General features: G+C 41.0%; 1 protein-coding gene across 1 annotated transcript; it reads left to right on the top strand.

The window, feature by feature from the left end:
* The first annotated feature begins 32,356 nt into the window (after positions 1 to 32,356).
* Positions 32,357 to 115,334, top strand: PLPPR1 (phospholipid phosphatase related 1). The gene is made up of 8 exons (XM_072154444.1): positions 32,357 to 32,677; positions 83,954 to 84,054; positions 92,990 to 93,178; positions 95,855 to 95,987; positions 99,063 to 99,313; positions 104,132 to 104,308; positions 105,473 to 105,604; positions 112,516 to 115,334. The coding sequence occupies exons 2-8, from the start codon at positions 83,992 to 83,994 to the stop codon at positions 112,546 to 112,548; spliced, it is 978 nt and encodes a 325-aa protein (XP_072010545.1). The 5' UTR covers positions 32,357 to 32,677; positions 83,954 to 83,991; the 3' UTR covers positions 112,549 to 115,334.
* The last annotated feature ends 28,845 nt before the right edge of the window (positions 115,335 to 144,179 follow it).

Raw genomic sequence — 144,179 nt, 5'->3', positions numbered from 1 at the left:
CTATGTAACTGCACCAAATCAACCACTCAAAAAACAAAAAAAAAAACCTACAAATACTCACCTCTGCTCAGCTTCATCTTGACCCTGGCACTTTTCATCGCTAATCTTGAAACGCCATGATCAGCTAGAAAAGAAAGTACTAATTAGCAGCACGCAGTGCGAGGACAAGATGTGCATGGCCCCACTATGAGAGGCGTGGATTCAAGTGGAAGTCACATGTGCTTGTGTGACCAATGGGTCAGTTATGGACAGTTATATAGTTATGATTCATCCCAGCCCAAGGCCAAATACATATTTGGAGATGGGTTAGCCAGGTACCACATACCTGTGTCTCACTATGTGCTAGCATTCTTGGACACAGAGTTATAATATCTCTGAATGGGAACATATTAAATCTGCATAAATCCCTGGATCACATTGGTACCAGACATGATCTATTTACTGAGACCAGAACCATGACCCTATGACTTCCCATAGAGAAGCTATAACTCTTCCAAGGTTCTGTGCCTAACACCAGGTAGGAGAGCCCAACACCAGGTAGGAGAGCCCTTCTCTGGGTGTGAAGGTAGACGTGGTGCAGCAGCGATTGTGTGCCATAAGCCGCAAGCTGGCTGGAGAAGAAGTTTCCTCCGAGATGCTTGTCGAGCATCAGGATGGTGTTGATGTACTTGATGTAAGCTTTTAGCTTTTCTCTTAAGAGGGATGCAGTACTTTTTACTATATACAGGCGGTCCCCTACTTAAGGACACCCGACTTACAGACGACCCATAGTTACAGACGGACCCTTCTGCCCCCTGTGACCTCTGGGGAAGCTCTCTGAATCCTTTACTGTAGTACCAGACTGCAATGATCGGCTGTAAATTGTCTGTAATGAAGCTTTATTTATAATCCTTGGACCCAATAGAGTAAAAAAATTTTAAACTCCAATTGTCGTATGTGTGTATGCGGGAACCCATCTTGTTGTGCCAAAAATGGCTTACACCTTATATAGTAGCCCTTTTCAATACAGGCGGTCCCCTACTTAAGAACACCTGACTTACAGACGACCCCTAGTTACAAATGGACCTCTGGATGTTGGTAATTTACTGTGCTTTAGCCTTAGGCTACAATAATCTGCTATAACAATTATCACAGGTGTCTGCAATTAAGTTTTATTGTTAATCCTGGTTCTTAGGACAATTCATCATTTTTAAAAATCTATTGTCACAGAGACCAAAAAAAAGATTTGTCTGAGGTTACAATTATAAAATATACAGTTCCGACTTACATACAAATTCAACTTAAGAACAAACCTACAGAACCTATCTTGTACGTATATATTGTATTGTAATTTTAGTATTGACTAATAAAAAATTTATTTTAATTCAATTCTTTTGGTCCTGGGTTTTTGTGGTTTGGCTTATGATTTCATTTTCGGGTGGACTTGTTGTCTCTGTACATGCATTTGGTGCATATTAAATACATTTACAAACGTTGTGTGTTTTGCAATTCTTTTGGTTTGTTCCTCAGACACCATAGTCTAAGTTTGAATGTTTACACCCTATAGCTGTACCACTGTTTTCCTAGGTAGAAGACCGAAGTAATCTGCAGGATTTATTTTATAATATATCTGTATATTAAATGTGAAGTTACATTTTTGCTTCTTGGAGTGTTAAGTATCTTCTATCCAGAAATCTCATAAAGTGAACACACTGCTATAAATAGTCTATTCATTTGGTAGTAACTATGGAGACCACTAGGTTTTGAACTACATCTAAAGGCATATATGTAACAGGCAGTGTTATAAAACGGTAAGACTAATTATTTACAACAATCTGGCTTCATTGCATAAATTTAGTGGAATTAGGTTAAAATATTTTGGTGAAGAATTTCTGCAGAGCATAACAGGACCACAAACTCTAGACACAGACACACAGAGACACTGGCCCTGGATTAGGGAGCCATCCAAAGAGCAACAAATGTGTTTTCTTAAATTTTTAACAAATTCCACACTTTAGAACACTTCCCTGATTGCAGTGCTGTTCTTAGATCAAGCCATAAAATACATAAGAGACAACATATGCAGAAAAGAGATGCTCAGTGAAAACATAAAGAGACTTGTGTGCTACATTTTCAATGTATCAGACAACATTTCTTCCTGTCGCCTGAACCATATTTTGTAAGTTTTCCAGATAGCATATAATATTTTTTTATCACTTTCTCTGAATGTTAAATCATTTATTATTGTGGAGATTGAATAAATATTAGGGGATTGTATTTTTGTTACTTTTCTTCTTTTTCATTTACATGCACAATTGCTATGTTTTTTTTTTTAACTTCCTGTACTGCGAGCACACAGAACTGTTGCTTTTATGCTACAGCACTGGGATTCCTAATGCTAAGCCACTGCATAAGTCAAGGAATACCTCTTCATAACATAAATCCAAAATGTTGTGTGTTTTGAGGATACATTCAGTGAAATAGGGTTATTCCTAAATTATAATTTTCTCCTTTCCTCTACTTTAAAAACAATTTAAAAGCCTAGAAATTGCTCAGCGTGTGAATGAAGCCTAAATATTTTGTGAAAAGCTATTAATTTCCAATGTGTCTTTACTGTATTAATTTGACCAAAGCTACACTTGGATGGACAATTTTAATGAAGAGATTAAAATGACATTAACTATATAGATTAAAATATATTTTTGAGTGAATTAAAATATATTAGTTTAGATTAATGTATTTGAAAGGAACATTTGCTGACAAATAATCTTTGTAAATGTGTTTGAAGAAAATTGCAAATTTCATAGGTTATTTATCCTATGTGCTTCTCCTTGAATAGAAATAGGAAAATACTTTTAATTGTGCACTTTTTTTGGAAAGTCTATTACTAGAAAAATGTAATTGTTGGCACCAAATGTACATAATTGGTGGCTGTTTTCCATATCATCTGTACGTATTTGCATCTGCCTAGTAACAACATTTTTCCTAGATACACAATTGAAACACAAGCATTAATAATTGTTCATTAAAAGTAAGTGGTTACCATACTCAATGTGAAGGAAAGACCAAAAGATGTGTTGTATTAAGTATACATTTGTGTACAGACAGTTTTGAGTTGCACCAGGGGTGTTGATGGCCCAAATCTCAATACATTTGCAAAGAATTTTCCACCACCCACACAAAAAACAGCACTAACCAAATACAGTCACAGGAAACATCTGTACCTATTATGTCCATGAACATTTCTTTCAGCCACACATTGCTTCTGGAAAGTTTATCATCTTAGATCTCACTTTTTCCTCCACCATGGGTCCCTAAGGGCTTCTGCACACAGGATCTAAATGCATAAAATCCTCCACGCAGAATAGCATGTGTAATATCAACTTTGGATTACAGTCATTTTAATATTAAATAGGTTACTGTTTACAGAGTGGGAAAAGATTTGACATGATGTCATTGACATGATCAATGGCTTTCCAGAACATCAATAACTGACTTGTAGCTGATGTACACTAACCAAAATTCACAATGAATCCAAAAGATTTACCTGTGGATCATGTTCAGACTCTCTGTTGCTGCTCATTAAAGGTTTGCTGAGGATCTGATGAGATTTTTCCACTCATGGTAACTAAATAGACAGGGACAGACACTGCACGAGAAGTCTTTTACCTATAGCAACTTTATGTCTCCAGGAAGACACCTGATGCATTTTGAGATGATCTTATAGTTTTTCATATATTTCTTGAATAGGTCATTTGTTTAGGGTAATCATGCCCCCCTATAGATTTCTCTTTTCAAGACTAAATAAAATACAGCTAGTGTTGAGCTAACCCAGGACCTCAAATTTGAATCTGTACTGAACATGGCAGGTTTGGAAGTTGAACATCAGCCAGGCATTTGGGTTTCAGGTTTGGTGTTCGAAAAACCATGTCAAGCTGGTTTACTGACTTTTGAGCAGTCAATGAACCAACTTGAAGCCCCTTAGCAACCATAGCCTTGCCCATTATAGCATGGCTGGGAATTGCCAGGCAGGATATGTGACGGTGCTGTATGAGAGCAGGGTCACATGTCCTGGCACTATTACAGCAAGGAGAGAACTAGGGGCAGACTGCACTTGGAGAGACACAGAGGGAATGAATAGAACTGTAAAAAAAATTAAAATGTCCTTTTTGGGACAAATTAGGGAGAAAAGTCTGTAAGGGACAGATAGAAATAATTGCCCTTTCCGGGCAGTGTGACAGTGAGATAATCTTGCTGCATCATCAAACATCATGAATTAAGGAAATAGCAGCACTTTTGCTGAGATAGTATCATAGTATCTAAGGCTGGAGAATGACACAAGTCCAACCTTTAAAAATTCAACAAACGGTTTTTCCCCATAACCCGTGATATTTTTGCTCTCTGAAAAGCCATTCAGGCGTCTCTTGAACATGTACACAGAGTCCACCATAATAACTTCCTGCAGCAGAAAGTGCCATATGCTCACTGCTCTTACAGTCAAGAATCCTTCTATGGTGATCAACCCAATCTGAGAATTTGCCGGCGCTTATCTTCATTATGTTCTTAAACGGTTTTAAAGCATATAAACGCTTTAGTAATCTTTATATCCGAAGTAGCTTCCCTGCACCGTGGTCCGCGCTCCATGCGTGCGACCACTTCGTATTCAGGCGCACGCACGGTCGTGGAACGAGCCCTCTCTATAGCCAGTAAGTCTTTACTGCATATTGCAGCAAAGGCTTACCAGTAACACCCGCGATCAGTGCTAGCACCGATCGCGGGTGTTTTCACGTCGATCGCCAACGACAATGCTGCCGGAGGCTTCAAAAAGATGGTGGCGCCCATGCGCCGTCATCTTGCCGCGGATCGTCGCTCCCCGATGATGTCACGGGGAGCGGACATCTGTTGCCATGACAGCTTCGGGTCTCACGAAGGCCCGAAGCTGTCTCGTTTTAACCCATTCATTACAATGTGCTAATTGCACATTGTAATGAATGAGGAGGAAAATCCCCATATACTGCCTTTCTGCAGTATGGCAGTATATGATAGGATCGATCAGACAACCTAGGGTTAAAGTACCCTAGGGAGTCTGAAAAATAGTAAAAGTGAAAATAAAATAAAAGTAAAGAAAAAAAAAACTAAAAATTCGAATCACCCCCTTTCCCTAGAACTGACATAAATATTAATAAACAGTAAAAATCATAAACACATTAGGTATCGCGGCGTCCCAAAATGCCTGATCTATCAAAATATAATAACGTTTTTTGACTACGTTTAACCCCGTAACTGAAAATAGCGCCTCAGGCAATTTTTGCCATTTTGAAAAATATTAAAACATTTATAAAAAGTGATCAAAAGGCCGTACAGTCCTAAAAATTATAGCAATGAAAACACCATCTAAAGTCGCAAAAAATGATACCACTCACTGCTCCGTACACCAAAGTATCAAAAAGTTATTGGCGCCAGATGATGACAAAATCCCCCCAAAAAAATTTTGTACAGGAGGTTTGAATTTTTGTAAATGTATGAAAACATTATAAAACCTATACAAATTTGGAATCCCGGTAATCGTACCGACCCAAAGAATAAAGTAGACATGTCATTTGTGGCGCACAGTGAAATCCGTAAAATCCAAGCCCACAAGAAAATGTTGCTAATGTGTTTTTTCACCATTTTCACTGCATTTGAAATTTTTTTCCCGTTTCCCAGTACAGGGCATGGAATATGAAATACCGTCACTATGAAGTGCAATTTGTTACACAGAAAATAAGCCATCACAGAGCTCTTTATGTGGAAAAATAAAAAGTTACAGATCTTTGAAGGTGGTGAGTGAAAAATGGAAGGGAAAAAAACTAAAAAGGGCTAGGTCGTTAAGGGGTTAAGCTGTAAAAAAGCTGTGTCCTTAAGGAGTTAATGAAGACCCTTTGTTTTCTATCACTAATAAATTACTTACCCAAATACACAGATTTTGCCCTAGTCCCAGCAATCTCATTTTATGACTAACCTTTTTTGCTGCAGTGTATCAAACGCTCTGGAAATGTCCAGATATACAGCATCCACAGTTTCCCCCAGATCCAGTCTAGAACTTACCTCCTCATAGAAGCCCATCAGATTAGTCTGACAGGGCTGATCACTCATTTATCTTATCATGATATACATTGATACATGATATATATATATTACTTTCCTTACAGTACTAGTTAACCACATTGGCTTTTTCTTGTTCCTCTTATGCTTTTCCCCATACGGTATGTGTTTCTCACAGGCATTTTTTTCAGGTGCTTTTGTCTTTGAAAACATTGTCGCAATTTACGCCTATAGGCTCCTTAGCTACTGAGAATTTGCCCTCCTTGCCTCGTTCGTTGTTCCTTGCCCCTCCACTCCACTAACCCTATTAGTAAAGCAAAATATAAACTCAATGATATTGTGATCCCTATTACCTAGGTTTCCCCCAACATGCAATTTTGATACCCTGTCAGGTCTTTTGGTTAGGATAAGGTCCAGCAGTGCTCCCCCTCTTGTTGGTTCCAGGCCTAGTTGCAAAAGGTTATTGTCTTTTGTTGTTGACAAAAACCTACCACCTCTGGAGCACCTGCAGAGTACTTCACTATTCTTTGAAGCCTCATCTCATTGACTTAACAGCATTGCCTTTGCTGCCTCCATTATATTTGGGGCCTTATAACAAACCCCTAGTAATATTTGATTATTATTTTTCCCTCCCCTTATCTCCACCCATAGGTACTTTTCAATTGCGTTAGTGATGTCATCTCGCAAGACAGGCTTAAGGGAAGATTTCACATATAAACAAATGCCTCCTTTTTTATTTATACAATCATTTCTAAAAAGACTATAACCATCTGTAATGTCGTGGTGGGAACCCGTGTGATGCAGAACCAACACCGGAACCTAAACTAGATCACTGGACCAGACTCAGAGACAACTTTATTCCATGCTTCTCCTTGCTCTGTATGTAACAACTGCCCCAAACCAGACTGCTCCTCCTCCTTAGTACATCACTGTTGCTGGGAACAACATGCAAAACACATTGGCAGTAAACATATTAGCAGAACACATATAACAACATCACACCATCACTACTGTAGAGTCTGTAGCCCACAGCAAAGTCAGCCCTGTTCTCCATGAACCCGAACCCCTTCTTCCTGCACCAACTTTTGAGATACTTATTTACCTCCCTAATCACCCACTGAATTTCTGGCGTGGCACATGGTACAGGTAGTAATTCAGAGAAACTACCTTTGAGGTCATTACCCTGTGCTTATGGCCAATTACCTCTTACTTTGTAGTCCATGTGCCAATGTGGACCATGACTGCTGGATCCTCACCAGCCCCCTCCCCCCAGTAATCGGACAACCCAATCTGAACCCTAGCAACTGGCAAACAACACACTGTTCGGTATGCACAGTCTTTGTGACAGATTGCTGTGTCTGTTCCTCTAATAATGGAATCTCCCACTACCAGCACTTGTCTGACCTTACCTGCGCTTCAATTCTCCCTCTTACTGGAGCAGACAGTCCCCTGGTTTCTAGAGGCCATGTTTAGTTGCAGCATTGCTAACCCTGAGCCGATATTCCCCTCATCCGCCAATTTATTGGGGTGCACCAGATCAGGACTAGACTCCCTGCAACTGTTCCCTCTACCCCGCCTTCTACATGTTACCCAACTGGCTGCCCCCTCATTCTGTACCTCCATACTTCCATCCCCACGCCCATTTTCCCCAGAGAGTTTGTGCTCCAGAAACAGCAAACTTCTCTCCATATTGTCAATTGCCCGCAGCCTTGAAACTTGCTCATTTAGATCCAGGATCTGGGCTTCCAGATGACCAATTTTACACCATGGTCACACAGATGCACGGCTCATTAGTATCACATACAACAATCAGAGCTGTGTGATATAACGAGCCGTGACCATGGACAGATTTCTGTCTACTGGAAGTAAACATAGAAGCTTTCTATAGAAGGACAGCAAGCAGAGATCTAGAAAATTGGGAGGGATTGATACAGAAACTATACTTGAAAGTTATATAACTTTTTATTATAGAAAGAATAACATGCACTTGCTGAAATGGGAATACCATTTTAAATCCCACTTTTGACACTGCACACACTTAGGCCCCTTTCACACTTGCGTTTTTCACGCACGTTTTCTGAGTGTGCTTTCGACGCGCAGAACTTGCATTGCACTCTGACCCATTGTAACCAATGGGTCTTTTCAGACTTGCATTCTTTTTCACGCACACACGCGCATTTTTTTAAACGCACGTTTAAATCTCGACATGCTCTACTTTTGCAAGTCACGCATGTGAAAAACGCACCATACAAGTCTATGGAGATGCATCAAAAACGCATTGCACTCTGAGACACTTGCAAGTCCAATGCAAGTGCAATGCGTTTTTCACAAATCAATTGCCATAGAAAAGATAGAGCTCAGTCCTGAGTCCATTTCACGCGCATTTTCTGCGTGTGAAAAACGCATTGAAATTGCATCAAAAATGCGCGTGAAAAACTGAGACACTGAACAAACTCTGACTGAAAACTGATTGCACTCTGATGAAAAATGTCAGTTTTTCACTGACCAAACCCTGATCGCACCCTGATCAAACTCTGACGTGAAATGCAACGCGAGTGTGGAAGGGGCCTTAGGGTGAAGACACACATGGCGTTTTTGGGCCGTTTTTACTAAGTGCGTTTTCAGATCGTTAAAAACGCATGCGTTAAAAAATGCATCCGTTTTTTAAAAACACATCCGTTTTTTGAAAACGCATGCGTTTTTGTCCGTTTTTCATTGCGCAATTTCGAAAAAACGGACAAAAACGCATGCGTTTTCAAAAAACGCATGCGTTTTTAAAAAACGGATTCGTTTTTTAACGCATGCGTTTTTAACGATCTGAAAACGCACTTAGTAAAAACGGCCCAAAAACGGCCCAAAAACGCCATGTGTGTCTTCACCCTTAGGATCACTGCACACTCACAAAAAGCTTGCACACTTGCTTTTTCTGCTTGCAATTAAATAGGTTAGATGCCTAAATAAATAAGGCGCTGCTTTGACTGCACCAAAGATCTGGCTACAATCTAGCATATCCCTAGATTGCAGTCTGTATTCATTGAATCTGTTTTTTCAAATAAACAGTGACAGTTTTTGCTAAATCTGATATATTCCTAAATTGTATGTATTTCCTACATCCATTTTTTTTAAATAGCAGTGCCAGTGGCAGCGATATATCCGACTCTGAGCTGATGCTGGCTCAGCTCCAGATCTGAGCCTAGCTGGCATCGGGATACATTGAAACTAACAGCCGACATGCCCAAGTAACACTCGCGGTCAGAGTGGGCCACGACCGTGGGTGTTTAACCTGATAAATGCTGGGTTTCATGACGAATGCGGCATTTAAACTGCCTTCTAGGGGTCTCTTCCCCACAATCGTTCCCACGCGTAGTCTTGGGGGGGCCCCGATCGTTCCTATGGAAGTAAAAAATCCAGTACAGTAAGTTTTTCTACTCCTGCCCTAAAAAAAAGTTCATACATTTTCAACAATAGGTGATACCAACCCCAAAATATTAACACTGGAAAAAGCATCTCATCCCTCATTAATAAATGCCTTCACATGGCCCCAGGTATGAAAAACATAAAATGTTATAGCTTACAAAAGGGACCAATGAGGAAACTAAAATCCTGGCAGCTGCAAGGTGCTCCCTCCATTCTGCGCCTCGCTGTGCGCCCATAAAACAATTAACGGCTACATGTGGGGGGTTTGTATACTTGGGAGAAATTGCATAAGAAAATTGTAAGATGAGTTTTCCCTTTTTATCTTTTTGAAATCTGTACATTTTAGGGCTAAATAAACGTATAGAGACAAAATTTTACCATTCTAAATTTTACCTCTATTTTGATTTAATTACTATAAAATTATTACTATTAAATGACTATTACATTATTTCTGATAGTTTGAGGGGTGCATATTTGAAAATGGGTTGATATGTAGGGGGTTTTTAAATGTTAAATATTTAAAATTTTATTCAAAACAGTAATTATCTTCAAAACAGTCAATTCTGAAAATAAGGAAAAGCGATATTCGATTTGTAAGCCGCATGATATCAAAATAAATTATCCAGACATTTCCAAAATTATGAAAATGTAAAGTAGGCATATGGGAAATGTTATTCAGCAACTTATTTAGGTGGTAAATCTATCTGCCTGAAAGCGCAATGATTTCGAATTTTGGAAAAAAAAATTCAAAAAATTCATCATTGTAATTTTTTTTGTAAATAAACTAAAAATTTATCAGACAAAATGTACCACTAAAATGAAGTACAACATATGAGGAATAAAATCTCATAATCGTTTTAACAAGTAACTGTGTTCAAAAGTTATAACCATATAAAGCAACGCATGTCAGAATACAAAAAATGGGGTTGAGCCTCAAGCTATAAACTAGCTATGCCCTTAAGGGGTTAATAAATGTCACCTTTTCCTACACTTAGCTACACTGGATGCTACACTGGATGACATGAGCAAGCTATGAGGAAAGCTCCTCCTAGTCTTCCTCCAAATCTGGCCCCTTGCTGTAAAGTGGAGTACCTTGCTTCTGTTGGGCCAGCAATACACCCTGCAAGAGAAATGCAGAGTGGCCTGACTTTGGGCTTTGTGTGGTCTTTCTTATTTTTGACATATTTTGGGAAAGCCATATTAAGATTTTTGAGGCTGTCCAGAATGGTAGATCTTTAAAGGTCAGTAATTTTTCAGCGCTTCCAGTCAGGCTTGTTGGTGAGATGTGCAAAGCTTACACTTTTTCTCCATTGTTTGGGGTATAGAAAGGATAACATTTCGCTGGGATGGTGTGGACAGGCTTGGTGATGGTTATAGGGGTGTGACATCCTCCCTTTGCGGGAGACACGTGGCCTTTTCACTCTGTTTCCCTCTGTCACTGTGCTTCCCACCATCTCGGTGGTAGCAGAGGGAAACAGCAGAGGGAGCCATAGTTATTTCCATATTTTTTTATGTCTCATCCACTGTATCTCCTGTTTTGTTTGCCAAGTGCCTGTCATACACATGGTGCACAGATTGTTGCTCGCTTCAGAGACTGGGGTCGCAGTGTACAAATGACACATAGGGGCAGATTTATCAAGCAGTCTGAAAGTCAGAATATTTCCAGTTGCCCTTGGCAACCAATCACAGCTCAGCTTTCATTTCACCAGTGCTCATGAATATTTTAAAGGGGAGCTGTGATTGGTTGCCATGGGCAATTGGAAATATTCTGACTTTCAGACTGCTTGATAAATCTGCCCCATAGTTTATGTTCTGCACATTTCTGGAAATAGTGCCACGCCATGGAGATCCTGTGGACCGGCCTTTATGTGATCAGTCCCTAGGCATGGATAGCTAGGTCATCGTGGATAGCCATGATAGCAGGATACATTGTGGCTATAGGCTGCACCGTTTCCTACCACCTATCCATGGTGAGTCTAGGACAGGGGTCCCCAAACTTTTTACATAGGGGGCCGATCACTGTCCCTCTCAGACCGTTGGAGGGCCGGACTGAAGTTTAAAAATAAAAAAAATAAGAAATTACAGCGCTAGTGGTACATGCGACTGCATCTGTAATACACTGGGCCCCCCTCAATTAATTATTTAATATACTGCACCCCTTTGTGAACTATTTTATTTATTGGCCCAGTTAATGAATTAATTGGGTCAATTAATTATTAAATATGCTGCCCCCCCATTAATTACTAGACTGCCCCTCATAATTATTTCCTATGCTGCCCCCCACCATTAAAGGAAACCTACCACTTGAAGTGGGAGGTATAAGAAGGACATACCGAGCACCAGCTCAGGGTGAGCTGGCGCCGTAGCTTATTTTTGTTAGTGTTTTAAACCGCTGTATCGCAGTTTAAAACACTTTTTAAACTTTATGGCCGAAGCTGCTTCGGCGCAGGGAGGTACGCGCTCAGCGCATACCATGCGCACGGCTCTCCTTCACTTCCTAAGTAGCCGCGCGCATGGTAAGCGCCAAGCGCGTACCTACCTGCGCCGAAGCAGCTTCGGCTATAAAGTTTAAAAAGTGTTTTAAACCGCGATACAGCGGTTTAAAACACTAACAAAAATAGGCTCCTGAGCTGGTGCTCGGTATGTCCTTCTTATACCTGCCACTTCAAGTTTCCTATGCTGCCCCCCCGCCATTAATTATTTCCTATGCTACCCCTCATAATTAATTATTTCCTATGCTGACCCTCATAATAAATTATTTCCTATGCTGTCCCTCATAATTAATTATTTTCTATGCTGCCCCTCATAATTAATTATTTCCTATGCTGCCCCTCATAATTAATTATTTTCTATGCTGCCCCTCATAATTAATTATTTCCTATGCTGTCCCTCATAATTAATTATTTTCTATGCTGCCCCTCATAATTAATTATTTCCTATGCTGCCCCTCATAATTAATTATTTCCTATGCTACCCCTTATGAGGAAATAATTAATTATGAGGGGCAGCATAGGAAATAATTAATTATGAGGGGCAGCATAGGAAATAATTAATTATGAGGGGCAGCATAGAAAATAATTAATTATGAGGGGCAGCATAGGAAATAATTAATTATTCCCTATGCTGCCCCCTCATAATTATTTCCTATCCTGCTCCTCATAATTAATTATTTCCTATCCTGCTCCTCATAATTATTCCCTATGCTGCCCCTCCTTTATTATTTTCTATAATGGCCCCATAATCCATAATTTCATATATTAGGGCAGCCACAATGTTTCTACTGCTGTTTTAAAAAAATAATAAAAACCCTGTACTTACCTCTGGCTCCTGCGTCTTCTTTCTTCGGGCTGCTGCCGGACAGGAAGCAGTGCGTGGCCGCGTGATGACGTAATCACGCGGCCGCGCATCCAGGTTCAAGGAGCGATGTGCGCCGGGGTTGTCTTCCGGCCACATTGCTCCACCTGCAATAATAGTGCTCGAGCGGCCGTTTCCGGCCACATCGAGCACTATTCAGTGACGGGCAGGAGCTTCCTGTCCGGATGGACGGAGGCCCCTGCCCGACTGCCGAACTGGATACGGCCCGACTGCCGTACTGGAGCGCCAGCCCGGGGGCCCCCAAATAACAAATCCGGATCCCGGGGCTCGGCGCTGGATGGGACGGGGGCCGGATAGAAACGGTCCGCAGGCCGTAGTTTGGGGACCCCTGGTTTAGGACATCATCACCTCTCAGATCTTATTCCACACATCACTAGTGCCCTCCTTATCAGTCTGCACATTGTAGAAAGCAGCAGTAGTTGACACTTGGGTTTCATCCTTATCATGGTAGATGTCCTGTGATGGTCCACTGTCCACAATCTCATCCTCCAATACAAGTTGTTGGGCATCTGGGAACTGCATATCTGCAACTTGGTTAAGGGCACAAAGGTGAGGTGGTAGGCTGTACTAGCGGTGGAGCAGGTTGAAGACAATCCTTTGGAACTTGAGGAGCTCTTTACAATGTAATTTACTAATACCTTAAATTCATTTGATCTCTCCATTCTGAGAGCGCAAGAATATGATTCAAACCCTGGCACCTGCATGCACCACAGAAAGTTTTAGCAGGCAATGTAATATGTCTTCTTCCAGCAGCACCACATCCATGTCTTCCTACTTTCTTCATTTTAACCCACTCTCACTTTCCTATAAGACGGTATGAGTATACACACGCAGTTACTGTCACTGCGGTATGGTATGGGAATACACATGCAGTAGTTCACACTGCCTTGAAAAGGCCAAGTATTTCCAATTTATAGATGCCCCTCACTACTCTAGCAGCCTCCTTTTTCAGAATGCTGAAATATCAATTCTTATACCGTCTTCAAGAGCAGTGACAATAGCACCATTTTATGCGTCTTTAAATTAATTCATTGTTTCATTGTTAATTAATTGTTTTATCTTATTGTATTATTTGAAGTACTATCTCTAGCCTGTTTTTGGCAATTGCCCAATTATTACCCCAATTGTGAAGCCCTCTATCCCTTACTACCCAAATTTTACAACCATTTTTTTCTTAAAATTCATGTCAGAGTTTAAATTTTGGATCAAGACTATATTTTTTCCTAATGTTCAGCTGAACTCGTTGGATGCGGATTTCAACAGGCTCATCACTACGTACAGCAAATCTAATTCTTTATTTTTCAGCCATACCTCTTATAATATGACCATGATATAACATGACCATATCCTGATGGACTAATGTCAAATACTATATACAGGCAGTCCTTGGGTTACATACAAGATAGGGTCCATAGGTTTGTTCTTAAGTTGAATTTGTATGTAAGACAAAACTGCACATTTTATAATTGTAGATCCAGACCATTTTTTCCCAGTAACAATCAGAGTTTATCATTTTTTTTGCTGCAATGGTACCAAGGATTATCAATAAACCTTCATTACAGACACCTTACATCTGATCATTGCAGTCTGGGAGTGTAGTAAAGTATCCAGAGAGCTTCACCAGAGGTTACAGTGGGCAGAGGGGTCCGTCTTTAACATGGGGTTGTCTGTAAGTCGGGTGTCCTTAAGAAGGGGACCGTCTGTATTTGTCTAAAAATCCTTCAAGTCCTCATAACCGTTCACCAAACAGCATGCTTGTTATTTGTAATTTTTTCCTCAGATCTGCATTTTGGTGTTCAAGGTTGAAACTTCCAGGTGGCCTGTCAAAATCCTATTCATCCTGGAACCCTGTCTTCAGTCTTGCATAAATATGACAAACAGTGCACTGAAGCTAACGTCCTCCCTTATCAGCCTGTATTTCAGTTTCACATAATAAAGAGTAATAGAAAACTATGTACAGTACTTAATTCCGCTTTTAACTGCATAGTTACAAGACTTTGTTCTGCATGCCCCATTGATATGAGTCAAAGTCCAGTTGTTTCATAAATTTCTTTAAGTGTCACTAAACTTTTAAGAAAACAGCATAAATAATAAATGTAGATGATACTAGTAAACTTTGTATTTTACTTTTTTTTGTATTTCTTTTTCCTCTGCTTTTCTTCCTAGCATCAGCTTTCTGTCCCCATAGTGAAATGACAACTGATAGGTAATAGTTCATCAAGGGAAATATTCTCTAGGTATGGAAAATATTAAGTACTAATCTTCAGACTTCAGATACACTTCTTACTACAGGAGAAAGAAGGAACAGAATAAATGTTAATGGGAAATGATTTACAAAAATGGGGGTTATTCATTAGGACTTCTACAGTATGCCACTAAAATGCAATGGAAGCGCTGAAATATTCACAAATACTAGTGTCTTGGTAGCACTTGTAATTCTTTTCCCATTTCCACCACCTCCATGTACACCTAGGTGGGGGAGAGGGGGTTGGTGGGTAAGCGCGGGGTGTTTCTGTCCCCATGCTCGTGGACTAGCAGCATCCAGCGGCTTCTCAAATGAGAGAAGGAGGTAGAAACTGGCATAGAAATAAAACTCTGCATAGCCACAGATACATTAAGAGGCTTAGGGCCGGTGGGGCAATCTGTGATAAATACCCCCCAATGTGTTTTAATAAAATACCAGGATGAAATGTAGAATATTTTACTTTGGTATCCACTTAAAGTAACTTCTGTTTTTCTGGGTCCTACTGGGCTGTATTCATACTATCCTGGATCTATCCTGGAGATATACAAACAACCTGAGCCCAGAAAACTCCTGATGACCCAGTTTTAATGGTACGGCAGAGTATTTATACGTCTGTGTAGAGAGGGCTTAAATGACAAGTTGTCTAGATTTTCCAGCTCTAAAAGTTATTCCTCTGTATAAATAGTCCCTACAGGGATTCCCATGTAATTATAACACATTGCTATTACTATTCAGAACAAGATATTATCGTAGTAAGCCAGAAACTCATTATCAACTACAACAATACATTGCCCCCTGAATGCATATTAAAGAGATGCCACAGTGATTCATATGACCTATTTTTCTGTGCACTGAAATGTGTCAGTTTAAATGTCATCACCCAAACAAACCAGATCTTATCTAACAAACAGAGCGTATCTTATAGACAGGCGATCAGAATGATTTGTCACATTGTCTTCTATTCTCAATTGTCTCAGACAGAAAAACCAATCCCAGGCCCCAGAACATCTTATTGTATTTACATTTTTAATTTGTAGGTATTATAAAATTTACTATCTGGTCAGTATTGGAATTAGAGCTAAGAGTAAATTTCTTAAAATAACATTCATGTTGGGGTATTGCCACATTTTAGCAAATTAATTGTCATCGACTTTCTCATTTTAGAATTAAAGAGAAACATACCCATTAATACCTTGTGTTTCTGTTCATGTTTTCCCTTCACCAGAATTTTACCAGCATCTGTGGCCTATACAAATGAATTTTAATGGTAAAACTATCATCCATGGCTTTGTATATTTTTTCATTAACTGGGAAACTTTAACAATGTAATTGAGGTCCTGTGACTAATTCTATTTTAAATTCACCAAGGGTGTTATGTTAATGGTTTTGTCATGGCTTGGGTAAGTGGAACCCCTGGACCACCACGGGAGATGGTACTAGCCGACACCTGGCACTGGAATCTAAGTGGCACCTTGCCTTCACCAGAGCCCGGCGCAAAGCGGGATGGTCTTGCTGTGGCAGGTTACCACAAGGTCGTTTCACAGGTGCGACTAGCCTGCGGTGGCAGCCGAGGGAAAGGTAGAGAATCAGAGTCCAGGCTTGTGGTCAGGCACAGGCAGACAGTCACGGCAGGCGGCAGAGATACAGAGGTTGTAACAGGAGATCAATGCAGAGCGTAAAGGAAATGGGAACAGAGAGCAAGGAACAAACGCTTAGAAAACTTTCTCTTAGGCTATGAGCTGTGATGGGAACAGGTGGCCTTTAGGGAAAACCCGGAAGTGGCCAGCACCAATCAGCGGTGCAGTGGACCTATAGATGTCCGAGTGCCAGGGCACGCGCAACGCGGCCTAGCCGGGACGGGAGCAGGATCGCAGAGAGGTAAGTGAGGACCGGGGGCCGCAGGCACCTGTGACAGGGGTTACTTTAGCTGTAATTTTTATGGAGACAACATAAAAATAACAGCTTACCCATGATCCCTACGTGCTGCCAAATCACTGTATCACTGAAGTAGCCTCTGAAATTCAGAGGTAGCAGTTACACACTTACTCCACCTGTCAAATATGAACACTAGTAATAAAAATGACAAATGTCAGATGGGGACCCTGTTCCATGGTTTAAATATAGGCTTCTAGTACTCAATAAAAGGGTTCTTTATGAATTTGGGAAAACCCACAAAGGATACAGACCTCCTGGTTCCAGTGTCATGAAAGTTCCCACCTAAGCTTTAGGTGCTGGTCATGTGACCCACACAGTTAAATCACTGAAACACAACTGCATAATTAAGTACTGCATTCAATTCAGATGTGGTTAATCCAACAGGCATAACACATTTACTCATACTAGTCCATAGAATGTCTTATAAACAATCTGCTTCAATAAGTATGTCTGATTGTGGTCTATTTTGAGAGTGGAATATCACTCTATTCCAAAGCATAACTACAATTACCAGCTATTTACAACAATTATAGTGTATAACAGAAGGAATCTAATTGGTGTCTAAGTGCTTTGTGATGTTACAGAGGGTTAAATCACAAAATGATATATTAGTAAGCATCAGGTTTATCAACATGCAACCATGTCCAGGTATCAAGAGGACTATAGAGTGAAGGGAACACAGGTTAGCAGTAATTTTGTTCACATATTAAATTAGCTTATAAGCTATTGGATGCTATGCTTCTCTCTTTAAAGCGCTATTTTCACCTGAACATTGTTTCACCATTCATAAACATATATTTTTTCTATTGAATGTTTTTTTTTTAACCCAATTTTATTGTATCTTACAATGACACATAATATGCAGTACACTTTACGGCAAATTGGTACAGTTATGAGATAATATTATCAAGTACAGGGTATATCAAGATCTTTCAAGTGGTAAAGTATACAACCTAGTAATAATATTGATAACATAACAAAAACAAAGCAAAGTGAGTCCCTACAGCGATAAATCATCAGCGGGTGATTTACCTTTTTATACACATAGATCATTTGTCATCATTTTGTCGAAAGTTTGAAGTGCCTGGCATTCAGATATCATGTGTTGGAAGTTAGCAGATCTGTAGTAGCAGTGGTAGCATTGAGGGATGGGTAGTCGTCCCATTTTGTCTAGTTGTTTAGGTGTAAAGTAATTAATGTGAAGTTGAATCATTTTATTATTAACTGCCAGTAATACTACTAAACTATTAGACAACTGGACAACTATTTAATATCATGGCTTTCCCAAACTGATAGGTTACTGAACTCAGCAGTGTCACAGTGCCCTGACATGTTAGGTGGCAGCGATAGTCCTAGTTTAGGAAGGAACCTCAAAGTAGCCTGGAACTGATGGTGGTGGGTCAAGTGTTTGCCTCAATGTTGATAGCAAAACAGAAGGCAGCTGATAAAAGGGAGTTAATGCCAAAGGGAATTTTAATGGTTTGCAGAGGTGCCTTTGTAACCTTTTAGATCTCAGGAAGTAAGGTCGTGGGCTGAACGTCTGAAATTTGGAGGGAAGACTCATAGGCAGGAGATACCAGTAGACTTGTCAGGCTTGGGAGGAGTCAGTTCTGAGCAGACTGCTCAGGCTGGGCAAGTTGTCAACTGCTATGTTGTTATAACTGTTCTGCTAACATGTTTTCTGTTAAAGTGTTGGTATGTTCTGCCCAGCAATGGTGAAGTACTGAGTAGGAGGAGCAAGATAGCTTAGGGCAGTTGTTACAGACAGAGCATCCAAACCCCTCACTTTGGGAGAGCAAAATGCAACACCTTGGTTGGTAAACTGTTTGGATTATTTATTTTCGCTTTAAGAATTGTTGCTAATAGCTCTTTTTTAATTCCTAACACTCGTTGTTATTGTATGTGTATAATGTGTTCAGCAGACCACCCACAGGTCTGGTACGTACGGTTTTAGATATTTGTTTGTATATATTTTGATGGCCTTAATATTTATTCAATAAAGCTTTTTTAATTTTATTTGAATTATGGGATTGATTATACATTGGTATCCCATATAGAAGGGAGGTGCAGAGTATGCAGTTGCAACCTGGACAAAGAGACCTAGAGGGAGCATATGGTATACCTTTTCTATGTGAGAAGACTAGTACTATAAATAATAAATTATCATTTTGGGCCTGGCACACATTTTGCACTGGGACCCAATAGCTTCAAGTTACACCACTGCACATATACTTTGGTTGGTATAATAGTTTGCTGCAGTATAGGGATGTATTTGTCTCTGATCCTGCAGTTCAGTTATCCAGTGTGGGTTCCTTCTACATCACATGGGTTCCTACCTTGACATCACCTCACCCAGGAGGGCAGCCAATGTAATTTTTTAAGGCTATAACCACCTACAATTATTTTGAAGGACTAATCTGCAACAGTGTTGCAGGAGGAGAGAAGCTAATTGTATATTGTATAATATATGCAGTCAGCATGTTATAGAGCAGAAATATCTAAGCAGATTTATGTATGCGATGGAAAAAATTCAGGTTAAAATAGAATTTATCTCTCTAAAACCTATTTTTAATTTTGTAGGTAGTTCTTATCATGGACTAACAACAATCACTTTATACAGTCTGATGAAGATATGGTAGTTAGTCTTTCATTGAGTATTGCCATTGAATTCTTAAGCTAAAAATAGCAGAGTTATAGATCAATAAATGAAATTTCAACTATTTTCCCCGCAAGTTATATATTAACGTCACCTCTCCTGATCTTTTGTTTATTTAACTCTAGTGACAAAAGTTCCAGCTTAGTACTTCCTAGGAAGCAGTTATGAATTATAACAAAATAACACTCCATTTGGAAACTCTGTTGGTGTCTGTCACCTTCTCAGATTAGGCAGTCATCACGTTGCTCTTGACTAGCATTTAGTACTAATTCATATTAAGGTGGTTTTATAATGCTTTCAGATTTATGTGTAATCTCTTTTGGTCTACACACATATGTAGGTGGTGGGGAAATACTTTTTTGTGGTGTACACTATCATATGTTCCCATAATACATTAGAAAAGGGGTTTTGTTTTACTAGAGAGACTGAAAATAACCTTAAATCTTAGTAATTTAAAGAAAATAGGTGTTGGTTTCCGCAATTTGTAATTCTATCTGTTGCACAGATATGACATATCCTTTGCTTGAGGGGAGGAGATGCAGAAGTATACCCTCTCATTTTGAAAAGAGATGATATGGTTAAGTTATATGTTGAAAAGTGGTTTCTTGTTAAACTCAAAAGATATGGAGGCACTTTATCCATCTTTAATAAAATCGTTTAATCTCCAGCGGCAACAAGCTTGCTTTGCTATAAGAACAGTGAATCTATAGAATACAGAAACATCCCCTTCTTGCATGGAAGGTAAAACACAGAAACAAAAACAGGAAAAAACAAACACAAAAGAATTATTGTAGACATACTGGACAAAATGAAGAATAAGAAGCAGCACAGAATAAAGAGAGACACCAAGTTCCACCACAAATGGATGATTCAAGTCAGGTTGAATCAAGACTAGCGCATTAACAAAATATTTATTAAAATAAACCTACATCCGAGAATCAGCCTTTTAAGGTAGATCCGATGGAAGGTTCCTCGTAACATCCTAAGCACTGATTTTTTTTTTTGTAAAATCCTTAAATACTTCCTAACCTGATCTAATCTTGCATAACTAATATGCACATTTTCGTCAGAGACTACTTGGCGTGGAGTAGCCTTTGCTCCCACAGCCCGGTGAGGCTACTCCACACCCAAGTAGCCTCTGATGAAAATGTGCATATTGGTTTAAGTTTACCTTAGGAAGGATTAACTCCTTAATGACTGCCCGTAATATGCAATTTTTCATCAAATACCCTCACAAAAAAAGTTTTAAAAAGCCATCAAAATAATTTACACACCCTCAATATAATACACCTGAAAAAAAAAAAAGTCCTCAACCAGATCTGTGAACAGAAAAATTACATCGTTAAAAGGGAAAAAAATGCTGAGCAAAGATAGGAAAAACTATATGAAAGAGGTATCACTATAATCGTATTGCACCAGAAAATAAAAATAAAATATTATTTTTATGTTATGGCAAGCAGGCAAAAAAGAGTGCTAAAAATCCAAAATAAAAATGAAAATCTTGTGAATAAGCTATAGACTCCTAAATTGAATTATTTGTACAGTGTATCTCAAATGTTCGCATTACCAAAAAAAAAATAAAAATAAAAAAAAAAAAAAAAAAATATATATATATATATATATATATAGCCTGTACATCTGGATATGAAGTTATAACCAAGGGGTTAAATGATTACAGAAAACATTGGTACTCTTCAAGGAAGTCATAGTGACATAGTGATTTTAGGAAGCATCTGTCCTTGTTTGCAGTTCAAAACTAAGTCAACAGGAGACAATGGGATGCGGTGAATATCAATTAAGACAGCCAGGTGTTGAATAAGGCAGAATTCAGACCAGTTCAGGACAAAATGCAAACCAGGGCACAAATGTTACACATTTCTAGTATTAACTGGGTTCATTTTCAGTTGTAATCTAAAGATGATAATACTATGAAAGACTATTGCCAGACACTGGTTAGATTCTACTCCACCTAGACTTGGGGAAATTAAGAAAATGGTGAATACTATGCTTCAAATGGAGTTGGGAGTATATATAAAACGAAAATCTATTAAGAAGTATAACAAACAATGGTGAAAATGGCTGGTGTGTCCAGGACTGGGAACAACAGAACTGCTCAGGAGATGGGAGAGATGGCGACTAGGATAGACATCAGGGATGTGAGGAAAATAGGGGAGATGTGGAGAGGTAGGGGGTCCTGCATCTGGACATGGAGCCTATCAATCAGGATGAGGAGGGGAAGAGAGGGGAATGGACCGTGAGGGGAGGGGGGGTGTTGGTTGGGTAGGGGTTTAAGTTAAGGAAATAACAATGTTCTATTTGTCAATGTATCCATTCATTTGGTATATGTATAAAGAAATGCAAGACAATACTTGTAATTATCTGCTTTAATAAAGTCTCTCTGATTTAAAAGAAAAAAAAATGATAATACAGTGTTATTGTGTTTCATCCAAGAACATGTAGTAGACTGAATAAAAGCTAATCAAGCAGAAGTGGATGCATACAGACAAACTTTGAGCAAGTCGCTCACTCACGTGGATCTGTTCAGTCGCAGAGGAAGAAATGGTCTGTGTGGTCCGTTCCTCGGATCCTCCAAAAAGGGCTGACGGGAAACCCATATAGTATTCCAAGAAAAAAGTGAGTTAGGACCGCCACTCCATACGGCGTAAAATCTTTAAGTTTTATTTGAATCCATTAAAATTGCAGCTCACATGGCATTAACCATTAGACCTTCTCGCTTCGAACGTAGAAATAAAGTTCTTAGTCATGGTCTAAGCAGTTTCACACAAACACTAGCTTAAAAAGACTGATAACAGGTGGTATGGACAAACTATCTGATTAGCACATGCGTACATCTCATTGTATAAACATAGCATTCTAGTCTCCACATTTCTGATTTATTGAGACATTTTGCATAAATACATGCCGGTGATCTAACCAGCCTTGTTGTTACCGGCGTAGAAAGAGTTACCGCGCCTAGTAGGGGCGGAGATAAAACTCATAAACTCCGGAATCGGGAAATGCTGTGGATCCTAGAATGCCTAAAGGTCTTAATAATAAAACAGACATGTGGTATCTATATTAAAATATTGGCAATGTGTCTCATATCATCATCTACCCTCATAACTTGTAATCCACAGCTCTGTTAACAACATGTTCTATGCTATGTTTATACAATGAGATGTAGGCATGTGCTAATAAGAGAGTTTGTCCATACCACCTGTTATCAGTCTTTTTAAGCTAGTGTTTGTGTGAAACCTCTTAGACCATGAATAAGAACTTTATTTCTTCGTTCGAAACACGTAGGTCTAATGGTTAATGCCATGTAAGCTGCAATTTTAATGGATTCAAATAAAACCTAAAGATTTTAAGCCATATGGAATGCCGGTCCTAACTCACTTTTTTCTTAGAAGTGGATGCAGAATTACATATGGTTAGCTTCCATTTAACACTGGCTAATGCACAATACGATAAAGGTATACACAATACACAAAGGTTTTAAAATTAATATTTTTAGTTCATGATCTACTGAAATCTCATTTTGGATGCAAATATATATTAAACGAATCCTACCATTTGTTTTTATGCATTGTGAACCAAACATACCTTGAAAATGCTACACTGATGCAGGCACATATCTTGTTTAATCCCTGAACTGAGTGGTTTTACTCAAAAAACAATTATAACATTCAGGACCTTGGGAAAGCTGGGTTGCACGCAGGCTGCCTACTTGTACACATTACACAGAGCTTCCTGAACATTCCAGACAGGACTAATCAGCCTGAGCTGGACAGCAGCTGGAGGATGGTGCAGCGATTGATTATTTCTGCTTGTCAGGGACAATACAGTGATGACATATTCTCGGCTTATGCTGGTCAGGAAAAGGTTGATACAGTGCATAATTAGGGTAAGGAGAAGCTCCGGGACAGCAAGAGGAGCGACACAGCCTCATTATCATAATTTTATAATTGTTTTTTAACAGCAAAACCACTTGGATCAGGGATTAAACAAGATATGTTTCTGTATTTGTGTAGCTACAGTATTCTCAAGGTATGTTTTTGGTTGTTCTTAATGCATCAAAGCAAATGGTAGAACGTTTAAAGGGAAGCCCTCAGATCGGGTATAAAATATAATTTCTAGAATTCCCTCTTTTATGTTAAATTTCACCCGTTGATATTTTACAAACCTCCTCCAAAGTCAAATCCAAATTAGCTGAAAAAAGCTACTTTCTTTGGTTCTATAGTACCTATGACCAAGCTGAAATGGGATAGGTGAACCAGTTTTCTGTTTCTATACCTTATTCCTTTCACAGGAAAGGCGCTGAGCAGCCTAGAAAGAAGAAGTAAATGGAATCTTCAGAAGTTTTGGCCATATCCCTTGTGCACCAAGAAACTCACATGCATAAAGATAAAGTCAAGAGTCAGAGGGAGGAATTCATCAGGGCTTGAAAAAAGTTGTAAATCCTGTGCAACTTTTCCTCCTTTTTACGGGGACAGTGTTCCACCTCTTGATAAATTCACCCCAAAGTGTCAAGAATCAATGGCAGGTATACGCATTAGAGCATCACCATTCATTACTATTTATGTCAATAGGAATTGGTGCTTTATTGTTTTCTTGACATCTGCATTCTAATTTGTATTTTGATGTGTTGTTCCAATTTTAAATCATGGTTTTTCTGTCATTTCTAATTCAATAATACATATCAGACGAGTAAAACACTTCTTTTGAATGACAGTTGTGTTTCATGTAGTATTTACAGTCAGTTTCCATTTGATAGAATATTGAACTACCTACCAAATCAATTATAAATTAGTCTTCCATTTATTCTCCTATTGATTTGATATTTAGACTGTAGTAGTAACCATTAGCATGTATTCAAGCAGCAAACTCTTCAGTAAAATGTAGTGTTTTATGGCTTGATAGGTTATTCATGTTCCTGCTGTCTTACAGGCAAAGAGACACACACAGCAGAAACATGAATATTCATTCTATTATACTAGAAAGACATTTTCTGATACTGAGAACTGAAAATGATGTATGCCTCATAGTAAAGCAGACAGTGCAGTAGACTATAAACAATACAGATTCATATGGCTTGTGTTGGTTTTACCAGTGGAAGAAAGTAAGAGTTCTCCTTAGGGAGAGTTTGGCAATTAAGGTCACCATTATAGGTATGTTTGCAAACATGTTTTCCAAGGTGCTAAATGGAAGACAATGGGGGTCATTTACTAAGGGCCCGATTCGCGTTTTCCTGACGTGTTACCCGAATATTTCCGATTTGCGCCGATTGTACCTGAATTGCCCCGGGATTTTGGCGCACGCGATCGGATTGTGGCGCATCGGCGCTGGCATGCACGCGACGGAAATCGGGGGGCGTGGCAGAACGAAAACCCGACGGATTCGGAAAAACCGCCGCATTTAAGACAAAAAATGTGTAGCGAAAATTACACTTACCTTCACCAGGTATAGGCCGGTGAATTTCAGGGCATTCCAGCGCGCCTCCGGGGAACTTCAGCACAGCAACGCCACCTGGTGGACGGCGGAGGAACTGCCTTAGTGAATACCGGTCGGACCCGAATCCACCGCAGAGAACGCGCTGCTGGATCGCGAACGGACCGGGTAAGTAAATCTGCCCCAATGCCTCCTTTTGCTACCTTGAAAGGCACCAAGTATGACCTACAAGAAGTCTAATAACATGATGTGGGATTAAGCCATTGGGATACATTCTTTATTATTTTAAGTCTACTCTACCATAATTTAGTATTAAATTGTTGCATGATATTTCATGAAGTTAAAAGAGCAGTTCCAGTTCATTACTGATCACTCATATACATCACCTGATCACTGGGATCCTGTGTTCCCATTGTGATGCTCCATTTACTGTCCATTAGACCAGTGATTTTCAACCTTTTTTGAGCCGCGGCACACTTTTTATACTTAGAAAATCCTGGGGCACACGAACCAAAATAGCACAAAATGACACTAAAAGAGTCATATTATACATATAGTTAATAATATAGATTCTAAATTTATTTTACTCACTCAGTGTGAGACCTGAGCCTGGGAATAGTGGAAAGACACACACGAAGCTCTTCCTCAACAAGCTTCATGACTATAGTATTTCTCATTTTACATTTCTCATTGTTATATGCAGTATACTGCTGGAGTACTAAAAGTACCAGCTCATATGCTGAGTATTCTGCCAACAGTTCATATACTCAGGCAAAAACTCATATAGTCAGCATTATTGGTGGGCATTACCTTGGCGGTGGGCAAATGCGAGAGTCTCTCCGCTCTCAGGATGATGCGCCGGCCTCGGTGACGTCATTTTGTTGCGCGAGGTTCAAAGCTTGCGCATGTGTTATTGTACACGTCTCCTACATTGTAAGAAGCCGTGACTGCGCATTGCTGGGAAACAAAACACAGGGGGCACCATAGTTTGGGGAACTTTCCCCCGCGGCACACCCGACCATGTTGAAAATCACTGCATTAGACTACCAAAGGTACCTAAATGCTGAGTTCATTTATCTAAGTTAGTTCTATAGAGACTGAATGCATTGACTGAAGGAAAATAGGGCCTTAAAATATACTTATAAACTATTGACCAGAGACCCAACTAGAAAACTCTGAATAGTTAATAAAAGATGTCCATAGCAGACACCTCAGGTGTAATGTAAATGCAGCATCCAACCAGAAGTCCTCCAAAACCGCCAATTCTTCAATTATCACTATATCATTTCAGCTGCCATTATCGCTTTGGTTGATGGAGAATCCGATTCCCGTAATCTGGGTATTATATTTCTAACGCTGATAACAAATTGTATCAAGGGTCCCTGTTTGACCTTTTTCTACCAGATAAACTCTAGAATACACTCACCATATATGGATCACCGACCCCTCCCAAGACCCACACTTCCAGCACAAGTTAGGCACAGAAGGATAATACTGATGGAGGACCATAGAATGTACTATTGAGATAAGATATTATAATTCGTTACTTGTAGTTGACAAGAAAATTAGGCTTAATGAGTAAATATCATAGCCACTCCTAATTCGTAATTTCCTTCTGATATGCAGCCTGACATGACTGTACCCCTCCCCCCGCAGCAACCTGAAAGCTATTAAAAATAAGTGTTTAGATGGGGTGCAATTCACACATCAACACTCAAAAGAAGTAAGATCTCTAGAAAGGTCTGCCAGGGCCAGGGATTTTCAAAAGCAAACATTGATGTGTAGTGAGCCATCTAGTACCCTGTGGGGTGTAAGGAGGGAGCAAATCATATTATGCTGTCAGAAATGGGCCTTAAACCCATATGTCTTATCTAAATAACTGCAGTCTCAGGCCCCCCAAAAAATCTGGGATCAGACAACCCTAAAGAGAACTCTGGATTGTATGATAGAGGGGAAAGTGGACCAGGGCAAATCAAAGCCAACCCCCTACCTAAGACTGTCCCAGTTATGAAGAATGGCACTAAATAAAGGAGAAAGTTTTGATCTACTGACCTCACAGGTATCCAGAGGGACACCAATATAGGAGAAGAGTTACTACTAACCTCAACATCAACCAACAGCTTGTGCAGTGCCATGTATGCATGATTATCAATGGGCCACGTGCATCGTGGCAGCATGATAAAGCAAAAGATCGGGAAGACCCTTTTCATTAGACCTAGACAATGTGGAGTAAGTCAGACAATGGAGCACATTTACTAAGGGCTTTGTGACGCACTTTAGTCAGATTGTTCACGTCCTTCATAGCTAATACGGCATGCACAGGTATTTGAGAAGTACGTGCACTGTTATTGTGACACACGACCCTTTTGTGGCGTAGCTGTGCTGGCCTCCATGCGACGCAAATTAGGGGGCATGCTGTTGGTCGGTCCGACTGATTTGGTCTGAACTCCATATTTAACATTGAAATTGTGTTGCAAAAAAAGATGGTGAACTCTGTCAGACCTGAGTGGGGAAGGGACACATTCTTGAATTCAGGTGCACAATCTTAGTGAATAGCCACATGCAGCATAGACGGACAATGCATTTTCAGTGAACTCAAGCGGCAATGTATGTAAATGTACACCAATGTCTTGAGAACAACCCCTCCACCTCCCCCCACACACAAAACAAGTGTTCATAGAATATGCTCTACGTAGAAATGTGTCATGGTAGGATGGTGTCATTAGATTTCAAATGTATGTATCATTGTGTCATATGTTTGTATTATTTTATGTCTGCTCATCATATATCATTAGTTACTGAACAACTTCTCTTTATACTCACCATGTGTATGTATATTGACAAGTTACTCTGACAATCTTGGAACAATTTTTGATCCATATAGGCTTCTGTAGCCTATATTCAGAATATTTAGTGACCAAATGCATAGCCCTCTACTATATCTAAAGTATTAGATCCCTCCAAACACGAAAAGTTATTTTATATTATCTTATACCATTGAATATGTTGGTAGGCACAACCAGTACATTGACCAGGGTTGTTTTGTATTTGTTTATTTATATTCAGCCTCAACATGTTTTAAATTTGTGTTTTTATATAGACCAAAACAAATGTATAAATATATTCTTAGACTTCAATAAATCCATGTACACAGGGCTTTTTACTATCTCCTCCATTGTGATATTCAGACTGTCGGGCTCCAGGGGTAGTAATGCCACAGGACCATAACAGACGAAGACATAAGCCAACATCTGGGACCGGAGTCTAGGTGGCACCCGGTTTTCACCAGAGCCCATCGCAAAGTGGGTTGGACTTGCTGTGGCGTAGTACCACCAGGTCATTCCAAAAGTGCGACTTTGTCAGCCAAGACGAGGGTCAGACATGGAAGGCAGGTTCATGGCCGGAGACACGCAGGAGGTCAGGACAGGCGTCACGGGATCAGGGTCAGAGGCAGAACAGAAGGTCAGGGCTGGCAGCGAAGGAGCGTAAACAGGAACAGGTCCGGGTCACAATGGGAAATCAATACATGAGCGCAGGGCAGCAATGCAAGCTTTCTCAGAGGCATATAGCACAAAGATCCGGCAGGGTGCGTGGGGAAAGGTTGGGTTAAATTGGATTCTGGGTAAGGCCAGCGCCAATTAACGGTGCACAGGCCCTTTTAATCTACTGAAGCTGGCGTACACGCCCTTGGAAGCAGGGACGCGCACGTCCGTGGACCTGGAAGCAGCAGCGAGGACAGGTAAGTGGATGCCCCGGGGCAAGGGGGCACATGGAGAGGCACGGGTGCACCCGTGACCCAAGACATGGGTCGCTGTAGCACCTGTGGCACAGACCTATTTGTCAATTATGATGACTGACACTTTTCAATACTAATTATGTCTTCTATCTCTGCCTGCTTCCTGTTTCTTTGTATAACACCAACACTGATCAGACCTACCTTTCAATCATGGTGACTGACCTTTTCTAAAACCAGTCATGTGTCTTATTATGGCCCATTTCCTATTTCTTTTTCTATTTTGTGTTCCTCTGTAAAATGACACTGACTATACATAGGTATACATGTAATGTTTCAAGCTTTTCATTTTTATGCTGTAACCTGAGGGGGGCTTCAGCCCAAAAGCCAAATCGTATTGTTTTTAATGCACCTTTAAACCTGAATCTGCATTGGAATCTTCTCAACTTGTATTCCTACCAAAAGCCACCTCCAGTTTCCTGCTCCTGGATGCAATGCAATCCTGGTATACTCCTGGGCTGAATTTTCGGTTTCATATGATACACGTGGACCAAGAAGTCAACTTACCCACCTCCACTTGTAGATCCTACACTTTTTTGCACGATTTTTTGTTTTCAAGGTGTGGCTAAGCACAGCTCTATAGGTGCCAATATGCCTCTCTCAGTAATTTTTTTGCCTCTAAATTTCTGCACCTACTGACTGATGGTACACAATAGTACGAAAAGCTGAAGACATCAACATGCACTGTATTACACATTGAAAACTGGTCCATTTGGTAAAAGTCACTGCTTGTTTGAAAACGATACTAGGGTGAAGATATGTAAAACAAGTGGTTTTATGCATTGGTTACTAAGAATGATTAAACTAAAATTTTTCCATTATATCTGAAATTTCTTCCTCTATCTTTCTCTGTGTAATGAAGGGAAACAATACTGGAGAAGGATGTCCCTTTTACTGTAAAATCACAACCAAGCAAATACACATGGTAGGCAATGTGACAACAGGGGATACCATGCCAGCAGACTGGATTGTATAAATATTTGCCATATGTACTCATAGATCTGCTTTGTTTAAGATTCTCAGTAGTTTCTGTAGCAAAATTATTTTGATAATGACGTTCTCACATCATGTGATAGAGGCGTTGCAGTTGTCAGCTGTATTATATGGATTTAACCCACTAGAAAACATAAGAGATTTGTCAGTATTGGTGTCCCTACATCAGCACCCTTACATCACGCCCATTGTTTTTAACCTTAGAAGTAGGGTTTACCAGTCTTGTTATCTAACTAATATGTATAATACATTCCAATAAAGAAACATTACAAACATTGTACCAGTAATTCAGTATTTTTTAATAAAATAATTATCAAAGCAAGCTGTATCCATTAGTGTTGTTCATGATTTAGATTTCAAAAAAATCTTGTGTTCATCGACACAGCAAGTCGATTTAAAGAGTAACTCTTGGACCTGTCCAAGACATGTGTGGAGAGTGGTCAAGTTATACCTGAACTGTCATCTCGCACCCTGCTTCTGTGCTGCGCCATGCAGGCCCTTTTTGGACAAAATCCAGGAGGCAGAGGCTACCTTCCACCTCCCAGTTAAAAAGAATGGCAACTTGTTCACAGCCCACACCAGACAGGACCTTCCAGCCCTCTTCAACTACCTGGGGGCCCAGCCTAACCCCTCTGCTGGTTGGAGACGGCATCCACTACCTCCCTACCATCAAATATGTCAGGAAGACCCCCGAGTTAATGTTTTGGAACTGTCAATTCAACCCAAAGCTGTACTTGTTCATGTCAGGGTGCTATTGTCTAACCACTTAATGGCTGTACCACCCACCCTCTTCCCTGATGCAATGTGACCTTCTTTTTTTCTCTATTGGCCACTGCAACACTAATAGGCCTGGAGCCTGCGTTAGATACCTCCAAGGAGAAATTTGTTCCTGAGTAAGATGACTTGCTCTTCCTCCTCACTTTCCCCACAAAAACTACTTCCCTGCCTTTTTGATGAGTTGTCAGAATATGGGCGCCTTTCTAACTTTAAAATAAACATGCAAAAATCGCCTACTGAAATTTTCTACTGAATCCATCAAGTATCTCAGTGTTCACCTCCCCAGGTGCTCAGGCACTTTGTCAGAGCAGTGCTGGGTGCACCGCAATTCATGAATCTGGGGCACCTTGCACCTAGCGCAGTTTGCACTGTTTTTCATAAGTGTGAGCCTCTAAAACTTCGACATCTTAAAAACTTGCATTAGCACTCAAACAGAAAAGTAGAGAATGCAATTTTTTGGGCATTTGCCTGAACCTCAATTAGTGTGTCAAATGTACTTACTGACTTGTACTGAACTGACAAGATGGGGTAATCAATTAAGACTGGTGTTTTGAAATCCAGTCTTAATTTTCATCTGCGCTATGTAGAATAAACTATGTGGCTCTCACCTGCATGCCCTGTACTCCCACCACCACATCCTACTCCTCACTCCCCAAAATCATGCAAATGAGGCTAGGGGTTCCAGACTCCAAAGCTGTTAATTTTGCCCAGACCCCTCATGCTCATTTGCATAAGTTTAATGCCTTTTTTGGCAAAAACAAGGGTGTAATCAGCTAAAAGAAGAGCAGATCCTGCCAGAGGAGATATTCACCTTTATGTCAGTGTGCTTGGTTTACAATCCTTCGTCCTGGTGGTAGATTTCTTTTAAATAAGTCAAGAACACTGATCAAACTTGAAGCAGTGCCATTTCCAACTGCACTTAGTCTCATTTCTTTAGTTTATTGTGGTATCTGTATTTTCCTTTATATAGTGGTCAGATAACAGATAGAAGAATAACCATTTTTATTTGTGGAATTATTAATAGATATATGACCACGGATTGATTTTCCATGTCCTGTCAATGGTAAGTGCCTAGATGTCAGATAATGTTACAAGATATACACTATGGTATCATGTGTAAAGTAGTATTCATTATCATTTCTGTGCAGTATTCGCTTACCATAGTCATAGTATCATGTATGGCCATTACTATTAAGCCTGAGAGGGATATAAATAGTAGTTCTTGCTCTGTCCTAGGTGCTGATTACAGACCAGGCTTCAAAGCCAGATGTGGGGGAAATGGTCACATTTTTACTATGGATTGCCCCTCTCTATTAACAACTTTATTTGGACAGCATGAAGATCACCAATATCTTCTCTGTAAAAGGTGTAATGTGCTGCAGCTGCTTCCCACAGAGGCTGTCACTGTGTCTTAAAATTCACTTGCTTACTTGTATATGTTTATAAAATTACACAACTGTGTAATAGTTCTAGAGAAGATTTCTGGAGAGGACATTGCACACCAGAGGTGGTTTAATCTGAGAGCTGGCTGCTCTTCTATATGATATTTTACATCTATTTTTTCTTTACCCACTGGATGTGTTTGCGTGCCTCAAAGAAAGACACTAATGACCTGCCTAGCGCATGCTCTTTGTGTATGTTACTCCCCCCTCCTCCTCCTCCTCCTCCTCTCCTGAGCAAGTAGCTTTCTAATTCCTTCCATTAATACAAATAGGGGAAGCCTGAAAACCCAGGAGCTACAGTATTTGAAAAACACAGATTCCGAGATGGACTGAAAAAATGCACGATTGATGCAAAGATCTAGGATTACAAGGCTTCAGCATCAGCACCACCATCACCAAATCATAAAAAGGGATATTATAGCTCAGAGCTGGCATCACAATGCCAACATTTGGGATTTTGTCTCGTGCAAGTTGGACTCTATATTGGGACTCTTAGCTGGACAGACAGGCTGAAAGGGAAAGGGCACAAAAAGGTAAGACGCACAATGAGATGTTGTGACAGGATCACAATGCTTGCATGGGGGATGCTCACCCTACGTAATAAGAAGGCAAAATCCTATGGCAAATATGCTAGAGCATGGAGGAGAGATGTGCAGAGCACCTGACATTATATCTGCATAGCTTTTTATAATAAGGACATGTTTACGTAGCTTAATCTTACATTGCATTGCATTTATTGCTCTGCCACATTATGCAGGGCACTGCAGCTTTGAATAGCAGCAACGATTTATGTTCTGTCAAACACCAGCTAATTCAGCTTGGCATTAATAGGTGCCACATTTGCATGTACTGCTTCCTTTTCAGGTTCAGCTCTCTGGAATTTACAATAGACAGGATACAGATTGCATGTGCAGCCAGCTTGAAAACTAGTAAGGAAGATGCATGGAAATCAGTGTGAAATTGGAAAACAAAGCATTAGGTACATGAAGAGCCTGCAGGGGGTGCTTTTTATTTTAATTATTGAACTGGAAAATAGGAAAAAAACGGGTGATACTGGGGTCACTCATGGACATGATGACTTATTATTTAATACCACCACAAAGTGTCTGTGAGCTTGGGAAATAAACCAGGGGGCTGGTGTTGCTTTCAGATAATCATTGGTGGCCACATTCCCAGGGGATGGAATGCAATCTGCACAGGGAAATTGTATTTCTAATGACAAGGGGAATGGATGGAATATTTCTCAACATGTGATTGAATATATGTCATGTAGTATTTTCCAGATTCTAGCTCTTGCAGGACATATATAAATCTAACTTGTTAATATTATTATTATTATTATTATTATTATTATTGTTGTTATATAAGCATGTAATAATACAATAATATATAGAAATCATAGAAGTAACCTAAACACTAAATTATAAACACACTCAACACAGATTACAATGAGTTGGAAAAACAAATAAAGCAACAAAAACCCAGTAAGTAGCATCTGCTGTGCATTTATTTAGCATGCTGTGTGCTCACATTCTGGGACACATACAATGGAAAGGTTTGCTGTGAATGGAGAGGGGGGTTGGTCCAAGCTGCTCACTAACTAGTTATCAGTGTAAGCATTATATAGCATTGTGCCTCTCTTAGGAAAGAGGTGTTATGGCCTTTAAAGCACTAATTCATCTTGCTGTCTCACTATTTTAATGGGATTCCTCTGTGCTAATATTGGTGCATATTGGACTTTTAGTATTTGTACTGAAATGTGATCTGCTTATGTGTATTGATTGGTCTTGTGTTGTATGTGTTATTTGTGGAAATTGAGAGCAAGCATTGTAGAAACTCTGGTAATTTCTGCACAGGGAGCAATTGTAATGTCAATTACCAGCAATTACATTAAAGAAAATTACTATAGGAGTAATGTGAAGAAGTTGGCCTGGAAAATAAATCCCAGCTGATATAGGACAGTCACTTTCGAAACGCAGCCAGTGTGTTCCTATCTACGGAAGTGTATAGAAAAAAAATCTGTAATTACTATAAAATAAGACAACAAGAATAAGAATGATCGTCTACATACTCAGATATACTGGTATTGAGAACAGTGAACTTATGTTTTCATTTCAATGTTTTAATGTTAATATTTTAACTATTATGTAACCACAAAGCCATCAAGATTTACATTAAAGACATCATTTTGAAATGTAGCCAACATGAGAAATTAATGTTTATTTTTCCTAAAGGGATATATTAATATTCTTTTGTGGCAACCATTTTGCAAAAGTGACATGAAATGCAGCCATATTGGTTGGCAGTTTTTAATTAGCTTGTCAGCAAATAATGGTGACATGTAATTTTGTCAGCTTGCTCAATCAATAACAAAATAGCAATTTATCTTATTTTATAAATATTCATAAGCACCAGCCAATATGGCTGCACTTTCTGTTGTTGTGCTTATTGGAAATGCCCAAAGCAACAAAGCCAAAAATGTCCTCTACAACAAAAATGCACATGTATGTGTATAGAAACATAATCACCAAACCATTTCTATTTTTATATCTTTAGGTTTCACCTTTATATAGTCCCTTAAGAGAACAATTAAAGGAATATACCATCAGAAGAAAAAAAGTACTCCAGCACTTCCACGGAAGATAGATAAAATGTCATCCTTTATTCCATACACTTAAAATCCATCATAGAGCAGTATACATGCACCCAGTCACAGTGGAAAATCCCTGCTCTATGACAAACTTTTATCTATCTTCCGTGGAAGTGCTGGAGTACTTTTTTTCTTCTGTTTTATACTTTAAGGCATCTCAAGTGTTTTCCAAGTACTGAGGGAGCTGTTGCATATGGAGCTGGCCTTACATTGTTTGGAGATCTACTATCAGGTTTACTGATGGTAGACTGCCCAAAACCTAACTGCTCGAGGGGAAGGCACTCGTTTTCATTAGTTCCAGGATTGCTGCATTGCTGAGGAAATAACTTAATAAAATATGCTAATGAGCCCGAGGTGCTCCGGTCGACATTACCGGAGTGCCTCATGGCTCCGAGCCCTTGTAAATTATGTAGGCCCCCATATTCAATATTCTCCCCTGCTCCATCCCCCTTGTGCAGCAGACAGACGGTGATGTTGCATATGCAGTATCACTTCCCTTGTGCAGCCGGCTAGATATGGCAGTGCAAGTAAAGTGTTATTGTGCAAGTGTGAGACTTAAATATAGCCGGGTCTGCAGCGGACTGTCTGCAGCCCAAGCAAGCCGGACCAGGTGAGAACATGGGAGCGTGATTAATTTATGAGAGGCTGGAGCCATGCGGCACTCTGGTGATGTCGGCCAGAGCACCTAAGGTTCATTAGCATATTTTTTATTAAGTTATTTCCTCAGCAATAAAGCCATTGAGGAACTATTAGTGCCTTCCCCTGTAACAGGTAACGAGCAGTTAGGTGTGTGCAGTCTACATCAGTGACCCTGATTGTAAAACCCCCAAAATCCTATCATCTCCTTTCTTAACCTATTAAGATGTTTGTATGGTGGCGGACACCTATTTTAAAATGGCAATCACTTCAGATCTCCAAGCACTATAGACACTGGGTTTCTACTGTTTAATACAGGAAATGATCAGCATCAAGCATGAGAAAACTCTGATTTTTAATCCCTTAGATGCGATGGTCAGATGTGGCTACAGAATTTTAGGGACTACATTCACTTTCAGTCAGTTCATAGGAAGTGTTTCATTCTTCTGCCAGATGGAAGCCATCTGAAGGCTCCCAGTTCTGCCAATCGTATGTTGGTATTGAACCCTATCTGTGCAAAAATCCCCAGGTTGCATGAACAGAGCTGTCAATGATTGACTAAAACATGAGTCAGTGTAACTGTAACTTTTACAGTTTGTCAAGAAATGTTCTAGATATAGGTGACACAATTACTGGAAGTAAATGTTCAGAATTTGCCCGAACACCATAATATCATGTAGTGACATGAGGCATGTAAAAACACGGTAATCATTTGACTGGGATGTTCTTTTAAGTACCCATCTGACTTATGACCAATGTCTCAGAAAACTTAAGAGGGAATATTAGCTTCTTGGCAACATAAATTGTTCAGTAGTTTACTGATGCTGAACTTTATTTCAGATCAGAAGAAAACCATGGCAACATACAAGTAAGATGGTAATTTAATGATGGTAATGACTTCATTGAGACACTTTGAACACAGAGCATCCTATACAGAGAAGAAGCTTCCACCTCTAATGAGGGGATAGATATGTGATGACATAATGAGTGGTAACAAGACCTTGATGTATTGATATGTACTGTACAAAGGAATAGTTAACTAATACTATTGGATACCTATTATTTCAAGTAGAAAGCTAGTCTGTATGATAAAAAACCTTTGGAAATAAATGTTCTCCAAGCTAAAGTTGTGCAATCAGGGGAGCAAGTTGAATTGGTGCAGAGGGTGTTCTCACATCTGGGCAAGGTACCATGGGGCCCAGTAAGGTGACACTGCCCCATACAAACAGACCAGTAGCATAAATGATACATCATAGTTGGGTGGCAGATACTAATTTAGCATTTGCACCCAGTAATTACAAGTTACACCTCTGAATGCATTATCAGTGGACTAGGATCTATTTTTACACATGGCAACATACATTCTGATCATAGAAAATATTTTCGATTGTCACAGGTTAGTATACACATCTTCCAGTTATCAGACTGATAACATGAAATAGGAAAACTGTAGAAGTAGTTTTAACAGCACAGAAAACCATGGTTGGAAATGAACTAGAAAATTGAGTGGGGATAAGCAAACCCTCTATTCTGTATTGACCATGAACTTTAGATAAATATTAATTAAATATTACATTTTTCTCTGCATATAGGATACTCTAACATGAGAACAAAGTGTTCATGGCATCACAACAATAACCTGTCAGCGGTATAGTACAGGTTTCTTTCCCAGTGGAAAAAAACTTTCAAGAGCTCTTGTGCAGTCACAATGTGTAGATTGTCCCTCCCCCACAACAATATGGATGCAATAGAAACATCTTACTATTCATAACAGGGGATCAATGCAGAGCCCCAGAAATTACGTAGGGCCAACAGCCACCCAAATCCTGTCTCCCGACAAGCAATGATCAGATGGTAACCTATAAAATAACAACAACTGTGGTACCAACTTCAGAGTGTCCAACCAACGAGATCACAATTCTACAAAATAATTGACTGCATCTGTTTGTCAGTACTGACCCTATACACAAACAGAAGATAAAGCATAGCACACACCGATATCTCTTAAAACTGGATGATTTATTCCTTGCATAATATAGGACACCGACATGCGACTGCGTTTTGTGCTCTGTGGCACTTTTTCTAGCAGGTTGCTAGATGTCCCATGTTGGCATCCTGCTGTCCTATTAAGCAATAAATAAAGCTTTAAGAATTATCAGTGAGGGCCCAACTTTATCTTCTGTTTGTGTACACCAGTTGCTGTGTTTGGTTGAGCACCTGAGGCTTCTGTTCAAGGACTTCTGTGTGCCTTTATTTCCCTGGCTGGTTTTGCAAGAATCTCGGGTCACATCAGATGTCTATGTAGACAGTGCCAGTGTGTGCTTTTTTTGGCCTTTGCATAGAATCCTACCATATGCATGGTGTGGTCACATTATTTTGTGTAACATGCCCAAATTGTGACCTAAAATAGACCCATCTATACCCCATCATCGTTGTATACTAAGACTAATATGAATACCAAGGACATTTTACTTTTTAAGCATATGCTACAGTGAAAAATGTCCTACACATGGCTACCATAGAAGAGCACCACAGATTGGCAAGATATATACAGGGTGAATTACTTATATTTATACATCCAATAAAATGGGAATGGTTGGTGAAATCAACTTCCTATTTGTGGCACATTAGTATATGGGAGGGGGGAAACTTTTCAAGATATATTGACTATGGTGGCCATTTTGAAGCCAGCCATTTTGGAGTATGATTAAATCACTAATCCATAAAAAATTTTGATTGGTGGCCCAATTCTTCCCCAAATTATTCTAAGAGTTCTGTTTATTAAAGGTAAAAAACTGATACATGATAAAGAAAATGCGTTTCGCCCCTCGAAATGATGCTTTGTCAGGTCTGTGAAATTAGTGGGACATGGTGCGAAATATATATAATTTAAATAATTTATTGTTGCGAATACGTCCCACCATGTAGCTTGCAGCCTGTGTAGGATCTGATCAACCCCACAGCAGGTCACTACATAACACAGGGGAACACTGCAGCGGTAGAGTCTGCCTGGTAAGGCAGGAGTTAATTCTTTATGTGATGTAATATGTGTCAGCCAATCACATGTGTTCTGATATTGTATCTGTAAGCTGGGATGCGATTGGAGGAGGAACCACCACCTGACCAGTTGGAGTAATAAAACCCCTGGTCAGGAAAGTTCTAGAGTTCAGTTAGCTGAGACAAGCTCAGTCAGATAGACCAGATCAGACCTGTTGGTCAGAGTGCAGCCAGAGCTCAGCTCACTGCCTGAGCAGCTCTGCAGAGTTAGTTAGTGAGAGAAAGGGGTATCATCCTACCTTCAAGGGTGATATCTGAAGCAACCCAGGACAAGTTGAAGCATCCTACTAGGACCCAGCTACCTTCCAGCCTGCCATTGCATCCAGGCTGATGATCCATTCCTGTGGTTCCTCTCCAACTGCAGCCCCAGCATTCTACCATTTGTCAAGGCACGTTGCTACTGTTCCTGTCTGTTTCAATAAAGAACTGTAAGTTCTTTTTGTTCAACGTCTGCCTCCGTCTGGTCCCTGCTACTACGGCTGTCATCATCACGGGGACCCTATTCACCACACAGAGACTCATACTCCAGACACCAAAGGGTTGCCCCAGGGAGAACCGCTATAGCAGCCTCTCTCTCATCATTTCTTGCCAACACCACCCTGCTGGAGACCTGCCAGGCTGTAGGACAGCCCTCCAGTCCCCCCATACCAAGCACCGTAACACTAGCGTGCCTAGGCCGCAACCACCAGCCACTCAGGTACTCCGGGCCCCGGCTGTCTCCAGGCCCCAAGAAAAGGCTAGACCCCGGTGAGGGATGTTGCAGATGTAACAATATTTCCTGATGTGTCCATTTATAAAAATTGCCAAACACAATGGATGCCTCTTTCATGTTTGATATTCGAATAAAAGGAACTATTATTCATTGTTGGAAAAGTTAAATAGTCTGGTAAGATGGTATTGATGAGGTCCCTTATTAAATGATCAGAATCTTTTACGCAACAAGGCAATTTGGTGATGTAGCGTTCTAAGTAAATGTCTCGATAGTAAAAGATGTTGCTGGTAATTGAGCCTTTTCCTGAAATAATCAGCATGCCAGGTGGGGCTTTTTCATTTTTATGAAATTCGGGTAGAAAGTAGAAAAAAGGCATAGTAGGATATGAAATAAATTGTATTCTTCTTTAGTAATGATGTATATTTAGGGCTTCTTAATTATAGTAATGATAAGTCATTCATAATAACCAACCCCCTTATTAACTGGTGTAAAAATCCAATATAAACCAAAACCTGAAAAGAACTAAGAACAATAATCTAACCCATCTGAGTTTTTTTTAGGGCTTTCATTTCAGATGGAGCTAGATTATTGTTTTTGTTTTGGTTTATATTGGATGTTGTTAATTTTTTAAAATCCTCTATGACTGTGTCTTTGTAGATTTCTGTATCATGCAAGGACTCCAATCCTGTGCTTACCAGATTCTATTGTCATTTTACTCCCTGTGCTTTCTTGTTAGTCTGTGCGTATGTTCAAACTTGTGAAAATATTTGATCACTTTGTATTGATAATTTTATCATTCAACAAAAAATACTTTCTCTTTAATTCATTCCGCTTTGTTTGCACTGAGGTCTTTTAAAATGTTGGCTAGCTATAATATATTTAAGAACTATGCAGGCCATTAAATACTGTGCATCCTCATTGGGTAAACAGTAATTCAAATAAATGCTCTGAAAACATTATAGGATTCTCCCGCCTACAACAGCCAATCTCATCCATTACTTTGAAGAATCAACATGTCTCTGAAAAGATTGCTCTTAAGTAGCTTGAAAATTTATTACAAGGAAAAGGCTTTGAAGTATATAAAAAAAACCCCTTCAAAGTAAATCACCATTAAGCGAATGAACGGCACATATTTACAGACACACATACAGAGATGAAAATGAAAACATCTAACTTATATAACAGTTGTAAAATGCACAATATGGCATTATTAAAAGAAATTTTAGGAAAATGTTCTTGACAAGGGACAATTGATATTGTCATAAAGGACACTTAATAGAAAAATTGCCAAAAAAAATAAAAGCAAAAATATAGACACATAGACATTTTGTCTAGCAGAGGAAGAGGAGCCGTTCACAGAACTTTCTACATCAATTTTGGTGGCCAGAAGTACAGTGAAGATTTTTTTCTTTTCTATATGTTTTTAAGTCTATTGTCCCCCAATCCTTACATTGTAGGAATCAAAAGATGGGGCAGCAAAATAGATACTTTCTGGTTATTAAACTGTCAGAACTCGCAAATTGCTCTCATTGGGATCAGGTTTCAGGTTTCTGTGGTTCAAAACCACACGAGAGCTGCCTGTGATTGACAACATCTTTTCAGGATATTTCTTTGGAAAAGCTGGGTGTGACTTTGAACTAGTTTGTCTGCAGCTGTGGCTTGAGTGATATACAGCTGAACTAGTCAGTGCTGGAGGCAGTGTCCATTGGTCCTTTTATATTCTGCCCAGTTGATTCAGAGGGTGCTGGTTATTCAGTCTGATCTCTGCTATCTAGTGCTTTTGCTATTTTATTGTTTGCTTTTCTGTGTAATCGACCTCTGCTACACTTACTGATAATTCTATTGCTAACCTGTCCAAGGTTTGTTTGGTTCTGGCTTGACACTTTTCTGTAGACTAGTGTGAACATTGGTTTACCTCTGGTCTCCTGTTACCTGTCTGCTCCACCATCCAGCAGCTGCCAGATAAAGTAAGTCTTCCCTGTCACCTTGTAGGGTCACTCAGGGACTGTTAGATAGATTTATAATAGCGGGTTTGCCCTTGTTAGGGCAGTTTTATATACTGCAGGCAGGCCCCTATCCTGCAGGGATGTCTCAGGGTGAGTTTGCTACCACTTACCCAGCCTGACAGCTTGCACCAAGTCTGGTTGTGGTTGCACTGTTGCTGGACTGGTTTGTTACATATACAAAATGTCACAATTATTTATTTACCTTAAAAGAGTTTAAAACAACAGGAAAGCGCTAATATTCTGGTATTTTTTTTTCATCTTGTATCACTGTTTTCTCCTAATTGTTTTATTGTTTTCAAACGCTTTTTATTAAAATTTTCCTGTGTGTACAGAATTATTAGGCAAGTCTTATTTGAGAGCATTCTTTTTATTATTGAACAACAACTATGTTCTCAATAAACCCAATGTTCTCAATCAACCAAAATATCGACACTATTTTTAGAAGTTGGAGTGTTTTTTTTTAGATTCGGCTATCTTAGGGGGATGTCTGTTTGTGCAGGTACCTAATACTGTGCAGAATTGTAAGGCAGGTAATAAGGCACTATTTTAACACAAAACCACCATTTGTGGTAAATGTCTCTATCTTATTCCCCACACTGCCCTCAGTTACCAGGAATATCAATAGTGTGCAACAACTTCAGAATTTAACCATAATAGTACGTCACATGCCGGGCCCCGGTGCATGGAGAGGGCTCGCAGGCGGAACCCTCTCCATAGCCGGTGCCGGCACAGATCGCGGGTGTTTTCCTGCTGATCGCTGCCGGCAAAGCTGCCGGCGGCTTCTAAAAGATGGCGGCGCATGGGCGCCGCCATCTTTCTGAGGATCGTCGCTCACCGTGACTTCATCGGGGAGTGGCGATCCGTTGCCATGGTAGCGTCGGGTCTCATGAAGACTGGGTTAACCCATGCATTACAATGTGCTATCAGCACATTGTAATGTATGAGTAGTAAAATCCCCATATACTGCCAAACTGTAGTATGGCAGTATATGATAGGATTGCACAGACACCCTAGGGTTAAAGTACCCTAAGGAGTCTGAAAAATAGTAAAAAAAAAATTATAATAAAAAAAACTAAAAATTTGAATCACCCCCCCTTTCCCTAGAACTGATATAAATATAAATAAATAGTAAAAATCATAAACACATTAGGTATCGCCGCATCCGAAAATGCCCAATCTATCAAAATATGATAAAGTTTTTTCACTGCGTTTAACCCCGTAATGGAAAATCGCGCCCAAAGTGGAAAATGGCACTTTTTGCCATTTTAAAAAAAATTAAAAGTTCTATAAAAAGTGATCAAAAGGTCGTACAGTCCTAAAAATGATAACATTGTAAACGTCATCAAAATCAGCAAAAAACGGCACCACCCACAGCTCCATACACCAAATTATAAAAAGTTATTACGCCAGAAGATGGCAGAATCCCCCCAAAAAATTTTGTACAGAAAATAAGCCGTCACACAGCTCTGTACATGGAAAAATAAAAAAGTTACAGATTTTTGAATGTGAGGAGTGAAAAATGAAAACGCAAAAACGAAAAAGGGCCGCGGCGGGAAGGGGTTAATACCATCTCGTAATTTACTTAATCAAGTTTACTTGTATTTTTATACACCTATAAAACCCATGGGCATTTTGAAGAATCTGGGTAATCTCCTTTGATGTGACGGTTATGTCTTAGTCTCGTTGACATTTATCTAAATAAGTAGGTGTGACTTCTGTTTGAAGTTCCAAAAGTTTAGAATCAATCTTGCAACATAGCCCCCTGCTCCGGACGAGAACAGTGGTAAGGTCCTGTAGCCATGTGGATCCATTCTGCTCAGGCAATATGCTAGGTATATTATTACTTATCAACTCCGCTCTTTACCTTTGTAATCTAGTGGGGCTCATACCTCTAGGAGCTTTTTCCCCAGGAGTAGTGTGTCTCCCGAGTCTGCCACGATATCCCTAACTTTCATAACCTTCAGATTGTCCCAGCAAGAAGGTCTTGGGGCAGATGTGGGTCTACCAGAGGCAGTAATGAGGCAGGCATGTCTCCTGGTATCTTGGAAGTACTTTCCATTTGCTCTGCAAATGTCTGCCCAGCTTTATTACTGGTGTAAGCCAGTAGGTTCTTCATCCCAAACCACGAAAAAAAAGGGTACGGGGACATAATTTAAACAAAAATGGTCTGCAGTTTTTGGGGATCTGTATACCTAGATACTTTAATGAGATAGAGGGCCATTGAAAAGCAGAAGACATTTGCAATTGCCTGGATACGCTTGTGGGGAGTGATATTAAGAATTTCTTATATGTGGTAACTAGGGAATGGGCCGGGTTAGAAGTTATAACTAATAAATGGAACTGTGTATGGTGTCATTTTTTTGTCACTTTTGATGACGTTATCAATGCTACCATTTTAAGGACTGTATGGCCTTTTGATTACTTTTTATAAAATTTGTTATATTTTTCAAAATGGCAATTTTCAACTTTGGTGCTATTTCCCGTTACGTGGTAAAACACAGGAAATAACCGTTATTATATTTTGATAGTTCGTACATTTTGGGATAAGGTACATTTTGGTATATGGCGATACCTAACATGTTTATGATGTTTACTGTTTATTTAGTTCTAGGGAAAAGCAGAAATAAGCAACTCTCTAGTTTATTATAATTAGCTATCTGTAGCTATTTAGCAGCTATGAGAGGTTTTACCTTGCCCCCCAGGGTAATGTCCAGCTAGAGATGACAGGAGGTTTGTTTAGAGGGGCTGTAGGGTCTGTAGTGATGTGACTTATCACATGCTTGAGATTGTCCAATTACAAATATGCTGTCCTGTTCTTGCTTCATTGCCCTGAGCTGATGTCACAACCTGGAAGTGCCCACCGACATCAGGAATAGCTAAATCTGAATGTGATGTTAAATATACCAGATATATCTCAGATATATAGGAAGACGCCGTCAGCATGATACAGGTATCATTGGAATTGTTTTCAAAGGCTCTCCAGCTGTGCTAACACTATTTTTATTAGTAAATTTCCAGTTACACTTTAAGATCTAGTTGCAACTTCTTTGCAACTTTCAGTCAAAAACTTGCAAATCCTCTCCTGTTATAAACCAATAACAATAAACCAAATGTACCAAAATGAAACCACTTTACTCAAGGGGGGCATATTTATCAGGGGCGTATGTCAGTGGCATAGAGGTCCTGAAATAATCACAAATGCTAGCTTATTTCTAGCACTTGCGATTATTTTCCTTAATCCGCCACCTTCATGCCGGGAGTGGGCATTACTGTCTCCATGCCGGCGCACTTGCTGCTGCCGGGGACTTTTCACATATGAAAAGTCACTATCTGCATAAACGCCGCGCTGCAGCCTGCCTGATACAACAAGAGGCTGAAGCCTCTTGATGTATCGCACTGTCGAAAATTCAGCATCGTGCCTATCATGCATGAGCACGGGCGTATGAAAAATATCCCCCAAGGTGTCTAATATAATAAATATGACCAACAAAACATACCAAAATTCCACCAAATACACTCCAAAAACCTGAAGTTCTCTGCCCAAGTGTGCATGGAGTAGACTGGGAATTGATGGTGTATAATGTTGTAGAACTGCCCTGCTGGCGGAGCACAGCGCTGCTGAACACCAGCTTTATAAAGAGGGGATAACATCCCTTATAGCAAATGAGGAATGTTCCCTAATGACAATTAAACCTTGTGTAAATGCAGCTCACACCAATTGATTTTAGCAAAATTTATTCTATTTCTACACTGCTTTATAGTGGCTTTTTAAGTCTCCCTTAATGAAAGGTAGTGAAGGAAGGGGGGTTATGCTGCATTTCATCATGCTACGTTTTAGGATCCTTAGGAAGACAACCTGCTGTTTTGTCCTATATTCTTTTGGGAAACATCTTTCCATCTTTCATATGAATTGCTCTTCTAGAATGTTTGTATCTCTTGCTTGGATACTAGTAGATGCTTTGTCTTTACTAAGTCATGTTTAGCAAAACAGGTTAATTATAAATGTCCCAGGAGCCTGCAGACACGTAGCGGATTGTTTGTTTAAGACTAGTTTACTGTCAGACACATTAAAAATCATCATAAAAGGACTGCTCAATTCTTTATACAAATAACAGCATTTACACTAATGCACCCAAGTTACTTTATTTAACCAAACACAAACAATTAAAAGGCAAGTACACTACGATATTAAAAACAGAGATTGCTACATCAAACAAGTGCAAATATGCATTCTATCATGCTGTGTGGCTAGTGCCAATTTACAGGGAACCTGTCAGGGAAATTTTGGATTCTAACTAACGTAAGGTACATATGGACTAGTGGTTTTGTGTCCCCGATTGCCCATTAGCTTTTCTCTCCATGCCAAAAAAGAACATACCCTAAACCCAGGCTATGGCTCTCAGTATCTGCAAAGTGATGCAATGAAGCTACCATAGTACACCTTGTGCATGTGCTGGAGGAATATCGCCTGAGCAACAAAGCCGGGGTGTACTACAGCTTCATTGAACCACTGTGCAGGCATAGTAATGCCCCTAATCGGACCAATTTCTAGGTGAGTATGACGGTTAGTTTTTTTATATAATGGCCCTGGAGATCTTCAACGGCGGTTGGGACATTAAACCACAGGTCCAAAAGAACCTTTTGTTGGTCTAGTGTTCCAAATCGTCCTGACAGGTCCTCTTTGTTCTGTGAAATTAATGATATATTTGATATAAATTTGTTTTACACAAATGTAAATAGGTTATTGCCTATCACCAGCAAATATTTGTCGCATCACTTTCTGAACATCTCATCCTGTGTCACCATATATTATGCACAATGATCATCTTCTTTAAGAAGACATCTGAATTACTTGCTTGATTCCCATGCTCTATATAGATGAGTAAAATAGTCACATAAATCTTCCAGATGTGAACATATAATTCAGTGTTTACCATGGCAACCAATAAGAATACACTTCATTCTATAGCAAGAGGACAACTAAAATGAGGTTGGTTTCTATGGGCATGACCCGAGTTCTCATCAGCTGTGGCATGTCTCAATGAAAAAAGATTTAACATATTTAATAAGATGCTTGAGCCAGCAAAATGCAGAGAAGACTGAATCCCATTGCTTACTATGTTCTTTATATTGAACAAGTGAAATTTGTGCCTGTGATTAAGTTCATAACCTAATTTAAAGAGATTTGTTTATGAATATGAGCAGGTGTTCTAGTCCTGGGCTAAAACCATGAAATAGACCTGAGGAAATATTGCTCATGCTTCAATTCTTAGCGTATACTAGTAACGCTACACACGATTTGAAGGATCTTAGCACTGATAATGTGACATAAAATTGACCAATTTAATTGGTATATCATCTGTACATGCTTACAATATCTTTCTACTTCATTATCGTATTTACTGTTTTATCCCTAACTTGTTCTACCTTTATCCTTTTTATCCATTTTTCCTGCATCTTGTCCAACTATATCTTTTCCTCTCTCTTCCTTTATATCTTCCGCGATATCCCAAATATGCCACAATTGTTAATGTGGTCTGCAAATAGCTAATGGTTCTCTGTTATTACATATAGCCACTTTTCATGACTATTTTTACATGTGTGTACTACTTATAGAATGTTTTGTTGTCTCCTTTTGTATGTAGATTTTGATTTTATGGGCATGGTCACCATCTGCAATCTGAAATCATACATTGAATTGTTGACCTGTTATACTGTGATCTTACTTTAAAGGAAACCTACCATCAGGAATCTACCTATAAAGGTAGATCTGATGGTAGGTTCCTAGTAATATCCTAAACCCTAAACTATCCTTCCCTTCCCTAAGACTTATTATCCTAATCTAATTTGTTAATTTTCTGGAGAGGCTACTTGGGTGTGGAGTAGCCTTTCCAGAGAGCGAGAACAAAGTGTACTCCATGACCCAGCGAGCCAGATTCAACTTTGCTGGATGTGGGAAGTGAGGGATTGCAGAGGTTACTGGGTGTGGAGTAGTCTTTGTTCTCACTCACTGGTGAGGCTACTCCACGCCCCAGTAGCTAGTGGTGGATTAAGAGTAGAATGGGCCCTGGGCTTTATGAAAATCCAAGAATTTTAAAATAGTGGCGAGGACTGGGACTGGATTTCCTAACTTTTACATCGGTTTTCTGGCTCTACAATTGACTACTGTCACCTAATGGACTGTAGTCCACATGTATGTAAAAAATATCCCTATACATACACAAACATTATGCACTTAGTTTACACAAACATAACATATGCATCTACTAACACACACAAATACACACTTAAAGTTAACAAATGCAAACATACATCATACACATGGACATTATAAACCAGGGACACTTACTCAAAGATCCAAGAACTGTGGCTGTGGTAAACTTATATTTGTTATCCATGTCCTCCTTCCTTCTAATATCAACTTTTGAAATTATGCTAACGAGCCAGAATGGCTCTATGGGCAATACCAGAGACCCTCAGTGCTGCAGATTCACAGGCTGTTACAATGAGCAGAAGATTTCTGGTCCTCCCCCTGCTCCCCCTCCTTCCTCTGCCAGTGTAGTTTATCAGCATCAGAAAGGGTAAGGGGAGACCTGCTCTGCTCATTCTAACAGCATGGGAAGCTTCAACATGGAGGGGCTCTGAAAACACCCTCCAGAAACAGTCAGCCTTATTTTATTATCATAATCATTAAACCTGATTTTAGATCCATTCTGAAATATTATTCACACTAAGTAGAAATATGTAGCTGAGATAAAGTCCAAGCTGTCACTTGGTGTTATGATAAAGCAATGGTGGCAAAATACCTGTTCATACAGAAAAATGACATATTCTCTTTGAGGGTTCATTAGTTGTTGACCTTACTTTCAATTATAATTTGGCAGTAAAATAAAAGTCTATTTTACATCTGCTCTTTTGATTTCTATTATAAAGACATAAAGAAGCTTAGCAGAGTAAGACGTGGAGTGTTTGAATGATGACACTATTTCGCTACTCGCCTGACTGCATCTACTCTGTTTTAAGTATAAGTGAAATTTCCATCATGTTTCAGCAAATTGCTGATTGTCTTCTACTGTACCATACCTTCAAGCAATTGTATGAAATATGGAGAGAGAAACAGATTTCTTTTAAATTGCATAAATGTTATGATCTAGGAATTATGCTAATGTTTTTTTGGTATCAGCTGTCATATTAAATAGGTCCATCTGTCTTTGTAAGAAATAGTCCTTACCAGCTCATAAGCATTAGAAATGATATTGCAGTTAGAGAACTTGCCATATCAAAATGTTTTATCCCCATAAAACTCTGGGGCAATAGAATATTTTCTTTCTATCAGTTCTTCATCTATCACTCATAGAGCTATGTACATAAAGTGACAACTGGTTGTCAGCAAAACTCATATCAGAAAGTATGTCCTTACACAGCCTGACACTGTATCACACTGTGAAGGCTGGTCCGAAGTGCAAAATCTTGTACCATGCCCCCTGCCTATAGGGTACAGGCCTCTACATGTTGGTAAGGGACACTTTATGGGCTTACTAAGGACCCTAGACTCCAGTGCGACCACACCTTCTGCAACCACTCCTGAAATGCCCCATTGCCTAGGAACACATCCCAGTTGTCAATTTTTTTTTTCTAAGAGGAATAAGAGAAGATTGAGACAATGCAGATTTATGGGGAAAGATGCCGTTTTTAAAAATTTAATAGGGAATACATCAACCACAAGTATATCTGGAAAACTTCCGGATTCTTTTTAAGTCTCTGTATGTGAAGAGAAATAGGAATGGACATATGGGTCAGGACTTGTATAATTATTACCAGTTGAGTAATTCATACTAAAAATGGTTAACAGCATAATAAAGTTGTAAAACAGCATTTGTTAGATTGCCACTTTAGATCTTCATTATATGCAGTACATATGCAATGTACTAGTTGAAGAAGTATTCTTTTTAGCAGAACAGGTGCTGCCTTACTCTGGTCTCACTAATTCTTCCAGTGGACTGGAGAGGTCTCTTCATTCATTAAAAATATTGAAAAGTGTAGGCCCTGCAGGGCAGTTTTGTCTTTAGTGTTCTTCAATCACTGTAATACATAGAACGCATGAATAATCACGCTATGACCCCTAACATTATGACTACACAATGATAGCATAAGGTCCTGCTTGATTGGCGCCCCCCAAAGTGTTTTGATAAGTTACAGTGTTCAAAAGTTATAACCATATAAAGTGATGCATGCCAGAAAAAATGGGACTAAGCGTTAACCTATTAATTGGCTGCATCCTAACGGGGTTATGTTTACAGGTAGAGGGATGATGTAGGGATAGGGGAAATTATTTCTAATTGCCATTTATGAAATATATGTAGTTTTAAGGTGTTAAATTGACTGACAGAATCTCTTTAATGACTGGGCAAATTTTTGTACATATACTTTTTAGTCTAAGGGCCATAGCTTCTTTTAAAGGATTTTTTTTTTCATTTTTTTCTTTTTGGGGTTGAAATTACAAAAAGTGGAAAATGTAACTTTTTTTGCAATATGTAGTACATTTTTTATTGTGTGTGTTTTTTACTTTATATACCCCCCATAAGCACATAAAAGACCCCTTGGGGACATTCCATTTTTTTTTTTCTTTTTTTCTTTTAAGATTTTCTATCGAGTATCCGGGAAGGAGAGTACATTGTTTACCCCATGGGGGAGGTTGTTAGAGAATGGCCGCTCATTATGTATTCCTCTGCCCACCCATGGGCAGATCAGATAGTAGGATGTAAAGCCCATGTGGTCAGGGGTTGTTGGGCTGAGTTGAACTGAGTGTTGTGTCTTGGAAGGAGCTGGGATCTGAAACCGTGGCCAGATCCAAAGGCCAGGGTGAAGATGAGAAGAGGCTAGTAGAAGAGTCTGAGGACTTTTTGGTCTGGTTGCTGAGTTTAGGCATCTCCCATGATTTCCTTGTACAGGCGGTTCCCTACTTAAGAACACCCAACTTACAGACGACCCCTAGTAACAAATGAACCTTTGGATATTGGTATTTTACTCTACTTTAGCCCTAGGCTCTACTTTACTCTACTCTACTTTAGCCCCAGCTACTTTACTCTACTTTACTCTACTTTAGCCCCAGCAGCTTTAACAGTTATCAAAGGTTCTTATGACAACCCAACATTTTTAAAACACAAAATTCTGGCTGGGGTTATAAATATAACAAATACAATTCTGATTTACATGCAAACTCTACTTAAGAACAACCATACAGAACCTATCTTGTATGTAACCCGGGGACTGTCTGTAAATGTGGATTACAAATAAACTGAGCCGCATATGCGTTGTCTGGCTATTGTATCAAGAACCCTTGTTCCCCGTCACAATAACAAATTAAGAGCCCAAGTAACACCATAAAAATGAAAATATAAATCTGCAGCTGCTATGAGTTTTATTTTCTGTATCAACAGATATGCTTTAATACACCAGAACTCCTTAGGTGTTAGATGTTCTGAAATAATTTCTAGAATAATCTGATATTCTGGGAAACATATGATGCCTACATACATAAAGTACATTGCTTGACATATTTTTATTTGAAATATTCTCCCCAAAGAATCCCCTAAGGAAAACCGCATAGCCACCTATATTTGTCACGTTTCCTGTCCCCGGTCATTCTAGATTGTTGGCTGTCAGGAGCAAATCCATGTATCTGTTAGCTTAAAATAGACTTGCCACTGCTATATATCTTGCTGCCAGCTTACCTTTCAAGTCTGTTTATGAGCAATTCATTAATCTAATAGAATAATTGAATTTCTTAGAAAACATAATCTAGCTAACAGACTGAAACCTCCCTGAGGTTTTGGTGTTTGCGAAACTGAACAAAGGATGAGGAGAACACATTTAGAGCTTTGTTTTCACAAATTGAGATGTTCTTCTCAGCATGAAGCATAGATGAGGCGCCTTTAAATGTTAAGCAAAGCAAATCTGACTTGCATGGCAGTTCATGTTCTTTAAATTGGAAGACAATACATGTACATGCATAATAATGATTCTTACCCAGCCACGCACAAAGTCAAGAGGGCTGTTGGGGCCCTGCATAAAAAAATCCCTATCACGTGTTTAGTGCTGAACTGACAAGCAAAACCAGCTGAAGTGTTGAATTGATTACCCATGAAGATCCTCCACATTAACCTGTCCTCTCTTGCATTTGTCTTTCGAAGGCTTCCAGCCTTCTTGGAAGCCTTGAATGAGTTTGTGATGTTGTAAAGATGCAACATTCTAGAAATCGCAGACTTGGAATGACCAACTTCTCTTGCTGTGGCTTATATGGTCTCCCTTCTAGCTTTTATCTGGACAACCTGCTGCCCTAAGGATTCAGTCACTTTGGAACAGCACACTATTTTTGCAAAGTCAGTGCAAACTGGAAAGTTAGGCTGCCAGTTAAATAGAGTTTGTCAGATAATTAAGGAAACTCGCAACAGGTGCTAGATTAAAGGGGGTTTCCTATTTCAGCAAATTAATGTTATTGTTTGTATGATGAAAAGTTATACCATTTTCCAATATCCTTTCTGTATCAATTCCTTACAGTTCCTCCATTTTCATTCTGTGCTTTAGAATATGTAAAATGTATGAAATAAGCTTAGATACTGCTATTTTGTTCATGTCAGGATATATTCACATAGGACTAAACAATGACCTTGACATTCAGAAAATTGTGTGTTGTTCTCTAATTTTGATCTCCAGTGTATATGCGGAGACATGCCTAATAGAACAGAGTCATTGAAAAGTTTCCAACCTTTTTAGCATTAAATGTTGTATTTTTATTGCTGCAGCATGTGCATGTCATAGAACATGCACATGCTGCAGCAATAAAAATTGCTGGATTAGGTGAGTGTCTGGATTAAGTGTCTGGATTAGGTGAGTCCTAATCAACCCTTTGAGGGAAGATGAGATAGCTGCCGGCAGCGAGATGACAGAGTTACACAAAGACACAGTCCGGTCTTTAGAAGCACTCAAATCACACTGTTTATTTAAAAAAACACAGCTGTATTTTAGCCCAGAGAAATCAGCATTTTGGGTGTTGTATGAAAGGAGATAAGACACTTTGATTCTATTGGCCATTATGTTTCTACCATCATATTATGGGAAAAAATTAATTAATTGTGCTCAGTTCTCAGAGACCTTGTACACAGATATTGTTTATACTAATTTGCTGAGAAGAAGAAGATAAGTGGACTCCAGAATCATAATATCATGCAGCATCAAGGACAGACTGGCTTCTGATTAAATGTCAAAGGGTATTAGCTGACAGTCCAGCAAACAGGTTACATAAAATGAAGTTTGAATCATGACATTAACTGGACAGTGGTCAGGAAACATGGCCGCTGTATCTAAGATGGCGGACAGTAGTCAAGATGGCGTCCGAAACCAGTGCGACCTCCTTTACACAGGGTAAGGATCTTTCTCTTCATACAGTGTCTGGATGTTTAATTCAGTCACATATATGAATTGTCATCAGTAAAATCAGTGAAACTGATGGTAAAGCTGATTTGATGACAAAAAATGATGGCAACTAAGTATAGGCCCTTAATAAATTGGTGACCTTATTGTAACTCCAGGAATAATCCTAAAGAACCATAAATGTTACAGAAGGACTATTTGTGAGATGGTTAATATTGACCTTTCATGTAGTCTGGATTATTAAATGGGAAGCAAGTAAAAAACATCTTAGTCAACTGAGGGCACTGTGTACAAACAAGAGCCAAGAGCACAGCAGTTATACACCTGCACAAGGGTTGTTGTGTACTCTTAAAGTATAACTTTTTATTAAGAAATTTTGTTCAGTTTGTAAAAAAATCAGACTGCAGATCTCCCTCTTGTAGAGACCGTATTCCTGCCTGTAGAATGTGGGTCTACGGAGGCCGACTATGAGCTTACATCTTGATATTTAAATAGTATCTTCCTAGCATACTACAGCCAAGGAGAGAGCAGAAAGAGTAAACAGTCACTACTCAGAGATTTGTAAATATATCTGCCATGAAAACAGAGAAGTAACATAGTTAGTAAGCGATACTTTGTAGCCTGTTTCATTACAAACTAAGATGAATTTATTATTATTTTAGATAAATTATTCACACACCCCCATGCAAAATATTCAAAATAATTTAAAATCACAGTTCCTTATTAAAGGCAACCTGTCACCACATTTTCACATATACAGTTAGTGACAGGTTCTTATAGAGTCCTATTAACTGACCCCCTTCTTTTAGCTAAAAATTGTGTCCCTTACATCCACATAATCCACTTTATTTTATATTCCCTGGCATCAGAAAAGCTCGGCCATAGTAAAGTCACAAACACATATATTTCCTGGTGAAAAAGGTGAACTTGAGAGGAGCAGTTTAATAAAAAAGCATGCTCTCTTACAAATGCTGTAGAAGTAATAAAAAAAAATATGTCACCAAAGCCCAACTCTCCCTTCAAAACAAGGAAAATCCATAGAAAATGGGCTTTAGATAAAATAAAGAAAGAAACAGTACTTTCAATTGAAGATCACATACACCACTCCACCCTTTTCTGAAATGGAAGACTCTTAGGCCCCTTCCACACTAGCGTTGCATTTCACGTCAGAGTGCAATGCGTGAAAAACTGACGTTTTTGGCTGCGTTTTTGTCCCATTTTTCCTTGGAGTAATTAGCGTTTTTGCGTTTTTCATGCGCGTGTTGTTAGCGTTTTTGGCGCGTTTTTGGCGCGTTTTTCACGCGCGAGTCAATGGGAGACTCGAGCATTTTTCAAAGGGACCATGGTTTGGGATTAAAATGTGTTATTTAATTGAAAAATAATGTCTTCTGATAAGTTGCAAACATCTGCGATCTATTCTTCACTGTTCCCCGTGTATATTATCTCCCGACAAGTTAGCAGATGTGAAGAACAGTGAAGAATAGAATAAAAACAGTGAACACAGTGAACACAGTGAACACAGGATCATTTAAGAGAAAAACACAGTGCAGAACACAGTGCAGAATAGATTACAGATGTTCGGCACATCTGCTTACTTGTCGGGAGATACGCGCGGAACGGTGCGCCCAAAATAGCATGTGAAGAACAATATATATGTGTGTGAAGAACACATTGCAGATGTTTAAATACATCTGCAATGTGTTCTTCACACATATATATTGTTCTTCACATGCTATTTTGGGCGCACCGTTCCGCGCGTATCTCCCGACAAGTAAGCAGATGTGCCGAACATCTGTAATCTATTCTGCACTGTGTTCTGCACTGTTTTTTTCTCTTAAATGATCCTGTGTTCACTGTGTTCACTGTTTTTATTCTATTCTTCACTGTTCTTCATTGTGTTTTTTAAATTAAATGATCATTCTCGAGCAGGGGAAATACTGTTATTCTGGTCACCTAGCAACCCTTACGTTTAAAACGCATTGCACTCGCATTGCACTTGCAATGATTGCGAGTGCAATGCGTTCTTGATGCATCTCCATAGACTTGAATGGGGCGTGAAAAACGTGCGTGACACGCAAAAGTAGAGCATGCTGCGATTTTGACGCGCGTGAAAACGAACGCAAGCACGCGCGTGAAAACCAACGCTAATGAAGAAAGACCCATTGAATACAATGGGACAGAGTGCAATGCAAGTTCTGCGCGTCAAATGCACGCGCAGAACTCGCGCGTGAAAAACGCCAATGTGGAAGGGGCCTCAGTGCTTCAAGGCTTGGCAGTTACTCCCAGTCATAGTATACGCTGTCCGCATTGATCCATTTAACAAAATCTTGCTTTCAGAAGAAAAAAACAGCCATAGATCCTATGAAAAGGGAGACAAGCAAATTGTGCAGATCACCAAGGCGATAGGTATTTATTAAAGAAATACTCACAAACATCGATTAAAATGCACGTAATAAAGTTTAAAAAGTTCCAAAACGCCAGAGCACCACATCCGACCTCAGGTTTCGCCTCTTCAGGCTTTTTCTTCTGGGGCATGGTGCTTGATGTAGCAGTAGACTTTTAAATAGTTAGTGTAAATAGTAAATTCATTTATCTTCTTATTATCAATATTCGTAAAAACATTGTCATGCAGTATACAAACAAAATTGCACTTTAATTCATTGCCCGATAAAAAAACATTCCATTTTAATCCTCCAATCCCCAGCCACACATGTGAGTACACACACATTCCATTTTAACCCTTTGCTCCCTAGCAGCATATATCCTTCATTTTTCAAAAAGGTACCCCTAAAGCAAAGTGTATTACAATACTATCACTATAATGACATACAGATCACTTCTGTCTACTCGCTCTTTCCAAACCCTTTCAGTCTTCTTTCTAGTCCTCCGATTTTATTTAAAGGTATAGCTCTTCCTAAAATGGAAACTTCACATGCTGCTTACACACAGCCCTTCTTTTTAACAAAAGCTATACTATATAGTAAAAAATCCTACGTGAAGTCACACAAAAAAGACCCCATTCAAATTGGAAAGCTTTCAATCTCAAAGTCTATAATAAGACCATGTGACTGTAGAGTTTTTAGGTGATAGATCAGGAGATAGATCTGGACCTATCACCTAAAAACTGTACAGCCGCATGTCAAACCAAGATGATCAGGCACTAGTGCCCAATTCTGGGTCTAGAGGACAAGTGAAAAACCCCTTTCAAGACCATTGCCAAAATTGTATTGTGTAGGCTTAAATGTATACAGCATTCTCATGCACTTCTTATTGATGTATGTATCATGTGTACAGTACAATAGAAATTCCTTGATGAAAGTTGTTATTAGACCTTTGAAAAGTTAATTACTAATGACTTGGTTGAACTCATATGTCTTTTTCAACTGTGCTAACTATGTAACTAGGAAATTTACAGAAAAAATCAGAAAGTTCAATACAGTCAGTGGAAATTATCTATTTATAGTGTGAAATGTTTTCTTTTCTATAGCTATTTTCTTTTCATTGTGGGTAAATTTATTGTGATGTAAAGGATTTTGTTGATTATAGGGACACCCATCTTGCCTAAGCATTGACAGTAGGGGAGTGTTATAGACATGCTCTGTGACCTGTGTAGAAGTTAAAGGGTTATTATAGGTTGGAGAAGCTGTGCCGTGATCCTGCCCTGATCTATCTATCACTTTGTATTGAAATCCTTCCCATGATTTTGAGTGAGATGACTGCTCAATAGAGATTTCTACAGAACAGAAATGAAAGTGAACCTGGCAAGATTCTGTAATTTTTTTAAAATATTGATAGTTATATAGAATGATTTTACAAAAATGTCCCCCAGAATTTAAAAATCATTGAAATATATAAAAACACAAAATACAGAGGTTAAAGTGCTGCATTATCAGGGCAAAAAAATACAGTTTGGAGCTTAATATACCAGTATTGCAAACTGAATTAAAATTCATAGTGAACCTAGCATATATAGTGCCACACACAATTAACATAGGGCTGTGAATTTAGTGATTGCTTAGCAAGTATAATGGATAAAGAAAGATTCACTCCATCCATTTTCTTTTCCGCCATCCTTATAGAACACTCTTTATAGATTTTCTAAACATGTTAGCACTGGCTTTAGTCCCAGTGCTTTATTATTTTACAGTCCATTTCCCACTGCTCCCCATATGGTGGGTTCTGTTTTTAATAGCAGAATTGTTCCAGAAAGGAAATATATTAAATAAGCCAAGAAAGTGAAAATAATACAATTTTATACTAAGATTATTTAATTTTGTAGTAATACCAATAAATATTAAAGATAAACAAATTAAACACTATGGTAAACTGATTCCGAATTCTGTGGATGAAATATATAAAGGGTGTATGCATCTTTATTGGCTGTATAGGTTTTCTATGTCCTGTATATATCCAGTAAATACTATTGTAATTTTCTTTATAAAAGCTATTTCTTTAATTTTTATGTCTTTGAGTAGCTGCATAACATTTTTAGACACAATTATGAAGGCTATAGTAAAACACATGACACCATTAGACTTCTGGGATGTATCCTTTTGATGATGAAGAATAGCGTCAAAAGTGTCCTTGAACAATGTAAATTCAATACATAAAAGATATTCAGACCCAATTAAGCAAGTCATTTTTTGGATGATGAATCACAGAAAGGAAGACGGTAATGTCCTTGAAATGTTTGATGTAACATTAATGTGCATCACCAGTGAATAGACAAAGCTCGTAAATGTCTATTTTGTTTTGCACATCAAGGGTTAATCCAGTAAAGGACTTCTTAGCACATCATGCTGGCAAGCAATCCCTCCTCCATGTTGTGTTCGCCATTTGTGAAACCAACTGCACAGTGGGACTCCACTGTACAGAAAGAGAAATATATCTTTTGTGCTGGCGGTAGGATTTCTTTATAGAAACTGTAAGATTTCAGTTAAGTCAAGGACAAAAGCCTTGGTTACAAAATAAGAGACTGAGATTGCTGGGGAGTTCAGATTCTTTTCTGAATCTAGTCATTATTTGTACAGTAATGCTTTATCATCTTAGTAACAGTGCATGGAAAAAATATTCCAGCTATCTTCCTGTATCTATAGTGAATAGGGAAAATTTTCAGACCCCTTTAAATTGTTCACTCTTTGGTAAGATCCAAAAAGTAATTTTTTTATACATCAATGTATACTCTGCACCCCATCTTGAGAAAAAAAAAACAGAAATGTAAAGATTTTTGCCAATGTATTAAGCAAGAAACACTGACATATTAACTTACATACTGTGAATTTCTTTCTGATTCTCCTTGAGATGGTTTTATTCCCTGTGTTTAATTAAAATGATTGGTTTTGATTAGGAAAGGCACACACCTGTCTATATAAGAGCTCACAGTTCACATCATGAGGTCTAAGGAACTGCCCAAGGAGCTCAGAGACAGAATTATGGCAAGGCACAGATCAGGCCAAGGTTACAAAAGAATTTCTTCAGCACCAAAGGTTCCTATGAGCACAGTGGCCTTCATAATCCTTAAATGGAAGAAGTTTGGGATGACCATAACTCTCAACCTGGCCATCTAGCGAAACCAAGCAATCATGGGTGAATATCCTTAGTAACAGAGATAAAGAAGAACCCCAAGATGTTTTACGGCTGCAGGGAAAGTACAGCGGGGTGCAATTGAAGGAAAGATGAATGTGGGCAAGTACAGAGATATCCTGGATATCATGGAATTGGACTGGACATAGATTGGAGTGTTTCATTCAATCCGTAAGGGCACATGGTATTCATTTTAAAAATCCAGTAGTTCTCTCTTTTAATTAGTTGGATGTGTCTGTGTGGGTGGTCTCTGGGGATCTGTTCTATTGAAACAAGGGTTAGACTGTTACATTCATGATGTAAGGTGCAGTGTCTTGATACACTATATAATTGAAAAGGGGTTTGACTTTGCTGCGGTGTGTGTTCATCTTTCTCTTAGGGTCTGCAATGTACATGGACACTGTAGTGGGTAGACAACAAAATCTGAAGCACATTTCAGAAATAATTTGATTTCAAATTGCTCTCCAGTGGAGACTGATGTGAAAAATCTTGTACAGTGTAACATGATGTCACAAGTGAGACATCTGTTGCTACAGCGATATGTTCCCTTTAATTCAGGGAACATGATGTTCTGCATATTTTACGGTTTTGCTTTTTTTGGGTTCCGAGTTTTCGTGGGCGCAAGTATGGTCTTCAGTGTAGGTGCTCTTTGAAACCTCAGAACTCCAAAAAAGCAAAACTGAAAAATTGCTTCATTGCTGCTTCTGCCTTCTCCTTTTGCTAGGTCTGCAATAGTTAATCAGAGTTGTTTTCTGACCTCATGGGGACATGTGAAGTAAAAACAACAGATGCACATAAAATATGAATAAATATATTAAAATACAAATCGCAATAAAATATCTATACTATAAAAAATATAATTTGCCCCATACACCCATAAGTATATGTATTATATATCAAAATGATGATTACCTAACAGGGAATTAATTTATTATGTTCAGTTTGAGTTAATTTGAAAATCAAAAAATATATACCATACATTACAAAAAATATTTTTTGCCGCTCTAACTTTACCCCCAAATAAAACTAAAAATGAAAACAAAAAATCTTAACATTGGTTAATTTTTAACTGGTCATATGAGTCACACATAAAATGCTACAACATTTTATGGTTATGGTTCTTAAACTACTACATCAGGAAATGTGCTAAAAATGCACAGCCATTAAAGCCTTTTCAGAAAAAAAAAAGCAAATATGCAAGACGCATGTCAAGATATTTCTGACAACAAAAGTTCTTAGAAAACCCACTTAGCCTGTTTCTTTTTGCTCCTTAGTGTCTCTATTTGATCCATTTTCAGCAAATGTTTGGGAGGTCAACTTGTTTTACATTAAACACCTCTTGTATACTACCCCGGGCATCGCTATTGGATTGGCTTTCTCACAGTGGTCACCAGTGAGTCTGGATATAACTATCTTACATGCTCCACAATGTTATAATAGTTACTGTTAAATACTTATGCAATGGAAAACACCTACAGGTCCCTATGATTGTCTCGCTGTGAAAAGGAAGCAAGATGTAATATATTATTACCAGGCAGCATTTCTTAAGATAATTTTGTTATGTTTAAAGAAGGGATATTTGGTGCAGATTCTACTTTAGGATGTTGGTGTGATATTAGACATCTTAAGGTCTGGAACCCAGTCCAGTCTCATTCATACCCTCAGATGTGTAAATTATATCTGGTTCTTTCATATAAATAATTTTCAATCAGGAAGAGGGGCCTTCGAGGGGTTTCCAACTTAGATAATTTGTTGTAAGACTAGGATTTACTCATCATAAAAGTTGATTCATGCATTCAGAATTCCAATTTTATGTGCAGATAAGAAGTTTAATTCTAGTTTAGAACCTCAACAAAGTTGAAAAGAATGTATAATGTAAAGCTGATATTAGAGATCTTCCATAGGAGGGATATGAAAATTAAAAATACTAATTAAAATAGATAAAAAAGATTAACCTTTCAGCTAGTTGTAATGGAATTGTCTCTAGAAGATAAAAAGAAATTGATTTAAATGATGTTGTAGTATTAGCTGCAGGAGGGATGTCAAACTTTGCTGATATTTTCCAGTTCTGTTGGGAAGTGTATACTTTTGTTTAAAAAAGAAATCATGTGGACAGCGGTGGAAACTTGGTAAATATGGCAGTGTGTGTACTTGGGTGATGTTGATAAAATAGTAAAATAGTAGCTGATGGATGTTCAAGTAATTAGACTTGGGCTGGAAAATATAATAGTGTTTTTGATTTATTTGTAGATGTTATCCCCTGGGAAAGTCCATTGAGTTTCTCTCTATTTTATCTTAATCAAGTCCTATTTGGTTTCCCTATAAAAGAAAAAATGAAAGTGTACCCATTTTTCCCTCTATTTCCCTAATTTACCTCCAAAACTCAGAGTTTCATGTGACAAAAGCTAATTGGCAAAGTGGAGGTAATTTCCTTCTTTTACAGGGAACTGTACATAGAGCCCAGGATATACCCATTGCCAGGGTCAGCTTTAGGGGGCGACAAACTGTGCATTTGCCCAGGATCCCCTGTCCTATAGTGCCCCCTTGCATGTGGACTTTTCTGGGCACAGGATGTATTACTCTTTTAATACTCCTTGGTTGAGTGCCGGGTGAAGATGCTTATCACCTATACGTCATGTATCCTGTCTATCTATCATGTATCTGTCTAGTTATCAATCTTCTATAATTAGTCTATTTCATATTTATATATCTATCTAACCATTTATCGATCTTGTTATCTATGTTTTTTTCTATTTATTTAAATAGCTTCTATCTACCTATCTCCTATCTATTATCTATCCATTTATCAATCAATCTTCTATCTCTCTTCTAATGTATCTATCTTTGTATCTATCATATCTATCTATCTTCCATCATTTATCTAGTTATCTATATATAATATACTTTATATGTATGCATCTATAAATCTATATATTAAATCTATATCATCTTTCATATTTATCTTCTATCATCAATCTACCAATCATCTGTCTGTCTTCTATAAAATTCTCCTACAGTCCCATATTACAAATTGCCTTACTAAACTACAAAGTGTTATTATTGTGCAGGGCTAAAGGAAGCCTCCTACTGAATGTGACTGTTCATAAAATAGTTTTATTTTAATGCCCCACTTTTAGTTTTGCCCAGGGCATCACTTTATCTAAAATCAGCCCTGTCCATTGCTATAACAATTAGCGTGGGAGAGCAAGTAAGTCAACGGGAGGGGGATTTATCATTGGGGGTTTTTGTCTATGTTTGTCGTTATTTTGGCAGGGTTGTCGTAAAAATGCTGTTTTGGAACTTTCAATTGCACAAATTGAACATAAGACAATGCAAACTCACTTTTACATAGACCCTGCTTGCACCAAATTCATTATTTGTATAGACTAGTTTTCATAATACGATTGAATTCATGATTTGTAATTTTGCACAAATTTCTGTTTAGGAGCAAGTTCTGTTGTGACTTTTAATGATTTTTGTGACTTTTTATGTGACTGTCACAAACAACCCACACAGCAAAAAACACTGCCAGCAGACTTATCAAGGGCCAAACCCACTTTAATGAATCTGACTGCAACAGAACTCCAAAGACTGACATAGAACTTTCGTAAGGAGCCGCTCTTATGATAAATTACCCCAATGTTCCTATTTCTAGATGAGTCACAAAACAATTAAAGAAAGAAGATAACATTTTTACAGAATGGAGCCCAAATGTAAAGTGAATATTTACCTTGACATTTAAACCTCCATGAGCAAATGTTAGACAATAAAACGATGTCACCATGTACAGTTTGCAAAGTCCTGGAAATGGACCATAAGTGAGATAAACCTCCATGCTGCACAATCCACAGATGTTCCACCAAGCAGCTCAAAAGTCTACCCTTTGAACTTAGTTGTTTTCTGCTCTTACCAATAATTGATATGATTCTAAACCTCGAGATGAAATCATTTTATGCTGCTATCTTTTTCACACATCATGTATATACATCCTATATCAGTGGTGGCGAACCTATGGTATGAGTGCCATTGGTGATCTAGGCCATCACCCAGCACAAAGGTCTCCATTCAGGACTCAAGAACTGAATCAAGGAGGTGTGGACAGAGCTCTGGACCTTTAATGCATCCTGTTTAGAGGACTTAATAATAATAATACAAATTTCTCCTTCTTTCTACTGTATTGGTGTCCTCAGGACGCCAATACGTTTGAAACCTGTTACTTTAAATTGGCATTTGGCCCTTTGTGAAAAATATGTGGCTTTCACTTGTAGTCCTGGCACTCGGTCCCTAAAAGGTTTGCCATCACTGTCCTATATGCTGTTACTTGCTACATGCACCCCTATCTATAGAGAGGTCTGTGTTACTAAAAGTGAAATATTTTTGCATAAAGGTTGACCTAATGGCAATGTTTTGGTTTTACTTACAATCCTAAAACAACAGAAAAACAGCATTTTTTTATTTGGGCGAAAAGGTGCTTTGAACTGCACACAGCTATCATTCATACATCTAAAATAGGTTGTCTGATTTTAAAAAAATGTGCATACTGGACAACCCTTGCCTATGTATATACATGGCATTACACAGAAGGTATTTGTAGTAGTAATAATATTAATAACAATAATCTTTAATTATATGGGGCCATCAAATTCAGTAGCGCTACATATTCATATTACTTTCCCTTTCCCACATATGTAACTCTTTGAAGTTGGCATGTCTTCTATAGTGGGATGAACAAGGTTACGCTAGCTCGGTGCACTATTTAATGTAGGTAGACTACAGCATAAATCATTACAGGCTTCATGTGAGTTCACAGCTCTATAATTCAGTCGGCAGTATCATTTCAGGTGCTTTAATGTTTGTCTGTATTCTGATGAAGTCAAAATTACCATACAAATAGTCTGACAAAACACTTTATTTTTGACAAATTGATTTCAGAGATTCTGTTTCTATTATGCGCTGATGAAGGATATTAGATGCATTTCAAACAACAGTGACAGGGCTAGTAAATCAGTCTTATTATTTATAAAATCTATGTATTGAACATAACACTGGAAACATTCAGAACAGTATCAATATATTCCCCTAAGTAATACAGAAGTCTAAAAAGAGAACCTGATACCTGATTTTACCCCGTTAAACTAGCAGAAACCCTCAGGTTAATTATGAAATATCCTACCTAGAATTTCCCTTTATGTAAAATCCTACTCATTTACCTGTAAAAAAAAAAATCGCCTCTAAAGTCATGTGAATATCGTCATAACTAATCTTTCAGGTTTATAATTTTACCATTGGCCTCACTTTAGTGGAACACACATCGATAAGTATAGGAACTGAAACACATAACCCTGACTACTTAGTAAAAAGGGGCAAGGGAGGGGGTGGATAATAATATAATCTAACTATATAGAAGATTCTTGAGCTTTTAAAATATTATACTATAAGGATTAGCAATCCACATAAGAAGGTAAGTAGAGTTAAATGATGGTCTCCGTTAATTTGTTAAGACAAATGGTTTTATAGTGCCCAATTTGAATATCCAGAATATTTCTCTACGGCATAGCATTTCAAATCTGTTATGCACTTGTTCTGGTATATGATCTATTGGAGTTACTCTGAAGCTGTCATTTTATTTGGATGTCTACTTGCACAATGTTTAGAGAGAACATGTAACTGATATTTATTTTTGATATTACATCCATGTCCTTTTAGTCTATCATTTGGGCACTGAGTTGTTCATCCTAAAGACTGTTGTTTGCAGGCAAATTTTATAAGATATATGAGATGCTTAGTTTGGCATGTCATACTATTTTTACTGCAAAAAAACAGAATGTAGGACAAACAACTCATTAAAAACAAAAAGGATTTTCAGGTTCCTTTTGATAATCCAATCAAGCCAGTGCTGATGAGATGTTCTTCACCTTCAGTGAATGCCTCTTTATAAAGATATACACATTATTGAATTTCTAGAGGCTAAAAGAGGAGGGTCACTTCAGATGCCCTATCATGTTAAGATAAAAATCTTTAAAGGGGTTATCCGGGTTTAAAACATTTTTTATGGCCGGGCTGGGGAGGGCTAGTTAAACATAATAAACATGGACTTACCTCCTCTGGCGCCGCTGATGTCCCGCGCCGCGGTCACTTCGATCCGTGCCCCTGTAAACAAACAGGGGCACTGAAGCCGCGCACAGGGAGCGATGTGAACGGCTCCTCCCATCCGTCCCTATCTCTCAGCGTTGTAAGCGCTGGGAGATGGTGCGTATGGGAGCTTCCGGCCGGCCGGAAGCTCCCTGTGCGCTGGTGTAATGAAACCGGCGCACGGAGAAGACGGGCCGCGGCGCGGAACATCAGGAGCACCAGAGGAGGTAAGTACATGTTTATTATTTTTAAATAGCCCTCCCCAGCCCGGCCATAAAAACATTTTTAAACCCGGATAACCCCTTTAATATCGCATCAGGCTTGTAGTTCTGGGAGCTACAGGACCGTAGATAACGATGGTTCAAGAAATTGTTGGAAACGCAAGCTGCAGATAAAGATTACGTTTTTGCCTTTTATTAACTGCCTAATTTCACTATTTGGAACCATACAAGCTCCATCCACTAAGTTTGTTGCATCTGAAGGAATACCCCTTGTGATGAGCCTTCTCTTTACTTAGCAATTTTGCCTGGATATCCCTCTTTTGGCTTTGGAATGAATGGATATACATTTTCCAGCTGTCATGGCTCACAATCAATTTGCTGGAAAAGGCTTTTCTTGGGAAATCTTCTTCATTGCTGCTACTGGGAATCACAGGTTGTAATATACAAGGCTTATATAGTTGCAAATCAAATTTATGTATGAGATAGCCAAGATGATTGCCAATACAACGATGGTAGCCTCAAATTCACAGCTGTAGTGGATAGTGCGATATGGAACGTGAAAGTCTACATTTCCAAACATTGTTACTAGAGATGAGCGAACACTAAAATGCTCGGGTACTCGTTATTCGAGACGAACTTTTCCCGATGCTCGAGTGCTCGTCTCGAATAACGAACCCCATTGAAGTCAATGGGAGACTCGAGCATTTTTCAAGGGGACCAAGGCTCTGCACAGGGAAGCTTGGCCAAACACCTGGGAACCTCAGAAAAGGATGGAAACACCACGGAAATGGACAGGAAACAGCAGGGGCAGCATGCATGGATGCCTCTGAGGCTGCTTAATCGCACCATTATGCCGAAATTATGGGCAACAGCATGGCCATGACAGAGTGACAGAATGAAGCTAGATAGCATGTAAAACATCCAATAATTGACCCTGACACTATAGGGGACGGCATGCAGAGGCAGAGGCAGCGGCAGCAGGCTAGAGAGTGGCATGGCGACATACCCTAATTGGACTCAGGCTTCAAACCAATGGGTGTCAGAGAGGAACCAAAGGAGGTGAGCAAGAAGCGCTCAAATAATATCGGTACATGATAAAAGTTTGCCAGTATATTTTGTGGATTACACAGCAGGGTGGCGACAAAGTTAACATGGAAGCCATGAAAACAACCCAAAATTCTGCCTGACACAGCTCGTTTGATAAGGGGACCATGTATGCTTACAGTTCATGCCAGTCGCTGCACTGGCTGCCAGTCTCCTTTCGAATACAGTTTAAAATAATAATAACCCTCATCCATAAAGCTCTGTATAATGCTGCACCCCCCTACCTCTCCTCTCTTATCTCAGTCTATCGCCCAACCCGTGCTCTTAGATCCGCCAGTGATCTTAGATTAACCTCTACCCTAGTGCGGACCTCCCACTCGCGTCTCCAAGACTTCTCTAGAGCTGCACCAATTCTATGGAATGCTCTGCCCTGGACTATCAGACTAATACCTAACCTCCAAAGTTTCAAACGTGCTCTTAAAACCCATTTCTTTAGGCAAGCCTATAACACTCATTAACTGCATGAAGTTTTAACTCTTCCACTAACCCGTCCTGTGTCGTCCTCCCATCTGTTATCCAGCAACCAACAGGCACCAGACTTCTCTGCAGTCCCATTCACCCTGGACCTGGTATATAAGATGACGGCTGAGTGGTTCAAGCGACAGCAATTCCATTTATTATATTTTGTTCTATTCCCTAAGAAGAATGGCTTGACCGTTAAATATTCTTTTACCTCGTGTTACCCCATCATCTTCATAAACCGTAAGCTCTGGCGAGCAGGGACCTCACTCCTGTTGTTCCATACAAATGTTGTGCTCTGTTACAATACATTTGTATTTGTTTCCTATGATTTGTAAAGCGCTACGGAATATGATGGCGCTATATAAATAAAGATTATTATTATTATTATTATGGAGGCAGTGAACTAGTAGTAGATTAAAGGTGCTGCAACTATGTTAGTTGGATCTTGGGATGGAGCTGGCGCTCTGCAGCCAGGCGAGCTTTTGCCAATCCAAGCCCCTGTCTCTAGGCTACTCCCCAAACAGCACTTCTAAGAACCTTTTGTATAAGATCAAGTGTAGTAGCGTTCTTATAAGTTTAGGATATGGCGGGTGAGGGGAATGTAAACAGATGCGCAAGAAGCGCTGAAATAATATCCCTAAATGGTAAAAGTTTGCAAGTATATTTTGTGGATTACACAGCAGGGTGGCGACAAAGTTAACAACTTTGATGTGGAATGCCCTGTAATAGCTCTTGGGCGGTGTGCCTTTTATCGCCTAGGCTCAGCAGTTTCAGCACCGCCTGCTGTCGCTTAGCGACGGCACTGCTGCTGTGCCTAGAGCTACCGACTGATGGCGCCATGCCCACGGATGGTAATTCGGAGGAGGAGGAGGTGGAGGAGGGGTGGGAGGAGGTATAGTAGGCCTTTGAGACCTGGACCGAGGTAGGCCCCGCAATTCTCTGCGTCGGCAGTATATGACCAGCCCCAGGGTCAGACTCGGTCCCAGCCTGCACCAAGTTAAGTGTAGTAGCGTTCTTATAAGTTTGGGATATGGCGGGTGAGGGGAATGTAAACAGATGCGCAAGAAGCGCATGATGCGCATGGAGCTGGCGCTCCGCTGCCAGGCGAGCTTTCGCCAATTCAAGCCCCTGTCTCTAGGCTACTCCCCAAACAGCACTTCTAAGAACCTTTTGTATAAGATCAAGTGTAGTAGCGTTCTTATAAGTTTAGGATATGCCGGGTGAGGGGAATGTAAACAGATGCGCAAGAAGCGCTGAAATAATATCCCTAAATGGTAAAAGTTTGCCAGTATATTTTGTGGATAACACAGCACACAACTTTGATGTGGAATCCATGAAAACAACCCAAATTTCTGCCTGACACACCTCGTTTGATAAAGGGACGATGTATGGAGGCAGCTATATGGACGACTTTTGGAGGTAGCAATGGAGACAACGTGTGGAGGCTGCTATGGAGACAATTTAATTTGGATAGTGCCTGTATGTGGCAGTCCCAAACATTTTTCAAACCAGAGGAGCAGGTAGGTGGCCCTCCAGTAAAATGGAATAGATTGAGTGCCTGTATGTGGCAGTCCCAAAAATGTTTCAAACCAGAGGAGCAGGTAGGTGGCCCTGCAGTAAAATGGAATAGATTGAGTGCCTGTATGTGGCAGTCCCAAAAATTTTTCAAACCAGAGGAGCAGGTAGGTGGCCCTCCAGTAAAATGGAATAGATTGAGTGCCTGTATGTGGCAGTCCCAAAAATGTTTCAAACCAGAGGAGCAGGTAGGTGGCCCTGCAGTAAAATGGAATAGATTGAGTGCCTGTATGTGGCAGTCCCAAAAATTTTTCAAACCAGAGGAGCAGGTAGGTGGCCCTCCAGTAAAATGGAATAGATTGAGTGCCTGTATGTGGCAGTCCCAAAAATGTTTCAAACCAGAGGAGCAGGTAGGTGGCCCTGCAGTAAAATGGAATAGATTGAGTGCCTGTATGTGGCAGTCCCAAAAATTTTTCAAACCAGAGGAGCAGGTAGGTGGCCCTCCAGTAAAATGGAATAGATTGAGTGCCTGTATGTGGCAGTCCCAAAAATGTTTTAAACCAGAGGAGCAGGTAGGTGGCCCTGCAGTAAAATGGAATAGATTGAGTGCCTGTATGTGGCACTCACAAAAATTGTTTCAAACAGAGGACCGGGTAGGTGGCCCTCCAGAAAAATTAAATGCATGAAGTACTATAGCAAGAGCCAGTGGGCCCTGTCAAAAAATAGCCATTTTCCTCTGCTTTACTGTACAAAGAGGAGGAGAAGGAGGAAAATGAGGAGGAGGAGGAGTGGATCAATTATTCAGGTTGAGCTTCCTTCACCTGGTGGAGATTGGAAATTCTGAGAAATCCAGCCTTTATTCATTTTAATAAGCGTCAGCCTGTCAGCGCTGTCAGTCGACAGGCGTGTACGCTTATCGGTGATGATGCCACCAGCTGCACTGAAAACCCGCTCGGACAAGACGCTAGCGGCAGGGCAGGCAAGAACCTCCAAGGCGTACAGCGCCAGTTCGTGCCACATGTCCAGCTTTGAAACCCAGTAGTTGTAGGGAGCTGTGTGATCATTTAGGACGATGGTATGGTCAGCTACGTACTCCCTCACCATCTTTCTGTAAAGATCAGCCCTACTCTGCCGAGACTGGGGACAGGTGACAGTGTCTTGCTGGGGTGACATAAAGCTGGCAAAAGCCTTGTAAAGCGTACCCTTGCCAGTGCTGGACAAGCTGCCTGCTCGCCTACTCTCCCTCGCTACTTGTCCCGCAGAACTACGCACTCTGCCGCTAGCGCTGTCAGAAGGGAAATACTGTTTCAGCTTGTGCACCAGGGCCTGCTGGTATTCATGCATTCTCACACTCCTTTCCTCTGCAGGGATGAGAGTGGAAAGATTTTGCTTGTACCGTGGGTCCAGGAGAGTGAACACCCAGTAATCGGTGCTGGAATAAATTCTTTGAACGCGAGGGTCACGGGATAGGCAGCCTAGCATGAAATCTGCCATATGCGCCAGAGTACCAACGCGTAAGAATTCACTCCCCTCACTGGCCTGACTGTCCATTTCCTCCTCCTCCAACTCCTCCAACTCCTCTTCTTCTGCCCATACACGCTGAACAGTAAAGGACTCAACAATGGTCCCCTCTTGTGTCTCACCAACATTCTCCTCCTCTTCCTCCTCATCCTCCTCCACCTCCACCTCCTCCGATATGCGCTGAGAAACAGACCTGAGGGTGCTTTGGCTATCAACAAGGGAATATTCTTCCCCTGTCTCTTGTGACGAGCGCAAAGCTTCCGACTTCATGCTGACCAGAGAGTTTTTCAATAGGCCAAGCAGCGGGATGGTGAGGCTGATGATGGCGGCATCGCCACTGACCATCTGTGTTGACTCCTCAAAGTTACTCAGCACCTGACAGATATCAGACATCCACGTCCACTCCTCATTGTAGACTTGAGGAAGCTGACTGACCTGACTACCAGTTCTGGTGGAAGTTGACATCTGGCAGTCTACAATCGCTCTGCGCTGCTGGTAAACTCTGGATAACATGGTCAGTGTTGAATTCCACCTCGTGGGCACGTCGCACAACAGTCGGTGAGCGGGCAGTTGGAGGCGGCGCTGCGCTGCCCTGAGAGTGGCAGCATCTGGGCTGGACTTCCTGAAATGCGCACAGATGCGGCGCACCTTCGTGAGCAAATCAGACAGATTGGGGTATGTCTTGAGGAAACGCTGAACTATCAGATTTAACACATGGGCCAGGCATGGCACATGTGTCAGTCTGCCGAGTTGCAGAGCCGCCACCAGGTTACGGCCGTTGTCACACACAACCATTCCCGGCTTGAGGTTCAGCGGTGCCAGCCACAGATCAGTCTGCGCCGTGATGCCCTGTAATAGCTCTTGGGCGGTGTGCCTTTTGTCGCCTAGGCTCAGCAGTTTGAGCACCGCCTGCTGTCGCTTAGCGACGGCACTGCTGCTGTGCCTAGAGCTACCGACTGATGGCGCCGTGCCCACGGATGGTAGTTCGGAGGAGGAGGTGGAGGAGGGGTGGGAGGAGGAGGAGGCATAGTAGGCCTGAAACACCTGGACCGAGGTAGGCCCCGCAATCCTCGGCGTCGGCAGTATATGAGCAGCCCCAGTGTCAGACTCGGTCCCAGCCTCCACCAAGTTAACCCAATGTGCCGTCAGCGATATATAGTGGCCCTGCCCGGCAGCACTCGTCCACGTGTCCGTGGTCAGGTGGACCTTGTCAGAAACGGCGTTGGTCAGGGCACGGATGATGTTGTCTGACACGTGCTGGTGCAGGGCTGGGACGGCACATCGGGAAAAGTAGTGGCGGCTGGGGACCGAATACCGAGGGGCGGCCGCCGCCATGAGGTTGCGAAAGGCCTCGGTCTCTACTAGCCTATAGGGCAGCATCTCCAGGCTAAGCAATCTGGAGATGTGCACATTAAGGGCTTGGGCGTGCGGGTGGGTTGCACTATATTTGCGTTTCCGCTCCAGCGTCTGGGGTATGGAGAGCTGAACGCTGGTGGATGCTGTGGAGGATCGTGGAGGCGACGATGGGGTTTTTGTGGCAGGGTCCTGGGCAGGGGGCTGACTAGCAGCTGACACAGGGGAAGGAGCAGTGGTGTGCACGGCCGGAGGTGAACGGGCTTGTTGCCACTGAGTGGGGTGTTTAGCATTCATATGCCTGCGCATACTGGTGGTAGTTAAGCTAGTAGTGGTGGAACCCCTGCTGAGCCTGGTTTGGCAAATGTTGCACACCACAGTCCGTCGGTCATCCGGTGTTTCCTTAAAGAACCTCCAGACTTCTGAAGATCTAGCCCTCGCCGCAGGAGCCCTCGCCACGGGAGCTTCACTAGTTGACACATTTGGCGCTGATGCACCAGCTCTGGCCCTGCCTCTCCGTCTGGCCCCACCACTGCCTCTTCCAACCTGTTCTGGTCGAGGACTCTCCTCCGTCTCAGAAGCACTGTGTTCACCCGGCCTCTCAACCCAGCTTGGGTCTGTCACCTCATCATCCTCCGATCCCTCAGTCTGCTCCCCCCTCGGACTTCCTGCCCTGACAACAACTTCCCCACTGTCTGACAACCGTGTCTCCTCATCGTCGGACACCTCTTTACACACTTCCACTACGTCAAGAAGGTCATCATCACCCACAGACTGTGACTGTTGGAAAACCTGGGCATCAGAAAATTGCTCAGCAGCAACCGGACAAGTGGTTTGTGACTGTGGGAAGGGTCCAGAAAACAGTTCCTCAGAGTATGCCGGTTCAAATGCCAAATTTTCCTGGGAGGGGGCAGACTGGGGGGGAGGAGGCTGAGGTGCAGGAGCTGGAGGAGTGGCGATTTCGGTGACATGGGTGGACTGCGTGGAAGACTGACTGGTGGTGGACAAATTGCTCGAAGCATTGTCAGCAATCCACGACATCACCTGTTCGCACTGTTCTGGCCTCAACAGTGCTCTACCACGAGTCCCAGTAACTTCAGACATGAACCTAGGGAGTGTAGCTCTGCGGCGTTCCCCTGCTCCCTCATCAGCAGGTGGTGTCTCACCCCGCCCAGGACCACGGCCTCTGACCCCTGCAGTAGTTGGACGCCCACGTCCCCGCCCTCGTCCTCTACCCCTAGCCCTCGGGTTAAACATTTTTAAAATGAGAGTTATAACTTTATTTTTTTTTTTACTTTTTTTTGTTTTTTTTTGTGTTTTTTTTTTTTTTTTGTGTTTTTTTTTTTTTTTTGAGTTTTTAAAACCAAACAATGCTATCCTATTGCTATGGCTATTTTCTAGCCAAGTATCAAAGCACACTACTATGCCAGATGAGATGACACTGAGTTAGTGCCTAATTGAAATCCAACCCCTACTAAATTTTCCCACTTCGGTCTTTGCTATGGATATGTGCGTCACTAAGCGCAGAACACAGCGGTCGCAAGTCTCACTACAAATTGCTCAGAATTGGCTAGTACATGCACTGCAGAAAGTACAGCCACCAGCAGATCAACCAGAAATCAAATATATAGAACGCTACTGTATGCGTAAGTAAGCTCTTTGTATTCTCCTATGGCTATTTTCTAGCCAAGTATCAAAGCACACTACTATGCCAGATGAGATGACACTGAGTTAGTGCCTAATTGAAATCCAACCCCTACTAAATTTTCCCACTTCGGTCTTTGCTATGGATATGTGCGTCACTAAGCGCAGAACACAGCGGTCGCAAGTCTCACTACAAATTGCTCAGAATTGGCTAGTACATGCACTGCAGAAAGTACAGCCACCAGCAGATCAACCAGAAATCAAATATATAGAACGCTACTGTATGCGTAAGTAAGCTCTTTGTATTCTCCTATGGCTATTTTCTAGCCAAGTATCAAAGCACACTACTATGCCAGATGAGATGACACTGAGTTAGTGCCTAATTGAAATCCAACCCCTACTAAATTTTCCCACTTCGGTCTTTGCTATGGATATGTGCGTCACTAAGCGCAGAACACAGCGGTCGCAAGTCTCACTACAAATTGCTCAGAATTGGCTAGTACATGCACTGCAGAAAGTACAGCCACCAGCAGATCAACCAGAAATCAAATATATAGAACGCTACTGTATGCGTAAGTAAGCTCTTTGTATTCTCCTATGGCTATTTTCTAGCCAAGTATCAAAGCACACTACTATGCCAGATGAGATGACACTGAGTTAGTGCCTAATTGAAATCCAACCCCTACTAAATTTTCCCACTTCGGTCTTTGCTATGGATATGTGCGTCACTAAGCGCAGAACACAGCGGTCGCAAGTCTCACTACAAATTGCTCAGAATTGGCTAGTACATGCACTGCAGAAAGTACAGCCACCAGCAGATCAACCAGAAATCAAATATATAGAACGCTACTGTATGCGTAAGTAAGCTCTTTGTATTCTCCTATGGCTATTTTCTAGCCAAGTATCAAAGCACACTACTATGCCAGATGAGATGACACTGAGTTAGTGCCTAATTGAAATCCAACCCCTACTAAATTTTCCCACTTCGGTCTTTGCTATGGATATGTGTGCCACTAAGAGCTAAACACAACGGTAGCAAGTCCCCCTGCTAATTCCTCACAAAATGGTACTAGATGCAAATTAAAATAAAAAAAGTAGAACGTTATTGTAGCCCTAAGAAGGGCTGTTGGGTTCTTTGAGAATCACTCCTGCCTAACAGTAAGCTAATAGAACACCCTAACGCTTTCCCTGACCAGCAGCAGCTCTCTCCCTAGCGGCATCCAGACACAGAATGATCCGAGCAGCGCGGGCAGCGGCTAGTCTATCCCAGGGTCACCTGATCTGGCCAGCCAACCACTGCTATCGACGTGTAAGGGTACCACGTCATGCTGGGTGGAGTGCAGAGTCTCCTGGCTTGTGATTGGCTCTGTTTCTGGCCGCCAAAAAGCAAAACGGCGGGAGCTGCCATTTTCTCGAGCGGGCGAAGTATTCGTCCGAGCAACGAGCAGTTTCGAGTACCCTAATGCTCGACCGAGCATCAAGCTCGGACGAGCATGTTCGCTCATCTCTAATTGTTACCCTTTTGCTTGTTAGTGTAAGATTTCATTTGTAACTTTATTTATCCATTGGGTGGCCCAGTCAGTGACTGCAAGCTATATATATATATATATATATATATATATATATATATATATATATATAGTCATACATAGAGGGTTGTCAGTTACTGATAGGACCTTTTGACTGAATGGCTACTTCTGTTTTCCCACAACTATATCTGCCCACTTTCTTTTACTCTACATTGTACTGCAGATCACATTACATCTTAATGACAGCTTCCTCTTTTATAATTCCAGCCTGTCTCTATCAGTCCTACTGTATACAATTTTGGTTGCCCCAGAACCCAACCATAAGTTTTTTGGCTTAGGGTTGGGCAGGGCAGATTCTTCTCATTAATATCTTCTCCTTGCTGCTTGCTGCAGTCTCTCTCTCTGCACTGGCCCCTCCCCCCTGCATTCCAAGACAACCTCACAAGCAGATGCTTACAGGCAATTCCTGTCGTCAAGCAGAAGTGTGAGGAGACTAAATCTACAAACTACAGATAAGATCTTTATAGCTCGGGAAGGAGTTATAGCAGAGCTAACTGTATATTTTACAGCTGAGATATAGCAGAGATGTAGCAGAGCTTTAGAGTGTCATTGTGTGTTATATCCATCTCATGGATTTCATCATCTCTCATCTGTCTTATCATTCTTTTTCTATTTGTCAGATACTAGTATGTAACCTGTAGCCTGATAATCTAAGCATGTTGTCAGCACACAGCATCTCATAGCACAGCATAGTCTCCTGACCATCACTGAGTTATAGAAGCTAAAACATCAATAAAACTGAGTAAAATTGTAAAGTAAGGGGTTAAAATGATCCTTATGTGTAAACATCACTGGGGATTAAACTTTGAGAAATTTCTTTCACGGGAAAACCCCTGTGATGACTTCAATCTTAGAGCTATAGATAGGCCACTTTATGACTTAATGGTTTACAGGACAGTCTGTCCAGTAATATATACAGAGTTTGGATACTGGTGAAGATTCAGTACCAAAGGGTCGCAGAGGTGCTCACACACGGATATCAACTTTAGGGTATTACAAGATACTACTACAAAAGTACCTAAGGTAAATCTCCATCTAAAAGTCTACCTTAGAAGGGAACACTCTTCCTTTTTATATTTCCTTCTACTAGATCCTGGTGGAACAATGTAATATACAATAACATTCACTCTAATGATTCTATATTCCAAGTGGGAAGAGTGTAACGTCCGTGCCTAAACATCGCTCTATCTGTAGTTGGCAGAATAGATGGTGTTAACTTGTGTGGGAACTGTGGCTTAGTGTTTGTGTTTGGACTAACTGAGCCACACCCTGCTCCTTGCATTTCAGCCCTGCCCAGCAAGGGTTACTAGCATGATGGACAGTTTCTTTATTACAACATCTCCTGAACATGGTTTATCTCTTTTGAATTCCCTTTGAGATGTCTTAAGCTCCATGCAGTAATTCTCCACACTGCGCCCACACCAGTAACTTACTGTAAAATGCCACCCCCCATTTTAATTATATACAGGACTCCATATACAGCCATATACAGTAGTTGAAATGTTGCCCCCTGTAGACAGACCAACCATTTTAAAAGCCTTATCCATAAATGCTCCCCTTCTCAATGAGGCCCCCATATATAATTTGGTGACATGCTGAAGTCAGTCCTTAAGACAGTTCTTATGAACAGCAACTAACCCCCATTTTAATTCTGGGCACCATATTTAGACCCCTCCCCAATGTAGTCAAATATATAGCCCCTTAAACCACCCCCTAATTCTCCTGGTTTAACATATAAAGCCCCCCCTAAGGAATTATTATGAAGAATGTGGCCAGTTTAAACATAATAAAACAGTTACTCACCTTTTCCCAGCTCTTCTGTCGGGTTACAGCTCTATGTAGGGAGAAGGTCAGTGGCAGGTTGGTACTTCAGGTGCTTTGTTCAGGGGAATGCCTGTATCACCCACTTTACCATCTATCCTACTGCTGCCCCCCTTCAGGGCTCTGAATCTCCCGCCTGAGGGGAAAATGTCCTTCCTCCTCACAACAAATGTGGCTGTATATGCCATTAGGCACAATTGTTCACCTCCTTATCCCAGCACACTGACCTCTGTGTAGGCCACATATGTCTAGCATTCTCAGTGAGATTACAAAACTTGTGGAGCACACAGCAATCAATGATAAAATCCTATGCCCGCCAAATATTTTTTTATTATAACTTCCCTCATTCCTTTATTTCATTTCAACCTCCCCTTTAAGCCTTTTTATTTTCAAAAAACTGCCAAAATTGTTAAACCAACATACTTTTCCGCTACTGCACACTTGACTGATTGGCAATACTAACACATGCTAAATGAAACCAACCAAAATAGTCTTTTCATGTCATAGATGCATTTGTTTTACAATCAGCAGCTCATTTCTACCGTCCACATTTCTGCTTTCTTCTGCCACATGGCTGAGTTTCCATGGTGAAAGATTAGAAAACTGATTCCAATTGAGTTCTAAACTATAATAGATACATACTGAAAGCTTCCAACTTGTGCTAAGGAAGGTTTCACGGTTCGATTACCCAAGTATATATTAAGTACTTCAGTTCCTACCCTACTCTACAGAACCACATACATTTTCCATTTAAACAATTGCTTCACTTTGCGCTGGCATTAAAGTACATTCATGTCCTCACCTCTTGTAGGTGATGCGTCACTTATTCTGATACAGTTTAATTTTTTTAGTCCGCATTGTTTCTGAGCAGCCAGTGTTGCTAGTTTTAACATCAAGTTAGGTAGCCCAAGACCTGAAGCCACCCACCTTACAGTGGTGCACCTAATTATCATATTGGGTTGCTCAGACTAGAAACACCAACTGCTAAGAAGAGGTGAGGGCTAGAGAACAAATCTCAACTGTGCAAGAATCAGTGGCTTGACAGCTAATACAAGTGATTGAAGATCCTCCATTGAAGATATTTTCCAGGATATAAACCATCAATAAATTATCTGTGGGATTAGCAGCTCAAGTCTTTTCACTGCAGCATCCGACACAGCAACACAGATGTATACACATATTGGGTGAGATTTATCAATCTGTCTTCTCCAGAATCATGGTTTAGTTTGCACATGAAATGCTGTTTAGCACATTTATTGAGGGTTTAAGGCTCTCAGATAATTCAGTTGTAAAGTAGACCAACTAATATACGTATGTTCTAATGTGAGACACAAGATAAAACATCCAGCATGATTTATTTGTTGTAGAATAAGACCAATGAAATTGTATTGCTGTGATTCAACTGCCCCTCCATTTTCCCTTCAGTTGAGAGATTCCATAGTTGAAGACTATCAATGTTGTTGTTGTCATTCATTCATAATAACCTTTTCATGACTGGAATTGTTTTAGGTTTTCTAAACTGTTGAAAAATGTGGACCTTTTCATTTTTCAGGGCTCATGAATATTTTAAAGGGGAGCTGTAATTGGTTGCCATGAGCAACTAAGCACATTCTTACCCTTAGGCAGCTTGATAAATCTCCCCCTCAGTGTGCATGACAGTGAGGCTGAATGTGCCCGCCAATTTACACTGTCAGACAGAGGTCTCCTTTTGGCCTCCATCTAATCAGTATACATGTAACTTCAGCAAGCAATACAGGACTTAATGTAATACTATAGTAATGTACCACTCAGAGGCGTAACTACAGGGGTAGCAGCCATAACAGCTGCTATGGGGCCCACAGTATCAGGGGGGCCCAGCATCTGTTGTATTGGGTTTGAATATGCTGTATGCTGTGTATACGATGCATGGGTGTATCCAGTACTGTATGTATATATTTTTTAACCCCTTCACGCTTGACTTAGCGCTCAGTGGCGGATATATCCGCCACGGCGCTTATGCCGGCTCGGCTCTGGATCAGAGCCGAACCGGCATCGGGAAATACGGGGTGCCAGCTGTAACTAATAGCCGGCACCCCAGTGTAACACCCGCGGTCGGAGTGGGCTCCGATCGCGGGTGTGTAACCCGTTAAATGCCGCGGTCAGCACGACCGCGGCATCTAACATGCCTCTGGGGGTCTTTCCCCCACGATCGCCCCCCCAGAACCGTTTTCGGGGGACGCCAATCGCTGCTATGGAAGTGCTGGGGTCCGATCTGGTCCCCAGCACTGCCTGCAGGCACTGCCAGTAAGATGGCGTCTGTGACGTCATCTTACTGGCATAGTGCCAGCCTATGCAAGTGCATAGGCTAACACTGATAATACCCTGCAATACATGATTATTGCAGAGTATGATTGCTTGGTCATTTCCCATGGTGGAAAAAGTGAAAAAGTAAAAAAAAAATGTTATTCAATAAAAAATAAAGTAATAAATCAATAAAAATGCCCATAAGCCCCATAACATATAAAGAGACATATAACCCCAAAAAAGTCTAAATCATAACAAAAATCCCACATATATAGTATCACCGCGTCCGTAACAACCCGTAGAATACAAGTAAATCATTATTGAACCCGTACGATGAACGCCGTTAAAAAAAACTATTGAAAACCCACCAAAAATTAACATTTTTACCTATTCAATCTTACAAAAAATGCCATCAAAAGTGATCAAAAAAACATATGTACTCCATAATGATACTGCTGCAAGGTACAGCATGTCCCGCAAAAAACAAGCCATCAACCAGCTCCCAAGTCAAAAAAGTAAAAATGTTATGCCACTTGGAAGATGGCAATGCAAAAATGATAGATTTTTTCCCACATTACGGTTTTATTTGACAAATTTAGTAAAATGTAAGAAAATATATTCAAGTCTGGTATCCCCGTAATCGTATCGTCCCATAGAATAAAGCTAACATGATTATTAGGCTAAACGGTGAATACGAAAAAAAAAAGTCAAAAATCCAGTACAGAATTGATGCTTTTCTACTCATACCCTCAAAAACAAGTTCCTAAATTTTCAACAATAGGTGATACCAACCCCAAAATGGCATCTCATCCCGCAAAAAAAAATGCCAGCACATGGCCCCAATAACAAAAAAGCGAAATTTTATAGCCTACAAAAGGGACCAAAGAGGAAACTAAAATCCTGGCAGCTGCAGGTCCCTCCTTCCATTCTGCGCCTCCCTGTGTACCCATAAAACAAGTAACGTCCACATGTGGGGGGTCTCTGCACTCGGGAGAAATTGCAGAACAAATTGTATGGTGGGTTTTCTATTTTTATTTTTTGGAAATGTGTAAATTTTAGGGCTAAATGAGCATATAACCGGAACAATTTGACCAATCTAAATTTCACCTCCATTTTGATTCAATTACTATGAAGATCTCAAGGGGTTAACAATCTTCCTAAAAGCTGTTTCTGATAGTTTGAGGGGTGCAGATTTGAAAATGGGTTGATTATATACGGGGGTTTTGATACTAAATATGTAAAATTTCATTCAAAACTGTATTTATCCGCAAAAGAGTAAATTCTGAAAATACGGAAAATCGCTATTCGATTTGTAAGCCGAGCGACATGAAAATATATTATCCAGACATTTCAAAAATTATGAAAATGTAAAGTAGACACATGGGAAATGTTATGCAGCAACTTATTTAGGTGGTAAATCTATCTACCTGAAAATGTAATGATTTTGAATTTCAAAAAAGTGAGATTTTTCAAAAAATTCATCATTTTTTCTTTTTTGGAAAATAAACGCAAAACTTATCAGCCAACATTTACCACTAAAATGAAGTACAACATGTGGGGAAAAAACAATCTCAGAATCATTTGATAAGTAACAGTGTTCAAAAGTTATAACCATATAAAGAGACGCAGGTCAGAATCCAAAAAATGGGGCTGAGCCTTACGCTGTAAAATGGCTGCGTCCTTAAGGGGTTAAAAGAGGTGAGTGGGGCCCCATTTATAAGTCTGCTCTGGGGCCCTACCTCTCCTAGTTATGCCCCTGGTACCACTGTATAATTCTGCTTCCTGCTGGATAAAAAGCATTCATCCAACAGAGGCCATAAGAGCCTATGAAAGCTATATGCCTCCACAGAATGTATATTTCCTCAATGATTCCTCAACCATCAAAATCCATTATGATAAGAGACACTCACTCATAGATCTAGGCACTGTGACTGTGGTTATCTTCTTATATTTGGTATCCATGGTCTCCCTCCTTCTAAAATAAACTTTTACAATTATGCTAATGAGCTAGAAAGGGCTCTGGGGGACATTATCAGAGCCTAGGAGCAACGGAGTAAAACTTAGATTTCTATCCAGCAGAAGTAAACAATGAAGCTTCCTATGAAATGTTTTGTGATAAGTGTCTAGTAGTTGTTCATAACTGTGGCATTGGATCACATTGTTGAGGGAGATCTTTGGAACATAGTGTGGCCTTTATTAAGACTTAGCCAGAAGCAGAATTTTCCATCCACAGATCAGTGGCTATGTCAGGGAACTGCAACTTAAGTCATTAGGTCATCCGTATTAGCCAGGGGCTAGCTAACTGCTGTGACTTCTGTATTTGTAGTATTAAAATAAAATAATGCTGACTAAGACCTCATGCACATTGCAATTATATTGAGCGCTGTAATGATTTGTCTTCTGGATTAGTTGAGGAATCATGAACTGTAATCCCTTCTAGAAGGATTAAAAATGATCTGCCAGATTATCTGATCTTGGTTTATACATTGCATCTGTGTGCTTGAGGTCTAACTAAAAGTGTGACATTTAAAATTAAAGAAATATCTAGTGGCAAAATCCAGCATGATAAAACAGGGACACTTATTCGCAGATCCAGGTACTGTGACTGTGGTAATCTTCTTATTTTGCCAAGCCATGGCCTCCTTCCTTTGAAAATAAACTTTTAAATTATGCTATACTATTATGGCGCAGCATTGGGAAGTGGGTATGGAGAGGGCCTCTCCATACAGGGTGGGTGTTTGCTGCATATTACAGCAAACACCCACTGGTGACACCCCAGGCGGTGCTGGCTCGATCGCAGGGGTGAACGATTGAAATGGCTCTGGCAAATTTGATGGAGCCATTTAAATCCTGCAAGCACATTTTAAATAATGTCACTGGAAAACCAAAAAACAAGCCCTATTACAGCTCTGCAACTGGAAAAATAAAAAGTAAGGATTTACATTGCAGCAGATTCATCAAAACTGGTATACGGTCTTTATTCATCTGGTGCTTCCTGCACTGCTCTGGAAGTGTGCACCATTTGTTTGGGTGCACTTTGTTCACGCTGCAGAATTGTGGCACACTTAGAATTGTGGCGCACATCAGTAATTAATGTGGCACAAACTCCGACTAAGCAATAACACGCCTCATTTAGGTGTACACTTTTCTGTCTTTCTGTCTTGGACACAGTGCAACCATGACAAAAACTGGTGCAGACACTTTAACCTCTTCCCGCTCAGCGTCCGATATATCGGACGCTGAGCTCAGTGACTTAGCGCTCAGCGTCCGATATATCGGACGCTGAGCTGATGCCGGTTTGGCTCAAGATCTGAGCCGAACCGGCATCGGGAAAGACGGGGTGCCGGCTGTGACTGATAGCCGGCACCCCAGTGTAACACCCGCGATCGGAGTTGTCTCCGATCGCAGGTGCTTAACCCGTTAAATGCCGCGGTCAGCACGACCGCGGCATCTAACATGTATCTGGGGGGTCTTTCCCCCACGATCGCCCCCCCCGAACCGTTTTCGGGGGGCGCCGATCGTTGCTATAGCAACTCTGGGGTCCGATCTGGACCCCAGAGTTACCTGCAAGAATTGCCAGTAAGATGGCGTCTGTGACGTCATCTTACTGGCACAGTGCCAGCCTATGCAAGTGTATAGGCTGACACTGATAATACTCTGCAATACATCAGTATTGCAGAATATTATCATGAACAAGCAATCAGAGGATTTCTTGTTCATGTACCATGGTATAAAAGTGAAAAAGTAAAAAAAAAAGTTATTCAATAAAAAAATAAAGTCATAAATCACTAAAAATGCCCCAAACCCCCAAAACATATAAAGAGACTTATAACTCAAAAAAAAGTCTAAATCATAAGACAAACCCCACATATATAGTATCACCGCATCCGTAACAACCCGTAGAATAAAAGTAAATCATTATTGAACCCGCACGATAAACGCCGTAAAAAAAAACTGTTATAAACCCTCCAAAAATTATGATTTTTACCTTTTCAATCCCACAAAAAATGCTATAAAATGTGATCAAAAACCATATGTACTGCGACATAATACTGGTGCAAAGTACAACATGTCCCGCAAAAAACAAGCCATCAACCAGCTCCGTAGCCAAAAAAGTAACAATGTTATGCCACTTGGAAGACGGCAATACATAAATGATAGATTTTTCCCCACATTAGGGTTTTGTTTGACAAATTTAGTAAAACGTAAGAAAATATATTCATGTCTGGTATCCCCGTAATCGTATCAACCCATAGAATAAAGATAACATGATTATTAGTCTATACGGTGAACACCAAAAAAAAGAAGTAAAAAATCCAGTACAGAATTGATGCTTTTCTACTCCTGTCCTCAAAAAAAGTTCCTAAATTTTCAACAATAGGTGATAAAAACCCCAAAATGGTAACACTGGAAAAAGCATCTCATCCCGCAAAAAAAATGCCGTCACATGGCCCCAATAACGAAAAAGCGAAAATTTTATAGCCTTCAAAAGGGGCCAATGAGGAAACTAAAATCCTGGCAGCTGCAGGGTGCTCCTTCCCTTCTGCGCCTCGCTGTGCCCCAATAACACAAGTCACAGCCACATGTGGGGGGTCTTTGTACTCAGGAGAAATTGCAGAACAAATTGTATGGTGGGTTTTCTATTTTTATCTTTTGGAAATGTGTACATTTTAGGGCTAAATGAACGTGTAAGGGAACAATATGACCATTCTAAATTTCACCTCCATTTTGATTCAATTACTATGAAGATCTCAAGGGGTTAACAATCTTCGTAAAAGCTGTTTCTGATAGCTTGAGGGGTGCAGATTTGAAAATGGGTTGGTTATATAGGGGGTTTTGATGCTAAATATGTAAAATTTCATTCAAAACTGTATTTATCCCCAAAATAGTCAATTCTGAAAATCCGGAAAAGCGATATTCTATTTGCAAGCCGCGTGACATCAAAATAAATTATCCAGATATTTCAGAAATTATGAAAATGTAAAGTAGACAAATGGGAAATGTTATTCAGCAACTTATTTAGGTGGTAAATCGATCTGCCTGAAAACGGAATGATTTTGAATTTCGAAAATGGCAAATTTTTCCAAAAATTTATCATATTTTCTTTTTTTTTGTAAATAAACGCAAAACTTATCTGCCAAAATTTACCACTAAAATGAAGTACAACATGTGGGGAAAAAAACTATCTCAGAATCGTTTTGATAAGTAACAGTGTTCAAAAGTTATAACTGTATAAAGAGACGCAAGTCAGAATCCAAAAAATCGGGCTGAGCCTTAAGCTGTAAAATGGCTGCGTCCTTAAGGGGTTAGAAATACATGTGCCAGCAGTTTGTACGTTCTATTCAGTGCAAAGTCAGACAGAAAACCGGTGCAAATGCTTTAATAAATGTGGGCCACTGTGCAGGTTGTGCCAGATAATCCAATAGTGAGGCCTGCTCTTAGTTAATCTGGTCTGTTTTCAGGATGTACAAATAGTTGCACGTTCATTTTGGTGCACTTTGCTTCAAGCTGCAGTAATGTGGTGCAAGACAGAATTGTGGCACAAACTTTAACTAAATATTAATATGACCCTTTAATTGAACAGTTTTACAAAGTGTCGGAAAATATGCAACTGACACAAAAGTGGCGCAAACACTTCATAAATACATGTGCAAGCTCCATGTCTTTTTAGTGCAAACATAGACAACAAAATGGCACAGACACAAACATATATCTAGGACAATGGCTCCTATAGTTAGTTTGGCATAAGGTTACAAAGAGTATTATGGAAAGTTCGGGATGAAAATTTGCATTTCTAACACAGTTTATGACATTCTCTGGGTTATGGGAACATCTTTTCAAAATGTTGTGACTGTAATTGCTAAGGGGCGGTTTCCTGTAGTGCACATGCATACACAGATACATGCATACACAGCCAGCTTTCTATATTAGGTGCATATTTTTTATGTTTATGTCTTCTGATTTTTTTATTTGCTATACAAATTGAGATATACCAGAGGGATGGCACAAACTCTTTTCTTGTTAAGTGACCCAAAGTTATTCAGGTTAAAATCTTTACAGCTTTCTTTCTTCTCTCTTTTGTTCCAGACATTTTAGGTATCAGAGACCTCTCCAACTGAAAAGAAATGGCTTTGGAGAACAATACCCATCGCAGTTATTCAATTATACCATGCTTCATCTTTGTGGAGGTAAGTGCGCGGCTTCGCCTTGGAAAGCAGCAGGGTTGCTATGGTTACAGTTGCAGATCAGTAAACAAGTCACTGTAAAGCTTCATATCCAGTTGATATCTACCAGGTTTTATTGTTATTACATTGTATGTGTCACTAAAAAATCTGATAGAGCAGCTGCAAGACATACTTCACATTGCGGTATACAGAATATAGGAGATCTTTCCTTTTAAAATATATTAATAATCTTGTATTTGATGAGGAGCCTTCATTTAGAGAGAAAATATTAGCCTTCTGGAGATGAATAGGAGTCTGTAACGGCCACCACAAAGAGTGACCACAGCATTAGGAATAGAGTATACCACACTAGCATCACATTAGCAGTGACAACAGATTTCTTCCCTCTCCGGGCATTCTCTTCATGAGATTACATGGAACATGAATGAACAGATGCTGACCTGTCACTGTGAGTGTCACTTTATCTTGGTGCTGGGAGCGATAACAGCAATGTCACGCAGGGTTCACATCATGGCACTGGTTTACAAAGATGTCAGACGGCCCAGACATACTGTGGTCCAATGACTGATGAGCCAGAGGAGATCACGGCATGGAAAAGTTGATTTTACCATTGGGATCTTACATGATTATATAACGTTTTTATATTACGAAAGCCTGGCAATTTTCATACTAAGCAGTACAGTGATATAAAATATTATATGTTAACATAGAATATTATATTATGTTTACTTTTTGGACTTGTACAATAAATGGCTTTTATCAAAAAGTCTGGTTTATTAGGATTGCTGGAATGGGGGATCACATGCATGGACCAGATGGAGAGTTGAATGGCTGCCAGGCAATACTATTTGTGGTTGGATGTGGATACATTTCCTCAGCAAACCTCATAACTGGAAATTGTAAGAGAGTTTTTCTGAACTGTACACACCTGTATGTGACTAGAGCTGTCCGACACCCTGTCCTGTATTACAGGGATTTTCACAATCAGATCAGTCATCAGTATTAGATCAGTGGTGGCCTAAAATTTAGCACCCACGATTAGTAGGTCCTAGATGCAACTGGCACTGGAAGTAACACAAAGAATTAGTCAGACAATTATCTTATCCTGTGAAGTGACAGGGATGAGGTCATTATCTGACAAGGAGGGATGAAAAGTCTTTTACTGCACCAGATTTAGACTGCACAAGTGGAAAAAAAAATTTGTGAGAAAACAACTTTAGATTAGGAAGTCATTTTATGAAGCCTGAACTTGATTTTTGTGCCAGTTACTAGACAACTAGACAACTTATTATTTTAGAGTAAAAGGTGATGCATCCTTGAGTCCAGAACAAAGTTAACTCAATATTTAGACAAAAGGACTCAAGATTCAGGCCAAAAGATTCAATGCCCATGCCCTAGCTCAGTGATGGCGAACCTTTTATAGACCGGGTGTCCAAACTACAACCATCGTTGTAGCTTCTCTCCAGGGTCTCTCTGTACAGGAAGAAGGGTGGGTCCAGCAGGAGGACCTCCAAAGATAATGCAGTTCTGTCAAAACCCTCTCACTTTTCCCGCAGTTCCAAACAGCCAATAAAGTGTTGCTTTAAAATAGCATTTCTTAAGTTGCCTGAGACTGCAGGAAGATGCAGTGTTTGGTGAACTCTGTTCCGGGCGATGGCCCGCAGAAAGGGCTCTGAGTGCCACCTCTGGCACCCGTGCCATAGATTCGCCACCACTGAACAAGCTCCTTTGGCCTGGCATTGCCCCTGTCCTTTAGTGATTTCCTGCTTTTCTGAATTGTGACTATTATGAGAAAGTGGGTAAAGTGTGACATGGTTTTAATGTACTTGATTGGGCACTGCCACTTACACTAGAGTAGAAGTATGGTTGTAAAAAATATTTTACAGAGCAAACAATGTATAAGGTGAGGATTCAAATCTGCACCTGATTTACCACCAATAAGATGCAGCTACCTTTTTAAAAGGAATGAGCATAATTCACATACAAATGGGTCTTTAAAATATAAGCTAATATGTAATTAGTTGTTATTTACAATTTTGCTCCCCTTAGCAGAAAAATGTCGTAGACATACGCAGTAATGAAGAATTAAGATGCTACTGGCCCTTTAATCAGTCCGTTGATTTTCTCTGCCCGGAACAGACACAGGACAGAAGATTCCTGCTGGTCACATGTCCACATCACATTTCCTACAGTGTTGGCAGTAACACACATCATGACTAGGGCAACAGAGCAAGAAAGTCTGTTAGATCGTCAATGGGGGCAGAGCATGAGAGGGAGGACGAGTTCATGAAAACTAAAGGATCATGGTACCTGCAGTTTCTAGTGATGGCCATCTTGGTGATAACTCCACCTACTTTTGAAAGCCCAAAACATTTTGTGAATCATAAAATCAAACTATTTAAGCTCTATTTTGTGACTTATGATATTGGGTTTTTTATATTCATTTAATTATAGCTTTATTTGCTTCCCGCAATTGGTGCCAGCACTGATTGTGGGTGTTAACAGCAGTCGGAAGGGGGCTTGAGCCAAACTTGGCCCCAAACTTCTAATGAAATTGGAGGTTGAGGCTGGGGTATCCGAACTCGCATAGTTTAGTACCAACCTGAACCATGTCGTTCAGGTCCGCTCAACACTGCTCACAATTAAAAATGCAAACAATATATTTTAAAATGTCTCAAAATAAAAGATTTGCAGTTAATTTTAATGATTATCCACAAGGAGAATGATAAAATGTGTGGCAAGTGACATGCAAACAGGTCTGTGTATATCAGCCCAACAAATAACAATGATCATCCAGCACATCTGAATATTTTACAGCTCTCATTTAGCATGACCCCAGCTCTGATTTAGGAATCCAATTACAGAGTTGTGGCACAATCTATTATATTCATTGCCCTGAGTATTACTTTTTAATATCCATGTGCTGCCGCTGCTGCTTAGCTTGCTTTATGAGACCACTCTCCGAATTATTCAAGTAAAACAAATGCAGGATTTGTGCCTTTCCATCTTCAAAATTTCTATTGTCTTCAGGTCATATTGCCCTCCACTCAAGTCTTTCCTTATACTGAATCACATTTAATTACTGAGTGGTTACACAAGATGCACATTCTCAGGCAGGCAGGGGAAATCTAATGTGTAGACACAGCACTGTCTGCAGGCTCCTACCAACACCCACACAAAATTCATTAGAAATACCAATAACTGTTCTCAAGCATATTACACATTTGAATATTACTGGTGGTTATTAATATCCATGAATTACAGTCTGATAAAAGTTTGCATCTGCATATTTTATAGACATGGTTCCATAGTTTTATAGACATGGTTCCACAATTTATTGCATTGTAGCTCCGGTCTGCCAGAGAGATGTCCATTGTTCATGCTGTGCAATCCTTCATAAATCCCACTATACGTTTAATTTAACATTTTCTAGCAAGACCAACAGACATGTTAATAAAATGCTGCTAGTTGTATAAGGGTTCCCCCTCCTCTTCTTTATAGTCATGACATGAAATGACTGAAAATAACACTCCCACAGAGGAGCTTTCCCACGTTCCAGAATAGCATTTGACCTAGTTTTGTATTGCTATGGATGTATACAATGTATAACTTTCAGGGCTTTTGGAGATCTTAGAGGCTTCTATTTTCTGTTTATCCTGTTTCCTGTGTTAAAATTTTAGATAATGATTATATAGTGATATTTGCTGATTTCTGTTCAGCGGAGGCCCATTATCATTCAAAGGAAACTTATCTTAGAGGGTGCTAAATCTGGCATTTGATTTTGATGTTTTTTTTCAACTTTTTCCAAAAAGTCACATTTTTTTGCACAATCTATTCAACCCCAGTTTCATACACAGCAGGGGATTGAAGAGTTCTGCTCCAAAAATTGTGAATTTTTTTGGAGGGCTTAGAAAAAGCACCAAAAAAAGCAGCTAAGCGTCAATAAAAAAAAAAGCACAAAAACCACACAGTATTGTAAATGGGTTGTTTTCCTGCAAATATTTTATTAAAAAAAACTACCTCACCATTCACATGTGGTACAGTTTTTGTTTCCTCTTTGCACTGTTGTCAATGATGTATTCTTGTTATGTTTTATTTCTATCTTGCTTCAGTTAAAGGACATCTACCACCAGGATTGTATATTATTAACCAAGTAAGCTTACATGCTGATGTGTGCCCCCTTTGTCAGGATCCGCTCTTCTATAAGCTTTTTATGCCTTTATTTTTACAAAAAAAGGCTTCAAAATGAGCCTGTGTGGCTCCACGCTCCATAGAAGTTAATGGAGCCTGGAGCCCCTCAGGCTCATTTACATAGTTTTATAGCATATTTTCTTAAAAATCAAGGTCATAAGAATTTAAAAGAAGAGTAAATCCTGATAAAGGGCGCACAAACCAACATGTTAGTTCACTTGGTTTATAATCCATGATCCTGATGGTAGATTTTCTTTAAAGGATTTTCCCATTAAAACTGGATGATGGATTAGTGTCCAATAGAATATTTTCTGTTCATCTCAAAGATGTGAATGGAACATTGGTGACATTGTGCATTACCACTCTATTAACACACAAGGGACTCAGATACCCCCTTCTAGTGATCACTGGAGTCTAGTCGCTTGGACACACAAATCCTGTGGATAAGAAATAAATTCTGTTAGGTGTTGCTAGTTTATACTTACCTCTTATGTTAGAACTCAAGGCATCCAATTCACATACTAAAGGATTGACCTTGCTCTAGACATTTCTACTTAATATTGACAATGTAATGTTTATATGAAATGAAAGCACAACTTATTGGATTTTTTTATTAATGGGATTCAATGTAAATTTCCTAGTTTGCTGGCAAGAAAGTTAAAATTTGGATCCAATTGTGTAAATCTGTACACTTTATTCTAGAGGTTGTTACTTTTATTTCTGCTTCTTTGCGCATTTTCTCATACTGAACATGTTTGATGAAATCTGCGGTCAAAGGTTTATGGGATTCTCAAAAGTTTTCCTGGAAGAGGATGGTACAGAATGACACACAAATGTACGACTGTGAGTTTAATGCCAAGAGACTTGGCTGCCATTCTCCTACTTTAATTCCATTAAAAGCCTTCTTACTGCTCTGTCTAGATACATTTAACTTTAATTGCAATTTTTCATGTCCTGTTAACATGAAAGGCTTTAGAAAAGTATATAGTTATAAATTAAATACTTAAAGGTGCATGCACATGGACCTCCACACAAGTATTCTGATGCTTCTTTCATCTCTTGAAGCTATATGCAACATCCAGCAGTCTTCAGCAGTCATCAAGTCAGTGGTAGAAGTGGAACTCATGACTTGTTAGATCTTCTGGATAGGGGATAAGTTATAAACTTGTAACAGGCCCTCTTAATGGTTATAAGTTTTAATAATGTCAATGAAGAAGTCAGTAGTCTTGTGTTTAGAGATTGGATATTTACAGGATGCCATAGCCAGGAAGAATCTTGTCAATAGGAAGTTCAATCTTCACTGATCCCAAGGGACCTTGTAGATACCTGTAGTTGTAGATATCTTGTATGGATCCAAAACACCAATCAATGTCTTATATCATTCTAGAGGAATTGTGTCACAATCTTCTTTAACTTGGTGCTTCAGTTTATTTATATTTCCGTTAATTTATTTTTTTGTTTGGAATGAGGACTAGACTTTTTAACTTTTCTGCTTAGTTAGATTGTCCTCTTGCATGATCCAGTTTCTATAAGCATTAGCTGTGGGATAGCAAACCCCCAAATTAGACTACTTTGGTAAACACGTTTGTCGAGGGAGGGGTCAAAATGCCTTGTATACCAGTCAAGGCAAGAAAAAGTCACAATCCTGGTTCAACGCCAGGAAATTGTGACTTTTTCCTCTTAGTCCGCACTTTATAACATTCTTTTAAAAAGTTGGGGTCTTGGGGTTCTAGTTTACTACTTCGTCAAAATACTGGACTGGCATAGATTTTATTATAACTCTTTCCAAATTAATGGGCAGTAAAAATTGATTTGTAAGTACATATATTGCAGCCAACCCTAACTTTAATTATTTATATTGTTTTAATGGCATTTATTTTGTTATAGATTGTTTTCAGAAACAAGGTTAGGATTTAAACATGTATGCGTAAATATGGACATATATATCTGAATAATATTTGTCAGTATAATGCCCCTAGACTGAAACCAAAGAAGGATTACAGTTAATGTATGATCCAAACTAATATCCCCATAAGTAAGAATGGTGTAGCATTGCTTTTACGCAACATAGAACACAAAAAAAACAATAAAAACCTGTCCTGGCAAATATTTCCGATTTATATTGTTGATTAAAATTCTAAAGGAAGCAAATTGGTACAATCAGATAAAGTTTAATGAGAAAAGTACAATATTACATAGCAAATATCTTGCAAAGTATGTATTTGGTATAGTAATGAAGCTAATTTCAAGCTATGGTCAAAGTGAAAGACTAATAAATGACAAATGATAATAGGGCTAAATGATTGCAACAACAAGTAATGTACCTAACTAGATATCTCTGTGGGCACCCAGGCAATCACCCCAGAATGAAGTTCACCAGAGAGGAATCTTCCCGGAGAATATTCCTACAATATTAGACAAATTTGCCCTCCTCCTTTCAACTGTGTTGGTGTCCTTAGGAGGCTGAACGATTGAAAATTGTCAAAGAAAAAGGAGAATTAAATTACTGCTTAAATTGCTGTGCTTGCACTTTGCAATAAATAAGTGGCTTTTTGTTGAAGTTTGGGCACTCCGGCTCTAAAAGGTTCGCCATCACTGCCTTATAATATAGATACCCATAGTCCAAAATCATAAGATATACTAAATTACAGCGCTGCAGAAGTTGTTTATGCAATGGAAGGTGTGGGGTGCTCTCCTTTGCATTCGACCAATGTCTGTCTTATTTGTGCCTGATAAATTAAAGGGGTTCACCTAAGAGCCTTCAGGAATCCACAATAATGTGATTTTCAGTGTGGGAAAGCCTTCTTCTGGGGGAGTGTATAGCAGAAAATCTGCTGCAAATCCTAACTGCATGCAAAGGGCTCAGTGTACAGGGCTCAAAGGGTTGTATGTTTTCTATATTTTTTGTATGCTCTTGGGAATTTTACTGATTTAATTTGGTGTTTTTTAAATTTTTTTCTACATGTGCATCTTCCTTCTTGTGCAATAAATCTGCACAACAATGTCAGTTTAATATCCCATGGGGAAGAATAGGTGTCAGAATGATTTGTGATTACTCTGATCATTTGTCCTTTAGGTTAAAATTAAAAAGAGTTTGTTCTGAGAACCTTAAAAAACATATCAAATATTTTGTTCAGTGCGTTTTGGGATGAATATGGTTTAGCAGCACCACGGTTTACAGCACATACAATAGAGTTAGTATACATTTCAAACAGGCATCTCAATTACCACCTAATTGTTGTAAAGTCTGCACCTGCCATCTGAATTTAAGGAGTATAAGTACAGCCGACTGAATGTATGCATATGTTATTGCAAAGTCTACATCTGACATCTGAATTTAAGTAGCAGACTGAATGTATGTATATGTATTCTTAACGCTCATGGAGTTCATTACATCTTTATTTATTACTCTCTGCTGACACCTACTGTAAAAATGTTGAAATGCACAATTGCTGCACAACAAGGGACAAGCTTGTAATGATCCAATATGCTAGCATTACAATATTGCATTGAATTGGTTTTGTGAGAAATTGTTGTACTTAAAGGGGTATTCTCATCCAGAAATTCAATTTATTTTAATGGAAATCTACCATCAAAATCAGGCATGATAAACCATGCGAACTTACCCATAGATCCAAGCACTGTGATTGTAGTAATTTTCTGTAGTAATCTTCTTGCCCTTGGAGATGACTACCACCATACTCTTCCAACAGTGGCCACACTATTGAGCCCTCCCCGATCACCTGGAATCAGTGTTCATTACCACAGGATGGCTGTGCGACATGCTGTAACTCCCGGACATTTCATTTGCAAATCTATTTATTTTTCTTTTTTGTGCAATCATCTCCAGCAGAGATGGTCATATCCAAGTACAGCTCTCCTCCATTTCTAAAGGACTATATGACTACATTTATAGGAAATTATCTTCACATGGGTAATTTTTTAAAAATAAAATACAATTGAACAAATGTATGTATATGGCAGATTAATTAAATTAAATGTCAAAACCCACCCAAGAATACCCCTTTAACAAAGTTAGAGTTAAGAGTAAACACATCTCTATACACAGCATTTCCATCCAGGTTAAATAGGCTAACATTTTATTTACAGTCATATCTGACATTTGGCATGTCAGCATCAACATTGGGATCCCATTTCTGTTAAAATTTTTAATCACATTTCATGAAGAAAAAATGCCTTGCAACAGGTCTATGGGGCACTGGGGTGTCGATCATATGATGGATCCTGACACAGTGCTATTGTTTCCCTATGATGCAGATGAGTTAAGGACATTACCCAATTGAGAAGTGATATGTAATTTAGTTCACTACGTTATGTATGTTAAGTTGTGTTAAATTCTTACCATTTGATGCAATTGTAGCTGTGACACCAGATCTGCAATGCCATGTGAGGTTCCTACTATGTGGGTTAAAGTGCTTCATCTAACACTGGCCTTAGCTGCATTGATCCTTCTCATTAATGACAGCGTATACCCGTTGATAAACTAGCTGCTTAAGGCACTTATCCTTCTGTCAACAGGCAGAGGCCAAGCTTCGATCAGACACATTCATTAAGTGCGTTTGCCAAGCGGCTTGTGTATCAGTCATTGTATGGCATTTATGAGAACTGCAGCATAACAGCTCTAGTTATGAGAAGGTTTCACCGGTGATGGGGACATTAGTAGAGCTCATTCTCAAATTGAGACCTTTTGCTTTCTGGATTTTAACGCAATATGCTTTACTTTCAGCTTGTCATTATGGCTGGCACTGTCCTGCTTGCATATTACTTTGAGTGCACAGATACCTTTCAAGTACACGTTCAAGGCTTCTTCTGCCAAGATGGAAATCTAATGAAACCATACCCTGGGACTGAGGATGAAAGTTTCATTTCCCCTCTGGTGCTGTATTGTGTGCTGGCAGCGACCCCAACAGCTATTGTGAGTAATTCAGATACTAAGAAGTCTTAATTATTAAGTATCATGTTTAATTGCCTGCTGGTTACATTGGAAATGTATGCACATTTTTATGTAGGCTACAATGTATTAATAGTAAGATGTTTCCAATATTAACTATCTAGAGCAGCGGTGGCGAACCTATGGCACGCGTGCCAGAGAGGGCACGCAGAGCCCTCACTACTGGCACCCGCCCCATCCTCCCAACCACTGCCAGGTGCGGACAACTACTGTCCACACCTGGTTATCATGGCTGTTAGCAGTATCGGAGCGCAGCTACGATACTGCTAACAGCCATGACAGAGCAGGCCGCTGACACTGCCTGCTTTGTCACATGCAGCGCAGAGGACGGTAAGCGTCCCAGTGCTGGCAGCTTAATGATGTCATTACGCTGCCAGCGCTGGGCACCTTACTCCGTGTGCGCTGCAGTGATCAGCCGGAGGAACGCCGAGTCTGAGGTGAGTTTATTTTCTTTTTTTATTCAGCGCATCCAAGGGGGGGGGGGGGAAATTGTTCAGCAGGAAGGCTGATTTCCTGCCCACTCCCGCCCCTCCCCTAAGCAAACGGCCCGAAACTCACTGCGCCGCTACCACAAGCCCCCCGCGCCCGAATCCCAGCCCGCTATCGCACCCCTACCCCCCCGCCCAAACTCCACCCACACTCAGCCCACTACTGCAATTTGCGGACATTTTGAGGACTGCGTGATGACTTTTTATTACTCTTTTGTGTGATGTAAAATGGTGTAAAAGTGGCGTTTCAGTGTGTATAGGACTGCTGGAATCCGAGCTCAGACAGTCCTGTGTAAATTGATTCTAAACTAAACTGTCAGTTTTCTGGTTAAATTGCCGTACTGGCACTTTGCGATAAGTAATTAGGTTTTGGGTTGCAGTTTGGGCACTCGGTCTCTAAAAGGTTCGCCATCACTGATCTAGAGTCTTAAGTTAATTTAAGTATCATTGATCATGTAGTTAGTATTTCTATATATTAAGTACAAAGGTGAAGACAAACCTTACAATTCTGAAGGAGGGACTGAGGGATTGCAAAAACTTTCTGGGGAGATTTTTTTTTTACTATATGGAATTCTAACTCCTTTACTTGGATCACACTGGAATTACCTTTCAGAATAAATACTTCTTCAATAAAATAATGATTATGGGTCATTGTTTCTGTTCATACATAAAGTTACTGAATATTATAAACTCAAAGGTGATTTTAGAAAATGAAAGCTATTATGGCTAATATGGATTCTGCTGAAGGACCCTCATTCCCTCAACACACACATACACCACCCCAATAGCCCCACCTCCAGTCCTTGCTTTACTGCACTTTACTGTCTCCCAACACCACAGGATACACGACTGGTGATCTGCTACTATTATTGTCTGCAATGTAGGGAGACACACAGTAAGTGTAATGCAACAGTGATCGGTGGGGGTGCTATCAGAGTTAAGGGTGTTCTGGGTGTGGTAAACTGTTTTATTCTGTTACAGGGTTTGGGGAATTATTTTATGTGCTTAGCTAGGAAACCCAGTTTAATTTAAGTATACAATATTTATTGTATTTATAGAGGACCCCTAGATACAGATGGACCTCTCTAACCACTGTGACTTTTGGTGAAGCTTTCTGGATGCTTTACTATTGTCCCAGGCTGCAATGATCGGCTATGAGGTGGTTGTAATGAAGTTTTATTGCTAATTATTGTTCCCATGACAGCACAAAATTTTAAAAATCCAATTGTCACTGTGACCAAAAAATCATAAATGATAAAATATACTAGTTTCAACTTACGTACAAATTCAATTAAACAACTAACCTAAAGAACCTGCCTGTACTTAGTCATAGTAACTGTACTCTTGACTGTAGAGGGTCATGCCCGAGCTCTTGGTGAGGCCTTGTGTATGCAGCAGTCCTTTACACCAGAGATGCTGGAAAGGCGTCTTCCGGCCTGCTTCTTCTGTAACTTATGACGAGATGGTTCAGCATTTCAAGAACTTGACTTTGCACGCACACACTGTTGGTGTTAGTTAAACATAATTATGCTCAGATATTAAGTAAATCCTGTTTAAATCTTATATCTTTAAACATTATTCAGTGGAGCAGATGCTTAGCCAAGTAATATGTAGTAATTGCTGGATTATCACTTGTAGAGACAATTTAAATCCTACATATTGGCAAAGATTATATATAATCTCATGAGGGTTTCTTCAAAGTCCTGTCCTGATTTGCTATGAATGTACAAAACCAAATGAGATTGAGGATGACTTCTCAATTCTGTGGTTCTGTGGTTAATGCTGCCAAAAGGAATGTGTTGGGTCAATTAGACATCATCAACATAGGTGGTTTGATCTTTGAGATTCAGTCCATATCCACATCTGGTTTTACTAGGGCAGTATCCAAGGTTGCCCCTAACAAACATCAGTAGTCCTTTGAAACTACCCTATGAGTTTAGTAACACAGTAACCCTTGTCAAGAACAGGGGGTGGGGATAAGTCTTTTATGAATATGTTAGACAATTATATGCATCAAAACCTAAATAAAGAAACAGGTAAGCACCTCCTTGGATACATTGCCTGTTCACTAGATGTCTATATAGTAGGGGCATAAAAGTATTTTGTATATATTGCTTTGTTTTTAAAACATATTTTTAATTTATTTTTTCAGATATTTATTGGTGAAGTAGCAACTTACTTTATTAAGTCTACTAGAGAAAACCTGATTGTTCAAGAAAAGATGATTTTGACTGGAGAGTGTTGTTACTTAAACCCCCTTATCCGACGGATCATACGATTTATAGGTGAGATATAATATATAACTGCATAATAAATGTGTTCTTTTCTCAACTAAGGCTTGACAAAAGAGCAGAGTTACTCTTTATCAATGGCCCCTACACATTCCACTTGGATTTCCAGAATATGTGAATCTATTCCTCAGATCTTCTACTGGTTCTGAGTGTTTAAAAGTGTGTTTAGAGAAGGGCAAGTGAAACCAAACTTTTCTGAACTATCGGATAGATTTATAATGCCATTCATGCCACTTTTCTGTATTACCAGCAATGAAAAAGTCACAATTCTTGTTGCATGACTGGGAGCGTCTTAGTAAATCCAGTGTGCTTTCCACAACCATGGGAATGTTAAGACGGGTAAAAGATGAGACAGCTTTTAATAAATTCCACCCCAAGTATTTACAGTTTGGTACCCTTACTGACATGCACTGTAGTAGTACGGCGCATGTCGGGTCCCGGTGCATGGAGAGGGCTTGCTGGCTGAGCACCGGCTGAGCGTGTTTTAAGGTGTTTTCTTAAAATAGATAGATTTGAAAAAATATATCATGAAATGAGAGATTTGCACTTTGAATATTTTATGTGACTTATGCTTTATGTTATGCTTCTTGTGTCGCTCTGTTTTCCTCAATAACTAATCCATTTGTAATTTCTACATGTCAGATTATGTCACATTAATGCAATGGTCTTTCTGGTAACTATCGTATGCTCTTCTCTGTAATGTGTCCTCCATATAAAGGTTCATTTTCTCACAGTAATTGACAGTTGCATGGAGGTTGATGACATTGCTACATGACAGACAGAGTAGAAATCTTCCACCGGCTAATTGCTTTGAGTCATGTTAATGCACTGCACACCCGCAATATAATGGGTAGCTTTCTTCTAGTTTTCAGCTCCCCCAATAGCACATATTAGAACAGGACTGCTTAGTAATATTTCTTCTTCACTTCTAGAGCATAAAGGTTAAATTCTCCATACTTTACCTTATTCACAATTAATGGATGGATCTATAAATGGGCCTCTATATTTTTCTCTATGGGTATCTTGTCAGTTCATCCCTTTTTATGGGAGGTAAACTGGCAAAAAAGTGTCAATTTGGACCTTTTTTTCTGTTACAAAGTTCACTTCATTGAACAATCATTTTAATATTTTGATAGATAGGACATTATGGGACACAAGGATACCTAACATGTTAAGGAATTTAAAAAAAAAATTATATGCATTCTAGGGGAAGGGGTGATTTGAATTAGATTATTTTTTATATTTTTCCATATTTGAAAAACTTTAAAAAAAATGTTTTAGTTGACTATTATCTCAGGTTGATAGGGTGTCTGATCACTCATCTCCAGGTCAGACCTGGTCTAAACAGGTCCAACCTGATGGACATTGCATCAAGTCTACTAAAGGCAAGAGCCTATTAGTAAATCAGGGAGGCCTACATCTATATGTAGGGGGTTAACATGATTTTTTTTTTTTTTTATTATTGAGGAGTGTCGTTTTTTAGATGGCATCATATCTCAAGGTTTTCGTTTTTTTATTCCATCTTAGAGCCCCTCTAGTTACTGGCTAAAGCAGTTTAATAATGGGCACAGGTATTTTTTTTGGACCCAAGGGTTTAAATGAAACAATAAGTACTTGTACTAGTCTTTGTGTAAAGTTACTGGCTCATCATTTAAGGGTTAAACAAGCTATATTTTAAAATGTTGTTCAAACATGTTACAAATACCCTATGGTATACATTCTCAATTATCCCCTAGATGTCTAAGTGATAACACTGGCTTCCTGCTTAATGAAGGGAATGGTGGTTACCAGAAAATGCTGTAAATTTATGTTGGGAAGCAGGATAAGATTATTAACACCAGGCCCCCTGCCCACATAGACCCTGTAAAAACTGCATGGTTTATCTGCATAGTAGTTATTTAACAATTCCTATAATCCCATAATGTTCCTATGATCCCAGAACACATTGGATTTTCTGCAGTTTGTTTACATGCTTAGACTGCATGTTGTATGTAGTGAGCTCCCCCTCCCTCTTAGTAGTTGCAGTGAAGCCCAGCCCATAAAAAACTCCACAACAGACTACAGTAAAGCAGTCCACTCCTGTCCCCAGTTCCCCTTCTGTTTCTGTCTGTATCAGCTCATCTCATCTCACGCCTTATAGTTTGTTGGATCAGAATTCTTAATATATTAGAAAAGCATAAAATTCTCCCACATACCTATAGGAGAACAGGATAATTCTGCTGAGAAATGATTCCTTTATTTATTCAAAAACATTTACTTTTCACTCATATTTTAATATGTCAATTACAGACGTCAATATACAGAATTACTGGTGGTAACCTCTGACTACTTGAGGTCTTCACACTCCGGGTGTGACATTGTGTAGAAGGAGAATAAAACTCCTTAGTCAAGGGTTAAATGGATAACTTTCAGACATCCTTGAGTGTGATCGGTCTGTGAACATCTATGGTATTGATGACTGGCAAGCTGCCATGCAGATGAGGTTGTGCGTTTCCCCTCGGGCATCCTAGCTGTGCTGCTGTACCAGCAACTCTGATACAGTGAAGAAGACTAATCCAATACTTCTGCTACTAGGTCAATGTTGACTTAACACTTTTAATTAATTTTACACAGAAGTGTTATTCCAATCTATTTCCACATACCCTGCAGAGGGGCCAATCCATTATTTGCGAATATTCTCTAGAGGTAGTAGAATGTCTATGTGGTTCATAAATTGCTTTACTTCAATCTACCAAAGCCCAAGATTCCCAAATAATTGATTTACAGATTGGGAAGAAGGAATTATATACAAGGATTTGTTTTATATCCCTCTGTATCTACCACATTCCTTATGCCATTTTTATTTTCATAGCTGATTTGCAAAGTGGATTTGGCAACAGAAAACTACTACTATTAAAACACCTACAGAATCAACAGATCAATAGAAAAAACGCTGGCAAAAAATAGTTCCTCCATGGATAACCACTTTCCTAAATTTCATGAAATAAAATGAGGCACAGCTACACTATAACAATCCTATGAAAGCACATAAAGCTGAAATGTACTTATGATATCTATTCTTTGTTGCAGGTGTTTTTGCATTTGGACTGTTTGCAACAGATATTTTTGTAAATGCAGGCCAAGTAGTGACAGGCAACCTCACCCCATATTTCTTGACTGTATGTAAACCAAACTACACGGGAACAGAGTGTCTTGCTCATCATCAGTTTATCAGCAATGGAAATATCTGCACTGGTGATCCTGAAGTGATTGAGAAGGCCAGGAGGTCATTCCCTTCCAAACATGCTGCTTTAAGTATTTACTCTGCATTATATGCAACAGTAAGTAAAATACTACACTAATGAAAATGTAGAACTATTATGTGAAATATTGATTCTTTCTAAAGGGAATGTTGGGATTGACAATTAATGGAAGTCCAATAGATGGGCCCTATGTATACATATACATATGTAGTGGCCTGGCTGCATAAACCCTTTTTATGTGAATATGAGATAAACTGTAACAGAATAGTGTAGTGATGGGAAACCTTATCAGCTTGGTGTGTTAAAATTTGTAAAAATAAACTAGCATACAGGTGCATCTCAATAAATGAGTATATCAGCAAAAAGTTATTCAATTCAACAAGTGAAACACATATATTATATAAAGTCATTACAAACAGGGTTAACTTTTTCAAGTGTTTATGTTAATGATTTTGGCTTACAGCAGTGGAAACCCCAAAAGGCATTATATATGAAAATTAGAATATTATATAAGACCAACTGAAAAGACATAGAATGGACAAATGAAAAGTATGTACAGTAAATGCACTCAACACTTGGTTGGGCTCTTTTTGCATGAATGACAGCATCAATGCGGCATGGCATGGAGGCAATCAGCTGATGCCACTGCTGAGGTGCTATGGAAGCCCTGGTTGCTTTGATAGCAGCCTTCACCTCCTCTGCATTGTTGGGTTTGGTATCATCTTCCTCTTGACAAAGTCAGGTTAGTTTGGTGATCAATCAAGCACAGTGAGTCAACAATACTGGAGTGCTGGAGTCAGTGCTCCAAGAACCACCAATCCTGGACATGGGCTACAGGTGTCACATTCCATGTGTCAAGCCACTCCTGACCAATGGACAACACCAAAAGTATCTTTCCTGGGTCAAGGAGAAAAAGAATTGGACTGTTGTTCAGTGGTCCAAGGGACAATCCAAGATGCTTGAAGTCTAGTGTGAAGTTTCCACAATCAGTGATGGTTTAGGGAGTGATTTTTCACTGAACCCATTTTGGCTTATGGACACATACAGGTTGGTTTTAACTTCCTGGACTCAGTGATTTTTCACTGATGCCTTACTGAACCATTGTTATCAATGGGATTTTCACACTTTTTTTTTTAACTGATCAATTTTTTTTCAATGAACTCAAAAAGAACAGGTTCTAAACTCATCAATGATCAGTGAAAAATGTGTGAAAAAGAATTGAAAAGAATGGGTCAGTAAGGCATCACTGAACAATCACTGAAGCCAGGAAGAGAAAACCAATCTGTATGTGTCTATAAGCCAAAATGGGTTCAGTGAAAAATCCCTGATGTGAAACCACCCTTAACAGCAGCTATCTTACCTTCATTGATAAAGGGCACTGCACCGTGCTGTCATCAGGAGAGTTGTCCTGTTGTGTGATGCTGCCTTCCCGGCATGATAATGATAAGTGCTGCAATCATAGTGGAAAAGGAGGATTAGAAAAAGTAGACATAGAAAATTCTTCCTCCAATTGTCAATGGAGCTAAGACTTTGGGACTAAAATTCTATCTCAACCCACTTCTGCAGAGAATTCAAGCACCAGCAATCTCTGGGTCTGCAATTGGTCTTCAATAGCCAATGTATACAGTAATATGACTAAACGATGGGCATTCTCATACAGCCTTTTTTATTTGGACCAAAGAGTATCAGTTGTGCTAATTTAGGTTTTTAGATGCCCATACAAACTCGTTGGTTAATCCTTGTAAGAAATGTACATTCAACTACAAATGCCAATACAAATAAATTTCAGGGGGTAATTTGTACAACATTTGAATGGAGTTGATTCTCACTGTCCATGAGATTTATATCTTTTAAGAGCCATAGCTTTACATTTTTTTTAAAAAGTGACATGCATAGAAAAATTCCATTCTGGTATTTGGCTCAAGGGAGTCAAGGAGGTTAACTCCAGCTGAATATCTAAGGAGGTTGTTTCACCAAGATAAATAGGTAGTTATGAAAAATATGTTTGTTAGACACTTGGGGCATATAATGAGGGGTTAAGGGTCAGTGTAGAAATATGAGAGCTTGTTTTTTACCCAATGGGGGGAATTTTTAATATGTTTTGTGCTTTGATCGGAAACATTTGGATGCAAAGCTCAATGATAACTGTGATAAATACACTCACCGGCCACTTTATTAGGTACACCATGCTAGTAACGGGTTGGACCCCCTTTTGCCTTCAGAACTGCCTCAAATCTTCGTCGCATAGATTCAACAAGGTGCTGGAAGCATTCCTCAGAGATTTTGGTCCATATTGACACGATGGCATCACACAGTTGCCGCAGATTTGTCGGCTGCACATCCATGATGTGAATCTCCCGTTCCACCACATCCAAAGATGCTCTATTGGATTGAGATCTGGTGACTGTGGAGGCCATTTGAGTACAGTGAACTCATTGTCATGTTCAAGAAACCAGTCTGAGATGATTCCAGCTTTATGACATGGCGCATTATCCTGCTGAAAGTAGCCATCAGATGTTGGGTACATTGTGGTCATAAAGGGATGGACATGGTCAGCAACAATACTCAGGTAGGCTGTGGCGTTGCAACGATGCTCAATTGGTACCAAGGGGCCCAAAGAGTGCCAAGAAAATATTCCCCACACCATGACACCACCACCACCAGCCTGAACCGTTAATACAAGGCAGGATGGATCCATGCTTTCATGTTGTTGACGCCAAATTCTGACCCTACCATCCGAATGTCGCAGCAGAAATCGAGACTCATCAGACCAGGCAACGTTTTTCCAATCTTCTACTGTCCAATTTCGATGAGCTTGTGCAAATTGTAGCCTCAGTTTCCTGTTCTTAGCTGAAAGGAGTGGCACCCGGTGTGGTCTTCTACTGCTGTAGCCCATCTGCCTCAAAGTTCGACGTACTGTGCGTTCAGAGATGCTCTTTTGCCTACCTTGGTTGTAACGGGTGGCGATTTGAGTCACTGTTGCCTTTCTATCAGCTCAAACCAGTCTGCCCATTCTCCTCTGACCTCTGGCATCAACAAGGCATTTCCGCCCACAGAACTGCTGCTCACTGGATGTTTTTTCTTTTTCGGACCATTCTTTGTAAACCCTAGAGATGGTTGTGCGTGAAAATCCCAGTAGATCAGCAGTTTCTGAAATACTCAGACCAGCCCTTCTGGCACCAACAACCATGCTACGTTCAAAGGCACTCAAATCACCTTTCTTCCCCATACTGATGCTCGGTTTGAACTGCAGGAGATTGTCTTGACCATGTCTATATGCCTAAATGCACTGAGTTGCCGCCATGTGATTGGCTGATTAGAAATTAAGTGTTAACGAGCAGTTGGACAGGTGTACCTAATAAAGTGGCCAGTGAGTGTAAGTAAAAGCAAGATGGGTGCACTTTGCTTAACTGTCACAACAAACACTGCGAAACCCCAAGAGCGACAAATCAGTCAAAGAAAAACCAGAAGCAGAATGATTAACATTTATTAATTTTTCATTATATTTGTCACTGCTAACCTCACTGCATATATAACATGCTAAACTGTTTCTGTGTGTCAGTATTGTCATATTCAGAGAGCAATGGCTATAGCAGAAACTGGTTGTGTGTGATGAAAAAGTGTGATTACGGGACATATATGGAACAAGAGCAATTCTGTTTTCTTATAGAAACAGTGCCCATATCTACCCACCATTTTAGTGAATGATTTTGAGCTACAATAACAAGCCCAATTTGTCAGTAGGTGAAGCCTTATTTTTTCTTATTTATCTTGAACAACCTCTCCTTTAAGCTTTGAGTAAATTTTAAATCAAACAATATAAATACAGCCTTTTAAGATTGTACTTTGTACAACCAATAATGTAAGAAGGATATTGAAAGTATTTATCCTGTCATTGCAGTATTGTTAAATGCAGCACTTCATGTATTGCTTTATTGCTGTATCTTCAATTTATCACAGTGATTGTTAATAAAAATACATGAGATTTTCAGTTGCAAAACTCTGCCGCCCCCTAGTGTTTAAATTTGGTATTATAATAGAGCAACATTGGATTTGTGGCATAATGCTAATCTTAATCTTACTGCATTTCTCAGCCTGTTTTTCCGGCTCGATATGACGTATACTGTGCAGACAAATCTAAAACCCTGTTGTAAAATCCTGACATTTACTTCATTTATGCAGAAAAATCTTTGGATTGAGTTGTTTTGTCAGTTGCTGCCTTAGGCTACATGCACACTGACGTATGTGCATAGGTCAGCCGCGACCCCTACCTTCTCCATAGAAATCCATTGTGCACGGCCCATAACAAGGAGAAGGATAGAACATGTAGAAAGATAGGACTCTGTGCGGCCATTGATTTCTATGGGGTATGTATGTACGTGCGCAAGCTTGCAGCCATACATACTGTACATCTCCCATACGCTCGTGCTAATGCGCCCTTAAGGAGTATTTTATCATGTGGTTAGAGAGTGATATCCTGGTGATATATCTAGGCTTGTGTGAGATTAATATATATATTATATATATGTGGATGTATCTGTATTGTTAACATGATGTAGAGTGGTGAGGTTTATTATCTAGCCATCGGATCAGGCAGTGATTTCATGTTGTTAGTTTTTTAGAATAAGTTCTGCATCACTACATGGTAAGTGGCCTTACTTTTCACTCATTTTTGTGACCATTGTCACCAAAATCTCTCATGCCATTTATTGTTTTCATCAAGTTATAGCCTTATTGAGATGTTCAACACTTTCCTTTACGCTCTGAATAATGCATTTCAGGTACATACTTTACAACTCCAGAGATGCAGTGCAGACCTTTTATGTCCTTTTGATGGCACAGTTAAAAGAGACATAATCCCTTTGAACTGACAAGGGATCCCATCTTCTGTTTCAGATGTACATCACGAGCACAATTAAAACGAAAAGCAGCCGACTAGCCAAACCTGTGCTCTGCCTCGGGACCCTTTGTTCTGCATTTCTAACTGGACTGAACCGTGTATCTGAATACAGAAACCACTGTGTAGATGTTATTGGAGGCTTCATTCTGGGAACTGCTGTCGCTTTGTTTTTGGTAAGTAGCATCAGAAAAATGGGAGCATTTATCACATCTTGTATGCCTGAATACAGGCTATGACTTAGTCAGGACCTGGCAGGCGTCCATCCTGCCTGAGATGTCGACCTCTTGAAATATTCAGCACGGCTCAAAGGGCGGGGCTTAACGGCAAGCACTTGGCGCTAATGGAGCGCCAGCACTTGATAAATCTGCCCCAATGTCTTTACTTTTTTCTTTGTGGTATAACTATTCTCAAACTTCATTTATATATATTTAGTAGTGCACAACATCAGGAAAAATACACTAAGTAAAGACTGTGAAAAGTTAATGCTTTATACATCGGCCATGTTTTTCGATTCAGGTAAGTGTAAAGGTGGCCATAGAGAGAACTGTAACAAGGCTATTTGAGACATTAAGGACGAATAGGACATGTAATTGGTTTAATGTCCCAAAAGGTTCTCTTTAAAATAATTAGTGTTTTACAAAATGAAGAGGTTACCTGAAAAAATACAATACACAACAACCCGACTCCCCTTCTCCTCCATTACCAATGTTCCCCATCAATGCTGACATAGGTCACCACCCAACCATGTCTCTTCTAGCATTGCGAAACTTCAATGAATAGGAGTGCAGTGGGATGGGTAGTGTTGATGTGATCAAGTAATAGTAACTATTTTCATTTTATAATTATACTGCCCTTTATTCAAAGCAGCCTGTTAAGTGTTATTTTACTGGGCATTCTTAAGTTTTCAAGATATGGTACCATACCACAGTACTACTCCTCACATTGCTATCTTTAGGTTTTGCACTACAGTATCTTACTCCAAGATTATAGCTCATTAAAGCTGATTTTCCGTATTCCCCCTTCAGAAGCAGCCTAAGCTAGAGGTGGTGGTGTTATATATAAGCTAGAGTTATTCTTATACCCTAATAGAGTAGATATAGAAATACATGAAACAGATGTCAGTTACATAGTTGATAAGTAGTGATAAATAGAACCAGGGGGATTCGGGTCTACCTGGACCAAAATCCAAACACATGCAATCTGGCTGGCAGATACAGCAGATCACCAGAATTTAGTGTTTGCCTGTCATTTATCTTAATGGCTGCTATAGCCTCAAACAGTAAGTGACAGTATCATTTATATATTCCTGCCATAACCATTTCATGTTGTTGTTTCAGGGACTGTGTGTTGTACATAACTTTAAAGGAACGCATGGTGCTCCATCTAAGCCGAAAGCTGAAGACACACGAGGAATGCCCCTAATGGCTTTCCCCAGGGTTGAGAGTCCTCTAGAGACTTTGAGTGCACAGGTACTATTTCATTACTGTATCTTAAGATGCATCTAATTCATTAAGAGATTCATTTCCTGCACTGAAACTAGGATAGATTCATGCTATAATTTACATTACTTTCTCTAAATTATCTGGTTGGGCTGCCAAAATTTTATCAACTTTACTTCAGAAACTGAACTAAACTAAAACATTCCAAAAATTACTGGAATAATGTACAGGCAGTCCCCGGGTTATGTACAAGATAGGTTCTGTAGGTTTGTCTTAAAGGGGTTTTCCCACGAAAGAAAATTCTCACATCTCAATCCCCTAGTGATGTTAACACAATAAAGATCATTTTAATCCCTTACTTTACAATGTTACTCAATTTTATTGCTGTTTTAGCTCCTATCACTCTCTAGGCTGCTGAGTGTAAAATCCCAGGGTGTGGGCGGGGACTCTTATAATTAGAGATGAGCGAGTATACTCGTCCGAGCTTGATGCTCGTTCGAGTATTAAGGTACTCGAAACGGCTCGTTGCTCGGACGAGTATTTCCCCTGCTCGAGATCGAGCATTTAATTAAAAAAACAAAGTGAAGAACAATGAAGAATAGAATAAAAACAGTGAACACAGTGAACACAGGATCATTTAAGTGAAAAACACAGTAAAGAACACAGTGAAGAATAGATTACAGATGTTCGGCACATCTGCTTACTTGTCGGGAGATACGCGCGGAACGGTGCAAACAAAATAGTATGTGAAGAACACATTGAAGAACACAGTGAGCAGGACAGAGACACCAGGGAGCAGCACAGAGACACCGGGGAGCAGCACAGAGACACCGGGGAGCGGCACGGAGACACCGGGGAGCGGCACAGAGACATCGGGCAGCGGCACGGAGCGGCACGGAGACATAGGGGCACGGAGACATAGGGGCACGGAGACATCGGGGCACGGAGACATAGGGGCACGGAGACATCGGGGCACGGAGACATAGGGGCACGGAGACATCGGGGCACGGAGACATCGGGGCACGGAGACATAGGGGCACGGAGACATCGGGGCACGGAGACATCGGGGCACGGAGACATCGGGGCACGGAGACATCGGGGCACGGAGACATCGGGGCACGGTGACATCGGGGCACGGTGACATCGGGGCACGGAGACATAGGGGCACGGAGACATCGGGGCACGGAGACATAGGGGCACGGAGACATAGGGGCACGGAGACATCGGGGCACGGAGACATCGGGGCACGGAGACATCGGGGCACGGAGACATCGGGGCACGGAGACATCGGGGCACGGAGACATAGGGGGCACGGAGACATCGGGGGCACGGAGACATCGGGGCACGGAGACATCGGGGCACGGAGACATCGGGGCACGGTGACATGGGGCACGGTGACATCGGGGCACGGTGACATCGGGCAGCGGCACGGAGACATCGGGCAGACTTCAGTGGAAGAAGAGCAGCGGATCCCGGGACAGCGTATCTCCCGACAAGTAAGCAGATGTGCCAAACATCTGTAATCTATTCTTCACTGTGTTTTTCACTTAAATGATCCTGTGTTCACTGTTTTTATTCTATTCTTCACTGTTCTTCACATCTGCTAACTTGTCGGGAGATAATATACGCGCGGAACAGTGAAGAATAGATTGCAGATGTTTGCATACATCTGCTAACTTATCAGAAGACATTCTTTTTCAATTAATTAACACATTTTATTCCCGAACCATGGTCCCTTTGAAAAATGCTCGGGTCTCCCATTGACTTCAATGGGGCTCGTTATTCGAGACGAGCACTCGAGCATCAGGAAAAGTTCGTCTCGAATAACGAGCACCCGAGCATTTTAGTGCTCGCTCATCTCTAATTATAATCCATCTAGTTCTGTGGGGTGACAATGTGGTTAGATTATCAGGGTACATTATATCTGACATTGTTCTAACACACTTCTTAAGTAGGGGACTAATCTAAGTTATTGCACCTGGAATAATGTCATTTATTTTGTATATGTTGATCTAAAATGTTTTAAATGCTAGTGTTAAAATTCCCCCACCAGCCTTTTTGTAGATGCAGACTAGAGATGAGCGAGCACTAAAATGCTCAGGTGCTCGTTATTCGATACGATCTTTTCCCGATGCTCGGGTGCTCGTATCGAATAACGAACCCCATTAAAGTCAATGGGAGACCCGAGCATTTTTTTAGTAAAAGAGAACATTAAAAGAACAGTGCATAATAAAATATCTCAGATGTTTACTGATGTTTTACTTGTAAGAAAAAATTGAAATAACACTATTCTTCACTTTCCAGGTGTTCGCGCGTGTCTCCCGCTAAGTTAGGAGATGTTCAGAACATCTGGAATGTGAAGAATAGTGTTCTTTCAATGTGTTCTGCACTTAAATGGTCCTGTATTCACAGTTTTTAATGTTTTAATTCTATTCTTCACTTTGCAGATGTTAGCGCGTGTCTTCCGATAATGTCGGAGATGTGCGCGCACATCAGCAATGTGAAGAATAGTGTTATTTAAATGTGTTCTGCCCTTAAATGTTCGTGTTTTCACTGTTTTTAATGTTTTAATTCTATTCTTCACATTGCAGGTGTGCGCGCGTGTCTCCCGATAGGTTCGGAGATACGCGCGCACAGCTGCAAAGTGAAGAATAGTGTTATATCAATGTGTTCTGCCCTTAAATGTTCGTGTTTTCACTGTTTTTAATGTTTTAATTCTATTCTTCACATTGCAGGTGTGCGCGCGTGTCTCCCGATAGGTTCGGAGATATGCGCGCACAGCTGCAAAGTGAAGAATAGAATTAAAACATTAAAAACAGTGAAAACACGAACATTTAAGTGCAGGACACATTGAAAGAACACTATTCTTCACATTCCAGATGTTCCGAACATCTCCTAACTTAGCGGGAGACACGCGCGAACACGCTCGATCTCGAGCCGGCGAGATACTCGTCCGAGTAACGAGCCGGTCCGAGTATGCTAATACTCGACCGAGCAGTATACTCGGACGAGTATACTCGCTCATCTCTAATGCAGACGCAATCACAATCAAGATGGACCTGTATGTACCAGGTCTGACCTGGCGGAGACTTACTCCAGTTGTCAGGCTAAAGTAAATAGGACATTCCTGTACTTGCCATCCCTGACACGTCCAAAGTGGCATGCAGGGAGGAAAAGCCCCAGAACTGGCTGGGATGGGGAGATTTGCAAAGAGAAGTCATAGAAATCTTCCTCATAGTCTTTGGATAGTATTTCATAGTCTCATGCATACTTTGTGGACAAGTTATGTGAAACATAGATAACAAAGCATACTCGTATTTGAATTTACCCGGATAACTCTTAAAGGGGTTGTGCCCTAAACTATATTTATCCCTTTGCTACATGATCAAAGGGGGTCTTGGCTGCTGGACCCCTACAATTGAAAGAACAAAAGACTGAAAGTTCCTCACATCATCTGTTTTTGACTTTGGTAATTAACTCACATAGGAGTCAATGGAGCACAGGACAGAGATCTATCCTGTGCTGTATTGACTTCTATGGGTCACCCGGATTAGCTGAAACCTGGAAGCCCCTATGTTATGCAGATAAGGGGATCTTGCGATTCCTCTTTCTGCTGATTGTGGAGGGTCCTTCAGTCAAGGCCCCCTGCGATCATATACTTTTCCCTCATCTTGTGGAAAGAGGACAAATATAGGTAATGACACAATCACTTTATTGTGTAAGAAAAACTTTATTGAGAGATCAGGTTTTACATGGTTATTGACTTTAAAAAATAAAGATGTGTACATTTAAATAATGCTTTAAAAATAGAAAATGGTCCCTCTAGTGGAGAAAAAGTCTAAATAAGTGAAAAGAATCCACAGACAAATTTTTCTTATACCGTGCCTTGGAAAAGTACCCCTTTTCTACGTTTATGCCACATTTCAGCCTTCAAACATAAACATATAAAATTGTATGTTTTGATGAAGATTCAACAACAAGTGGGACACAATTGTGAAGTGGAAAAAAAAATATAGGCAATAAAATAATAAACCTAAAAGTGGGGCGTGCAATATTATTTATTCGGCCCCAGTGCAGCAAACTCACTCCAGAAGTTTAGTTAGGATTTCTGTATAATAATAATTCCTTTATTTATATAGTGCTTAAGGATTACACAGCACTACACACAGCTTGCCAAAGCAGTTCCTGTCCCCATGGGGCTCCCAATCTAATCAACCTACCAGTATGGTTTTTGGAGTTTGGGAGGTAATCGGAGGACCCGGAGGAAACCCAAGCAAGCACTATCCAATGCGCGGATAGCATCATGAAGACCAAGAAACACACCAGGCAGGTCTGTGATATTGTTGTAGAGACGATTAAATCCGGATTTGAATACAAAAAGATTTCATAAACTTCAAACAGTATCAGACCACTGCATATCTACCAAGACCTGGCCGTCCCTGTAAATTTTCATCTCAAACAAGGAGAAGACTGATCAGAGCAGCCAAGAGGCCCATGACCTCTCTGGATGAACTGCCGAGATCTACAGCCACCTTGGAGACTCACCAAACATGTGGAAGAAGATGCTCTGGTCAGATGGACCTCTTCATGCAGCCACAGCAGAAGGAAACATCACGTGTCGGTAAGGTGTGGAAATTGTGCAGCTGTGCAGATACATTTCTGGCGCTGAGACCATTTTCTGTCCCTGTGACCAAAATCTGTTCCGATGCAATGGCCGCTTTGGCAATGCATCGTGGCTGACCTCATCCGACAGATCGTCCAGTCTGAATTGGACGCCAGAAAGACAGGCAGCAGAAACCCTAATCTGGTGAGTGCTGCTTCTTACGCTAGTGTAAGCTGAGTGCGGTAGCAGGGTTTTGTATCCCTGCAAGACCAAATTTCTTTTGGTCTACTTTCCTTCAGTTTACAGCACCTAAAAATGGTTCAGACAGAGTTTCCACTCTTCCAAAGCCACGTCCCCTTTCGGAGCACAGTTGTAGCAGGCGAAAAGAGTCATTTTTTCTGGTGCTGCCAGCTAATAAATATGTTGGAAAGCAGAACATGCGTTGAGAGCGACACAAAACTGATTGAAACATCAAAGTAAATGCCCCCCAATGATCCCAAACATAAAGCAATATCTAAATCTACAATGGAAGGGTTCACAAATAAACGCATCCAGGTGTTAGAATGGCAAAATCCAGACCTGAATCCAATTGAGAATCTGTGGAAAAGAGCTGAAAACTGCAGTTTACAAACGCTCTCCATCCAACCTCATTGAGCTTGAGCTGTTTTCTACGACAGAATGGGCAAGAATTTCTCTCAATGTCTCTCAATGTGCAAAACTGATAGAAACAAACCCCAAGTGACTTGCAGCTGTAATCGCAGAAAAAGGTGGTAAAATATCCAATAAATTTTGTTCCACTTCACAATTTTGTCCCACTTGTTGTTGATTCTTTACAAAAAAATACAATTTTATATCTTTATGTTTGAAGCCTGAAATGTGGCAAAAGGTAAAAAAGTTCAAAGAGGCTGAATACTTTCGCAAGGCACTGTACTTTTGGGAGAAATTATGTGAACAATATGTAACATAGTTACCGACAGTATAAATCATGTAAAATGTGCTTGGTGATGAGAAATGTGTCTAGAGACCTATTGTTCAGAATGACCGATGTAGCAAGTGCTCCCTCTAGTGGTAAAAGAATTTTGTGGAACAGCTTTCTCCTTCAAAATCAAATTCACTCCTTCAGTTCATGTCTTTCACCTGTGAAAATGACAAAATTGCACCTAAAACTCCCTCAAAGCTAATTGCGATGCAGTTTTAACTGCAACGTGTGACTGCACCCTCAGAGATTGTTCAGTGTCTTAGTTTTTCAGGTGCCTTTTCAATGCAATTTCAATATGTTTATCATGCGCAGATAACGCGTGTGAAAAGGACTCAGGACTGAGCTCTATCTTTTCTATGGCAATTGATTCATGAAAAACGCATTGCACTTGCATTGGACTTCCATGTTTCTCAAAGTGCAATGCGTTTTTGGTGCATCTCCAAAAATGCATGATGCATTTTTCACGCGCCTGACTTGCAAAAGTAGAGCATGCCGAGATTTAAAAGCATGTTAAAAAAAAACGTGCGTGTGCGCATGAAAAAAAAAGGAAAGTCTGAAAAAGCCTGTTGATTATAATGGTTCAGAGTGCAATGCAAGTTCTGCGCGTCAAAAGCACACACAGAACACGCGCACATGAAAAGCGCAAATGTGGAAGAGGCCTTAATAGATCAGTAATGGGAATCTACTAACGTAGCACAGGGGAAGGGGGTCTAGGTTTAATCTTAATATTTTCTATATCTAGATTTTTTTTCATTCACCGTAACAATGGTACCTGTAATTGGTTATTGGTGCTAGAATACCTATTCCCATCAGGACAATTCCCTCTATTAGTCAACACTACAGACTGAGTTAGCAAATTAGAAAATTCTTAGGCCCCTTCTACACTTTTTTCATGTTTTTCATGCATGTGTTCTTGATGCGCAGAACACACTCTGACCCAGTGTAATCAATGGGCTTTTTCAGACTTGCAATTTTTTTTCTAACGCACGTTTAAATCTCAGCATGCTCTACTTTTGCAAGTCACGTGCAGGAAAAAACGCACCATGCAAGTCTATGGCGACGCATCAAAAACGCATTGCACTCTGAGACACATGCAAGTCCACTGCGTTTTTTCACGCATCAATTACCATAGAAAAGAGCGCAGTCCCGAGTCCTTTTCTGATGAAAAATTTCAGTTTTTCACTGACCAAACTCTGATCGCTCACTGATCAGACTCTGATGTGATCTGCAACGCAAGTGTGAAAGGGGCCCTAGACATTCTGTTAATGAAATTACTGGTATATGCACATAATTGTATTAGGTATGAGATGAACTGAATCTTAACCCATTAATGCATTATGTCTCTATTCTCTCTAACAGAATCACTCTTCATCAATGACTGAAGTTACCTGAATCATGTAGTGGACATAAAAGGAACTGTTTTTTATACTACATTAGATGGAGACCACCAAGAAACACAGTTGCTCATTGTTGAACTGTGACTATCAGTATTATGTTATATATAGTTAGAAGCTGATGTTTTTGTACAATTTTGTTCAAGGAAGTGATGTAGCTTGCCCTGATATTCTTTTCTATTGTAGTGTCAACATTCACCATCCCATTTTTATGCCATAAGCAAGTTTTTTCTCCTGTTATGGTATATGGTGCACTAATAAGAGAGGACCATCCTTTTGTCATTGTTATGGATGTTTGTATACAACTTTTTGTATTATTTTATAAGCATTAAACTGCTGTGTAAATGAAAATGCTATCACACACTTTAATTTTTCTTTTTCAAAACAGAAGAATTTTATACTTGAAGTGTGTACAGAAGTGGGAACGAGTCTTTATCAAATTCCAAGTAATACGCTCCATTTACTATATAATAGATTTCATTTTAGCAGTGACTAATAGCATCTGAAAGGTTTCTTGTAATTACTTATACAGAAACATTTTCCCATTATTTAGTGATAATATTAATCATATTCAATTCAATTGGTCATCTTTTTCATGGCAAACCAAGCAATGCTTATGTTTTATATGCAGTGCAGTTCATGGCTATAAAAGACAACTTAGGTACTGTTCACACTGGTTACATTATTAACAAGGAGGTATGTCTTTGCTGGAATATCTTAGCAGCAAGGAGTGTTGCTAAGCTGGGGAACAGTTCCATGTGTGAGCACTGTAAGACAAACAAGTATCAGCATTTTGGCAACCAATGTATGCTCTTAAGTACATGAAGCAACACATTACTCATACAATGTGATCAAAAGTAATGAATTAGGCACATCTTCATGCTGTCAACTGGCTAAATATCACATGATTAGTAAGTCCGCCCTATATGTTCAGGCAATAATACAACATAATCTTATCACTACTGATGGCTGCTAAGTCAAAAAGATCTTAAAGGAGTTCACCCACAAATCCGATATCCACAGAGAAGACGTGAGTGATTGCAAGAGGGTCCCCAGCAATTAATGTGAACTGGGACATGCAATCTTCTAGAAGTGCCTGGTATAGAATATAGTGCTAGTGTGTATCAAAGATCTAGAAAGGACTTGCAAACCCATGTTCTTGTGATTGCTGTGGGTCCCACTGGTTGGGTCCCCAGAGACCAGACTCTTTTTTTCCTTTCCTGTGGATAGATGATAACTTTCATTTGTTGGAGGTTTCCTTTAAAGCATTTTAGCAGTAGAGTATTGCTTTTACTTACCTACAAGATTTATAAGCGCCATGAATATATCATAGAGCATTTCTGGTAATAGAAGGAGCTCAGCATATTTCATTTTAGGAAGTCCTATTTCTCAATCATTATTTCACTGTATCTGAAGTGACAACTCTAAGACTATTCTTTACTACTAGGTAAAAGAAGAGGCCAGATTCAATGGTGTAATTCCTTTAATATATAGAACAAAGCTTAGAACTGCAATATGTGAATGCTTGCTTTCTGTTAAGCACACTGAAAAGCCGTCATTCTATGGGACCAATGTATTAAGACTGTTGCGTCCAACGCATATACATCCCAACGCATGATAAATCAGGGCCATTCTATGTGGGCAGGGTAAGCAGGGCCTCTATTTCAGAGCCAGTTCTCTTACTAGATATGTTTATCTATCTTTAATCTTTAATCTGTCATCAGGATTTCACATTTTCACCCAATGGCAGGTTCTTATAGCCTTTTTAATAATATTTCTGCTCTTATAATTAATATTACTGCTTTCACTCACTTTTAAAAGTAGTGAAAAGTATACCTGGCTCTCTGCTAGAATTAGCATTAAACATTATGGGGACCTAGGTTACTAGGTGAAAATGTGAAATCCTGATGGTAGGTTTCCTTTAAAATCTTGTAGAAATAATGCTACATCTCCCCACCCTCGCCCAAAAAAAGAAAGAATGAATTCAGACCCATGTGTATATTAACAAATTTGCCCAGAGTTATTAATCATTTTTTTCCATTAACTGCTATACGGTGTATGCTGTTATTGGTGTGAATACAAAGCCTCTTAAGGAACCTTGATGGCTGTGAACACATTGTTGGTGCTTCTACTGACTAGTTATTTGCCTACTTACATATGGCCTGCCTTTTCTGCTGACATTTTACTAAATAAAGCTTGCTGTATGTATATTTGTTAAAATCATTTTGTAAAATAGTAATTTTCACTACTTCAAATGGGAATTTTGAAGAATACCCAGGATATTGTAATACTACACAAGCATGACTGATATTTACAGGATTTATGTTTTTGAAAAGTGTGATGACTGGAGAAAACGGGACAGAATCATAAAAACTTAAAACATATAAGAAACAATCATGGTCTGCAACTTTAATTTCATAGGGTATGTTTAGAGGTCAAAATCTGCATAAAAACATAACATATCCTTCTAAAGTATTCATGTGGAAACTTGCTGGTCACTATGGACAGCTAAGGTGGTTAGACAGATATTCCTGGTAACCTTCCCAAATTGGTTTTATTTTTAACAAAATAAAGATACAAAATAAAATGTGATCGGTCATCATCCTTATATAGGGAATCTTTCATTTTTTAAGTACAGCTGACTTTGTTCAGCTTTCAGTACTTACCAAGGTATATCACTTTCGTGTTTTGAAATGTCTGTATTTCATGCTGGGCCAATCCAGTAAGTACTTGGTGATGTTAAAATTTTAAACGTTTTTTGAGCAATAAACTGTTCAATTTTAAGCAATCTGACTTATATTATTTCTTTCAACCCAGAAATCGGTTCTGTTTGGATGGGTTGAGAAATCCTCTTCCACAACCTTAAACATGTCAGTTGTATCTCCACTAAACTGGCACCAGCATGTGCAGGATGACTCAATAACCTTTTATATTGAGACCCTCAACCAGCTTTCTGGTTTTGATAAATCTAGTTTTAAGATTTGCAATTTTCAACACTATGGGCAGGGTGCACCTTTGTCTAGTAATCCAGTTACAGCATTACATGAAGGGCAAATGGGAGGGTATCAGGCTAACGTCAGACAGTGAGGGACATGTCAGTCATGTGTCATATGGTGTAGTTCAGTGTGATGACTACATGGCTTCTCTTTTACTTCTCAGACAGGTAAGTAACAGGCACTATGGGAAAAGTCATTACTTCATGCATGACCAGTGTATGGAAGAAAAACCATCTTAAAGGGGTTGGTGTGCAGATGTCTTTGACGTACCACTCCAACCATTGATATGTGAGTGGTTATTACTAAGGGGGCGTCCAGACTTTAATGACTCCATTGTCCCAAATTAGGGTCTTATATTTACACTTAGTACCCATCTGTTTAAGCTAAGACTTTTTCTCCCTGAATAACTAAGAAAAACATTGTTAGCAATCCAAGAACATTGCAGTGCTGATTTTTGTTTAGTAATGAAACATTCCTTGGGAAAATAGACATGCACACGCTAGATAAATATGCGATGTAGATTATGGATTATAATATATTTTGCCCATAATATAGGAAGAACACAGTGAATTTATTTTTGATCAAATGAGCCGGTAGGATCAGAAAGCCATGGATAATCTGTTATGGGGCAGACTATATGGAGGTAACTCCAAAGAACACAAACAGAACATATAAATGCCAAAGAGTTTTTACAAAACCAGAAGTGGTTTGCCTTTTATCAAAATGTTCTCTTTGGTTCAGGTAAATTGGATAATCTTACCATCCAAAGAAAGAACTACCGTATATACTCGAGTATGAGCCGACCCGAGTATAAGCCGAGACCCCTAATTTTGACACAAAAAACTGGAAAAACCTATTGACTTGAGTATAAGCCAAGGGTGGGAAATGCATTGGTCACAGCTTCCCCAGTATATAGCCTGCCAGCCCCCTGGAGTATATAGCCTGCCAGCCCCCTGGAGTATATAGCCTCCCAGCCCCCTGGAGTATATAGCCTGCCTGCCTGCCCCCTGGAGTATATAGCCTGCCGAGGAGTGTCAGAAGGCGAGTTCACTTTTTTTTTTCCTTGACTCAAGTATAAGCCGAGTTAGGGTTTTTCAGCACATTTTGTGTGCTGAAAAACTAGGCTTATACTCGAGTATATATGGTAACTAAAATTTACCACCTTAATGCTATATGCTGGCATCATTTTTAAACTTTCTTTTATTTTTATCGGATGTTAGAAGGCCTAAAAACCTAACAGCAAATTTTCTAATCTTTAATTACATTCGGAAAAAAAGCTTTTTTATGGACTATTATAGTATTGAAGGATGTATTAGAAACCCACCATAAATCAACCCAATTGAATCATCATTCAATTTCAATCCCTTTAAACTATGCACAACATCTATATTAAGGTTTGTTAACCCTTTTAATATTTCACATGAATTAAAACACTGGAAATGTTTAATATTTTAATTTCTTAACTTTTTACCTAGAGTTTACACATTCACAAGGGAGAAAAAGGAAAAAAAATGCAACATTTGTTGCAGCATTTATCCTGAAAACGCCAGCATGTGAATAAAAGCAGTTGTGCAGGTACAATAGGACACAGAGTTGCAGAACTCCTGCATTTGTAGAGCTCCTGAGGTGTTAAACAAACAATTTACACCATTTTGAAAGCTACACCACTCAAGGAATTTATTAAAAAGTTACACTGAGAATTTTAACCCCCCAAAATTATGGTGTAATGTGTGATGAAATTTAAAGTTGTCATTTTTCTACAATTGTGCACTTCATCTTCCATTAGATGGAGCCCAGCTTGTCCCAGTCAGCTCTATTGGTATGATACTGTGCAACAATTCCCACCGGGGCCTAGCCTTTTCTTGTGGCCGGGAGTCAACCGGGGCCCAGAAATGTTTAATATTTTAATTTCTTAACTTTTTACCTAGAGTTTACACATTCACAAGGGAGAAAAAAGAAAAAAATGCAACATTTGTTGCAGCATTTATCCTGAAAACGCCAGCATGTGAATAAAAGCAGTTGTGCAGGTACAATAGGACACAGGGGGGAAAGAGTTGCAGAACTCCTGCATTTGTAGAGCTCCTGAGGTGTTAAAAAAACAATTTACACCATTTTGAAAGCTACACCTCTCAAGGAATTTATTAAAAAGTTACACTGAGAATTTTAACCCCCCAAAATTATGGTGTAATGTGTGATGAAATTGAAAGTTGTCATTTTTCTACAATTGTGCATTGTACATTGTGCTTCCATTAGATGGAGCCCAGCTTGTCCCAGTCAGCTCTATTGGTATGATACTGTGCAACAATTCCCACCGGGGCCTAGCCTTTTCTTGTGGCCGGGAGTCAACCGGGGCCCAGAATACCAGACTGGCTGGCTATTGCGGCCTTGGGCACGCTGTGGTCACGGTGCTTGGTATAGGGACCGGAGGGCTGACATACAGCCTGGAAGCAGGTGGTGTGTGCAAGAAATATGGAGGTGGGGGGGGGGGGGGTTGATGCAATAGCTTCTCCTTATGGCAGCCCCTGAGGTGTCTGTAGGATGAATCCCTTGGTGTTGGATGGAGAAGCCCGTGGTGGTAAACAGCCTGTATCCAGGGATTAGATGAAGGCAATGTTGTGTAAATCAACTGACATCTGCTGCTCGCTGGAGCTGACATGTGCTCTAAGATGGAGTCTCTCACTCTGACTAGACTGAACCAAAAGCGGGTGCACCCGTCCACCAAAGGTTTATATACTCCCCTGGTCAGATGGTAGCACTTCTCCAATCAGCTTCTAGCTTGCTTTACAAGAACATCATTGGACAATAACATTTGGCATTGTTTAAAAGAAACTTATTCAATCAATCCAGCTCACCTGGTGTTGCACGGTTCCAAAAGGCTGAAGTGCTGGCAGCACACAAACAATAGGAAAAGCTTGTTGAAATGAACCAGCATCAGAGAGTAGTAGATCCACACATCTTATGCGTTTCAAGTCCTTGCGACTCTTAATCATAGACCATGATTATAAGTCGCAAGGACCCAAAACGCGTAAGATGAGGTTGTAAGAAAAGTTGTGCCTGTTTTGCCTAGGGCTACCAATCAGGTGTGTACAGTCATGGACAAACGTTTTGAGAATGATACAAATGTTAATTTTTACAATGTCTACTGCATCAGGTTTTATAATGGCAATTTGCGTATACTCCAGAATGTTATAAAGAGTGATCAGCTTAACAGCAATTAATTGCAAAGTCAATATTTGCCTAGAAAATGAACTTTTTCCCCGAAAACACATTTCAACTTCATTGCAGACCTGCCTTACAACTTTCCTTACAACTTATTACATCCAGATGCATTGATAAGTCTGCTCAAATACATTAAAGTTCAAACAGTATGCCCAACAAATATATAAATATATATTTTTCCCTTTCCTCCCTCCCCTTCCAACCCCATCCCCTTGATCCATACCCACTGGAGCCACCAAAAAAACAAACATCCTATCTCTCCCTTTCTCCTCCCTCAACCTCTGACAGCCATACTGACCAGATGGATAAAAATACATCCATCTTACTCTTCTTAGCGTTATTACATTTTTCATATTGTAACATTGTTATTGTTTGCCTAATCCAACTCTCCAAGGTTGATGGTTTACTACTTATAATATAATATATTATACAATAATTTATTGATAGCTTTTTTTTCTTATTTATAATATACATATAATATAATATACAATTATTTATTGATAGCCTTTTTTTCTTATTTACTTTACATGGATAGTCATCATGCCCCAGGACACAAATTAGAGGATTCCTATCAATATGTACTTCGTACACCTGTTCGATTTTTACTAGAACTATATCCCAATATTTCTGTATTTCTATACAGCTCCAATACCTATGGACCAGGTCCGCACCAGTATTTCCAAATTAAATACAAGAAGAATTTTTATCCTTGTACCTTTTAGCCAATAACAAAGGAGAATAATGAAGCATATTTACGATAAAATACTGAGCCAGCCGAAACTGAGCTGTAAAGGAGATTTTAAATATATTGGGGCAGATTTATCAAGCAGTCTGAAAGTCAGAATATTTCCAATTGCCCATGGCAACCAATCACAGCTCCACTTTAAAATATTCATGAGCACTGGTGAAATGAAAGCTGAGCTGTGATTGGTTGCCATGGGCAACTGGAAATATTCTGACTTTCAGACTGCTTGATAAATCTGCCCCAATGATTACTATCTTGTTCCATTTTCCTTTTTCAATGGGGCCAAATTCACTTTCCCACTGTATCTCTCTTACAAAGTATCTTTTTTACAATACTTTTGTATAAGGCTGACACTATGTTTTCTCTAGTAAAGGGGAAAAGAGGTAGAGTCAAGTGGATTCACCTCTTTATTTATTCTAGAATTAGACCCAATGACATGTTTTAATTGCATATATCTAATTAAATCTCCGGATTTCATTCCATATTCTTCTCTCAAATCATCAAATTCCCTAATATTTCCATCCCTATATACCTGGCCAAACTGATTGATTCCATACCTCTCCCAAAAATTCACAACTCACAACTCAACATTAGCCCATAGTGGTGTAGTACCATACAGCCCCTGTACCTGGAATATCTCTTTCAGGTGGTTATGTACCATGTGAAACATATATAGGGATGGGATTTTATTCTTAAATGTTTCTAATATTTCATGCAAACTATATCCTTTCCAAATTACTACCTCCCTACCTAAATTGTTTGCCTAACCCACTCATTTTTTCGAGGTTCACTATCTTATTTACTTGGAAGGCTACAGTAGATAATAAGGCATACCCATGCCTCCCTTGTCCGCACCTCTAGTCATATAGACCAGCTTAATCCTTGGACGCTTCCCCCTCCAAATTAGATCTTTGAAAAGAGCATCTATTATCTTAAATACTTTCTTCTCAACCCACACTGGAGAGTTAGACAGTATAAAATTAATCTTAGGCAAAATAATCATTTTAATTAAAGCAATTCTTGCAGCCATAGACAGACCCAAACCCTTTCATACCTGAATCTTACGTCTTGTTTCTTTTATAAGCGGCATTATATTATACTTAGGAAAATCTTTGACATTTGAGGTTATATTGATACCAAGGTATTTAAAGAATTGGTGTGGTTCAATCTTTTTTAATGGAATTGGAGGCAATTCGCAATTATATAGCTACCACTTTCTGCCGGTTAATAGTAATTCCCAATATCTCTCTAAAATCTTTGAAGATCTCAAAGACCTTCCCCATGGAGTCATAACTTCCCAAATACAAAAGGATATCATCCGCAAACAGAGATCTTCTCACACCTCTCACCAAACCTAAATCCCTGTATCTCTGGGGAAGATCAAATCGAATTAGCCAAGGGTTCTACCATCAAATTAAATAAAAGTGGAGAGAGAGGGCAACCTTGGCGTGTGCCCTTACTCACAAAAAAGGTTGAGTTATACTTCCATTGACAAGGAGTCTGGCAGAGGATCCATAATATAAAATTTCTATTCACCTCCTAGAGGCCAGACCAAAGCCCATATACTCCAACATCTTCCACGTATATTTCCATTCGACGGAATCAAAAGCCCTGGCTGCGTCCTCATGGACCAACTCTTCAATCACACTAGAATCTTTTTGCTAGAATTTTTGCCAAGATTTTTGCATCTGTTGTCATTAAGAAGATGGGCCTATATGATCCCACTGCTATCGGGTTTTACCTTCTTTTAATATCAATATTATCAAGGCCTTCCTCAGAGGATGGTAGCCTACCACTATCAAACGCCCTTTTATATACCTTAGTCAAATGTAAAAAAACAATAATTCAGAAAATTTATCATAGGACTCCAATGGAATGCCATCAAGACCAGGTGCCTTCCCACCCCCAGATGCAGCTACAGCCGACCTCACTTCTTCTTCCTCCAATGGACAATCTAGCCAAGCCCTTTTCACCTTATACAGCCGATTCTGGCCTGAGGCCACAAGAAACTCCTGTTTTGCTGTGTTGCCAGTTGTCCCAGCTGCTGCATAAACTTCAGAAAAATAGTAGAAGACCCCTTTAATTCTTTCTATCCCTACTACTAGCTCACCCTCCTTATCTAATACTGACCCTATGAAATTATGGTCTTGTTTACTCCTTATGACATTCGCCAATTTCTTCCCAGGAATTGTAACCTCAACCAAGTTCTGGTAACAACACAGTCACTGATCATATTGGGTCTTTTCTATCATATTCATTTTATAATTATCCACTGCTTTTTGCCACTCCTTTAACCCTCCTTGTCCCTTCCACTTAGTGGCCTCTTGTTCAGCTAGCTTTATTTGTTCCCTAAGTGTCTTTTCCTTCGAGTTATCTTTTTAAACAAAAACACATATTTCCTTAACCCCCCCACCGAAAATAAGCTTTAAAGGCATCCCATGTTTCGAACTCGACCATCTCATCGTTGCATAGTAATACATGTCCGCAATCTATCCCTCACACTTTCCATGGAAGCCAAAATTTGAAACCAACCATGCTTAATCTTATATACCCTATTCTCGTGCACCCTTGGAAGAATCACATATCACTAACAATGGTGCATGATCTAACATACCTTTCGCTTCATAACAAATTTTGTGAATCAAGGCCAAACTTGACTTGTTACCAAAACAAAAGTTTGTGAGAAACATGAAAATTCCCGTTTATCCGGATGACATTCCCGCCAGGTATCCAGCCAACCAAATTCGTGTAATAGCATAGCAAATTTATTTACACCATGACCACCCCTTTCCCTAAATCTACCAGATGTATCAAGTCTTGGTTCTAAAATATTATTAAAATCACCCAGTATAAACCATAGAGCATCTCGCTTGTGCAGTAAAAAGTTGTGAATTTTATATAGAATCTGTGAATTGGAGGAGGAACATAAATTGAAGCTATAATAATCATCTTATCATACAATGACCCGTGAATTATGACAATTCTACCTTCCACGTCTATCAATGTTTTCCTTACTACAAGGGATATTTTATGCACCAATATAGATACACCAGAATAGTAGAATAGGAGGTATGAAATGAATGATAAGCCACACCTATCCATCCCTCCTTAATACCCTTACAGTGTCGCATATTAAATGAGTTTCTTGTAAACAAATAATTGCTGGTGAAAATTTTTTTAATAAGTTAAAAAACGCAATTCTCTTTAACCTGTCTCCCAGGCCTCTAACGTTACCGGAAAGAAGGTTCAGCTGCCTGCGTTCAGTTCTGTTTATCCTTTTTGGTTGCCTTTCTTTTCACAGAGGAGTGCAGAAGAAAGGGAGATAGAGGAAAAAAGAACACTCCAATGAGAACCCCCCCATGATAACATATCTACCAGTGTAGATCCTTAACTAGCATAATTCACTAGGCAACCACCCCTCCCCCCCAGATTAAACACATTAACCTTTATTTGTCTTGCAACCAAGCCAAGACCTCCTCTGGTTTTGAAAAAAAGTGTGTATTCTTTTTATAGATTACTCTCATCCTAGCCGGGTATAATATAGAGAACTTCAACTCTTTCTCATTCAATTTCTTTTTTACCTCCCTAAAATTAACTTCTAATCTTCTTTTGAATTTCAGCTGGGTAGTCTGGAAACAACATAATCTTATTGCTCCCCCATGTAAGATCTTGTCTAGATGTTTCCTTCAATACAGTGTCCTTATCCCTACTAGATAGAAATCTAATTAACACTGGTCTGGGAGGCAACCCTACTGGTCTAGGTGTGATTGGAACCCTATAAGCCCTTTCTATATGAAATACTTCTAGCAGTTTACTTGGGTCAACCCATTTTTTAATAACCTCAGTAAAAATTCAACGGGGTCCTCCCGTTCCTCTTCTTCTCAGGGACTCCCACTACTCCCAAATTATTTCTTCTTGACCTGTTCTCCAGGTCAAGAACTTTGTTAGCAAGGGCTTTATTTAATTTTGATATATCCTTCATCTGGCCTAATAACTCATTGGGGCATATTTATCAGGACCTCTGCGCCATGTCAGTGGCGCAGTGGCCCTGAAATAAACGCAAATGCTAGCTTATTGCTAGCACTTGTGATTATTTGCCCCAATCCGCCACCTTCATGCCAGTGGGACGTGAAGGGGGGGGGAGGTGCGGGCGGCCGAGCAGAGGGCGAGGCCGGCCGGGAGTGGGCCGGCGCGGGCGTTACTGTCCCCGCGCCTGTGCACTTGCTCCCACCGGCGACTTTTCATATGTGAAAAGTTGCCGGCTGCGCTCTTTTCTACGCCAGGCCCTGCCTTGCGTTGGATAAACGCTTCGCAGCCTCCCGCCCCGATACATCAAGAGGCTGAAGCCTCTTGATGTATCCTGCTGCGAATATGCAGCGGTGGGGCTATCATACCTAGCCTTCCCTCTAGTTCCATTATCTTTTCGACTATACCATTCACCTCCTTTCTCATGCATGACATCTCATTTTTGACCTCCCGTACTTGGATAGATACCCTATAGAGATGAGCGAGCACTAAAATGCTCGAGTGCTCGTCTCGAATAACGAGCCCCATTGAAGTCAATGGGAGACTCGAGCATTTTTCAAAGGGACCATGGTTCGGGAATAAAATGTGTTATGTAATTGAAAAAGAATGTCTTCTGACAAGTTAGCAGATGTATGCAAACATCTGCAATCTATTCTTCACTGTTCCGCGCGTATATTATCTCCCGACAAGTTAGCAGATGTGAAGAACAGTGAAGAATAGAATAAAAACTGTGAACACAGTGAACACAGGATCATTTAATTGAAAAACGCAGTGAAAAACACAGTGAAGAATAGATTACAGATGTTCTGCACATCTGCTTACTTGTCGGAGATACGCTGTCCCGGGATCCGCTCCTCTTCTTCCACTGAAGTCTCCCCGATCTCTGCGCTGCTCCCCGATCTCTCTGCGCTGCTCCCCAGTGTCTCCATGCTGCTGCCCCGGTGTCTCCGTGCTGCTGCCCCGATGTCTCTCCGTGCTGCTGCCCCGATGTCTCTCCGTGCTGCTGCCCCGATGTCTCTCCGTGCTGCTGCCCCGATGTCTCTCCGTGCTGCTGCCCCGGTGTCTCCGTGCTGCTGCCCCGGTGTCTCCATGCTGCTGCCCCAGTGTCTCCGTGCTGCTGCCCCGGTGTCTCCTTGCTGCTGCCCCAATGTCTCTCCGTGCTGCTGCCCCGGTGTCTCTATTGCTGCTGCTCCGATGTCTCTCCATGCTGCTGCCCCGATGTCTCTCCGTGCTGCTGCCCCGATGTCTCTCCGTGTTGCTGCCCTGGTGTCTCTGTGCTGCTGCCCAAGTGTCTCCTTGCTGCTGCCCCAATGTCTCTCCGTGCTGCTGCCCCAATGTCTCTCCGTGCTGCTGCCCCGATGTCTCTCCATGCTGCTGCCCCGGTGTCTCCATGCTGCTGCCCCGGTGTCTCCGTGCTGCTGCCCCGGTGTCTCCATGCTGCTGCCCCGGTGTCTCCATGCTGCTGCCCCGATGTCTCTCCGTGCTGCTGCCCCGATGTCTCTCCATGCTGCTGCCCCGGTGTCTCCTTGCTGCTGCCCCAATGTCTCTCCATGCTGCTGCCCCGGTGTCTCTATTGCTGCTGCTCCGATGTCTCTCCGTGCTGCTGCCCCGATGTCTCTCCGTGCTGCTGCCCCGATGTCTCTCCGTGCTGCTGCCCCGATGTCTCTCCGTGCTGCTGCCCCGATGTCTCTCCGTGCTGCTGCCCCGATGTCTCTCCGTGCTGCTGCCCCGATGTCTCTCCGTGCTGCTGCCCCGATGTCTCTCCGTGCTGCTGCCCCGGTGTCTCCGTGCTGCTGCCCCGGTGTCTCCATGCTGCTGCCCCAGTGTCTCCGTGCTGCTGCCCCGGTGTCTCCTTGCTGCTGCCCCAATGTCTCTCCGTGCTGCTGCCCCGGTGTCTCTATTGCTGCTGCTCCGATGTCTCTCCATGCTGCTGCCCCGATGTCTCTCCGTGCTGCTGCCCCGATGTCTCTCCGTGTTGCTGCCCTGGTGTCTCTGTGCTGCTGCCCAAGTGTCTCCGTGCTGCTGCCCCGGTTTCTCCTTGCTGCTGCCCCAATGTCTCTCCGTGCTGCTGCCCCGATGTCTCTCCATGCTGCTGCCCCGGTGTCTCCATGCTGCTGCCCCGGTGTCTCCGTGCTGCTGCCCCGGTGTCTCCATGCTGCTGCCCCGGTGTCTCCATGCTGCTGCCCCGATGTCTCTCCGTGCTGCTGCCCCGATGTCTCTCCATGCTGCTGCCCCGGTGTCTCCTTGCTGCTGCCCCAATGTCTCTCCGTGCTGCTGCCCCGGTGTCTCTATTGCTGCTGCTCCGATGTCTCTCCGTGCTGCTGCCCCGATGTCTCTCCGTGCTGCTGCCCCGATGTCTCTCCGTGCTGCTGCCCCGATGTCTCTCCGTGCTGCTGCCCCGATGTCTCTCCGTGCTGCTGCCCCGGTGTCTCCGTGCTGCTGCCCCGGTGTCTCCATGCTGCTGCCCCAGTGTCTCCGTGCTGCTGCCCCGGTGTCTCCTTGCTGCTGCCCCAATGTCTCTCCGTGCTGCTGCCCCGGTGTCTCTATTGCTGCTGCTCCGATGTCTCTCCATGCTGCTGCCCCGATGTCTCTCCGTGCTGCTGCCCCGATGTCTCTCCGTGTTGCTGCCCTGGTGTCTCTGTGCTGCTGCCCAAGTGTCTCCGTGCTGCTGCCCCGGTTTCTCCTTGCTGCTGCCCCAATGTCTCTCCGTGCTGCTGCCCCGATGTCTCTCCATGCTGCTGCCCCGGTGTCTCCATGCTGCTTCCCCGGTGTCTCCGTGCTGCTGCCCCGGTGTCTCCATGCTGCTGCCCCGGTGTCTCCATGCTGCTGCCCCGATGTCTCTCCGTGCTGCTGCCCCGATGTCTCTCCATGCTGCTGCCCCGGTGTCTCCTTGCTGCTGCCCCAATGTCTCTCCGTGCTGCTGCCCCGGTGTCTCTATTGCTGCTGCTCCGATGTCTCTCCGTGCTGCTGCCCCGATGTCTCTCCGTGCTGCTGCCCTGATGTCTCTCCGTGTTGCTGCCCTGGTGTCTCTGTGCTGCTGCGCAAGTGTCTCCGTGCTGCTGCCCCGGTTTCTCCTTGCTGCTGCCCCAATGTCTCTCCGTGCTGCTGCCCCGATGTCTCTCCATGCTGCTGCCCCGGTGTCTCCGTGCTGCTGCCCCGGTGTCTCCATGCTGCTTCCCCGGTGTCTCCGTGCTGCTGCCCCGGTGTCTCCATGCTGCTGCCCCGATGTCTCTCCGTGCTGCTGCCCCGATGTCTCTCCATGCTGCTGCCCCGGTGTCTCCGTGCTGCTGCCCCGGTGTCTCTGTGCTGCTGCCACGATGTCTCCATGCTGCTGCCCCGGTGTCTCCATGCTGCTGCCCCGGTGTCTCCATGCTGCTGCCCCGATGTCTCTCCGTGCTGCTGCCCCGATGTCTCTCCGTGCTGCTGCCCTGATGTCTCTCCATGCTGCTGCCCCGGTGTCTCCGTGCTGCTGCCCCGATGTCTCTCCGTGCTGCTGCCCCGGTGTCTCTCCGTGCTGCTGTCCCGATGTCTCTCCGTGCTGCTGCCCAGATGTCTCTCCGTGCTGCTGCCCTGATGTCTCTCCATGCTGCTGCCCCTATGTCTCTCCGTGCTGCTGCCCCGATGTTTCTCCGTGCTGCTGCCCCGGTGTCTCCATGCTGCTGCCCCGGTGTCTCTGTCCTGCTCCCCGATGTTTCTGTCCTGTTCCCCGATGTCTCTGTCCTGCTCACCGTGTTCTTCAATGTGTTCTTCACATACTATTTTGTTCGCACCGTTCCGCGCGTATCTCCCGACAAGTAAGCAGATGTGCCGAACATCTGTAATCTATTCTTCACTGTGTTCTTCACTGTGTTTTTCACTTAAATGATCCTGTGTTCACTGTTTTTATTCTATTCTTCATTGTTCTTCACTGTGTTTTTTTAATTAAATGCTCGATCTCGAGCAGGGGAAATACTCGTCCGAGCAACGAGCTGTTTCGAATGCCTTAATACTCGAACGAGCATCAAGCTCGGACGAGTATACTCGCTCACCTCTAATACCCCACTAATGGCTTCAAAACATTGTTTAATTTGGGACAATATGTCCTCCAATGACAGATAGACCTGGCCTATCAAGCTCCCCCAAATTTTCCAGCGCAGACTTATTCAGATACTTATCCGTATTATTTGTCTTATATGAGTTTTTGGCAGGCTATTGACAGTCTACCTTTTGCACCCCCTTCATATTTTTATTTCTTGAGGACATATTGTCCCCCCCCCAAAAAAAAACAAAAACACACACGTCTTATCCAGACCAGGACGGGAAGAATTACCTATACCAGCCAAGATATAAATTCAGTTGGTTTACCACCACCTAGATCACAAGTGCTTAATATAGCAAACATATCTTGAGTTACCATAAAGCAGATTTTTTTTTTTCCGTCTTCTGATCTAGCCTGTTTAATTGTCCACAAGTTCAAGACGTTATCCGCAGGAGAATAAATGTCTGCCTTAGAAAACAGCAATAGTGTTTATCCACAATGCTCAAGATGTCGACCACCAGATATTAAAGAGTACTCGCACCTACAATTTTTGATAAAGTTATTACATCCCTGTTCACACTTTCCAGCCTTCTGATCCATCAAGTGTATTTGTGAACAAGGTTCAAGATGTCAACTGCCAGATAGAACCCAAACAATGTCCACCTTGGTGCAGATCAGGTTAGGGGGGTATCACAAACACCTCGATAAATGCAATAACCTGTATTAAAGCAAGATAGTAAAGAGTACTTGCATTAACCCCATCGTACCTTGCATCTGCAGTTGTTTTGTAACTGCCTGCTGGTCTTTGTATCCAAGGTTATACACAAAGTTCACATAACTCTCAGGGCACGTTCACACGTTGCGTTTTGGTTGCGTTTTCATTGCGTTTGAAACACATATACAACAGCTGATGAGAGGTAATTTGTCTAATTACATTATCGTTTACGTTTGTAAACTCAATGTTAACACATGCGTTAACACTTTATTAACATCATGTTTACTATGCGTTTTGTAAATGGAAATGTTAACAGTGATGTAATTAGGCAAATCACCTCTCCTCAGCTGTTTTATATACGTTTCAAACGCAATGAAACTGCAGGTCAAAACGCAACGTGTGAACGCGCCCTCACTCAGCCAGGATACGGAGGAACTGCTCAAAATATCCAAACAGAGGATATCCTGATTGTATCCTCCACCATGCTATCAAAAATTCAGTGGAAAGAGAATGTAAACTTTACTCATTCCAAAAAAGAAAGAGCCAGATAACAAGAAAACTATCAGAATTATAGGTACGTTTGATGTAGCTCACAAAGATGTACGGAACATCTTAATGATTATTGGGGTATTTTGTTAAAGGATACAGATTGTAAACAATGTCTGAGGCCCCAATCTGAAATTACGTTCAGAAGGGGACAGAGTCTAGGAGACGACCAAATTGTTAGCAGTCATTAAGAGTGTGTTGCCTGCGATCACATGTTGCAAATAAAGCATTTCTCAAGTGTGGAAACATTGAAGAATTTCTGTATCAAAGATTTCATTAATTGCAAATCCATAGGGCTAGTCTATCTGGCTAGGTGTGACTGCCCCCTGGGCTGCGTAGGCAAAACCTATGGGGAATTACGCAGAAGGGAGAGGGACCACAATCGTGAAAAATTAGGACAATCCGACAATCATGACACTTGCGCCTCATATGTGTATAAAACACGCTGGGAACATTAAGGCCCCTTCCACACTAGCGTTTTTCACGCGCGAGTACTGCGCGTGCTTTTGACGCGCAGAACTTGCATTGCACCCTGTCCCATTGTTTCCAATGGGTCTTTGCTCATTTGCGTTGTTTTTCACGCGCGTGCTTGCGTTTGATTTTACGCGCGTCAAAATCGCAGCATGCTCTACTTTTGCGTTTCACGCGCGTTTTTCCCTCCCCATTCAAGTCTATGGAGACGCATCAAAAATGCATTGCACTCACAAGCAATGCAAGTGCAATGCGAGTGCAATGCGTTTTAAATGGATGGGTTGCTAGGTGACATGAATAATTCCCCTGCTCGAGATCGAGCATTTAATTTAAAAAACACAGTGAAGAACAGTGAAGAATTGAATAAAAACAGTGAACACAGTGAACACAGGATCATTTAAGTGAAAAACACAGTAAAGAACACAGTGAAGAATAGATTACAGATGTTCGGCACATCTGCTTACTTGTCGGGAGATACGCGCGGAACGGTGCGAACAAAATAGCATGTGAAGAACAATATATATGTGTGTAAAGAACACATTGCAGATGTTTCCATACATCTGCAATGTCTTCTTCACACATATATATTGTTCTTCACATACTATTTTGTAAGCAGATGTGCTGAACATCTGTAATCTATTCTTCACTGTGTTCTTTACTGTGTTTTTCACTTAAATGATCCTGTGTTCACTGTGTTCACTGTTTTTATTCTATTCTTCACTGTTCTTCACATCTGCTAACTTGTCAGGAGATAATATACGCGCGGAACAGTGAAGAAAAGATTGTAGATGTTTGCATACATCTGCTAACTTATCAGAAGACATTCTTTTTCAATTAAATAAAACATTTTATTCCCGAACCTTAGTCCCTTTGAAAAAGTCCCATTGACTTAAAAAAACGCGCGTGAAAAACGCACCGAAAACGCAAAAAACCTCGAACAACACGCGCGTGAAAAACACAAAAACGCTAATGACTCCAAGGAAAAATGGAACAAAAACGCAGCAAAAACCTTAAGTTTTTCACGCATTGCACCCTGACGTGAAATGTAACGCTAGTGTGGAAGGGGCCTTAGGCAAATTGATTTGTTGGCATTCAACTGATTCCCCCACCTCCAAGAGGAAGAAACTGGGATAGAACAATACTTCAGAATGTAGGTGGATACATAGGATGAAATGTGTAAGCAAGTCACTTTGGATTAATGAAAATTTGAGTTTGCTTCATGATATACCAGCTATGTAATATGAACAGTTGAGCTCCATTGGCTTTAAGTTAGAGTCATGTAATATGTATTGCCCTTAATATATGGGTATGTTCAACATGTATTTGCTATTTAGCAAAGACTGACTGTAGACTGAGGGACCCAATGTGTTCAGGGTCATCATATATAGAGAATACAGTCTGCAGACTACAGCCATAATAATAATGATGCCAGCGATCTCTGAGAATTCAGTGCAGCAACCTTATGTATAGGGAAACTACAACTATCACTCCTTACTCTCACTTACAATAACTAAGACTTGTCCCATGAGGGCGCGTTCACACGTTGCATTTTGGCCTGCGTTTTCATTGCGTTTGAAACACATTACAACAGCTGAGAAGAGGGGATTTACCTAATGACATTACTGTTAACATTTCCATTTATAAAACACATCGCAAACGCAGTGTTAACGCATGTTTTAACAACGCGTTATCGTGCACGTTTTGTTAACACATGCGTTAACATTGTGTTAACAAACGTAAAGGTAATGTAATTAGGCAAATCACCTCTCATCAGCTGTTGTAATGCATTTCAAATGTAATGAAAACGCAGGCCAAAACACAACGTGTGAACGTGCCCTCAGGCCGCGGTCACACGATCCGCTAGGCGTCCATTCATAACGCGCCGCTAGCGCACAGGGGGAGGTCCTCGGCCCCAACGCACATGCGTTTCCAGGGAAACGCATGCGATCGGCTTATCAATCGCATGCGTTTCCCTGTTAACGCATGTGCGTTCGGTCCGAGGACCTCCCCTTGTGCGCGAGCGTCGCGTTATGAACGGATGCCTAGCGGATCGTGTGACAGCGGCCTCAGGGGACAGCAAAATGGGGGTGCGCTGACAGTCCTCTATGATGATTGAATGCAATCTCCGCCCACCATTCCTCCCATACAGACACAAAGTACTGAAGGGAGTGTTCTTTCCCCCCAGTATGATGTCACATCTTGTGATTGGTGGTCTTGGGAAGCTTGTTCTGACAGGGGTGGAGCATGCTCTTCAAATAGCTTTACTATCAGCGGGAACTCACATTGCTAATCTGATTGCTACTAGACCCTAGACCCTATCGCCTCCAGAAAACTGGTGAAACTTGATAAGGATTTAAATAGTGGGAGAGACTAAGGACTTGGCTACCAGAACTAATGTGATAGAGACATAAAGCCTGCAGACAATTATCTGGAGGTGCAGAAACTGAGATATAGGATTATAATTGGCAGCTCTCTATTAACCCCTTAAGGACACAGGGTTTTTCGGCTCATTTCTCGCTCTCCAACTTCAAAAATCCATAACTTTTTCATTATTACGTGTACAGACCTGTGTGAGGGCTTATTTTGTGCGTAACAAATTTTACTTTCCCGTAATGTTATTTATTTTAACATGCCGTGTACTGCGAAGCTGAAAAAAAATTCCAAATGTGGAAAAATTGTGGGCTCAGTTTTTACGACTTTCACTCTTCGCTCCAAATAACACGCCTACTTTATTCTTTGGTTCGGTGCGATCGCAGTGATACCAAATTTATATAGGTTTTATTGTGTTTTAATACATTTTCAAAAATTAAACGAATGTGTACAAAAAAAAAAAAATTTTTTGCCATCTTCTGACACTAATAACTTTTTCATACTTTGGCGCACGGAGATGTGTGAGAGGTAATTTTTTGCAAAATGAGGCGACGTTTTCATTGCTACCATTTTGAGGTCTGTGCGACATTTTGATCATTTTTTATTTCATTTTTTATGTGATGTAAAAAGGTGTAAAAGTGGCATTTCGGACATTTGGGTGCCATTTCCCGCCTCGGAGGTCACCGCCGGCCGTAACCGTTTTTATATTTTGATAGATCGGGCATTTTGGGACGCGGCGATACCTAATATGTTTGTGATTTTTACTGTTTATTATGTTTTATATCCGTTCTAGGGAAAGGGGGGTGATTTGAACTTTTAATATTTTATTAATTTTTTTTATTTTAAACTTTTTTTTTTCTTTTTTTTTCCACTATTTTTTAGACCATCTAGGGTACATTAACCCTAGATGGTCAGATCGCTCCTACCATATACTGCAATACTTCTGTATTGCAATATATGGCATTTTTGCAGGTCATACATTACAATGAGCCACTGGCTCATTGTAACGAACCTGCATAAGCCATGTAGCCTCGTGTCAAAAGAAGACCCGAGGCTACCATGGTAACCGATCGCCGCCCCTCGATGACGTTCGGGGGCGCGGCGTTTGTAATAAAGATGGCGGCGCCGCCGTCTTTTAAACGCCGCCGGCGACTTTGCCGGCGGCGTTGAGAGGGTTAATAGCCGCAATCGGTGCAAGCACCGGCCGCGGTTATTAGCAGTGGGGGTTTTCTGCAGAATGCAAAAACCCCCACCTTTGTATGAACAGGACTCAGCCCGTGAGCCCTCTTCATACATCCCTTATACCTCTGCGCCGTAGAGCTACGGCGCAGAGCGTTAAGGGGTTAATAGTGAACACTCTGCTAAGTGTCTGTGAAGGCAGGCCTGACTCTACTAAGAATACTATTAAGACAGACAGGACTACAACATATACAATTGTCCAACTCTTCTCTTGTCTTTTCCCACCCCTCCCTTGAGTGTGAATACTGTTCTAATCAGTTGTTACACTAGCACACAGTATAAACTGCAGAAAACAATGCAAATACAAAAGGGAAAAGCCACAATTTCATAGGCAGATCCTTTTTTGTGTCTGTTTGTTTCATTTTATTGTTCACTTTTAACCTCTTTGCTTTAAAACTTGGGTTTTAACGCTGTAACGCCAGCTGTAACTAACAGCTGACATCCCAGTATAACACCCACAGTTGGAGTGGGCTCCGATCGCGGGTGTTTAACCCGTTAAATGCCGCGGTCAGCACAACTGCAGCATTTAAAATGCCTTCTGTGGGTCTCTTCCCCACAATTGTCTCCACCCCCCCCCCCCCCCCGCGTGCCGCCTTCATGGGGCGCCGATCTATCCTATGGCAGCCCTTAGGTCCGATCAGGGAAATCAGTGACGTCATCTTAAAGGGAACCTACCACCACGAATCTACCTATAAAGGTAGATCGGGTGGTAGGTGGATCAATAGGACGTGAGGATAGCCCTTTTAAGGGCTAATCCTCACGTCCCCACACTGTTTTGTGAACTTATATAAAAGGTTTATGCTAATTTTTTTATGCTGCTACTGGAGCGTGGAGTAGCCGCAGCTGTGGCTACACGGCGCGGCTACTCCACGCCCCAGTAGCCACTCTACCCCTCCTACCCACAATCTTCGGCGCGCAGCTCCTTGCAGCTGCGCGCCCTGGTCCGACGAACCTGCCATCTGCGCATGCGCAGAACAGCAGGCCCGCGCCTGTGCGGTCACTGCTCCGAAACAGGCGTGGGCCTGCTGTTCTGCGCAGATGGCAGGATCGCCGGACGAGGGCGCGCAGCTGCAAGGAGCCGAAGATTGTGGGTAGGAGGGGTAAAGTGGCTACTGGGGCGTGGAGTAGCCGCGTCGTGTAGCCACAGCTGCGGCTACTCCACGCTCCAGTAGCCGCATAACAAAAGCATAAACCTTTTATATAAGTTCACAAAACAGTGCGGGGACGTGAGGATTAGCCCTTAAAAGGGCTATCCTCACGTCCTATTGATCCACCTACCACCCGATCTACCTTTATAGGTAGATTCGTGGTGGTAGGTCCCCTTTAATGGCACAGTGTCAGCATATGCACATCCATAAACTGACACATCTAATACCCTACAATACATCAGAATTATCAAATGATTGCTTGTTCATGTCCCATGGTGTAAAAAAGTAAAAAAATAAATCTTATTCAATAAAAAATTAAATAAATCATGAATATAAAATCATGAATAATGAATATAACATGATTATTAGAAAAAAAAAAAAAGTAAAGTAAACAGTACAGAATTAATGCTTTTCTACTTCTGCCCTCAAAAAATTTTTTTTTAAATTTTCAACACTAGGAGATACCAACATCAAAATAGTAACACTAGAAAAACCATCTCATCCCACAAAAAAATGCCATCACATGGCCCCAATAATGGAAAAGAAAATATTTTATAACCTAAAAAAGGGGCCAATGAGAAAACTAAAATCCTGGCAGCTGCAGGGTTCTCCTTCCCTTCTGTGCCTTACTGTGCACCCATAAAACAAGTAACGGCCACATGTGGGGGGTCTTTGTACTCAAGAGAAATTGGATAACAAATTGTTAGATGGGTTTTCTCTTTCTATCTTTTGGAAAGGTGTAAATTTTAGGGCTATATGAACGTATAATCGTCAAAATTTGACGATTTTGATTTAATTACTGTGAAGATCTCAAGGGGTTAACAATCCTAAACAGCTTCCTAAAAGCAGTTTCTAATAGTTTGAGGGGTGCAGATTTGAAAATGGGTTGATACATAGGGGGTTTTTAAATATATTTAAAATTTCATTCAAAATAGTAATTATCCCCAAAATAGTAAATTCTGAAAATAAGGAAAACCGATATTCGATTTGTAAGCCATGTTTTTATCAAAATAAATTATCCAGACATTTAAAAACTTATGAAAATGAAAGTAGATATACGGGAAATGTTATTCAGCAACTTATTTAGTTGGTAAATCTATCTGCCTGAAAACGCAATGATTTCAAATTTCGAAAATGGCAATTTTTTCTAAAAATGCATATTCTTTTCTTTTTCTTTGTAAATAAACTCAAAACTTATCAGCCAAAATTTACTACTTAAATGTACAACATTTGAGGAAAAAAGAATCTCAGAATCACTTTGATAAGTAAAAGTGTTCAAAAGTTACAACCATATAAATCGCCGCATGACAAAATACAAAAAATGGGGCTGAGCTTTAAGCTATAAACTGGCTGCGTCCTTAAAGAGGACCTGTCTCCCCTGAAAAATACCCCCACCAAATATGTTTCCCCTAATCCTCTCCCCAGCCCCTTTATATCGCAGAGAGCCGGCAGAGATTGCACAACAAATGCGGTGCTGCCGGCTATTCTTACAGGTCTTTAACTGACAAGGGCACGGAGGGGGTGTATCGGCCAACCCCCTCATTAATACAGCCGACTGCCAGGGGGCCTGTACCTGGATCCGACCTTTTATTTGGTAAGAGGTTGGAATTAGAGATGAGCGAGCACTAAAATGCTCGGGTACTCGTTATTCGAGACGAACTTTTCCCGATGCTCGAGTGCTCGTTTCGAGTAACGAGCCCCATTGAAGTCAATGGGAGACTCGAGCATTTTTCAAGGGGACCAAGGCTCTGCACAGGGAAGCTTGGCCAAACACCTGGGAACCTCAGAAAAGGATGGAAACACCACGGAAATGGACAGGAAACAGCAGGGGCAGCATGCATGGATGCCTCTGAGGCTGCTTAAATGCACCATTATGCCAAAATTATGGGCAACAGCATGGCCATGACAGAGTGACAGAATGAAGCTAGATAGCATCTAAAACATCCAATAATTGACCCTGACACTATAGGGGACGGCATGCAGAGGCAGCAGCGGAAGGCTAGAGAGTGGCATGGCGACATACCCTAAATGGACTCAGGCTTCAAACCAATGGGTAGCAGAGAGGAACCAAAGGAGGTGAGCAAGAAGCGCTCAAATAATATCGGTACATGATAAAAGTTTGCCAGTATATTTTGTGGATTACACAGCAGGGTGGCGACAAAGTTAACATGGAAGCCATGAAAACAATCCAAAATTCTGCCTGACACAGCTCGTTTGATAAGGGGACCATGTATGGAGGCAGTGAACTAGTAGTAGATTAAAGGTGCTGCAGTTAAAACTATGTTAGTTGTTTCTTGGCATGGAGCTGGCGCTCCGCTGCCAGGCGAGCTTTCGCCAATCCAAGCCCCTGTCTCTAGGCTACTCCCCAAACAGCACTTCTAAGAACCTTTTGTATAAGATCAAGTGTAGTAGCGTTCTTATAAGTTTAGGATATGGCGGGTGAGGGGAATGTAAACAGATGCGCAAGAAGCGCTGAAATAATATCCGTAAATGGTAAAAGTTTGCCAGTATATTTTGTGGATTACACAGCAGGGTGGCGACAAAGTTAACAAGTTTGTTGTGGAAGCCATGAAAACAACCCAAAATTCTGCCTGACACAGCACCTTTGATAAGGCGGGCATGTATGGAGGCAGTGAACTAGTAGTAGATTAAAGGTGCTGCAGTTAAAACTATGTTAGTTGGTTCTTGGCATGGAGCTGGCGCTCCGCTGCCAGGCGAGCTTTCGCCAATCCAAGCCCCTGTCTCTAGGCTACTCCCCAAACAGCACTTCTAAGAACCTTTTGTATAAGATCAAGTGTAGTAGCGTTCTTATAAGTTTGGGATATGGCGGGTGAGGGGAATGTAAACAGATGCGCAAGAAGCGCTGAAATAATATCCGTAAATGGTAAAAGTTTGCCAGTGTATTTTGTGGATAACACAGCAGGGTGGCGACAAAGTTAACAACTTTGATGTGGAATCCATGAAAACAACCCAAATTTCGGCCTGACAAACCTCGTTTGACAAAGGGACGATGTATGGAGGCAGCTATATGGACGACTTTTGGAGGTAGCAATGGAGACAACGTGTGGAGGCTGCTATGGAGACAATTCAATTTGGATAGTGCCTGTATGTGGCAGTCCAAAAAATTTTTCAAACCAGAGGAGCAGGTAGGTGGCCCTCCAGAAAAATGGAATAGATTGAGTGCCTGTATGTGGCAGTCCAAAAAAGTTTTTAAACCAGAGGAGCAGGTAGGTGGCCCTCCAGAAAAATGGAATAGATTGAGTGCCTGTATGTGGCAGTCCAAAAAAGTTTTTAAACCAGAGGAGCAGGTAGGTGGCCCTCCAGAAAAATGGAATAGATTGAGTGCCTGTATGTGGCAGTCCAAAAAAGTTTTTAAACCAGAGGAGCAGGTAGGTGGCCCTCCAGAAAAATTGAATAGATTGAGTGCCTGTATGTGGCACTCCCAAAAATTGTTTAAAACAGAGGACCGGGTCGGTGGCCCTCCAGAAAAATTAAATGCATAAAGTACTATAGGTAGAGCCAGTGGGCCCTGTCAAAAAATAGCCAGTTTCCTCTGCTTTACTGTACAAAGAGCAGGAGAAGGAGGAAAATGAGGAGGAGGAGGAGGAGTGGATAAATTATTCAGGTTGAGCTTCCTTCACCTGCTGGAGATTGGAAATTAGGAGAAATCCATGCTTTATTCATCTTGATAAGCGTCAGCCTATCAGCGCTGTCAGTCGACAGGCGTGTACGCTTATCGGTGATGATGCCACCAGCTGCACTGAAAACCCGCTCGGACAAGACGCTAGCGGCAGGGCAGGCAAAAACCTCCAAGGCGTACAGCGCCAGTTCGTGCCACATGTCCAGCTTTGAAACCCAGTAGTTGTAGGGAGCTGTGTGATCATTTAGGACGATGGTATGGTCAGCTACGTACTCCCTCACCATCTTTCTGTAAAGATCAGCCCTACTCTGCCGAGACTGGGGACAGGTGACAGTGTCTTGCTGGGGTGACATAAAGCTGGCAAAAGCCTTGTAAAGCGTACCCTTGCCAGTGCTGGACAAGCTGCCTGCTCGCCTACTCTCCCTCGCTACTTGTCCCGCAGAACTACGCACTCTGCCGCTAGCGCTGTCAGAAGGGAAATACTGTTTCAGCTTGTGCACCAGGGCCTGCTGGTATTCATGCATTCTCACACTCCTTTCCTCTCCAGGGATGAGAGTGGAAAGATTTTGCTTGTACCGTGGGTCCAGGAGAGTGAACACCCAGTAATCGGTGCTGGAATAAATTCTTTGAACGCGAGGGTCACGGGATAGGCAGCCTAGCATGAAATCTGCCATATGCGCCAGAGTACCAACGCGTAAGAATTCGCTCCCCTCACTGGCCTGACTGTCCATTTCCTCCTCCTCCAACTCCTCCAATTCCTCTTCTTCTGCCCATACACGCTCAACAGTGAAGGACTCAACAATGGTCCCCTCTTGTGTCTCGCCAACATTCTCCTCCTCTTCCTCCTCATCCTCCTCCACCTCCACCTCCTCCGATATGCGCTGAGAAACAGACCTAAGGGTGCTTTGGCTATCAACAAGGGAATCTTCTTCCCCCGTCTCTTGTGAGGAGCGCAAAGCTTCTGACTTCATGCTGACCAGAGAGTTTTTCAACAGGCCAAGCAGCGGGATGGTGAGGCTGATGATGGCGGCATCGCCACTGACCATCTGTGTTGACTCCTCAAAGTTACTCAGCACCTGACAGATATCAGACATCCACGTCCACTCCTCATTGTAGACTTGAGGAAGCTGACTGACCTGACTACCAGTTCTGGTGGAAGTTGACATCTGGCAGTCTACAATCGCTCGGCGCTGCTGGTAAACTCTGGATAACATGGTCAGTGTTGAATTCCACCTCGTGGGCACGTCGCACAACAGTCGGTGAGCGGGCAGTTGGAGGCGGCGCTGCGCTGCCCTGAGAGTGGCAGCATCTGTGCTGGACTTCCTGAAATGCGCACAGATGCGGCGCACCTTCGTGAGCAAATCAGACAGATTGGGGTATGTCTTGAGGAAACGCTGAACTATCAGATTTAACACATGGGCCAGGCATGGCACATGTGTCAGTCTGCCGAGTTGCAGAGCCGCCACCAGGTTACGGCCGTTGTCACACACAACCATGCCTGGCTTCAGGTTCAGCGGTGCCAGCCACAGATCAGTCTGCGCCGTGATGCCCTGTAATAGTTCTTGGGCGGTGTGCCTTTTATCGCCTAGGCTCAGCAGTTTGAGCACCGCCTGCTGTCGCTTAGCGACGGCACTGCTGCTGTGCCTAGAGCTACCGACTGATGGCGCCATGCCCACGGATGGTCGTTCGGAGGAGGAGGTGGAGGAGGGGTGGGAGGAGGAGGAGGCATAGTAGGCCTCAAACACCTGGACCGAGGTAGGCCCCGCAATCCTCGGCGTCGGCAGTATATGACCAGCCGCAGGGTCACACTCGGTCCCAGCCTCCACCAAGTTAACCCAATGTGCCGTCAGAGATATATAGTGGCCCTGCCCGGCAGCACTCGTCCACGTGTCCGTGGTCAGGTGGACCTTGTCAGAAACGGCGTTGGTCAGGGCACGGATGATGTTGTCTGACACGTGCTGGTGCAGGGCTGGGACGGCACATCGGGAAAAGTAGTGGCGGCTGGGGACCGAATACCGAGGGGCGGCCGCCGCCATGAGGCTGCGAAAGGCCTCGGTCTCTACTAGCCTATAGGGCAGCATCTCCAGGCTTAGCAATCTGGAGATGTGCACATTAAGGGCTTGGGCGTGCGGGTGGGTTGCACTATATTTGCGTTTCCGCTCCAGCGTCTGGGGTATGGACAGCTGAATGCTGGTGGATGCTGTGGAGGATCGTGGAGGCGACGATGGGGTTTTTGTGGCAGGGTCCTGGGCAGGGGGCTGACTATCAGCTGACACAGGGGAAGGAGCAGTGGTGTGCACGGCCGGAGGTGAACGCGCTTGTTGCCACTGAGTGGGGTGTTTAGCATTCATATGCCTGCGCATACTGGTGGTAGTTAAGCTAGTAGTGGTGGAACCCCTGCTGATCCTGGTTTGGCAAATGTGGCACACCACAGTCCGTCGGTCATCCGGTGTTTCCTTAAAGAACCTCCAGACTTCTGAAAATCTAGCCCTCGCCGCAGGAGCCCTCGCCACGGGAGCTTCACTAGTTGACACATTTGGCGCTGATGCACCAGCTCTGGCCCTGCCTCTCCGTCTGGCCCCACCATGCCTCTTCCAACCTGTTCTGGTAGAGGACTCTCCTCCGTCTCAGAAGCACTGTGTTCACCCGGCCTCTCAACCCAGCTTGGGTCTGTCACCTCATCATCCTCCGATCCCTCAGTCTGCTCCCCCCTCGGACTTCCTGCCCTGACAACAACTTCCCCACTGTCTGACAACCGTGTCTCCTCATCGTCGGACACCTCTTTACACACTTCTTCCAGTACGTCAACAAGGTCATCATCACCCACAGACTGCGACTGGTGGAAAACCTGGGCATCGGAAAATTGCTCATCAGCAACCGGACAAGTGGTTTGTGACTGTGGGAAGGGTCCAGAAAACAGTTCCTCAGAGTATGCCGGTTCAAATGGCAAATTTTGCTGGGAGGGGGCAGACTGGGGGGGAGGAGGCTGAGGTGCAGGAGCTGGAGGTGTGCCGATTTCGGTGACATGGGTGGACTGCGTGGAAGACTGACTGGTGGACAAATTGCTCGAAGCATTGTCGGCAATCCACGACATCACCTGTTCGCACTGTTCTGGCCTCAACAGTGCTCTACCACGAGTCCCAGTAACTTCAGACATGAACCTAGGGAGTGTAGCTCTGCGGCGTTCCCCTGCTCCCTCATAAGCAGGTGGTGTCTCACCCCGCCCAGGACCACGGCCTCTGACCCCTGCAGTAGTTGGACGCCCACGTCCCCGCCCTCGTCCTCTACCCCTAGCCCTCGGGTTAAACATTTTGAAAATGAGAGTTATAACTTGAATTTTTTTTTTAACTTTTTTTTTTATTTTTAACTTTTTTTTTGTGTTTTTTAGTTTTTAAAACCAAACGATGCTATCCTATTGCTATGGCTATTTTATAGCCAAGTATGAAAGCACACTGCTATGCCAGATGAGATGACGCTGAGTTATGAAAAAAATAAACGTAAAATAAAAAAGGAAATGGCAGACTGTGCCTAATTGAAATACAACCCCGGGCCCTAATAAATTTTCCCACTTCGGTCTTTGCGATGGATATGTGCGTCACTAAAACACAGTGGTCGCAAGTCTGACTCCAAATTGCTCACAATTTGCTAGTAGATGCACTGCAACAACTACAGCCACCAGCAGATCAACCAGAAATCAAATATATATAACGCTACTGTAGGCGTAATTAAGCCGTTTGTATTCTCCTATGGCTATTTTCTAGCCAAGTATTACAGCACACTACTATGCCAGATGAGATGACGCTGAGTTATGAAAAAAATAAACGTAAAATAAAAAAGGAAATGGCAGACTGTGCCTAATTGAAATATAACCCCGGGCCCTAATAAATTTTCCCACTTCGGTCTTTGCGATGGATATGTGCGTCATTAAAACACAGTGGTCGCAAGTCTGACTCCAAATTGCTCACAATTTGCTAAGAGATGCACTGCAACAACTACAGCCACCAGCAGATCAACCAGAAATCAAATATATATAACGCTACTGTAGGCGTAATTAAGCCGTTTGTATTCTCCTATGGCTATTTTCTAGCCAAGTATTACAGCACACTACTATGCCAGATGAGATGACGCTGAGTTATGAAAAAAATAAACGTAAAATAAAAAAGGAAATGGCAGACTGTGCCTAATTGAAATACAACCCCGGGCCCTAATAAATTTTCCCACTTCGGTCTTTGCGATGGATATGTGCGTCACTAAGCGCAAAACACAGTGGTCGCAAGTCTGACTCCAAATTGCTCACAATTTGCTAGTAGATGCACTGCAACAACTACAGCCACCAGCAGATCAACCAGAAATCAAATATATATAACGCTACTGTAGGCGTAATTAAGCCGTTTGTATTCTCCTATGGCTATTTTCTAGCCAAGTATTACAGCACACTACTATGCCAGATGAGATGACGCTGAGTTATGAAAAAAATAAACGTAAAATAAAAAAGGAAATGGCAGACTGTGCCTAATTCTACTCAAACCCCTAATAAATTTTCCCACTTTGGTGTTTGAGGTGGATATGTGTGTCACTAAGAGCTAAACACAACGGTAGCAAGTCCCCCTGCAAATTCCTCACAATATGGTACTAGCTGCAAATAAAAAAAAAAAAAAAATTATAACGTTATTGTAGCCCTAAGAAGGGCTGTTGGGTTCTTTTAGAATCACTCCTGCCTAACAGTAAGCTAATAGAACACCCTAACGCTTTCCCTGACCAGCAGCAGCTCTCTCCCTAGCGGCATCCAGACACAGAATGATCCGAGCAGCGCGGGCAGCGGCTAGTCTATCCCAGGGTCACCTGATCTGGCCAACCAACCACTGCTATCTACGTGTAAGGGTACCACGTCATGCTGGGTGGAGTGCAGAGTCTCCTGGCTTGTGATTGGCTCTGTTTCTGGCCGCCAAAAAGCAAAACGGCGGGAGCTGCCATTTTCTCGAGCGGGCGAAATACTCGTCCGAGCAACGAGCAGTTACGAGTACGCTAATGCTCGATCGAGCATCAAGCTCGGACGAGTATGTTCGCTCATCTCTAGTTGGAATCGATTAAAACAAAGTTTGCACACAAAAATTTTAATAAAAGTTTAATAAATATAAAGGGGCTTTAGAGAGTAATAGGGGAACATATTTGGTGGGGGTATTTTTTTTGGGGGGTGACAGGTCCTCTTTAAGGAGTAAATAATAAAAGTTATGTTTAAACAGTGTGGGGTATTGCTCAGGTATAAGCTAGGTAGCGGTCGCAGACAGAGGGAAAGAGACAGTTCTCAGTTCAGTTCAGTGTTTATTCACACCACAAAACAAATGGAACAAAAATCCAGCATTGTCTTCATGCTTGTTTAAAACATAAACATACAGACCAGGCTTGGCCTTCTCACCCAGTAGCAGGGTCTTCACAAATAGTCCAAATTGTTGGTGTATGTTCACACCTTGCAGAAGCTGCTGCATAGCACTTAGTCCATTTAAAGTCCAAAACAGCCAACCTGTCCTCCTAGACAGGACACGTGTTTGCTCTTGGAACAAGCTTCTCCCTCTGAGACTAGAGCTCACTCCACTCTCTTGTGCACACTTCCAGCTCAGCTTTGTTAGCTGGAACACCCTCAAAACCCGGTTTGGACCGGTGCTTGAAGTTTGGTCCGGTGCTTGATTTCAGCTTGCTGCATTACTCTGAGCAACACAAGCTGAGAGGATAATACCTCCCATCCAGCAACAAACCCCTGACTGTGTCACAACAGTCACTCTAAATACAATCACCATACTCTAATGTTGATAAAATACTATATGGTAGGTTGAACGGTATACATCAATGCTGTAAAATTCATGTTTTGCACTTAGTAAAGACTGCAAGTATTACCGTATATACTCGTGTATAAGCCGAGATTTTCAGCTAAAAAATGTGCTGAAAAACCTCGCCTCGGCTTATACACGAGTCAATGATAAAAATAAATACATTAATACTCACCCTCCGGTGTCCCCGATGTTCCTCGCGGCTCCCGATCCCTGTCGCGGCTCCCGGTGGCTTCTTCACTGGCTGGGAGATCGCGCTGGCCGTCGCACACTGTGATGCGACGCTGTCGCCGTGGATGACGTCATCAGCGGCGACAGCGTGCCTCACAGTGTGCGACGGCCAGCGCGATCTCCCGGCCAGAGAAGAGTGAAGAAGCCGCCGGGAGCCGCGATGGGAATCGGGAGCCGCGACGAACATCGGGACAATGGAGGGTGAGTATTAAGTTTATTTCTTTATCTGTATAGGGGCTGCTGTATACTACTGAGGGCAGACTGTATACTGATGGGGGCAGGCTGTATACTACTGGGGACAAGCTGTATACTACTGGGGAAAAGCTGTATACTACTGGGGGCTGTGCTGTGTACTACTGGGGGCAGGCTGTATACTACTGGGGGCAGGCTGTATACTACTGGGGGCAGGCTGTATACTACTGGGGGCAAGCTGTATACTA

The sequence above is a fragment of the Engystomops pustulosus genome, chromosome 1 (genome assembly GCF_040894005.1).
Source record: "Engystomops pustulosus chromosome 1, aEngPut4.maternal, whole genome shotgun sequence".
Lineage (NCBI taxonomy): Eukaryota > Metazoa > Chordata > Amphibia > Anura > Leptodactylidae > Engystomops > Engystomops pustulosus.
Note: the sequence above shows the minus strand (reverse complement) of the source record. Positions and strands in the feature narration are given on the sequence as shown.

What these genes read in the sequence shown, in the direction of transcription:
- PLPPR1 (XM_072154444.1), top strand. Translation starts at nt 83,992, where the DNA reads ATGGCTTTGGAGAACAATACCCATCGCAGTTATTCAATTATACCATGC. An exon ending in ACGGATCATACGATTTATAG is followed by an intron (nt 95,988 to 99,062) that starts GTGAGATATAAT and finishes TCTTTGTTGCAG; the next exon opens with GTGTTTTTGCATTTGGACTG. An exon ending in CTGCTGTCGCTTTGTTTTTG is followed by an intron (nt 104,309 to 105,472) that starts GTAAGTAGCATC and finishes TTGTTGTTTCAG; the next exon opens with GGACTGTGTGTTGTACATAA.